We start from the raw sequence: 144,179 nt of genomic DNA, 5'->3' as shown, positions 1-144,179 counted from the left end.
ACGGGAAGTGTTTCAGTTGATACAGTTCTGTCCATGTTTAGTATGGATCATTGTCTGATGTGGTCGGTTCAGAGAAAATTATTATTTCCTATTTCATGTCTGATTAGAATGGAAGTTACGATGGTGTTCATTAGGGAACCCCGTAGCAAAACGTTTTGCATCGGAAAACGAAAAATGTCTTATTGGACAAGTTTAGGTGCTACTGCCCATTTAAACTTTGTTTCTGACTGTTTTCTTCCGTTTCGTGCCTTATAAACGTGACCCGGGTCATGATGTTCCCCCAGACCCCTGTGATAGTCTATATTGAGAAATCTGTTGTTTTACCAAGTTCTTAAAGGCTTTTAAAACTGTAAAACAGGTCAGAGGAAGTGTTTGACAAGGTGCCAAGGCAAGCAGATGTGTATCTGTGATCTATCCATCACCCCTCCCTCTAACTGTATCATCCATCACTCCTCTTTATAACTGTATCATCCATCACCCCTCTCTCTAAATTAATCATCCATCACCCTTCCCTCTAACTGTATCATCCATCACTCCTCTTTATAACTGTATCATCCATCACCCCTCTCTCTAAATTAATCATCCATCACCCCCTCTCTAACTGTATCATCCATCACTCCTCTCTCTAACTGTATCATCCATCACTCCTCTCTATAACTGTATCATCCATCACTCCTCTCTCTAAATTAATCATCCATCACTCCCTCTATAACTGTATCATCCATCACTCCTCTCTCTAACTGTATCATCCATCACCCCTCTCTCTAAATTAATCATCCATCACCCCTCTCTCTAAATGTATCATCCATCACTCCTCTATAACTGTATCATCCATCACTCCTCTCTATAACTGTATCATCCATCACTCCTCTCTGTAACTGTATCATCCATCACTCCTCTCTATAACACTATCATTAACCACAAGACTGTATTTTTAACTCCTCTTCGCTGGCCTCCATTTATCACTATCAACAGGTAGTTGATGGGACTGACTGACCATGTAACTGTTCTCATATTGAGCTGCTCTAGAGACAATGTACATCCATCACTCAGTCCTTTGATTGAATCCATAAAAATAACCATCCATCTATAACTGCCCTGGTTGCCTCTAAAGCTTTATTAATCACCCCTTCTGGTGACCTGCAGAGCCACCCCTCACCTTTCTCTAATCAGCCATCTCCTTGTATGGGTCCTTGTCAACAATAGTGCTCTATAATGGTAATGGGATGCTCATCTAGGTCACAGCCTCATAACTGTATCATACATCTCAACCTATTATCAGCACAGCTGTTCTCTATAGGGTGCTGAGGCCAGAGCCATAACTGAAATGCACCGGTTGCTATTTGTTCTCTTGACTGCCGGGGATGGGGGTCAGATGGTGGTCTGTAGTCAGGATGGTGTTGTCAGTACGCCCTTCCAGTATGGTGTTATCACCCAGTGCTGTGTTGTCTCTGGATGATCCTCCTCATCCCTGGTACTGTGTAAACTCTGCTAATCCAGGCTGCTCCCGGTGTGTGGATTGTGGTCTTGCGCCACTGGTGTGTGTGCGTGCATGTGTTAATATGTCACTGGGTGTTATGTTACCCCACCCTTCTGGTGACCTGAGCAGACTCCTCCTCCTTTATCCATTCAGTCACCATACTGTTGTCAGTGTGGTGTTGTGATCTGTTGTCAGTGGGGTGTTATGGTCTGTTGTCCTATGGTGTTGTCAGTAATGTTGTGATCTGCATAGTGTTGTCAGTATGGTGTTGTGGTCTGTTGTCAGTAGGGTGTTGTGGTCTGTTGTCAGTATGGTGTTGTGATCTGTTGTCAGTATGGTGTTATGGTCTGTTGTCAGTATGGCGTTGTGGTCTGTTGTCAGTATGGTGTCTGTCAGTAGGGTGTTGTGGTCTGTTGTCAGTATGATGTTGTGATCTGTTGTCAGTATGGTGTTGTGGTCTGGATGTCAGTATGATCCTGTGATCTGTTGTCAGTATGGTGTTGTGGTCTGTTGTCAGTATGGTGTTATGGTCTGTTGTCAGTATGGTGTTGTGGTCTGTTGTCAGTATGGTGTTGTGGTCTGTTGTCAGTATGATGTTGTGATCTGTTGTCAGTATGGTGTTATGGTCTGGTTGTCATGGTGTTGTGGTCTGTTGTCAGTATGGTGTTGTGGTCTGTTGTCAGTATGGTGTTGTGGTCTGTTGTCAGTATGATGTTGTGATCTGTTGTCAGTATGGTGTTGTGGTCTGTTGTCAGTATGGTGTTGTGATCTGTTGTCAGTATGGTGTTGTGGTCTGTTGTCAGTAGGGTGTTGTGGTCTGTTGTCAGTATGGTGTTGTGATCTGCATAGTGTTGTCAGTAGGTGTTGTGGTCTGTTGTCAGTATGGTATGATCTGTGTTGTCAGTATGGTGTTGTTGTCTGTTGTCAGTAGGGTGTTGTGATCTGCATAGTGTTGTCAGTATGGTGTTGTGGTCTGTTGTCAGTATGGTGTTGTGGTCTGTTGTCAGTATGATGTTGTGATCTGTTGTCAGTATGGTGTTGTGGTCTGTTGTCAGTATGGTGTTGTGGTCTGTTGTCAGTATGGTGTTGTGATCTGTTGTCAGTATGGTGTTGTGGTCTGTTGTCAGTATGGTGTTGTGGTCTGTTGTCAGTATGGTGTTGTGATCTGTTGTCAGTATGGTGTTGTGGTCTGTTGTCAGTATGATGTTGTGATCTGTTGTCAGTATGGTGTTATGGTCTGTTGTCAGTATGGTGTTGTGATCTGTTGTCAGTATGGTGTTATGGTCTGTTGTCAGTATGGTGTTGTGATCTGTTGTCGGTATGGTGTTATGGTCTGTTGTCAGTAAGGTGTTGTGATCTGTTGTCAGTATGGTGTTATGGTCTGTTGTCAGTATGGTGTTATGGTCTGTTGTCAGTATGGTGTTGTGATCTGTTGTCAGTATGGTGTTATGGTCTGTTGTCAGTATGGTGTTATGGTCTGTCAGTATGGTGTTGTGGTCTGTTGTCAGTATGGTGTTGTGGTCTGTTGTCAGTGTGGTGTTGTGGTCTGTTGTCTGTATGGTGTTGTCAGTAGGGTGTTGTGATCTGTTGTCAGTATGGTGTTGTGATCTGTTGTCAGTATGGTGTTATGGTCTGTTGTCAGTATGGTGTTATGGTCTGTTGTCAGTATGGTGTTGTGATCTGTTGTCAGTATGGTGTTGTGGTCTGTTGTCAGTATGGTGTTATGGTCTGTTGTCAGTATGGTGTTGTGGTCTGTTGTCGGTATGGTGTTATGGTCTGTTGTCAGTATGGTGTTGTGATCTGTTGTCAGTATGGTGTTGTGGTCTGTTGTCAGTATGGTGTTGTGATCTGTTGTCAGTATGGTGTTGTGATCTGTTGTCAGTATGGTGTTGTGATCTGTTGTCAGTATGGTGTTATGGTCTGTTGTCAGTATGGTGTTGTGATCTGTTGTCAGTATGGTGTTATGGTCTGTTGTCAGTATGGTGTTGTGATCTGTTGTCAGTATGGTGTTGTGATCTGTTGTCAGTATGGTGTTGTGATCTGTTGTCAGTATGGTGTTGTGATCTGTTGTCAGTATGGTGTTATGGTCTGTTGTCAGTATGGTGTTATGGTCTGTTGTCAGTATGGTGTTGTGATCTGTTGTCAGTATGGTGTTGTGGTCTGTTGTCAGTATGGTGTTGTGATCTGTTGTCAGTATGGTGTTATGGTCTGTTGTCAGTGTGGTGTTGTGGTCTGTTGTCGGTATGGTGTTGTCAGTAGGGTGTTGTTGTCTGTATGGTGTTGTCAGTAGGGTGTTGTTGTCTGTATGGTGTTGTCAGTAGGGTGTTGTTGTCTGTATGGTGTTGTCAGTAGGGTGTTGTTGTCTGTATGGTGTTGTCAGTAGGGTGTTGTGGTCTGTTGTCAGTAGGGTGTTGTGGTCTGTTGTCAGTAGGGTGTTGTGGTCTGTTGTCAGTAGGGTGTTGTCTGTTGTCCGTGGTGTCTGTAGGGTGTTGTTGTCTGTATGGTGTTGTCAGTAGGGTGTTGTTGTCTGTATGGTGTTGTCAGTAGGGTGTTGTGGTCTGTTGTCAGTAGGTGTTGTTGTCTGTATGGTGTTGTCAGTAGGGTGTTGTGGTCTGTTGTCAGTAGGGTGTTGTTGTCTGTATGGTGTTGTCAGTAGGGTGTTGTGGTCTGTTGTCAGTAGGGTGTTGTTGTTGTCTGTATGGTGTTGTCAGTAGGGTGTTGTGGTCTGTTGTCAGTAGGGTGTTGTTGTCTGTATGGTGTTGTCAGTAGGGTGTTGTTGTCTGTATGGTGTTGTCAGTAGGGTGTTGTGGTCTGTTGTCAGTAGGGTGTTGTGGTCTGTTGTCAGTAGGTGTTGTGATCTGTTGTCAGTAGGGTGTTGTGGTCTGTTGTCAGTAGGGTGTTGTGGTCTGTTGTCAGTATGGTGTTGTGGTCTGTTGTCAGTAGGGTGTTGTGGTCTGTTGTCAGTATGGTGTTGTGGTCTGTTGTCAGTAGGGTGTTATGGTCTGTTGTCTGTATGGTGTTGTCAGTAGGGTGTATGGTCTGTATGGTGTTGTCAGTGGTGTTGTGTTGTTGTCTGTATGGTGTTGTCAGTAGGGTGTTGTGGTCTGTTGTCAGTAGGGTGTTGTGGTCTGTTGTCAGTAGGGTGTTGTGGTCTGTTGTCAGTATGGTGTCTGTTGTCAGTAGGGTGTTGTGGTCTGTATGGTGTTGTCAGTAGGGTGTTGTTGTCTGTATGGTGTTGTCAGTAGGGTGTTGTGGTTTTTATTTTTTACTAACGTCTGTTCTCCTTTTTGTCTTTTGTCTTCTTTTTCATCATCCTCTGTTTCTGCTGCTGTGTCCTTCACCACCACCACTGCTGCACACACAAACTGTTGTCACTCTGGTCACCTTGACACCTTGACTACCTGGATGGACTCCTACCCCCTCCTCTTTCCCCCTCTTTCTGCCATCTCTCTCTGCTTCCCATCTCTCTCTTGTCTTCCCATCTCTCTCTCGCTCCCCATCTCTCTCTCGCTCCCCATCTGTCTCTCGTCCCCATCTCTCTCTCTAGGGTTCCCATCTCTGTCTCGCTTCCCATCTCTCTCTCTGTTCCCCATCTCTCTCTCTGTTTCCCATCTCTCTCTTGCTCCCCATCTCTTCTCTCGCTCCCCATCTCTCTGTCTGGTGTTGTCAGCTCCCCATCTGGTCTCTTCGCTCCCCATCTCTCTCTCTGCTCCCCATCTCTCTCTCTGCTCCCCATCTCTCTTTCGCTCCCCCATCTCTCTCTCTCTCTCCCCATCTCTCTTCTCGCTCCCCATCTCTCTTGTGGTCTGCTCCCCATCTCTCTCTCTCGCTCCCATCTCTCTTGTGGTCTCCCCATCTCTCTCTCTCGCTCCCCATCTCTCTCTCTCGTCCCCATCTCTGTTGTCTCGTCCCCATCTCTCTCTCTCTGGCTCCCCATCTCTCTCTCTTGCTCCCCATCTCTCTCTCTCTCGCTCCCCATCTCTCTCTCTCTCTGTCCCCATCTCTCTCTCTCTGCTCCCCATCTTCTCTCTCTCGCTCCCCCATCTCTCTCTCTCGCTCCCCATCTTCTCTCTCTCGCTCCCCATTTCTCTCTCTCGCTCCCCATTTCTCTCTCTCCCCCCATCTCTGTCTACTTGTCCCCACCCTTCCCCATACCAGCTCCATGCAGAGATCAGAGAGCACCCCACTACATCAGGTAAGCCACTGACCTTTGAAAGGGACAGGAAGGTGTGAGGAGGCGGGAGGCGGGGTGAGGCTGGGGTGAGAGGGCTGTGGGGCAACAGGCTCACGTCCTCCAACTCAACACCTCATCAGGACAGGGATGCATTGGAAGGTTGTGTTACAGTCGCCAGTAGTTTGTGTTTACCTTGTAAGTTATAGGAAAGGATTTCTCTGGGTTGGCCAAAAGTTTGGGTGGGTGAAAGTAGTCTGTAACTATGATATTGTTCATCACATGTATGGCTGAACAGTGCTGATCTAGTTTCACACTAGCTTTATGGTTCTACAGTGCCCTGTTTTGGTGAGACACAATATTTCCAATAGTCACTGACTCACTGAAATGTCACTTGCAGTTGTTGTTCACTATTTAGGCCTCGGCTGGCTGTGTCTCGTATGTCTGAGTTTCTTTGGGGTGGCGTTGACTTTTTGGGATGGCGTTGACTTTCTTAGGGATGGCGTTGGGACTTTTCTTAGGGATGGCGTTGACTTTCTTAGGGATGGCGTTGACTTTCTTAGGGATGGCGTTGACTTTCTTAGGGATGGCGTTGACTTTCTTAGGGATGGCGTTGACTTTCTTAGGGATGGTGTTGACTTTCTTAGGAATGATGGCGTTGACTTTCTTAAGGGTGATGGCGTTGACTTTCTTAGGGATGGCTTTGACTTTCTTAGGGATGGCGTTGACTTTCTCTAGGGATGGCGTTGACTTTCTTAGGGATGGTGGCGTTGACTTTCTTAAGGGTGGCGTTGACTTTCTTAGGGATGGCGTTGACTTTCTTAGGGATGGCGTTGACTTTCTTAGTGATGGCGTTGACTTTCTTAGGGATGGCGTTGACTTTCTTAGGGATCTCGTTGACTTTCTTAGGGATGGCGTTGACTTTCTTAGGGATGGCGTTGACTTTCTTAGGGGATGGCGTTGATTTTCTTAGGGATGGCCATGACTTTCTTAGGGATGGCATCTTTCTCTCGTTGACTTTCTTAGTGATGGCGTTGACTTTCTTCTTTCGCTGGCCATCTTGACTTTCTTAGGGGTCTCGTTGACTTTCTTAGGGATGGCGTTGACCTTCTTAGGGATGGCGTTGACTTTCTTAGGGATGGCCATTGACTTTCTTAGGGGTGGCGTTGACTTTCTTAGGGGTGGCGTTGATTTTCTTAGGGATGCGTTGACTTTCTTAGGGGTGGCCATGACTTTCGCTCCCCATGGCTCTGACTTTCCCTATCTCTGGCGTTGAGTTTCTTAGGGATGGCGTTGACTTTCTCTAGGGATGGCGTTGACTTTCTTAGGGGTGGCGTTGACTTTCTTAGGGATGGCTTGACTTTCTTAGGGATGGCGTCTTTCTTTAGGGATGGCGTTGACTCCTTAGGGATGGCGTTGACTTTCTCTAGGGGTGGCCATTGCTTGGTCTTTGGCTATCTTCTCGTTGCGTTTCCTATGGGATGGCTTGCTTTCTTAGGGATGGCGTTGACTTTCTTAGGGTGGCGTTGACTTTCAGGGATGGCGTTGCAGTTTCTTACAGAGGAATAGAGATGAGGTGATGTGTCCTATAAAGAGCATTTCTTAGGGATGGCAAATCTGATGGCCGAATGGTAAGGAACATCTGAGGAGGGATGCGGGGACTGGTGCACTTTCAGGCAGACTGCTGTACTAAGACTCACTGGGACAACATTGACTGGTGGACTGTAACAGTAGACTGACTTCACTGATAACAGTAGACTGGCTTGTGTTACAGTAGACTGCTTCACTGTAACAGTTTGTGTTTTCACTGTAACAGTTTTTAGACTGCTTTCACTGTAACCTTGGGTAGACTGCTTCAAGACTCTGTAACCTATGACTGGTGGACTGCTTCATGTGGCTGTAACAGTAGACTGCTTCACTGTAACAGTGGACTGCTTCACTGTGCCCTGTTTTGGGTGGCATCAATGTAACAGTAGACTGACTTCACTGAAATGGAACACTGTAACAGACTGTTCACTGTAACAGTGGCACTGCTGGCACTGTAAAGTATGACTGCTTCACTGTAACAGTAGACTGCTTCACTGTAACAGTGGACTGCTTTCTAAGACTCACTGTAACCTTATTGACTGGTGGACTTTCTTAGGGACTGCTTGACTTTCTTAGTCACTGGAACAGTAGGGACTGCGTTGACTGTAACTTAGGGATGGCGTTCACTTTCTTGGACTGCTTCACTTTCAGGGACTGCTGTACTAAGACTTTCTGTAAACCTTATTGACTGGTTCTGTAACAGTAGACTGCTTCACTGTAACAGTAGACTGCTTCACTTTCAGTGGACTGGACTGACTTTCTTAGGGACTGGCTGGTGACTTTCTTAGTGATAGTGTTGACTTTAACAGTGGCTTGCTTCACTGTAACAGTGGACTGCTTCACTGTAACAGTAGACTGCTTCACTGTAACAGCAGACTGCTTTCTAAGACTCACTGACCTTATTGAGTGGTTGACTTTAACAGTGGACTGCTGTACTAAGACTCACTGGAAACCTTAGGGACTAGTGGACTTTCAGCAGACTGCTTCACTGTAACAGTAGACTGCTGTTAAGACTCACTGGGAACCTTATTGACTGGGATGGACTGTCTTAGTAGACTGCTTCACTGCCAACAGTAGACTGCTTCACTGTAACAGTTGACTTTCACTGTAAAGTGGCGTTGACTTTCTTAGGGATAGTTGACTTTCTTAGACTGCTTCACTTTTCAGTGACTGCGTTGACTTTCTTAGGGACTGCTTTCTTAGACTGGCTGTAAACCTTAGTGACTGGTTGACTTTCTTAGGGACTGCGTTGACTTTCAGTAGACTGCTGCACTGTAACAGTAGACTTTCACTGGGACAGTGGACTGACTTTCTGTAACAGTGGACTGACTTCACTGTAACAGTGGACTGCTTTCTTAAGACTCACTGGCAACCGTTACTTTCTTAGGGATGTGGACTTTAACAGTAGACGTGCTTCACTGTTACAGTAGACTGCTTCACTGTAACAGTAGACTGGCTTCACTGTAACAGTAGACTGCTTACTAAGACTCACTGGAAACCTTTCTTGAGGGGTGGACTGTTTCAGTAGACTGCTGTTGATTTTCCTAGGGAGGTGGCTTGCGTTTTCCTAGTGGACTGCGTAACAGTAGACTGCTTCACTGTAACGTAGACTGCTTCACTGGGGTGGCAGACTGCTGTTTCTAAGACTCACTGTAAACCTTATTGACTAGTAGACTGTAACAAGACTGCTTCACTGTAACAATATCACTGTAACAGTAGACTGCTGCACTTTTCCAGTAGACTGCTGCACTGTAACAGTAGCTTGCTTCAAATCTGATGGCACTGGTAAAGAGACTGTAGCAGTTTACAGAGGACTAAGACTGCTGCACTGTAACAGTAGACTGCTGTACAAACTCACTGTGACTAGACTGCTGCACTGTAACAGTAGACTGCTTCACTGTAACAGTAGACTGCTGTCACTAAGACTCACTGTAAAACCTTATTGACTAGTAGACTGTAACAGTAGACTGCTTCACTGTAACAATAGACTGCTGCACTGTAACAGTAGACTGCTTCACTGTAACAGTAGACTGCTGCACTGTAACAGTAGACTGCTTCACTGTAACAGTAGACTGCTTCACTGTAACAGTAGACTGCTTCACTGTAACAGTAGACTGCTGTACTAAGACTCACTGTAAACCTTATTGAGTGGTGGACTGTAACAGTGGACTGCTGTACTAAGACTCACTGGAAACCTTATTGACTAGTGGACTGTAACAGTAGACTGCTTCACTGTAACAGTAGGCTGCTTCACTAACAGACTGCTTCACTGTAACAGTAGACTGCTGCACTAAGACTCACTGGAAACCTTATTGACTGGTGGACTGTAACAGTAGACTGCTTCACTGTAACAGTGGACTGCTTCACTGTAACAGTGGACTGCTTCACTGTAACAGTGGACTGCTGTACTGGAAACCTTATTGACTAAGAGACTGTAAAGTAGACCTTCACTGAACAGTGGACTGTAACAGTGGACTGCTGTACTAAGACTCACTGGAAACCTTATTGACTAGTGGACTGTAACAGTAGACTGCTTCACTGTAACAGTAGACTGCTTCACTGTAACAGCAGACTGCTGTACTAAGACTCACTGTAAACCTTATTGACTAGTGGACTGTAACAGTAGACTGCTTCACTGTAACAGTAGACTGCTTCACTGTAACAGCAGACTGCTGTACTAAGACTCACTGTAAACCTTATTGACTAGTAGACTGTAACAGTAGACTGCTTCACTGTAACAATAGACTGCTGCACTGTAACAGTGGACTGCTGCACTGTAACAGTGGACTGCTTCACTGTAACAGTGGACTGCTGTACTAAGACTCACTGGCAACCTTATTGAGTGGTGGACTGTAACAGTAGACTGCTTCACTGTTACAGTAGACTGTTTCACTGTAACAGTAGACTGCTTCACTGTAACAGTAGACTGCTGTACTAAGACTCACTGGAAACCTTATTGAGTGGTGGACTGTAACAGTGGACTGCTGTACTAAGACTCACTGGAAACCTTATTGACTAGTGGACTGTAACAGTAGACTGCTTCACTGTAACAGTAGACTGCTGTACTAAGACTCACTGTAAACCTTATTGACTAGTAGACTGTAACAGTAGACTGCTTCACTGTAACAGTAGACTGCTTCACTGTAACAGTAGACTGCTTCAGTAGACTGTACTGTACAGCAGACTGCTGTACTAAGACTCACTGTAAACCTTATTGACTAGTAGACTGTAACAGTAGACTGCTGCACTGTAACAGTAGACTGCTGCACTGTAACAGTAGACTGCTGCACTGTAACAGTAGACTGCTTCACTGTAACAGTGGACTGCTTCACTGTAACAGTGGACTGCTGTAACAGTAGACTGCTTCACTGTAACAGTGGACTGCTTCACTGTAACAGTGGCTGGACTGTAACAGTAGACTGCTTCACTGTTACAGTAGACTGCTTCACTGTAACAGTAGACTGCTTCACTGTAACAGTAGACTGCTGTACTAAGACTCACTGTAAACCTTATTGAGTGGTGGACTGTAACAGTGGACTGCTTCACTGTAACAGTAGACTGCTTCACTGTAATAGTAGACTGCTGCACTAAGACTCACTGTAAACCTTATTGACTAGTAGACTGTAACAGTAGACTGCTTCACTGTAACAGTAGGCTGCTTCACTAACAGTAGACTGCTTCACTGTAATAGTAGACTGCTGCACTAAGACTCACTGTAAACCTTATTGACTAGTAGACTGTAACAGTAGACTGCTTCACTGTAACAGTGGACTGCTTCCTGTAACAGTGGACTTCACTGTAACAGTGGACTGCTGCACTAAGACTCACTGTAAACCTTATTGACTAGTAGACTGTAACAGTAGACTGCTTCACTGTAACAGTACACTGCTGCACTAAGACTGCTTCTGTAACAGTGGACTGCTGCACTGACTCACTGAAACCTTATTGAGTGGTGGACTGTAACAGTAGACTGTAACTGTAACAGTAGACTGCTTCACTGTAACAGTAGGCTGCTTCACTGTAACAGTAGACTGCTTCACTGTAATAGTAGACTGCTGCACTAAGACTCACTGTAAACCTTATTGACTAGTAGACTGTAACAGTAGACTGCTTCACTGTAACAGTAGACTGCTGTACTAAGACTCACTGGAAACCTTATTGACTAGTGGACTGTAACAGTTAGACTGCTTCACTGTAACAGTACACTGCTGCACTAAGACTCACTGGAAACCTTATTGACTAGTAGACTGTAACAGTAGACTGCTTCACTGTAACAGTAGACTGCTTCACTGTAACAGTAGACTGCTTCACTGTAACAGTGGACTGCTTCACTGTAACAGTAGACTGCTTCACTGTAACAGTAGACTGCTTCACTGTAACAGTGGACTGCTTCACTGTAACAGTGGACTGCTTCACTGTAACAGTAGACTGCTTCACTGTAACAGTAGACTGCTTCACTGTAACAGTAGACTGCTTCACTGTAACAGTAGACTGCTTCACTGTAACAGTAGACTGCTGCACTAAGACTCACTGTAAACAGTAGACTGTAGACTGTAACAGTAGACTGCTTCACTGTAACAGTAGACTGCTTCTCACTGTAACCTTAGTGACTAGCTTCACTGTAACAGTGGACTGCTTCACTGTAACAGTGGACTGACTTCACTGTAACCTTATTGACTGTTCACTGTAACAGTGGACTGCTTCACTGTAACAGTTGACTGCTTCACTGTAACAGTAGACTGCTTCACTGTAACAGTGGACTGCTTCACTGTAACAGTAGACTGCTTCACTGTAACAGTAGACTGCTTCACTGTAACAGTGGACTGCTTCACTGTAACAGTGGACTGCTTCACTGTAACAGTGGACTGCTGCACTAAGACTCACTGGAAACCTTCGAGTGAATTTCCCTTTAATTAAGAGCAGTACTAGATGGTTTCTCTGTGGATTTTCCATTTCAGAGTGCTACAAGATGGTTTCTCTGTGCATTTTCCCTTTAAGAGTGCTACTAGGCACAATGTGTTTCTCTACCTAGGATGTTATTCATTAAATATGCTGTGTGTGCTTCACATACACTAAACCAAATCTCGTTAACCCTTTGCCATAGAGTTAAGAAGTGTTTGTAATATACTGAGATATTCTCTGCATTAATATGTTATAACGCTGCAGGGTGACGTTTCCACTAGTTACAGATCTAGGATCAGCTTACCCTCCCCCAATCCTAACCTTAACCGTTAGTGGGGAAAATGCAACTCTAGGTGCAATTTCACCCTATTCCTCGTTAGATGGAATCTTTGCAGCCGTGCCACTAGAGGGCACCGTGTCGTCATCATCTGTCATCACCAGTGGAGGAGGAGAACCCCTGCTGCTCAGCCTGTTGGTCAGCAGATACAAATTAATATCTCTCTCTCTCCCTTTTCTCCCCCTCACTCTCTCTCTCTTTCCCTTTTCTCCCTCTCACACTCTCTCCCTTTTCTCCCCCTCTCGCTCTCTTTCCCTTTTCTCCCCCTCTCTCTCTCTTTCCCTTTTCTCCCCCTCTCTTTCCCTTTTCTCCCCCTCTCTTTCTCTCTCTCTTTCCCTTTTCTCCCTCTCTCTCTTTCTCTCTCTCTCGCTTTCGCTCTCCTCCAGCTGCCTTAATTCCCAGTGATGACCCCGTCCTATTGACCCCAGGGAGAATGAGCCAGCGAAGCCAGGGAAGGAGCGAGAGAAGAGGGAGGAGAAGGAGCGAGAGAAGGAACGAGAGAAGAGGGAGGAGGAGAAGGAGCGAGAGGAGGGAGGAGAAGGAGGGAGGAGGGAGGAGCGAGGAAGAGGGAGGGGAAGGAAGGAGGAGAAGGAGAGAAGAGGGAGGAGAAGGAGCGGAAGAGAAGAGGGAGGAGAAGGACAGAGAGGAGAAGAAGGAGAAGGACAGAGAGGAGAAGAAGGAGAAGGATGGGAGCCTCCACACCCCCAGCAGAGATCACCTCGCCAGCCCTCTTCCCTCAGCCCGGGGCTCAGCTACACCCATGGTAAGACCACCTTCTTCTTCCAGGCACACTTTGCCCTCTAAGCACAGTCCCAGGGTCAGGTATCTCTCAATCTCTGTACTAACCTCAATATTCCTGAACCACGGTGTCCTCTGGAGGTTGATGGGCTCTGCTAGGCTCCATGCAACCTTCAGGGTTGAAGCAGATACCAGGGAAGCCAGAGGTTACCAATGCTCTAAGCAAAAGGATCTGATGTTTTTATTTGAGACTTGTATATGTCAAGGCATTGGGAGTGTTTTAAGGTGGTTTTGGAAGGTTTTACCCTCCAAATGTCAAAAATGGTTCATCCTATACACGACAGTACCTTCCTTCTGGAATATTCCATTATCTACCACCAGAGGAGCAGAAGCTAAAAGGAAAAACAAATGTTTTTCTCTCCTCATTCTAGAGCACCTTCAAATCATGTGTCTGCATTCTATCAGAACAAGCAACACTTCTCTCAAAGAGACCTGAGTGGTGCGGTTGGGGGGACTTTACAACTGGGGTAACCAGTCGTTGCACAAAGGAAATAATTCTGGGATAGAACCATACTAATAAAATCCCTGCCTTGAGCATAAGAAGGGCAGATGGTTTGCATTGATATTGATAGTACCTAGGCCTCTATACATCTCTGAGATGTAGGCTGGTAAATGACAGAAATTACTTTATTAGCTAACTCTTAAGCCAATACATCCAGTGTTATTTTCCTAGTGTCAGTTTCTCAGTTGTGGTTATTGCTGGTTTGCTCTTCTGAATATAAGACTGTAGGCCGAGCGCTTCACAAGTAAGCACTTCACAGGTCATGCCGTCCCAAAGGGCAGAGAATCCAATAAGGATGAAAGGCTGGGAGGCAACAATGCCGGTGATCTGTATCCTTCAGTCAGTGTGAACAGGCAGGTGGTGAACACTTGTGACGGCCGTCGTGACATTTACCAGTCTGTTATTGGTCCAACGTCACTACCCTCCATTTATCATGACACCACATTGGATCCATCTCAAATGGCACCTATTTCTTTATTTAGTGCCATAGTAGTGCACTAAATGGGACGCAGGCATTAACTCTCTCATATAGCCTTCTCGGATATTGTTTATTCAGAGGCATCAGTAGAGATAATCATGGTGTTCTTCTTAAGGTCTCACAATTTAGAATATTTCCTGCTGTTCAATGGCCATTCCAACTGTTGATTCTTGAAGAATAGAACTTAGAAATGCCTTTTGACCTTCGTACAGCCGTCTCATCATATCAGAACCCTGCATTAAAGGGACCGTTGCTCCACTGTTTATGTCTTTCATGGTGGGGCTGTCCCTGGTGGGGCTGTCCCTGGTGGGGCTGCCGTCAGGCTGAAACATAAACTTGGGGCTTTAAAGGCCAACAAGTCCCTCCCCTCTTTAGATTCTGCCAAGTGTTCCTACTTACTTGAAAGAGGGGATGTGAATTCCCTATCCTAGTTCCACAACAAACGTTCTCTGGGAGAAGAATATGGTTCAGATAGGTTCAACTCTGAAACCATCGGAACTCTTAAGCCCTGGTCCAGGTTTCCATGGTAACCCCACTGCCTCAAGTAGCTTCTTTATATTGTGAGAGAAATTATGCTGTATTGGTCTCAAACAGTGTTGTATAGTGAGGGAAATGATGCTGTATTGGTCTCAAACAATGTTGTATAGTGAGGAAATGATGCTGTATTGGTCTCAAACAGTGTTGTATAGTGAGGGAAATGATGCTGTATTGGTCTCAAACAGTGTTGTATAGTGAGGGAAATGATGCTGTATTGGTCTCAAACAGTGTTGTATTGTGAGGGAAATGATGCTGTATTGGTCTCAAACAGTGTTGTATTGTGAGGGAAATGATGCTGTATTGGTCTCAAACAGTGTTGTATTGTGAGGGAAATGATGCTGTATTGGTCTCAAACAGTGTTGTATTGTGAGGGAAAATGATGTATTGGTCTCAAACAGTGTTGTATAGTGATTGGAAATGATGCTGTATTGGTCTCAAACAGTGTTGTGTGGATCAATGATGCTGTATTGGTCTCAAACAGCTTCTATTGAGGAAATTATGACTGTCCGGTCTCAAACAGTGTTGTTGTCGGCATGTGTTTGTCTCAAACAGTGACCTCACAAGATTGGAAATAATGCTAAATAACAATGTTATGTGGATCCTACACAAAACTGATATTTATTCTGAATAGTATCAGACCTGGGTAATCAAAGGTCTAAACAATGTTGTGTGGACCAAGATTGGAAATGATGCTGTATTGGTCTCAAACACATGTTGTAGGATATTGTATGAGGCTGATTGGTCTCAAACAATGTTATGTGGACAAGATTGGAAATGCTGATATTGGTCTCAAACAGTCTGCCTCAAGATTGGAAATGATGCTATAGGGGTCTCAAACAATGTTGTGCTGCAGCTAAGACATGATGCTGTACATGGACAGCCTACTAAGATTGGAAATGATGCCTATTCTCTCGAACAATGCCCTGGACTTAGACTGGAAATATGACTATAGACTCAAACATGTTGACTCTCAAGATTGGAAATACAAATCTGGTCTCAAACAGATACCAAGATTAACTGTCTGTATTGGTCTCAAACAATGTTGCCAGATTGTGAGATGGTCTCAAACAGCAGGAAAGGTGGAGGGATGCTGAGGGTCTCAAACAGGTGGGGACAACCCGGATTTATATTGGTCTCAAACAATGTTGTGTGGACCAAGGGATGATGCCCTGGTCACTGTTGGTGGACAAGATTGGATGAGACTGTACTCCAATGCCTGAACCAATCAAATCCCTTTCCTATGTTGTGTACCTGGCCTGTATCCAAACAATGGGAGGACCAAGTCTGGGGAGCTGAGTGGTTTGTTGCGGGGACCAAGATTGAAATGATCAAGAGTCTCAAACAATGTTGTGTGGATCAAGATTGGAAATGATGCTATATTGGTCTCAAACAATGTTGGCCTGGACCAAGATGGATGATGCTGTAGGCTGGGCAAGCACATGTTGTGTGGACCAAGATTGGAAATGATGCTGTATTGGTCTCGAACAATGTAGAGAGGATCAAGGTGGAAATGATGCTATGTGGTCTCAAACAATGTTGTGTGGACAAGATGGTAATGATGCTTTGGTCTCAAACAATGTTGTGTGGACCAAGATTGGTTGGCATTATTATCTCAAACAATGTTTTGGACCAAGATTGGAAGAAGGTCTCAAACAATGTTGTGTGGACCATATTAAGATGGTAGTGTCTCAAACAATGTTGTGTGGATCAAGATTGGAAATGATGCTAGCTTTGACAGTGAAATGATGTAGCATTGGTCTCAAGAATGATGTAGGACCAAGAGCTGGAAAGATGCTGATGTCTCAAACAATGTAGGAGCTAAGAGGAAATGATGCTGTATTAGGTCTAAACAATGAGAGATGCAAGCATTGGAAATGAGCTAACAGAGAGATGCAGCATTGGAGCTAACAGATGAGTATGTAGCAATTTGTGACCAAGATTGAAATGATGCAGCATTGGTCTCAAACAGATGTGTGGACCAAGATTGGGATGCTGTATTGAGACAATGCAGCATTAGAAATGATGCTATATTGGTCTCAAAAATGCAGCATTAGGACCAAGATTGGAAATGATGCTGATTGGTCTCAAACATTTGTGTGGACCAAGAGAAATGCATTGCATTTGTGGACCAAGAGAAATGCAGCTGTATTAGGAGCTAACAGTTGAGATGCAGCATTAGAAATGATGCTAACTCAGACAGATGTAGGAGCTAACAGAGAGATGCAGCATTGGTCTCAAACAATGTTGTGTGGACAAGATTGAAATGCAGCATTAGGTCTCAACAGGAGATTGGATGATGCTGTATTAGGTCTCAACAGTTGATGGACCAAGCATTGGAAATGAGCTATATTGGTCTCAAACATGTTGCATTAGGAGCTAAAGATGCTGATTGGTCTCAAACATTTGTGGAGCTAACAGAGAGATGCAGTATTGGTCTCAAACAATGTTGTGATTCAGCATTAGGAAATGATGCTATATTGAGATCGCAAACAATGTTGGACCTAGATTAGAGATGCTGTATGGTCAGCAATGTTGTGTGGACTAAGATTGGAAATGATGCTGCATTGAGTCTCAAACAATGTTGTGTGGATCAAGATGCATTCCATTTCAGCTTCTCTTGACCGAGAGATGCCGCATTGCAGCAAACAGAGCAGTGTAGCATTATGACCTCACAGTTGGATATAGCATTAATGTTATTTGCCTAACAGAGAGATGTATTCATTAGTACAGACCTGGGTAATCAAAGATGTAGCATTAGAGCTAACAGAAACACATTAGGAGCCAACAGAGGCTAGATGCAGATTAGGGACAGCTAAAGAGAGCTTGTTCATGCAGTCTAGAGTCTCTGACTGGCTATAGAGCTGCCTGCTGTGCTGCAGCTAAGAGAGATGTACATGGACAGTGAGATGCAGCATTTCTCCCTGCCTGGCACTTACACTAAAATAGACCCAGACTCACCATGTTGACTCTCATGGAAATACAAATCTGCTTTTTAGATACTCTCTGTTTTGTTATGCTAGAATCATCTGTCACCCCTGGCCAGGTGGGACAGAAGGAAAGGTGGAGGGAGGGAGAGGGGGAGCAGGTCAAACAACCCGGTTATAAAGCAGCTAATAAGATTCAGCTGTCACTCGGGGTTAACTGGAAGCACCCGCCTAGACAATCGCATCCTTTCCTATTTCCTACCAGCCATCCATCATAGACAACTCTAGGTAGCCTAGTTGTTTTGAGGGGCGAGTTGAGATCATTAACCCGGATGGAAGTTGCTGGAGCCTGGGCTCCCTGGAGCTGTAGGCTGGGCAAGATTTATTTTTAAAATGTCTCTGTGAGCAAGAGGCACTGTTTCCACTGGGCGCCTCCAAGACGTTGGTTGGCATTAAGGCAGCGACGAGGCGGAAGGCTACAGCCGAGGTCTGATTCAGATGGTAGTGTAAATGCTACTAAAGACACATTTGACAGTGAATAGTAGCATTAGGAGCTAACAGAATGATGTAGCATTAGAGGCTAACAGAGAGATGTAGCATTAGGAGCTAACAGAGAGATGTAGCATTAGGAGCTAACAGAGATGTAGCATTAGGAGCTAACAGAGAGATGCAGCAGTAGGAGCTAACAGAGATGCAGCATTAGGAGCTAACAGAGAGATGTAGCATTAGGAGCTAACAGATATGCAGCATTAGGAAGCTCAGAGACAGATGTAGCATTAGGAGCTAACAGAGAAATGCAGCATTAGGAGCTAACAGAGAATGCAGCATTAGAGCTAACAGAGATGCAGCATTAGAAGCTAACAGAGAAATGCAGCATTAGGAGCTAACAGAGAAATGCAGCATTAGAAGCTAACAGAGAAATGCAGCATTAGGAGCTAACAGAGAAATGCAGCATTAGGAGCTAACAGAGAGATGCAGCATTAGGAACGTAACAGAGAGATGTAGCATTATATAACAGAGAGTTAGAAGCTAACAGAGATGCAGCATTAGGAGCTAACAGAGAGATGCAGCATTAGGAGCTAACAGAGATGTGGCATTAGGAGCTAACAGAGATGCAGCATTAGGAGCTAACAGAGATGCAGCATTAGGAGCTAACAGAGAGATGCAGCATTAGAGCTAACAGAGAGATGTAGCATTAGGAGCTAACAGAGAGATGCAGCATTAGGAGCAAACAGAGAGATGTAGCATTAGGAGCTAACAGAGAGATGTAGCATTAGGAGCTAACAGAGAGATGCAGCATTAGGAGCTAACAGAGAGATGTAGCATTAGGAGCTAACAGAGAGATGTAGCATTAGGAGCTAACAGAGAGATGCAGCATTAGGAGCTAACAGAGAGATGCAACTTTGGCAGTGGAGATGCAGCATTAGGATCCTTATTTTGGTCTCTCCCATGCTTCTCCATCTGAAAGATCTGTCCTTCTTTTTAGAATCTCTGTTTTGTTATGCTAGAATACTGTGTGTGTCCGCTGGGGATAGAATGAATGCAAGCAAAGCCAAGTCAAACAAGGACTATAAAGCAGCTAATAAGATTCAGCCATGTGCACTGAAGCATAGCATGGATCTATATTCCCCAGCTCATCATAGACAACTATAGGTAGCCTAGTTGTTAGAGCGTTTGACCATTAACCGAAAGGTTGCTGGATCGAATTCCTGAGCTGACAAGATTTTTTTTTAAATGTCTCTGCCCTGAGCAAGAGGCACTGTTCCCCGGGCGCCCGAAGACGTGGATGTGGATTAAGGCAGCCACCCCTCACCTCTCTGATTCAGAGACTTAAATGCCAAAGACACATTTCAGTTGAATAGTTGGACAACTGACTAGGTAGCCTCTTTCCCTTATATACTGTAAAAGGGAACAGTAAGGTACATAGCACGGATCTATATTCCCCAGCTCAGCATTGACTACTATATACTGTAGAAGGATACAGTAACGTACATCATAGACTACTATATACTGTAGAAGCATACAGTAACGTACATCATAGACTACTATATACTGTAGAAGCACACAGTAACCTACATCATAGACTACTATATACTGTAGAAGGATACAGTAACGTACATCATAGACTACTATATACTGCGGTTGCGGGTGGTACAGTTGCCGTACCAGGCGGTGAAACAGCCCGACAGGATGCTCTCGATGGTGTATCTGTAAAGGTTTATTAGGTCTCTTTCCGTATAAGACGTCTTGATGATGAATACACCAATAATGATTGGCATTGTCTGTCTTTTTGGTACTTCACTGGGTCTGGCTTTCACTGGAGTGACTTTATCTCAGTGTGGCTCTCTGTACAGAGACCCCCAGACCCTCTATGAATAGTAACACCAGTGTTGTGTTACTGGTTATCTCGGATCCCAGGCCCAAATCTTACGTGTTCTAGCCTTCTACTCGATTTGTAGTCTGTCATGAGAGACTATGTTGATACTAGGGCCGGGACGATACCAAAATCGCAATATTTGGCTAAAATAAAGTCAGAAACAGACCTGATGTATCTGAAATATTGTGTACTGTAGTTTGGAAAATAGATAAATGTGATTCTAGATGACAACATGATGATGTTTGTTTCCAACAGTAGGGCTGTTTTCCTAAAGAAGTTAAATCATCTCTGTGTTTTGTTTCCTTGCCACGATACTAAGGAGTAAAGTGATACTGGTATGATCGCGGCCCTGATGCACTCCATGGCTGCGGCCCTAATGGAACCCTATTAGAACCCTACCTATATAGTGTACTACTTTTGACCAGGGCACATGGGGCTCTGGGTCAAACGTAGTGCACTTTTCTAGGGAATGGGGTGCCATTTGGGATTCAGTCTAGATCATGCAGGTATTGGAACAGAGCAAGGCACTTAACCCTAATCGCTCCATGGCCGCCGGCAGTAATGGCTGATCCCTGTCCATGACCGTACTCTCCAAGGATGTCTCAGGGGGGGTGGGATATATACATTTCTATTTCACACTACACAGGTTGCACACTTGTACATGTGTGAAACAGGAAAAATATAAGCACCCTCTATTTGACCTTTGACTTTGCTGCATAGTGACTACATCAAGTGAACTGGGCCGTAGAGGTTGTATTCAGAGAGGCTTGAGGTGACAGGATTCATAGTCTAGAGAGAGACCAGGGTTGTGGGGACGAACGTTGCTTTGAGAGAAAGAGCCATAAGCCCCCTTGTTCAACTTGCCATGGTTCATTCAATAGTCTAGAGAGGGACCAGGGTTGTGGGGACTAACGTTGCTTTGAGAGAAAGAGCCATAAGCCCCCTTGTTCAACTTGCCATGGTTCATTCAATAGTCTAGAGAGAGACCAGGGTTGTGGGGACTAACGTTGCTTTGAGAGAAAGAGCCATAAGCCCCCTTGTTCAACTTGCCATGGTTCATTCAATAGTCTAGAGAGACCAGGGTTGTGGGGACTAACGTTGCTTTGAGAGAAAGAGCCATAAGCCCCTTGTTCAACTTGCCATGGTTCATTCAATAGTCTAGAGAGAGACCAGGGTTGTGGGGACTAACGTTGCTTTGAGAGAAAGAGCCATAAGCCCCCTTGTTCAACTTGCCATGGTTCATTCAATAGTCTAGAGAGGGACCAGGGTTGTGGGGACTAACGTTGCTTTGAGAGAAAGAGCCATAAGCCCCTTGTTCAACTTGCCATGGTTCATTCAATAGTCTAGAGAGAGACCACGGTTGTGGGGACTAACGTTGCTTTGAGAGAAAGAGCCATAACCCCCCTTGTTCAACTTGCCATGGTTCATTCAATAGTCTAGAGAGACCAGGGTTGTGGGGACTAACGTTGCTTTGAGAGAAAGAGCCATAAGCCCCCTTGTTCAACTTGCCATGGTTCATTCAATAGTCTAGAGAGAGACCAGGGTTGTGGGGACTAACGTTGCTTTGAGAGAAAGAGCCATAAGCCCCCTTGTTCAACTTGCCATGGTTCATTCAATAGTCTAGAGAGAGACCAGGGTTGTGGGGACTAACGTTGCTTTGAGAGAAAGAGCCATAAGCCCCCTTGTTCAACTTGCCATGGTTCATTCAATAGTCTAGAGAGAGACCAGGGTTGTGGGGACTAATGTTGCTTTGAGAGAAAGAGCCATAACCCCCTTGTTCAACTTGCCATGGTTCATTCAATAGTCTAGAGAGAGACCAGGGTTGTGGGGACTAACGTTGCTTTGAGAGAAAGAGCCATAAGCCCCCTTGTTCAACTTGCCATGGTTCATTCAATAGTCTAGAGAGAGACCAGGGTTGTGGGGACTAACGTTGCTTTGAGAGAAAGAGCCATAAGCCCCCTTGTTCAACTTGCCATGGTTCATTCAATAGTCTAGAGAGAGACAGGGTTGTGGGGACTAACGTTGCTTTGAGAGAAAGAGCCATAAGCCCCCTTGTTCAACTTGCCATGGTTCATTCAATAGTCTAGAGAGACCAGGGTTGTGGGGACTAACGTTGCTTTGAGAGAAAGAGCCATAAGCCCCCTTGTTCAACTTGCCATGGTTCATTCAATAGTCTAGAGAGAGACCAGGGTTGTGGGGACGAACGTTGCTTTGAGAGAAAGAGCCATAAGCCCCCTTGTTCAACTTGCCATGGTTCATTCAATAGTCTAGAGAGAGACCAGGGTTGTGGGGACTAACGTTGCTTTGAGAGAAAGAGCCATAAGCCCCCTTGTTCAACTTGCCATGGTTCATTCAATAGTCTAGAGAGACCAGGGTTGTGGGGACTAACGTTGCTTTGAGAGAAAGAGCCATACGCCCCCTTGTTCAACTTGCCATGGTTCATTCCAGGAACATATCTGAATAGATTTGACGAAATATCACTTACCAGCAGTTTGGCTTTTAAATGTTCCCATTCAGAAAGGGTAAATGTCACTATTTCTGCTCCGAAATCAGTGGTTATTTAGTCAGAATGTTATGCTGGTGAATCTGAGTGCTACAGATGTAGGATCTTCATTTGATAACTCTTCTGTTGCTGTTAATTTTCCTGCACAGCATGAAATGCAAACTTGTCGTGTATTCAAGGGTTAAAATAGCTTCTAATGCTTCTAAATTCCACTTTAAAATGTCAGACTTGATTTGCGCTAATGAATAACCCCACAAAAAAATTCCATTTAATTATAATCCAGATAATAATTCACATTATTACATTACTGTTGCTGCAGGATTATGTTCTTGCTGTAGCAAACTGGCTCAAATTAAGATCCTACATCTGTAGTTAAAAGCACTGAACTGAAATGGATGTTAATCGATGACAGCACTGTTGACCTATGAGGAGATTAAAAGCCTGTCGTAAAGTACTTGATAGAGGATATTGCGTCTACGCATCTCAAAACTAGTATTAATGAATAGCATATCAATTTATAGTGTGTTACACATTGACCTTTACCATAAATATCTACAGTGTTGATTCTTTCTTCTTCAGTGGTATATCTACCTGCACATTTTGCAGGATGTAGCTAGAGTTCTTTGGCTGTGTACCAGGATTAACTCATCGCTGCCCTTTCTGTTGGCCTGTTGGCCTGTTTGGCAGGGTAGGGGGGGATCATCAAGCACCCAAAGGGCTATGCATGCCTGCTGCTAATATCTTCCTTCTCCGGAAGCTGTGGCAGATGAGCCTGTCCCACTGCCCAGCTTTACTTGATTAAAGGGTTAGGTCACTCAAAACCTGCAAAACGCATCATCACAGTTTCTGCTCTGTACTGAAAGTGCTCTAACTTGACTGCTGACATGAAACATTTCCCGGGATGTATTTCCAGTGGACTAATGAACAAAATACAAACATATACATTTTGAGTGAACTATCCTTTTAAGAAAGAAAAACATACTGTTATTAACCCCTTCCCCATTTCCCCCACCTAAACCTGTACTCTGGATACGTTTTTGGCTAGCCGGCATTACATTACAGTCATTAGCGAACAATACAAATACCAGGCCAAGACTTCCTACAGCATTTGTTGACATTAGACATTAGTTAATGTAGCCTGAATGTAAACATAGCAGAGCACTCTACCCAGGAAATGCCAACCATTGAACCACTATTTACTCAGGATTGCATTGCCCATCCAACGTGACACAGTATTTAGCTATTAGCACTAATATGACCATATTAGATGTTTGGTGTTGAGTTCTTTGAGGTAAGTACCAGAACGTATCCATTGTTGCCACAACATTTCCTATTAAATACCAGGTAAGTACCAGTGGAGACATCAGCTACTGTAAAATAAAGTGCTCCCTGTTGTTGCTCTACTTCCTGATATGCAGATTCCATGTGGTGTACTGTAATGGAGAACCATTGTTTCTTAATCCTGCATGCAGGGGCTAGTGTTACACACAGGGAGATGTGATAGCTAGCCGTCTGTGTAAAAATACAGTGGAGACTGTGGTCCGGTCACAGTGTAGGGTAAAGTTTCTCTAGGTGCTGATCTTGGGTCAGTTTGGCCTTTTTCCCCACTATCTGGCTAAGGTTGGGGGAGGGGGAAGGAAACTTCACTCCAGAGTGACTATTGTGGTCAGTCGCTAAAATGCTAATCTGTTCAAGGCACATTAGCTGACGACTGTCCAGTCACTTAATGCAGATGTTTCTGTATACATGAATAGCCATGCATCATGTATTATGTGTTGTCTTTATCTCCTGATATGTTGACCCAGGCTATTGACCTGGACTGTCTTTATCTCCTGATATGTTGACCCAGGCTATTGGCCTGGACTGTCTTTATCTCCTGATATGTTGACCCAGGCTATTGACCTGGACTGTCTTTATCTCCTGATATGTTGACCCAGGCTATTGACCTGACTGTCTTTATCTCCTGATATGTTGACCCAGGCTATTGGCCTAGACTGTCTTTATCTCCTGATATGTTGACCCAGGCTATTGACCTGGACTGTCTTTATCTCCTGATATGTTGACCCAGGCTATTGACCTGGACTGTCTTTATCTCCTGATATGTTGACCCAAGCTATTGACCTGGACTGTCTTTATCTCCTGATATGTTGACCCAGGCTATTGGCCTGGACTGTCTTTATCTCCTGATATGTTGACCCAGGCTATTGACCTGGACTGTCTTTATCTCCTGATATGTTGACCCAGGCTATTGACCTGGACTGTCTTTATCTCCTGATATGTTGACCCAGGCTATTGGCCTAGACTGTCTTTATCTCCTGATATGTTGACCCAGGCTATTGACCTGGACTGTCTTTATCTCCTGATATGTTGACCCAGGCTATTGACCTGGACTGTCTTTATCTCCTGATATGTTGACCCAAGCTATTGACCTGGACTGTCTTTATCTCCTGATATGTTGACCCAGGCTATTAGCCTGGACTGTCTTTATCTCCTGATATGTTGACCTAGGCTATTGGCCTGGACTGTCTTTATCTCCTGATATGTTGACCCAGGCTATTGGCCTGGACTGTCTTTATCTCCTGATATGTTGACCCAGGCTATTGGCCTGGACTGTCTTTATCTCCTGATATGTTGACCCAGGCTATTGACCTGGGCTATCTTTATCTCCTGATATGTTGACCCAGGCCAGTAGTATGGATATGGTGGACACATGCAGAATGCCTGGGGACTTTGTTTGGCTGGCCCAATATTTGTCTGCAAACACTTACCTAATGTGGGTACTCCCTAAATACCCTCACGCACTATTTCCTGACATGACAGCGACATGCCCGATGCTTCCGGGTCCAGTAGACTACTACTTTTACCCCCATGGAGGTTGGAGACCGAACCTAACCCAGGGGGTTAAGCAAAACACCTCAACTGTTTGTCACATTGTTGGCCCAACACCTTTGTGAAGTTTCTTCGCTCTGTTGTTTGACTTGTTTCTTAAAAATGCCATTTATTAGTTTGGACCAGCTGAACTTTCCTTTGAGGCAGCAGGGTTAATTAGGCCTAAGATTTTGAATTATACATACTCCAGAACGTCTTAATTACCTGTGTTAATTAGCCTGTTTGCTCAGGGATCTGTGTTTGTGTCCCAAATGGCTCCCTATTCCCTGTAAAGTGCACTACTGTTGATCTGGGCCTATAGGGGTCTGGTCAGAAGTAGTGCACTATGTCAGAAATAAGGTAACATTTGGGGACACACTTTTTTCAAGTGTCGCCGAGCAACGCTGTGACATCACCGCTCTCTCACAGAACTCGGGAGCTGTTATCAAAGCTGTTGTTTGCCTCATCTCTAAACAGACAGGGATGGAATGACTCCTTCCATTTGAAAATATAGATAACACTTCTTAATTGGCCAGAGGGCACTGAAGGGCCGCAGCTGTTGACAGAACAAACAAGGTAACATTAGGAGAGAAGGGTCAATTGAATGGGATGGGAGGATGCCAGGAATCTTGTGGATGGAAAACAGCAATGCTCTGGAGATTCTATTTCGACGATAAGGACCAGGTGGGGCCTATTGGTTTTCACAGAGATAACCATTTGTGCTCTTTGAGACTCATTTCTCAATGCACCTACTTCTCTTATACCCTTTTGTTCTGGACCTGCAACAGACCTTTCTTTTGGACAATATGTTCTGACAGCGTTGTCAGGGTGACTGGGGCAGCACAGTCTTCTTAAAACCTGTTAAGGAAGTAGAGAATTCAGGCAGCTTTTCGCAGCTTTTTGTTAAAAATCGCGCAACATTTCAGTGCCCTGCTATTCATGCCAGGAATATAGTATATGCATATGATTAGTATGTGTGGATAGAAAACACTCAGGCGTTTCTAAAACTGTTTAAATCACGGCTGTGGCATTAACAGAACGTGTGTTTCAATGAAAAGTGCAGGAAATCTGTTTAATGAAAATGGAAAAATATATCCTTCCTGACTTCAAGGAATTGTTCAAAGTGAACCGAATTAAATAGGGCCGACTTACACTGCCTACAGCTTCCACACGTGGTCTAGAGTCTTGTCATTTGATTCGCATTGATTCTTGGTCTAACCGGTTCAAGGGAACTCCTTCCCTCCGGTCTCCGACGATGTTTTGATCGAGCTCTCTCCGGACAAGTTTTATACACGGACAGCAAAAGAAATTACATCGCCTCCTGATGAATTTTATCGCTTATTAACGTGTACTAATACCTAACGTTGCATTAGAACAGTATTTCGGGTGTTTTGTGAAAGTTTATCGTCGACTTTTTGAATTTAAAAAAATGGTGTTACGTTATGAAACGCTATTTTTTCTGTTTATCACACAGTATTCTTAGATCGATATCTAGGCTATATATGGACCAATTTAATCGAAAAAAGACCCTAAATTATGTTTATGGGACATCTAGGAGTGCCAAGAAAGAAGCTTGTCAAAGGTAATGAATGTTTTATATTTTATTTCAGCGTTTTGGTTTGCGACGGATAACGCAAAATCTGTCGTGTTAGGTGACGTTGCAGTATTTTGAGGGTGCATGGTATCAGATAATAGCTTCTCATGCTTTCGCATATAAAAGCATTTTACAAATCTGACTTGGTGGATAGATTCACAACGAGTGTAGCTTTAATTCAGTATATTGTATGCCAATTTTAATGAAAGTTTGAGTTTTATCAAAAACTATACGTGGCGCACTTGAAATTTCCACTGATTTCCACTGATTGATGTTCCCACAGCGGGAGCACTTCCCTAATCACAGAGATAACCATTGGTGCTCTTTGAGACTCATTTCTCAATGCACCTACTTCTCTTATACCCTTTTGTTCTGGACCTGCAACAGACCTTTCTTATGGACAATATGTTCTGACAGCGTTGTCAGGGTGACTGGGGCAGCACAGTCTTCTTAACCTGTTCCTGGTGACAGTCTTCTCCTAGCTGAGCGTCTGTACTGTCCCCTTGAGGTTGCAGTCCCAGAGATCAATATCTAGAGACGGGGGAAATATTGATCAACTGTCCCATAGCCATTTCTGTTGTGTGACCTTGTCACAGTATCATTATGAGCATTGGTATTAACAGCATGTTAATTAGTTGACTTTATTACAATTTTACTGTGTGTCCCTGAGGGTATTGTCTTGAGAAGACCCTGTTTCACAGTGTTTGTTATCCATTGGTTCTTTCCAAATGCTACTTATGTCATGCTGGTTGCTAGTAGACTGACAAATAGCAAGCCACAAATGGCAAACTACAGGTCAGAAAATGGCTTTTTGATCATTCAACTCACTGTTTTTGACAGGTAGAATGGGCTGTGGTCCTGAAACATAAACGGCCTTGATTGCAGTGCACTGAGCTACAGATGAGAAAATAGGGAGGTAAATTATAGCCACTTATGGCTCAGGATTTTACAGTAACAGGCTTGGTATTCTACCTGAGGGGCTCAGTAACAGGTTTGGTATTCTACCTGAGGGGCTCAGTAACAGGCTTGATATTCTACCTGAGGGGCTCAGGAACAGGCTTGGTATTCTACCTGAGGGGCTCAGTAACAGGCTTGGTATTCTACCTGAGGGGCTCAGGAACAGGCTTGATATTCTACCTGGGGGCTCAGTAACAGGCTTGGTATTCTACCTGGGGGCTCAGTAACAGGCTTGGTATTCTACCTGAGGGCTCAGTAACAGGCTTGGTATTCTACCTGAGGGCTCAGTAACAGGCTTGGTATTCTACCTGAGGGGCTCAGTAACAGGCTTGGTATTCTACCTGAGGGCTCAGTAACAGGCTTGGTATTCTACCTGAGGGGCTCAGGAACAGGCTTGATATTCTACCTGGGGGCTCAGTAACAGGCTTGGTGTTCTACCTGAGGGGCTCAGTAACAGGCTTGGTGTTCTACCTGAGGGGCTCAGTAACAGGCTTGGTATTCTACCTGAGGGCTCAGTAACAGGCTTGGTATTCTACCTGAGGGGCTCAGTAACCGGCTTGGTATTCTACCTGAGGGGCTCAGTAACAGGCTTGGTATTCTACCTGAGGGCTCAGTAACAGGCTTGGTGTTCTACCTGAGGGCTCAGTAACAGGCTTGGTATTCTACCTGAGGGGCTCAGTAACAGGCTTGGTATTCTACCTGAGGGGCTCAGTAACAGGCTTGGTATTCTACCTGAGGGCTCAGTAACAGGCTTGGTATTCTACCTGAGGGGCTCAGTAACAGGCTTGGTGTTCTACCTGAGGGCTCAGTAACAGGCCTGGTATTCTACCTGAGGGGCTCAGTAACAGGCTTGATATTCTACCTGAGGGGCTCAGTAACAGGCTTGGTATTCTACCTGAGGGGCTCAGGAACAGGCTTGATATTCTACCTGAGGGGCTCAGTAACAGGCTTGGTGTTCTACCTGAGCGGCTCAGTAACAGGTTTGGTGTTCTACCTGAGGGGCTCAGTAACAGGCTTGGTATTCTACCTGAGGGGCTCAGGAACAGGCTTGGTATTCTACCTGAGGGGCTCAGGAACAGGCTTGGTATTCTACCTGAGGGGCTCAGTAACAGGCTTGGTGTTCTACCTGAGGGGCTCAGTAACAGGCCTGGTATTCTACCTGAGGGGCTCAGTAACAGGCTTGGTATTCTACCTGAGGGGCTCAGTAACAGGCTTGATATTCTACCTGAGGGGCTCAGGAACAGGCTTGGTATTCTACCTGAGGGGCTCAGTAACAGGCTTGGTATTCTACCTGAGGGGCTCAGGAACAGGCTTGATATTCTACCTGGGGGGCTCAGTAACAGGCTTGGTATTCTACCTGAGGGGCTCAGTAACAGGCTTGGTATTCTACCTGAGGGGCTCAGTAACAGGCTTGGTATTCTACCTGAGGGGCTCAGTAACAGGCTTGGTATTCTACCTGAGGGGCTCAGTAACAGGCTTGGTATTCTACCTGAGGGGCTCAGGAACAGGCTTGATATTCTACCTGGGGGGCTCAGTAACAGGCTTGGTATTCTACCTGAGGGGCTCAGTAACAGGCTTGGTGTTCTACCTGAGGAGCTCAGTAACAGGCTTGGTATTCTACCTGAGGAGCTCAGTAACAGGCTTGGTATTCTACCTGAGGGGCTCAGTAACAGGCTTGGTATTCTACCTGAGGGGCTCAGTAACAGGCTTGGTATTCTACCTGAGGGGCTCAGTAACAGGCTTGGTGTTCTACCTGAGGGGCTCAGTAACAGGCTTGGTATTCTACCTGAGGGGCTCAGTAACAGGCTTGGTATTCTACCTGAGGGGCTCAGGAACAGGCTTGATATTCTACCTGAGGGGCTCAGTAACAGGCTTGGTGTTCTACCTGAGCGGCTCAGTAACAGGTTTGGTGTTCTACCTGAGGGGCTCAGTAACAGGCTTGGTATTCTACCTGAGGGGCTCAGGAACAGGCTTGGTATTCTACCTGAGGGGCTCAGGAACAGGCTTGGTATTCTACCTGAGGGGCTCAGTAACAGGCTTGGTGTTCTACCTGAGGGGCTCAGTAACAGGCCTGGTATTCTACCTGAGGGGCTCAGTAACAGGCCTGGTATTCTACCTGAGGGGCTCAGTAACAGGCTTGGTATTCTACCTGAGGGCTCAGGAACAGGCTTGATTTTCTACCTGAGGGGCTCAGTAACAGGCTTGGTGTTCTACCTGAGCGGCTCAGTAACAGGTTTGGTGTTCTACCTGAGGGGCTCAGTAACAGGCTTGGTATTCTACCTGAGGGTCTCAGGAACAGGCTTGATATTCTACCTGGGGGGCTCAGGAACAGGCATGGTATTCTACCTGAGGGGCTCAGTAACAGGCTTGATATTCTACCTGAGGGGCTCAGTAACAGGCTTGATATTCTACCTGAGGGGCTCAGTAACAGGCTTGATATTCTACCTGGGGGGCTCAGGAACAGGCTTGGTATTCTACCTGAGGGGCTCAGTAACAGGCTTGGTGTTCTACCTGGGGGGCTCAGTAACAGGCTTGATATTATACCTGAGGGGCTCAGTAACAGGTTTGGTGTTCTACCTGAGGGGCTCAGTAACAGGCCTGGTATTCTACCTGAGGGGCTCAGTAACAGGCTTGGTGTTCTACCTGAGGGGCTCAGGAACAGGCTTGGTATTCTACCTGAGGGGCTCAGGAACAGGCTTGGTATTCTACCTGGGGGGCTCAGTAACAGGCTTGATATTCTACCTGGGGGGGCTCAGGAACAGGCTTGGTATTCTACCTGAGGGGCTCAGTAACAGGCTTGGTGTTCTACCTGAGTGGCTCAGTAACAGGTTTGGTGTTCTGCCTGAGGGCTCAGTAACAGGCTTGGTGTTCTACCTGAGGGGCTCAGTAACAGGCTTGATATTCTACCTGAGGGGCTCAGTAACAGGCTTGATATTCTACCTGAGGGGCTCAGTAACAGGCTTGATATTCTACCTGAGGGGCTCAGTAACAGGCTTGGTATTCTACCTGAGGGGCTCAGTAACAGGCTTGGTATTCTACCTGAGGGGCTCAGTAACAGGCTTGGTGTTCTACCTGAGGGGCTCAGTAACAGGCTTGGTGTTCTACCTGAGGGGCTCAGTAACAGGCTTGGTGTTCTACCTGGGGAGCTCAGTAACAGGCTTGATATTCTACCTGGGGGGCTCAGGAACAGGCTTGGTATTCTACCTGAGGGGCTCAGTAACAGGCTTGGTGTTCTACCTGAGGGGCTCAGTAACAGGCTTGATATTCTACCTGGGGGGCTCAGGAACAGGCTTGGTATTCTACCTGAGGGGCTCAGGAACAGGCTTGGTATTCTACCTGAGGGGCTCAGTAACAGGCTTGGTGTTCTACCTGAGGGGCTCAGTAACAGGCTTGGTATTCTACCTGGGGGGCTCAGTAACAGGCTTGGTGTTCTACCTGAGGGGCTCAGTAACAGGCTTGGTATTCTACCTGAGGGGCTCAGTAACAGGCTTGGTGTTCTACCTGAGGGGCTCAGTAACAGGCTTGGTATTCTACCTGAGGGCTCAGTAACAGGCTTGGTATTCTACCTGAGGGTCTCAGGAACAGGCTTGATATTCTACCTGGGGGCTCAGGAACAGGCATGGTATTCTACCTGAGGGGCTCAGTAACAGGCTTGATATTCTACCTGAGGGGCTCAGTAACAGGCTTGATATTCTACCTGAGGGGCTCAGTAACAGGCTTGATATTCTACCTGGGGGCTCAGGAACAGGCTTGGTATTCTACCTGAGGGGCTCAGTAACAGGCTTGGTGTTCTACCTGGGGGCTCAGTAACAGGCTTGATATTATACCTGAGGGGCTCAGTAACAGGTTTGGTGTTCTACCTGAGGGGCTCAGTAACAGGCCTGGTATTCTACCTGAGGGGCTCAGTAACAGGCTTGGTGTTCTACCTGAGGGGCTCAGGAACAGGCTTGGTATTCTACCTGAGGGGCTCAGGAACAGGCTTGGTATTCTACCTGGGGGGCTCAGTAACAGGCTTGATATTCTACCTGGGGGGCTCAGGAACAGGCTTGGTATTCTACCTGAGGGGCTCAGTAACAGGCTTGGTGTTCTACCTGAGTGGCTCAGTAACAGGTTTGGTGTTCTGCCTGAGGGGCTCAGTAACAGGCTTGGTGTTCTACCTGAGGGGCTCAGTAACAGGCTTGATATTCTACCTGAGGGGCTCAGTAACAGGCTTGATATTCTACCTGAGGGGCTCAGTAACAGGCTTGATATTCTACCTGAGGGGCTCAGTAACAGGCTTGATATTCTACCTGAGGGGCTCAGTAACAGGCTTGATATTCTACCTGAGGGGCTCAGTAACAGGCTTGGTGTTCTACCTGAGGGGCTCAGTAACAGGCTTGGTGTTCTACCTGAGGGGCTCAGTAACAGGCTTGATATTCTACCTGGGGAGCTCAGTAACAGGCTTGATATTCTACCTGGGGGCTCAGGAACAGGCTTGGTATTCTACCTGAGGGGCTCAGTAACAGGCTTGGTGTTCTACCTGAGGGCTCAGTAACAGGCTTGATATTCTACCTGGGGGCTCAGGAACAGGCTTGGTATTCTACCTGAGGGGCTCAGGAACAGGCTTGGTATTCTACCTGAGGGCTCAGTAACAGGCTTGGTGTTCTACCTGAGGGCTCAGTAACAGGCTTGGTATTCTACCTGGGGGCTCAGTAACAGGCTTGATATTCTACCTGAGGGGCTCAGTAACAGGCTTGGTATTCTACCTGAGGGGCTCAGTAACAGGCTTGGTGTTCTACCTGAGGGGCTCAGTAACAGGCTTGGTATTCTACCTGAGGGGCTCAGTAACAGGCTTGGTGTTCTACCTGAGGGGCTCAGTAACAGGCTTGGTATTCTACCTGAGGGGCTCAGTAACAGGCTTGGTATTCTACCTGAGGGGCTCGGTAACAGGCTTGTTATTCTACCTGAGGGGCTCAGTAACAGGCTTGGTGTTCTACCTGAGGGGCTCAGTAACAGGCTTGGTATTCCACCTGAGGGGCTCAGTAACAGGCTTGGTGTTCACCTGAGGGGCTCAAATGAATTGATTGGCCATACAAGCATTGGAGAAGTCAACTGGCCAGTTTGGTCTTTGTGTCTGGGGAATACGATAGGGCATGCAGAGAGTTTGTCCATCCTCACAGGCAGGGTGAATATAGACTGGCTTTATTACATTTCTGTGTGTGTTAGTGTCTCGTGTGTGTGTTTTTTATGTGGTAGCAGGTGTCTGAGTGCTGTAGCTGGAGTCGTCAGTCAGACGTTCAGGACTATGCCACACACTCACACACTGTGAGAAAGAGAGTGAGCAGGAAGAAAGGGGTGATGTTCATCTGAGCTGGGAAAGAGATTTAGGAGAGATACCGTGAGAGGATATACCACGACAGAGCGGCAGGTAGCCTAACCGAAAGGTCGCTGGTTCGAATCCACGAGCCGACCAGGTGAAAAAATGTGACAATGTGCCCTTGAGCAAGGCACTTAGCCTTAATTGCTTCTGTGGAGTTGCTGTGGATAAGAGTGTCTGCTAAATTATTACAATGTAAATGTAAAAATGAGGAGATACCACACAGAGAAATACACGGTGTACAGAGAGGAGAAAATGAAAGAGAAAAAACAAGAGGGAAAGAGAGGACAGGAGGAGGGAGACTGGTTGGCAGTGAGAAAAGTAGAGCTATTCATTGAAAGAAGGAAAGAGAAAGAGGGTAGGAGGCTGTTCCATGGAGTAGGCTAGATAAGATGCAACTCTTCTGTACACTGCTGGTGCATGGAGTAGCAGGGGGGGAGGGACTCTGCTGATTCATCAGCGTAGTACTCAGAGCCTCCTCCCCTTGCACTCACTCTCTCACACAGACAGGAGAGAGAGGGAGCAAGAGAGGGTGGGAACAAGAGAGAGGGAGGGAGAAAGAGAGAGAGGGAACAAGAGAGAGGGGAGGGAGAAAGAGAGAGAGGGAACAAGAGAGGGAGGGAGGGAGAAAGAGAGAGAGGGAACAAGGGAGAGGGAGGGAGAAAGCGATAAATTGTGCTGCACTGCTTTGAGTGCCTTGAGACTGAGTTGCTGTGCTTGCTGTGTCCTGTGTGTGTGTCTGGCTGCGGGCAATCAGATCTGAGCATTTCGCGGTCAGCGGCTTCGCCCTGCTTGGCCCCTGCTGATCCCCAGCAGGCCCTCCTCAGTCCCCCCCGGGTTCTCACCGGCCCCATGATGAAGGAGGAGGGAGCCCTGTGCCGTCGCCGCTTCTCAACGTGCGGCACGACCAGCTCGCCGCGACCCCCACACCCCGACGGACGCAAGCTCATCCGCAACGCTTCTTTCGGGGGCTACAACGAGCTGTCGCCCCTCTCGCTGCCAGGTGGGTGTGGTAGTTGAGGTGGTGTTGGACCCCTCACCCTTCCCCTCCAGTCTGATGAGGAGCCTGCCCTGCCACGGGCTCTTCCACACCCAGCTAGTTGTAGACTAGCTGTTGCTTTGAGTAGTACCCTCTGTACTGTCGCCAAGTGGCCTGTGTGCTTGTTCCCTATAAAGTCGTAACCCTAGATACTGGTTGTAGACGGTGACTGTGCTGTTATTTGAAGGTCTATTGTCTTCTAGATGGACACTGAAGAAATATTGGAACTACAGGTACACTTTTGCTGTAGTGGTGTCCCTGTGGCAGAGTTACCTGTGTGCTTGTTCCCTGTAGAGACAGAGTCGTAACCCCAAGATACTGGTTGTGAACTGTGACTGTTATTTCAGATACTAATGTGCAGGAGGTTATTGTTTTCAGTGTACTGTCACAGTATTGGAGCTATTCTCTTGCTTGTCCTTTTGCGTTGCCTGATGCAGATTCTGATGTTGAACCTGTCATATCTATTTCTTCTTAGAGTTTTGAATTCTTATATTAGACCATACATTTAATACATATTTTCCTTGTATAGAAATGTACTCGGTCATATGCAAACGTATTATATCGTACTCTGTAGCCCGAGTAACTGTGCGCTGCTTTGGAGTGGCCGTCCACCTGAGCGTGAGATCAGCAGAGCTTTCACAGAACGTCAAGTGAAGTGAATTAGACCTAAAGCTTCTGTAGTGAGTGTGATGTTTTTAACCTGTCAGCCTGTCAGCCTCCCAGCCACCGAGCCGACACAGCCTCCATTCATCTCTGTTGAAGACTGTCTAAGAAGCTCTCTCCCTGCCAGGAGAGGCGCAGGCTTTTCACAAAGATTGCCGATTCACCGGAGACAGCTGGTACAGGCTGGTTGCATTCTCTCTTTCTCTTCAGCCAAATGTAATCTCAATAAAAATAGGTACGTGACGCTATTTCCTTATTATCAACCAACATTACATTTAAGCATCAGGTTCATCAGGCTGTATATAGCTTAACCTATCATAAGTATATCTGCCATTTTGGAGACGATCTCCACACAGTTTCATCAGTAATCCAGCTTCTCTGCCAATAGACCCCTCCTCTTTCAGGGTTACCTGGGGCTAGCTTCTCTAGCTTCCACAGGAGGTGCCAGTGAGGGGCCAATGACTCAGCAGATTAACCTGGGTGGCGGCCTATTAATAGACCAATCACGTGCACCAAAAAGACAGACAGAAAATATCAGTGTCCTAATAGCTCCTAGCCCACGACCACTCGTTTGAAATATTATCCTCCCCAAAGATGAAGTGGCTTTGTCTGGCCAGCAACACTGGCAGGGTAGCCGAGGAGGATCCGGTCCATGCCGACTGCCAATGAACACTCCCCTGTTTGTGTTGCTGTTGTTGATAGCCGTTGTTTGCAGGCTGAACATGAATTGGTTTTGGAGGTCATGAATGGGGAAATGGAGAAAGGGTGGAATTGCGGTGCTCTGCTAGCTCTGTTGACAACAGAATGGCAGTACGGATTTATTTTTAATGAACCTTTATTTAAGCAGGGAGTCAGGCTGAGACCACAATCTCTTTCGCAGATGATCCCTGCAGCAGATGAGCCCTGCAGCAGATGATCCCTGTAATTTGGATCACTCCTGGGTCAGAGTAACCATTGCAGCACGTCATTACAGGGGATGTATCCCAAATGGCACCCTATTCCCTATTAATTGGTCAAAAGTAGTGCACTATATGGGAATAGGGTGCCATTTGGGACCATTGCCATTCTCGCCATGTGATGACAGGCTGCATCGCTTGCTTCCTTAAAGGGGTCATCTGCAGTTCAAACAGTAACAAAGAGGGCACCCCAGCACTGTTTTGGTAAGAATGCTGAGGGATGGGGCTGGAGAAATGGAACCACTCTCAAATTCATCGACAGAGCTGTGGATTCAAGGACAGCCCATTCATGAGATCAAAATGATAGTTTTTAACCTTGTCTTCTGTCTATACATCAGAAATTATAGTTTTCACTTCTTAGGGCGGGATCGATATGACAACAGCCAGTTGAGCCAAATTCAAAACAACAGAAATCTCATAATTAATTTTTGTTGTTAATCCCACCACAGTGTCCGATTTCAAATGGGCTTTACAGCGAAAGCACCACAAACGATTATGTTAGGTCAGAGCCAAGCCACAGAAAAACACAGCCACTTTTCCACCCAAAGAAAGGAGTCACAAAAAGCAGAAATAGAGATAAAATTCATCACTAACCTTTGATGATCTTCATCAGATGACACTCATAGGACTTCCTGTTACACAATACATGTATGTTTTGTTTGATAAAGTTCATATTTATATAAAAAAACTCTCAGTATACATTGGTGCATTATGTTCAGTAGTTCCAAAAACATCCGTTGATTTTGCAGAGAGCCACATCAATTTACAGAAATACTCATTATAAATGTTGATGAAAATACAAGTGTTATGCATGGAACCTTAGATACACTTCTCCATAATGCAACCGCTGTGTCAGATTTCAAAAAAGCTTTACGGAAAAAGCAAACCATGCAATAATCTGAGAACGGCACTCAGAGAACAAATATAAATATCCACCATGTTGGAGTCACCAGATGTCAGAAATAACATTATAAATATTCACTTACCTTTTGATGATCTTCATCCCAGTTCCACAATAAATGTTTGATTTGTTCGATAATGTCCATTTATGTCCAAATAGCTACTTTTGTTCGCGCGTTTGGTAAACAAATCAAAACTCACGAAGCGCGTTCACTAGTTGCAGACGAAATTTCAAAAAGTTCCGTTACAGTCCGTAGAAACTTGTCAAACGATGTATGGAATCAATCTTTAGGATGTTTTTAACATAAATCTTCAATAATCTTCCAACCGGAGAATTCCTTTGTCTTCAGAAAAGCAAAGGAACGGGAGATACCTCTCATGTGAAATGCGTGTCACCAGTGCGTGACTGCTGGCAGACCTCTGACTCATTCCCCTCTCATTCAGCCCCCCTTCATTGTAGAAGCATCAAACAAGTTTCTAACGACTGTTGACATCTAGTGGAAGCCGTAGGAAGTGCAAAATGACCAAAATCCCACTGTATGGAGGCTGAGTTGAAAATCGACCAACTTCAGATTTCTCAGGTTTTTGCCTACTATTCTGAGTTCTGTTATACTCACAGACATCATTCAAACAGTATTAGAAACTTCCGAGTGTTTACTATCCAAATATACCAATAATATGCATATATTAGCATCTGGGACTGAGGAGCAGGCAATTTACTCTGTGCACCTTATTCATCCAAGCTACTCAATACTGTCCCCCAGCCATAAGAAGTTTTAACCTTGTCTTCTGGCTATACATCAGAACCCAAAATCTTATATTTGTGGTTCTGATGGGGTAAGACAGTTGAACTATGCTCATGAGGTATTTGTACATTTATATCCTTCAACAATCAATGGACACACATACTCATTCAAGGGTTTTTCTTTACTTTTACATTTTTCTACATTGTATAATAATAGTGAAGACCTCAAAACTATTAAGAAACACATGTAATAACCAAACAAGTGGTAAACAAATCAAAATATACTTTATTTTTGAGATTATTCAAAGTAGCTACCCTTTGCCATGATGACAGCTTTGCACACTCTTGGTGTCTTCACTATTATTCTACAATGTAGAAAATAGTACAAATAAATGAGTAGTTGTGTCCAAACTTTTGACTGGTACTGTATATCATTAATCCAGCAGATTTCCTGTTTATTTTCCATTTAGCAAAGGAAATGTGTATTTTAACCCCTCCCACTGTCCTGTGTATGTGGCACAATGACCTAAAGGGTGCAACAGGTTTTAGGAGCAATACCGGTCGCTTTAAAAACTCCCGAGATTGCTACATGCCTGCCTCCCACTGTAGCACTGCACCATGCTATCCCACTGTAGCACTGCACCATGCTATCCCACTGTAGCACTGCACCACGCTATCCCACTGTAGCACTGCACCACGCTATCCCACTAGCACTGCACCACGCTATCCCACTAGCACTGCACCACGCTATCCCACTGTAGCACTGCACCATGCTATCCCACTGTAGCACTGCACCATACTATCCCACTGTAGCACTGCACCATGCTATCATGCTATCCCACAAAATTAGCACTGAAAAAAATGTCTATCCCACTGATTGAGATTGTCTAATGATATCCCAGATTATAGCCAACTGGTCTCTGCTATCATCCAGGGAAAGATGGCATATTTAGTTTGTTATCTGGTCAGATTACAACCATGATTTATTTTTCTGGTTGCAAATGACCACGCTACCCAAAAACTGCACCATGCTATCATTGTAGCACTGCACCAGCTGCGTTCTGCCCACTGCTTCGCACTGCACCATCCTATCCCATTCTGCTAGCATCCTGCACCACGCTATCCCACTGTAGCACTGCACCATGCTATCCCATCCTGCTCTGTGCTGCTCCATCCTGCTCCACTGCTCCATCCTGCACTGTGCTGCTATCCTGCTCTGTAGCACTCCATCCATGCTCTGTGCTGCCCATCTGCTAGCACTGCACCATCCTGCTCTCCTCCATCCTGCTCTGCACTGCACCATGCTATCCCACTGCTCCAAATTAAGAACTGAAATCCTTCTGTGCTGCTAATCTGGTTTTCTGATCCATCCTGCTCAAATGATCATCCTGCTCCATCCTGATTGTGCTGCCCATCCTGCTCTCTGTTACATCCTGGGAAAGATGGCATATTTAGTTTGTTATCCTGGTCAGATTACAACCAGATAGAGATTTATTTTTCTGGTTGTGCTCCCATCCTGACTGTTTACCAAAAATATGTCTTATTGCATCATTGCATCCACTCTTGCTCCCCGTTCTGCTCCATCCTGCTCCGTTCTGCTCCATCCTGCTCTGTGCTGCTCCATCCTGCTCTGTGCTGCTCCATCCTGCTCCGTTCTGCTCCATCCTGCTCCCGTTCTGCTCCATCCTGCTCTGTGCTGCTCCATCCTGCTCTGTGCTGCTCCATCCTGCTCCGTTCTGCTCCATCCTGCTCTGTGCTGCTCCATCCTGCTCTGTGCTGCTCCATCCTGCTCTGTGCTGCTCCATCCTGCTCCGTTCTGCTCCATCCTGCTCCCGTTCTGCTCCATCCTGCTCCGTTCTGCTCCATCCTGCTCCCGTTCTGCTCCATCCTGCTCCCGTTCTGCTCCATCCTGCTCCGTTCTGCTCCATCCTGCTCTGTGCTGCTCCATCCTGCTCCGTTCTGCTCCATCCTGCTCCCATCCTGCTGCTCCATCCTGCTCTGTGCTGCTCCATCCTGCTCCGTTCTGCTCCATCCTGCTCCGTTCTGCTCCATCCTGCTCTGTGCTGCTCCATCCTGCTCCATCCTGCTCTGTGCTGCTCCATCCTGCTCCGTGCTGCTCTGTGCTGCTCCATCTACCACCAAAATGGTGGTGGTGACCTTGTTGCCATGGCAAATGTAAAGCAAGCAGCATACCTGACTGCACACTGATTTATGCCCCCAAAACTCAAAATTGATGCTTTGTCCTCGTGCGTATAGCAGGTAATGTTTTCACCCTTCCCCAATTGTCGTCAGGCCAGCTGTTGCTAGGGAACCTTTCGGTTCTTCCCGAAAACATGGCGACAGTGTCAGTGTTCATCAAAGCTGTCATGCCGTGTGTGTGTGTGTGTGTGTGTGTGTGTGTGTGTGTGTGTGTGTGTGTGTGTGTGTGTGTGTGTGTGTGTGTGTGTGTGTGTGTGTGTGTGTGTGTGTGTGTGTGTGTGTGTGTGTGTGTGTGTGTGTGTGTGTGCACTCCATCCATAGACATGACAAAAACACACACAATGTACACTTCACTGTCTTATATAATGATCCATCCCTAAAGATCATCATATCTGTTGTTCAGGGTGCAAATACGGTGCCATGCCACCCCCCTCACAGCATCATGGTACGAACCGTCTCACTGGGACTGGATGGAAAAAGGATGTTTGCGGTTGGTTCCACAGAAACATCTTCATAGGGGTGTTTATATTCCCTTTAGTTATGGAGAAGTGGGAACAAAGAACTCTGACTGTTGAAATGTTATTTTGGTTAGCGTTGGTACACCCTCAGTGGGTAGTCAGAAACCACAAGTATCCGTTTTTCAGGGGAAAAGCAGAGAACAGGTGAAGCCTGAACTTTTTGCTTCCGGTTTCAGCTGACAAACGACAAACAAACAAATGTCACTGTTGAAAAGCCATTTTGGTTAGAATTGGTTTGTGTTGGTTAGCATTGGTTTGTGTTGGTTAGCATTGGCTTTCTTGGTTTCTTGTCAGCCTAAGTTCTAGGTTTATGTAGGGAGAATGTTGAGTGTTTCTTTAGAGGAAAAGCAGAGAGAAATGTGAAGCATAAGACCTTGTCCCCCAAAGATATAATGATCCTATTGTGAAATAATTTATTTTAGCATGTCAATCTTGGTGGGGCAAACTGCCAGCAAAGCCTTTACACAGCACAGCACAACAATAAACAATACATTAATTGCACTACAACGGTGACAAACAGTTCCCACAAACTGTTAGGGCCTACATAAAACTATCCCAACAGCAGAGCTTTCTTTTCAGCACCATGGAGTGAATCCTTACCACTGCTACACCTGGCTCTCAGCGGAGCCTTGTCTGGCAGGGAAACAGTTCATTCAGCCTCATTTACTGCCTTTAAAAAAAAACATAGCTGATATGTTGATGTACAAACTATGGAGTAAGGGGACGATGAGCGGATAAAAGGCCATGTGTAATTTCGATTTTAAGACATTCAATAGCGAGCTAGGAAGGACGTAGTCAAAATAACTATTTGTTCAGCACTTCTGAAATCTGTTGCTGTACATTTCAAAACATGGGCTGTTTTACAGTATTCTCCCTGTACACCAAGTCAGAACCATAGGATAAATGAAGGGAGCATATCAGCAGACAATGAAAGGTCGTACAATATTCAATGATTACATATCTCTAAAACAGGCTATAGGCTACATGTCACGGACGTGTGGAGAGACGGACCAAGGCGCAGCGTGATTAAAGTTCCACATCTTTATTTTAGTGAAACTTTTCAAACAAAACCAGAAACAAACAACGACCGTGCAGTACTGAGGTGCAACATGCACTAACTCAAAAACAATATCCCACAAACACAGGTGGAAAAACGGCTACCTAAATATGATCCCCAATTAGAGACAACGATTACCAGCTGCCTCTAATTGGGAACCATACCAAGCACACCAACGTAGAAATATGAAAACTAGAATACCACATAGAAATTATAGACTACAATAACCCCTAGTCACGCCTGACCTACTACACCAGAGAGAAACAAGGGCTCTCTATGGTCAGGGCGTGACACTACATGTGATATCCAAGTCAGAACAGTAGGCTGTTGAGGCACTTGGGCACCTAACAGCTTACTACACAACATTCACTTAGTATTACTTTCTTAGCTACAGTATACATATATCCCTGGCGTGTTACATCATTTATGCAGCAACATACAATACATTTTTGGGCTCCCCTGTTGTGCTGTGCTCACTTGATTAGGAAGGTGGCGCAGCGGTCCTTCGTGGGCAAATTTTGTCATCAAACTTGTAACTCTATGGCAGCACCCAAGGGGCTTGAATTTTCAAGCTCTACCCGTAGATTTTGCAGTGATTTAGTGTCCCCATGAGTGACAGAACACTAAGCCAATCACAGCACAACTAGAGAATGTTGTGTTGTGTCGTGGCTTTGCTGGCATGCATCGGGAAAAATAAAATAGGAGTTTGCCCACCAATAGGGGCCTTGAAGGTTTTACAGCATTTAGCTCTTACCAGAGCGACTTACAAATGGTGCATTTTATGACATCCAGTGGATTTACAATAGTGTCTAAATCTTTTAAGGGGGGTGAGAAGGATTACCCTATGGTGACAGAACACCACCATAGCCAGAGCCAAGGTCACAACTGTACACAACTATGAGAATGTTTGTGTAGGGCCTGATCAGAGCCTTTGCAGTCCGAAAAAAGCACCATGGTCTTGTAGCGGATGCGAGCTTCAACTGGAAGCCAGTGGAGAGAGCAGAGGAGCGGGGTGAGTGAGAGAACTTGGGAAGGTTGAACATGCATCAGGGAATGAAAATTAAAATAGGGTGTTGTAGGCTTTGCCCCACTTAGCAATAGAATATAACGGGCAGTCCCTTCCCCGGTTTTGCCGAAAGGTGGTGATCCGTCATCCACTGATATGAACATAAAGATGCGATTGAAACCTTTGAAGAAGGGGAAAGGAAAGATTAATTGTGTTTTACCATGTGAGGTTATGACATGACTTGGTGTATAGCGAGAATAGGAGAGGACCTAGAACAGAGCCTTGTGAACCAGTAGCCTATGTCTTGCCTACATGTGAGGCCTGTTTCAAATAAACCAACCAAATGTGCAGGCAATTTTTATATAGACTTCCATGTGCCATTGTAACCAGTAGCCTATTTCTCTCATGTTCTATTGTTTTTCAAATAAACTTTCTTTCATTGTGCGGTAGCCAAAGACACAATCCTGTTATATTATCAACCCAGGCTGGTTGCCTTTAGATCTCCCCTCTTTCCACATTTCTAACTGATATTTTCATCTTTGCCTCATGAAACCGCGTGCATGTATGGTGTGCTTTTGACTGTTTTCCGCTAATTGCGTTATGGAGGGAACATTCGCGCAAAGCTTACTGCGTTTATAATGTGAAGTAAAAATATATCCCTAACGATCTGTTGCATGAACATCTTTGCTTTTTAAAGTTTTTTGGGATGTATCCTAGGCCTACTGGTTGTATGAATTTGGGATCTATCGTCCCATAACGGCCCCAGTCTGTTTAGAATAGGCTATTTCTTTCTCACACAGAACGACAAGCTGACCATTATAATAGATCAACTTTTCCACTTTGGGGGATAGTAGACTAACATAGGCAAGTGAATCAAGTGATCCATTGCTGGTCTTGTTTGCTGAGGAAAAGTAGATATCTTCAAAGTGCACATCAGAATTGGGTAAGAAGGAGGCACCCCGTTGCATCCTGGATCATGTTCTCTGAAGATGAATAATCATCAACGAAATGTGATTTCTGTCCTTCTGAACTCCGTGGGTCGACATCCTAATCAGGTTAGCACCGCACCCAATGCATGTCCGGTCATTTAAAATGCTGCCGGTCAAAAACCCTGACACACACACACACGCACGCACACACACACAAAGATGCCTAATCTGAAACTCCTCAGCCAAATAACCAAACATCCCTCCAATGTCAATATCCTTAAAGGGAGGTGATATATTAAATGGATTTAATTTGAATGAATAAACATTGTCTGGTCCTGCTAGACAGTTGACTCAACCTATCCAGACAGACAGTCTTCATTTAACAAGGTAGATGGATGACAGTAAGGTTTACAGAGAGCTTTGTGTCAACCAGTCAGCCATTTCTCTCAGCACATCTCTCCATAGAGCCTTCAGAATGAGAGCTTCCCAAGTGACACCCTATAACCGATGTATTGCACTGCTTTTGACCAGAGCTCTATCAAAAGTAGTGCACTTCAAATAGGGTGTCCTATCTTTTTTCTTCTCCTTCCTTTTGCTCTGTCACTATTTATACCATATTCTCTCTCTCTCGATCCCTTCTCTGTTTCTCTCAGATGTTTGTTGCGGACTGTAGTGCTCGTCAGTCAGGGCTCTGCTTGCATGTGTGACTGGGTGTTTACATCAACTAACTCAACTATCAACACTTGATGACATACTGCTGGGCACATCCAGTCAATACATTCAGGAGGTGGGTTCTAGGCAGATAGTAAACGCATGCATCTTGGTAGCTACAGTTGGACACCCTTAATTCATCACTACTCACACCAAACCAAAACATTGTGTTAATTAGGGCACACCTTAGCAAAACGTTTCAAAACCAAATGCAGCAGAAGTCGAAAATTGCCTCTTTTTTTTTTACGGACATATACTACTAGTTCCTTCCCGTTTTACTCTGTTTTCTTCCATTTGGTGTCTACTGAACAGGACCCAGGGTGCACCTCTAACAAGACACTGTATAGCCTTCTATAATTACTCCTCAGGGATAGAAGATAAACCAATGAGAAACATTTCATTGAATCACAGCCATGACTTTTTCCAACATCAATAACATTTTAATAGGATCATGGCTACCCAAATGGCACTCGTGACTAGGGCCCATAGGGAGGGGTGCCATTTGGGACAAAATCTCTTACTGGTGAGACTGACGTTGAAAATTTGATTTGCAGTTGAGGCACCCTGATAAGCCCTCTGACCTCTAACATCTGACCTTGTTAGAACCAGGAAAAGACCTAGGGGGACCTGGCAAGAGGTCAGCAAAGTAGTCATCGTAAACACATTAAAAACAGTTACAATGATCAATGACATGTTCTGCTATAAGAGCTTTACACTCAGACAGCATACTGCATGTAGCTTACTGACTAGCCTTTTATAGGACTAATATAATGTAGCTTACTGACTAGCCTTTTATAGGACTAATATAATGTAGTTTACTGACTAGCCTTTTATAGGACTAATATAATGTAGCTTGACTAGCCTTTTATAGGACTAATATAATGTAGTTTACTGACTAGCCTTTTATAGGACTAATATAATGTAGCTTACTGACTAGCCTTTTATAGGACTAATATAATGTAGCTTACTGACTAGCCTTTTATAGGACTAATATAATGTAGTTTACTGACTAGCCTTTTATAGGACTAATATAATGGACTAATGACTAGCCTTTTATATAATGTAGCTTACTGACTAGCCTTTTATAGGACTAATATAATGTAGCTTACTGACTAGCCTTTTTATAGGACTAATATAATGTAGCTTACTGGCCTTTTATAGGACTAATATAATGTAGTTTACTGACTAGCCTTTATAGACTAATATAATGTAGCCTGACTTTTTATAGGACTAATATAATGTAGCTTAGGACTAATATAATGACTAATATAATGTAGCTTACTGACTAGCCTTATAGGACTAATATAATGTAGCTTACTGACTAGCCTTTTATAGGACTAATATAATGTAGCTTACTGATAGGACTAATATAATGTAGCTTACTGACTCCAATATAATGTCTGAATAATATAATGTAGCTTATTAATATAATGTAGCTTACTGACTATCCTTTTATAGGACTAATATAATGTAGCTTACTGACTAGCCTTTTATAGGACTAATATAATGTAGCTTACTGACTAGCCTTTTGTAGGACTAATATAATGTAGCTTACTGACTAGCCTTTTATAGGACTAATATAATGTAGCTTACTGACTAGCCTTTTATAGGACTAATATAATGTATTGTAATATAATGTAGCTTACTTTTTATAGGACTAATATAATGTATTAACTAGCCTTTTATAGGACTAATATAATGTAGACTACTGACTAGCCTTTTATAGGACTAATATAATATAGCTTTGACTAGATAGGACTAATATAATGTAGCTTACTGACTAGCCTTTATAGGACTAATATAATGTAGCTTACTGACTAGCCTTTATAGTATAGTAGTTTACTAATATAGGACTAATAAAATGTAGCTTAATGACTGACTACTCCTTTTATAGGACTAATATAATGTAGCTTACTGACTAGCCTTTTATAGGACTAATATAATGTAGCTTACTGACTAGCCTTTTTATAGGACTAATATAATGTAGCTTACTGACAAGCCTTTTAGGACTAATATAATGTAGCTGACTAGCCTTTTATACTAATATAATGGACTAATATAATGTAGCTTACTGACTAGCCTTTTATAGGACTAATATAATGTAGCTTACTGACTAGCCTTTTATAGGACTAATATAGGACTAATATAATGTAGCTTACTGACTAGCCTTTTATAGGACTAATATAATGTAGCTTACTGACTAGCCTTTTATAGGACTAATATAATGTAGCTTACTGACTAGCCTTTTATAGGACTAATATAATGTAGCTTACTGACTAGCCTTTTATAGGACTAATATAATGTAGCTTACTGACTAGCCTTTTATAGGACTAATATAATGTAGCTTACTGACTAGCCTTTTATAGGACTAATATAATGTAGCTTACTGACTAGCCTTTTATAGGACTAATATAATGTAGTTTACTGACTAGCCTTTTATATAGGACTAATATAATGTAGCTTACTGACCTTTTATAGGACTAATATAATGTAGCCTGACTATTTTTATAGGACTAATATAATGTAGCATCTGACTAGCTTTTATAGGACTAATATAATGTACTTACTGACTAGCCTTTTATAGGACTAATAAATATTACTGACTGCCTTTTATAGGACTAATATAATGTAGCTTACTGACTAGCCTTTTATAGGACTAATATAATGTAGCTTACTGACTAGCCTTTTATAGGACTAATATAATGTAGCTTACTGACTAGCCTTTTATAGGACTAATATAATGTAGCTTACTGACTAGCCTTTTATAGGACTAATATAATGTAGACTACTGACTAGCCTTTTATAGGACTAATATAATATAGCTTACTGACTAGCCTTTTATAGGACTAATATAATGTAGCTTACTGACTAGCCTTTTATAGGACTAATATAATGTAGCTTACTGACTAGCCTTGTACTGTACTAATATAATGTAGTTTACTGACTAGCCTCTTATAGGACTAATAAAATGTAGCTTAATGACTAGCCTTTTATAGGACTCATATAATGTAGCTTACTGACTAGCCTTTTATAGTATAATATAATGTAGCTTACTGACTAGCCTTTTATAGGACTAATATAATGTAGCTTAGCTTTTTATAGGACTAATATAATATAGCTTACTGACTAGCCTTTTATAGGACTAATATAATGTAGCTTACTGACTAGCCTTTTATAGGACTAATATAATGTAGTTTACTGACTAGCCTTTTATAGGACTAATATAATGTAGCTTACTGACTAGCCTTTTATAGGATTAATATAATGTAGCTTACTGACTAGCCTTTTATAGGACTAATATAATGTAGCTTACTGACTAGCCTTTTATAGGACTAATATAATGTAGCTTACTGACTAGCTTTTATAGGACTAATATCCAATTTGTAAGTCGCTCTGGATAAAAGCGTCTGCTAAATGACTTAAATGTATGTAAATAATGTAGCTTACTGACAAGCCTTTTATAGGACTAATATAATGTAGTTTACTGACTAGCCTTTTATAGGACTAATATAATGTAGACTACTGATAGGACTAATATAATATAGCTTACTTTTTTTATAGGACTTACTGACTATAATATAATGTAGCTTACTGACTAGCCTTTTATAGGACTAATATAATATAGCTTACTGACTAGCCTTTTATAGGACTAATATAATGTAGCTTACTGACTAGCCTTTTATAGGACTAATATAATGTAGTTTACTGACTAGCCTTTTATAGGACTAATATAATGTAGCTTACTGACTAGCCTTTTATAGGATTAATATAATGTAGCTTACTGGCCTTTACTAATATAATGTAGCTTACTGACTAGCCTTTTATAGGACTAATATAATGTAGCTTACTGACTAGCTTTGAGCCTATAGGACTAATATAATTTGTAGCTTACTGACTAGCCTTTTTATAGGACTAATATAATGTAGCTTACTGACTAGCCTTTTATAGGACTAATATAATGTAGACTACTGACTAGCCTTTTATAATATAATATAGGACTAGCCTTTTATAGGACTAATATAATGTAGACTACTGACTAGCCTTTTGTAGGACTAATATAATATAGACTACTGACTAGCCTTTTATAGGACTAATATAATGTAGACTACTGACTAGCCTTTTATAGGACTAATATAATGTAGCTTACTGACTAGCCTTTTATAGGACTAGCATGTAGACTACTGACTAGCCTTTTATAGGACTAGCATGTAGACTACTGACTAGGCTTTTATTAGCATGTAGACTACTGACTAGCCTTTTATAGGACTAATATAATGTAGCCTACTGACTAGCCTTTTATAGGACTAATATAATGTAGCCTACTGGCTAGCCTTTTATAGGACTAGCATGTAGACTACTGACTAGCCTTTTTAGTGAGGACATTTGGTGATACATGATAAGACATCAATATTACCCAGTCCCTTAGTTTTATTTATTTTTTTTTTTTATTTTTTTTTCACCTTTATTTAACCAGGTAGGCTAGTTGAGAACAAGTTCTCATTTGCAACTGCGACCTGGCCAAGATAAAGCATAGCAGTGTGAACAGACAACACAGAGTTACACATGGAGTAAACAATTAACAAGTCAATAACACAGTAGAAAAAATGGGCAGTCTATATACAATGTGTGCAAAAGGCATGAGGAGGTAGGCGAATAATACAATTTTGCAGATTAACACTGGAGTGATAAATGATCAGATGATCATGTACAGGTAGAGATATTGGTGTGCAAAAGAGCAGAAAAGTAAATAAATAAAAAAACAGTATAAAAACAGTATGGGAATGAGGTAGGTGAAAATGGGTGGGCTATTTACCGATAGACTATGTACAGCTGCAGCGATCGGTTAGCTGCTCTGATAGCTGATTTTTGAAGTTGGTGAGGGAAATAAAAGTCTCCAACTTTAGCGATTTTTGCAATTCGATCCAGTCACAGGCAGCAGAGTACTGGAACGAAAGGCGGCCGAATGAGGTTTTGGCTTTAGGGATGATCAATGAGATACACCTGCTGGAGCGCGTGCTACGGATGGGTGTTGCCATCGTGACCAGTGAGCTGAGATAAGGCGGAGCTTTACCTAGCATGGACTTGTAGATGACCTGGAGCCAGTGGGTCTGGCGACGAATATGTAGTGAGGGCCAGCCGACTAGAGCATACAAGTCGCAGTGGTGGGTGGTATAAGGTGCTTTAGTGACAAAACGGATGGCACTGTGATAGACTGCATCCAGTTTGCTGAGTAGAGTGTTGGAAGCCATTTTGTAGATGACATCGCCGAAGTCGAGGATCGGTAGGATAGTCAGTTTTACTAGGGTAAGCTTGGCAGCGTGAGTGAAGGAGGCTTTGTTGTGGAATAGAAAGCCGACTCTTGATTTGATTTTCGATTGGAGATGTTTGATGTGAGTCTGGAAGGAGAGTTTGCAGTCTAGCCAGACACCTAGGTACTTATAGATGTCCACATATTCAAGGTCGGAACCATCCAGGGTGGTGATGCTAGTCGGGCATGCGGGTGCAGGCAGCGATCGGTTGAAAAGCATGCATTTGGTTTTACTCGCGTTCAAGAGCAGTTGGAGGCCACGGAAGGAGTGCTGTATGGCATTGAAGCTCGTTTGGAGGTTAGATAGCACAGTGTCCAATGACGGGCCGAAAGTATATAGAATGGTGTCGTCTGCGTAGAGGTGGATCAGGGAATCGCCCGCAGCAAGAGCAAAATCATTGATATATACAGAGAAAAGAGTCGGCCCGAGAATTGAACCCTGTGGCACCCCCATAGAGACTGCCGGAGGACCGGACAGCATGCCCTCCGATTTGACACACTGAACTCTGTCTGCAAAGTAATTGGTGAACCAGGCAAGGCAGTCATCCGAAAAACCGAGGCTGTTGAGTCTGCCGATAAGAATATGGTGATTGACAGAGTCGAAAGCCTTGGCGAGGTCGATGAAGATGGCTGCACAGTACTGTCTTTTATTGATGGCGGTTATGATATCGTTTAGTACCTTGAGTGTGGCTGAGGTGCACCCGTGACCGGCTCGGAAACCAGATTGCACAGCGGAGAAGGTACGGTGGGATTCGAGATGGTCAGTGACCTGTTTGTTGACTTGGCTTTCGAAGACCTTAGATAGGTAGGGCAGGATGGATATAGGTCTATAACAGTTTGGGTCCAGGGTGTCTCCTCCTTTGAAGAGGGGGATGACTGCGGCAGCTTTCCAATCCTTGGGGATCTCAGACGATATGAAAGAGAGGTTGAACAGGCTGGTAATAGGGGTTGCGACAATGGCGGCAGATAGTTTCAGAAATAGAGGGTCCAGATTGTCAAGCCCAGCTGATTTGTACGGGTCCAGGTTTTGCAGCTCTTTCAGAACATCTGCTATCTGGATTTGGGTAAAGGAGAACCTGGAGAGGCTTGGGTGAGGAGCTACGGGGCGGAGCTGTTGGCCGAGGTTGGAGTAGCCAGGCGGAAGGCATGGCCAGCCGTTGAGAAGTGCTTATTGAAGTTTTCGATAATCATGGATTTATCGGTGGAGACCGTGTTTCCTAGCCTCAGTGCAGTGGGCAGCTGGGAGGAGGTGCTCTTGTTCTCCATGGACTTCACAGTGTCCCAGAACTTTTTGGAGTTGGAGCTACAGGATGCAAACTTCTGCCTGAAGAAGCTGGCCTTAGCTTTCCTGACTGACTGCGTGTATTGGTTCCTGACTTCCCTGAACAGTTGCATATCACGGGGGCTATTCGATGCTATTGCAGTCCGCCACAGGATGTTTTTGTGCTGGTCGAGGGCAGTCAGGTCTGGAGTGAACCAAGGGCTGTATCTGTTCTTGGTTCTGCATTTTTTGAACGGAGCATGCTTATCTAAAATGGTGAGGAAGTTACTTTTAAAGAATGACCAGGCGTCCTCAACTGACGGGATGAGGTCAATGTCCTTCCAGGATACCCGGGCCAGGTCGATTAGAAAGGCCTGCTCACAGAAGTGTTTTAGGGAGCGTTTGACAGTGATGAGGGGTGGTCGTTTGACTGCGGCTCCGTGGCGGACACAGGCAATGAGGCAGTGATCTCTGAGATCCTGGTTGAAGACAGCGGAGGTATATTTGGAGGGCCAGTTGGTCAGGATGACATCTATGAGGGTGCCCTTGTTTACAGAGTTAGGGTTGTACCTGGTGGGTTCCTTGATGATTTGAGTGAGATTGAGGGCATCTAGCTTAGATTGTAGGACTGCCGGGGTGTTAAGCATATCCCAGTTTAGGTCACCTAACAGAACAAACTCTGAAGCTAGATGGGGGGCGATCAATTCACAAATGGTGTCCAGGGCACAGCTGAGAGCTGAGGGTTGGTCGGTAGCAGGCGGCAACAGTGAGAGACTTGTTTCTGGAGAGAGTAATTTTCAAAATTAGTAGTTCAAACTGTTTGGGTATGGACCTGGAAAGTATGACATTACTTTGCAGGCTATCTCTGCAGAAGACTGCGACTCCGCCCCCTTTGGCAGTTCTATCTTGACGGAAGATGTTATAGTTGGGTATGGAAATCTCTGAATTTTTGGTGGCCTTCCTGAGCCAGGATTCAGACACGGCAAGGACATCAGGGTTAGCAGAGTGTGCTAAAGCAGTGAGTAAAACAAACTTAGGGAGGAGGCTTCTGATGTTGACATGCATAAAACCAAGGCTTTTTCGATCACAGAAGTCAACAAATGAGGGTACCTGGGGACATGCAGGGCCTGGGTTTACCTCCACATCACCCGCGGAACAGAGAAGGAGTAGTATGAGGGTGCGGCTAAAGGCTATCAAAACTGGTCGCCTAGAGCATTGGGGGCAGAGGATAAGAGGAGCAGGTTTCTGGGCATGGTAGAATATATTCAGGGCATAATGCGCAGACAGGGGGTATGGTGGGGTGCGGGTACAGCAGAGGTAAGCCCAGGCACTGGGTGATGATGAGAGAGGTTGTATCTCTGGACATGCTGGTTGTAATGGGTGAGGTCACTGCATGTGTGGGAGGTGGGACAAAGGAGGTAACAGGGGTATGCAGAGTGGATCTAGGGGCTCCATTGTGAACTAAAACAATGATAACTAACCTGAACAACAGTATACAAGGCATATTGACATTTGAGAGAGACATACAGCGAGGCATACAGTAATTACAGGTGTTGAATTGGGAAAGCTAGCTAAAAACAGTAGGCGAGGCTAATCAGCTATCACAACAAACAGCAGGTAAAATGGCGTTGACTAGGCAACTGGGCCGACAGATAAACCAACAAGCAGAATGGAGTACCGTGATTAATGGACAGTCCAGCGTGTCGTCAGCTATGTAGTTCTTGAGTGTGTCATAAAAATAAAATAAAAATTAAAAGTAATAGCGATTCCGTATCACAGTGGGTGAGGCAGGTTTCCGGAAGGTATAAACCAAATAAAAAATCAAAAAGAGATAGAAAGTAAATGGGTTCAGAGTGTTTGGGATGCGGTGATTCAGATGGTTAGCAGGCCTGTGCTAACAAGCTAACAGTTCGTAGGCCCGGGCTAGACAAGCTAGCCGTTAGCAGGCCGAATTAGCAAGCAGGGAGATAGCGAGGGCTAGGGAGTTAACCTTTGGGGGACGTCGCGATGGGGTGAGTCTGTTTATTCCTCTTCATGCGGTGACATCGACAGACCGGTCGTGGGCCCGGGTAATTGTAGACCAGGAGTATGCTACAGGTGCTCTAGTACGCTAGGTGAGCTGGAGACACAGCGATTCAGAAAGCTTGCGGGCCTTGGCCAGCAGATGGATCTTTGGCGATGTCGCAACGAAAAGCCTGTTGAAACCACCTCGGACGATTATGTCGGCGGACCAGTCGTGATGGATCGGCGGGGCTCCGTGTCGGCAGTAAAGGGTCCAGGCCAATTGGCAAAAGAGGTATTGTTGGACCTCTTCGGCTAGTCGGGAGATGGGCTTAGCTCGAGGCTAGCTCAAGGCTAACTGGTGCTTGCTTTGGGACAGAGACGTTAGCCAGGAGTAGCCACTCGGATTGCAGCTAGCTAGTTGCGATGATCCGGTGTAAAGGTTCAGAGCTTGCGGTAGGAATCCGGAGATGTGGTAGAGAAAAAGCAGTCTGATATGCTCTGGGTTGATGTCGCTGGTGTCCTAGTTAGCTTTGAAGACCGCTAGCAGTGGCTAACTGAGTACTAGCTAGTTAGCTGGCTAGCTTCTGATGGGGGTTCGGTTCTAAAGTAAAGTATAGAAAAAGCAGATCCATACCACATTGGGTGATGCGGGTTGCAGGAGAGTATATTCAGCTCTAGTTGGAAAGTGAGATTAAAATATGTACGAAATATATACAGAAAAAAACGAGGAAAACTATATTTACACTATATTTACACCAGACAGGACGGGACAAGACAAAACACACGTCCGACTGCTACGCCATCTTGGAATCTTGGAACCAGTGAGGACATTTGATAATACATGATAAGACATCAATATTACCCAGTCCCTTAGTGAGGACATTTGATAATACATGATAATACATCAATATTACCCAGTCCCTTAGTGAGGACATTTGATAATACATGATAATACATCAATATTACCCAGTCCCTTAGTGAGGACATTTGATAATACATCAATATTACCCAGTCTCTTATTGAGGACATTTGATAATACATCAATATTACCCAGTCTCTTATTGAGGACATGATGGTATGTGTTCAGTAAATTACCCAGCCGAAAATAAGTGATTGTGCTGATCCTACGTGACCTCACTCACTCACTTTAACACACATTTGATAACACACACACACACACACACACACACACACACACACACACACACACACAATACACAATACACACTGGGTCTTTCTCCATCCACACCATCCACACTCATCACAGAAGAAAGCCACTGTGGTCAGCACCTCTGGATTTAATGCTTGCTGCTAAACCACAGCTCACTTTAATCTCAGATCCACGTCACACAGACAGCCCACACACACCACACCACACACAGACTAGCACGGACATCCCAATTCAGCAATTATTTTAGGACAAACTTCTCCAAAAGAGGGCAAGATATAGGCGCAGTCCTAAATCAACTCGATATAGGCCCAGTTCCAAATAAACTCCTAGATATAGGACCAGTCCCAAATCAACTTCTAGACATAGGCCCAGTCTCAAATCAACTTCTAGATATAGGCCCAGTCCCAAATCAACTCGATATAGGCCCAGTTGCAAATCAGCTCCTAGATGTATCACTAGCCACTTTAACTATGCCACTTTGTTTACTTTGTCTACATACTCATCTCATATTATATACTGTACATCGATACCATCTACTGTATGCTGCTCTGTACCATCACTCATTCATATATCCTTATGTACATATTCCTTATCCCCTTACACTGTGTATAAGACAGTAGTTTTGGAATTGTTAGTTAGATTACTTGTTGGTTATCACTGTATTGTCGGAACTAGAAGCACAAGCATTTCCTAGTCCCGATTAACATCTGCTAACCATGTGTATGTGACAAATAAAATTTGATTTGATTTGATATAGGCCCAGTTCCAATTCAGCCATTATTTTAGGACAAGATTCTCCAAAAAGAGGGCAAGATATAGGCCCAGTCCCAAATCAACTCGATATAGTCCAGCTCCTAGATGAGGACAAATCAGCTCTAGATATACATCAATATTACCCAGTCCCAAATTCATATATCTCATATTCCTTATCCCCTTACACTGATAATACATAGGCCCTTAGTGAAGGACAAATTTGAGCTAATAGATGTATCAATAGCCACTTCAACTATGCCACTTTGTTTACTTTGTCTACATATACTCATCTCATATGTATATACTGTACTCGTCAATATACCATCTACTGTATGCTGCTCTGTACCATCACTCATTCATATATCCTTATGTACATATTCTTTATCCCCTTACACTGTGTATAAGACAGTAGTTTTGGAATTGTTAGTTAGATTACTTGTTGGTTATCACTGCATTTGTCGGAACTAGAAGCACAAGCATTTCAGCACACTCGCATTTAATGCATCTGCTAACCATGTGTATGTGACAAATAGAATTTGATTTGATTTGATATAGGCCCAGTTCCAATTCAGACATTATTTTAGGACAAGATTCTCCAAAAGAGGGCAAGATATAGGCCCAGTCCCAAATCAACTCGATATAGTCCTAGATCCAAATCAGCTCCTAGATATAGGCCCAGTCCCAAATCAACTCGATATAGGCCCAGTCCCAAATCAACTCCTAGCTCCCAGCCCATTTCCCTGATAGATCTGAAAAGATCGGATGGGTGTATGCAACAGGGTTAAAGTGATGTAGGGGCTAGGAATTGAATTGGGATTGTGCTTCCGAGTGGCGCAGCGGTCTAAGGCACTGCATCTCAGTGGTTGAGGCGTCACTACAGAATCCAGGCTTTATCACAACCGGCCGTGATTGGGAGTCCCATAGGGTGGCACAGAATTGGCCCAGCTTTGGCTGGTGTAGGCCGTCGTTTTAAATAAGAATGTGTTCTTTAACTAACTTGCCTAGTTAAATAAAGGTTAAATAAAATGTAAATAAAAACAAGTTATTTAAGGGTATTTTAAACAGCATGTCACATTTTTGAATGGTCTCTTTGTCCTGTTGTCTAAAGGAGAACTCACCAGACCCATTGTCAGTTTGCACAGTAAGCAAGCAGCCTTTTCATTTGCCGTTAGTTTGTTTTCTTTGTTTCTCTTTGTGTTGTAGTTACCAGCCGTTGGTGACTGACGGACGTCAGTTTTGCCCGTTTCTAAATGTAGAATCGGTTTGCAAGTTACGACCAGCACTCTGTTCAGAGGTGCTGATTAATCTCGGCCGGTGGATGCTCGACAATCCTAGCGGTCTGTCCGTGCCTTTAGTGTGTGTGTGTGTGTGTGTGTGTGTGTGTGTGTGTGTGTGTGTGTGTGTGTGTGTGTGTGTGTGTGTGTGTGTGTGTGTGTGTGTGTGTGTGTGTGTGTGTGTGTGTGTGTGTGTGTGTGTGTGTGTGTGTGTGTGTGTGTGTGTGAACTGTCTGTCTGCACAATAAGGCAGGCAAGATAGCAGTGAATAGGCTTTGAGTAGCCTGATTACCCAAGAGCCTCTCCTTCAAGCCTAAACTCATATCTCTCCTTTTCTCTCTCTCTCCCCTTTCTATGGGTGTTGGTAATGAGATGGTGTTCTTGCATAACCAATTTCCTTTTTGATGATGGAGGAGACAAACCCTAGAGTCTCACTGAGTGTGCCCGACCCAACCCTAGTGCCCTAGACCATATATTGGAGATAGGAAGGGTCCTTCTAAGTGCACTTGGGGCCACTTATCGACCTTGTCTCCATGGAGATGAGCTTGTTCAGTGGGTTCTGAGGATGTGTGGAGCCTGGAGGAGCCTCTCAAGGGCCCCTCTCCAGTCTGTCGTCTTTTCATCCCACGACATTGTCCTCGGATCTCCACAAAACGAGACATGTTGTTTAAAACGTACATATATATGACATAGCGTTTTGTTTTTTTTTCAAACCCAACAGCAGCTTTTGATTCTGCTTGTGAGGCGATCAGTCTTGTAATAATCATTCTATTTCATAGGCCTAATACATATTGTACTTGTTGACAACCCTCAATAGTAGCTCTTGATTGTGCTGCGTATGTTGAGGTGGTTGTGGTAGGAGATCTCAGGAGACATATCATATGCCCTCATGTCTAATAGAATTGGTAGTCCATGAATCGTCTTCAGTATTTTATATTCATGGTATTGATGGTTATGAGAGCAGTCGTGGCCAAAAGAACACAAATATTAATTGCCAAAAAGTTTGCTGCTTCATTGTCTTTAGATATTTTTGTCAGATGTTACTATGGAATACTGAAGTATAATTACAAGCATTTCATAAGTGTCAAAGGCTTTTATTGATAATTACAAATAGTTGATGCAAAGAGTCAATATTTGCAGTGTTGACCCTTCTTTTTCAAGACCTCTGCAATCTGCCCTGGCATGCTGTCAATTAACTTCTGGGCCACATCCTGACTGATGGCAGCCCATTCTTGCATAATCAATGCTTGGAGTTTGTCAGAATTTGTGGGTTTTTGTTTGTCCACCCGCCTCTTGAGGATTGACCACAAGATCTCAATGGGATTAAGGTCTGGGGAGTTTCCTTGCCATGGACCCAAAATATCGATGGTTTGTTCCCCGAGCCACTTAGTTATCACTTTTGCCTTATGGCAAGGTGCTCCATCATGCTGGAAAAGGCATTGTTCGTCACCAAACTGTTCCTGGATGGTTGGGAGGAGTTGCTCTCAGAGGATGTGTTGGTACCATTATTTATTCATGGCTGTGAGTGAGCCCACTCCCTTGGCTGAGAAGCAACCCCACACATAAATGGTCTCAGGATGCTTTACTGTTGGCATGACACAGGACTGATGTCTTCTCCAGACAAGCTTTTTCCGGATGCCCCAAACAATCGGAAAGGGGATTCATCAGAGAAAATGACTTTACTCCAGTCCTCAGCAGTCCAATCCCTGTACCTTTTGTTTTTCCTGGAGAGAAGTGGCTTCTTTGCTGCCATCCTCCAAAAGTCTTTGCCTCACTGTGCGTGCAGATGCACTCACACCTGCCTGCTGTCATTCCTGAGCAAGCTCTGTACTGGTGGTGCCCCGATCCCACAGCTGAATCAACTTTAGGCGACGCTTCTGGCGCTTGCTTGACTTTCTTGGGCGCCCTGAAGCCTTCTTCACAACAATTGAACTGCTCTTCTTGAAGTTCTTGGATGATCCGAAAAATTGTTGATTTAGGTGCAATCTTACTGGCAGCAATATCCTTGCCTGTGAAGCCCTTTTTGTGCAAAGCAATGATGACGGCACGAGTTTCCTTGCAGGTAACCATGATTGACAGAGGATGAAGATTCTAGGCACCACCCTCCTTTTGAAGCTTCCAGTCTGTTATTCGAACTCAATCAGCATGACAGAGTGATCTCCAGCCTTGTCCTCGCCAGCACTCACACCTGTGTTAACGAGCGAATCACTGACATGATGTCAGCTGGTCCTTTTGTGGCAGGGCTGAAATGCAGTGGAAATGTTTTTTTGGGGATTCAGTTCATTTGCATGGCAAATGCATGTTTATTGTTTACTCCATGTGTAACTCTGTGTTGTTGTCAGTTCACACTGCTATGCTTTATCTAGGCCAGGTCGCAGTTGTAAATTAAAACTTGTTCTCAACTAGCCTACCTGGTAGGTGAAATAAAATAAATAAAATAAAGAGGGACTTTGCAATTAATTGCAATTCATCTGATCACTCTTCATAACATTCTGGAGTACATGCAAATTGCCGTCATACAAACTGAGGCAGCAGACTAATATTTGTGTCGTTCTCAAAACTTTTGGCCACAACTGTAGAATCCATACCAGAGCATTGGCCTCTGATGCTCAACGTGTCCCTTCTCCACTTGTTAATGACGTAAGGTGCGTTTTACAGCGGGCATTAATTTGACACAGGTAAAGACAGGGGCCCTGTCTCTGTTTGTTGTATAGCAGGAGAGCTGCTTCGTGCTGGAGCCCAATGATTTGGAGCTTGTTACCACACTGATTTATCCTTGTAATACAGCAGTGGTGAGATCAGAACGAGCAGTAAAGATCAGAACGAGCAGTAAATCTCTCCTCGTAAATTGTAATATATAGCATTGAGCGGTAGCTGTGATACCCTGCTGCTTTCCAGCCCAGGACTACAGTAGGCTATGAATGATTATCTACACCACTGCAGTCCATCTTTAAAAGCTTTAGAATTTCTCACTAATGGACCTTATCACAGAGTAACGGGTTGACTACTTAATAATCCCCTTAGTTTGAAGTTTGTCAACCGAAAGGCATTTAGCGATAAATCCCTGAAGAGGACCTGTCAAGTTCGACAGAATCTGTTAATGTCAGATCTCAGATCAGATGTTGACGTTGATCTATGCATTGTTTGGATCCAGGCTGGTTGTTTGAGCAGCTTAACCTTGGATATCTCTCATAGTCGTCTCTTAATGGCTGCACTGAGTACAGCAGATTGAGAACGTCCTCTCTCTCCTCGTGTTAGTGTTCTGGCAATCTGCTTTGGCACAGACAAGGTCCTATTTCTCTCTCTGTGTGTGTGTGTGTGTGTGTGTGTGTGTGTGTGTGTGTGTGTGTGTGTGTGTGTGTGTGTGTGTGTGTGTGTGTGTGTGTGTGCGTGTGTGTGTGTGTGTGTGGTTGGCACCATGGGGCTGTGTCAATCACAGCTCATTTTCTATCAGATGTTGTCAATCTCACACCAGTGAATCAGAAACAACACTTTAAGACAGCTGTCATACTGATCAGCTTTTCAGACTGCTGAGATCTAGGATGCATCCCTACTCCCTATATAGTGCACTGCATTTTACCAGAGTCATATGGACCCTAAAGAGAATTTGGGACGCAATCCTAATGAATTATTCACAAGCTCCCTTGCTGTGGAACATGCAGGTGATTGAACTCGCACATGTGGTGAACACAGTTGAACTTCCCCTACTTTCATCTTAGTGGGAGCGTTAGTGGGAACCTGGATTAGAATTAGTGGGCTATAAGGTTCTATTATCAGGGCCAGGTGTTTAGCCCCTGACAGAGAAATCCCATGTCATCTCTGAAAGTGCCGTAACTTTCCAAATGCCAATGTATCTTGTGGACTTGGTGAAGCCTGTCTCCTGTGGGCGTCATGTCGCTGTGTGTACCATCTGCATCCTAAAAATCTGGTACCCTGTATATAGTGTGTAGGGAATAGGGTGTGATTTGGGACTTAGCCTGACTATCTGACTCATAAAACCAAACTAGGGCTGGGAACTGACCTCACGATACAATGTTACCTCTATACCAAATATCTCCTACATCTGCACATTGATCTGGTATCCCTGTGTATAGCTCCAAATATCTCCTGTATATAGCTCCACATTGATCTGGTACTCCCTGTATATAGCTCCACATTGATCCTGGTATGTATATAGCTCCACATTGATCTGGTACTCCCTGTATATAGCTACTCTGGTACCTGTATATAGCTCCACATTGATCTGGTACTCCCTGTATATAGCTCCACATTGATCTGGTACTCCTGTATATAGCTCCACATTGATCTGGTACTCCCTGTATATAGCTCCACATTGATCTGGTACTCCCTGTATATAGCTCCACATTGATCTGGTACTGGTACCCCTGTATATAGCTCCACATTGATCTGGTACTCCCTGTATATAGCTCCACATTGATCTGGTACTCCTGTATATAGCTCCACATTGATCTGGTACTCCTGTATATAGCTCCACATTGATCTGGTACTCCCTGTATATAGCTCCACATTGATCTGGTACTCCCTGTATATAGCTCCACATTGATCTGGTACTCATATAGCTCCATTGATCTGGTACTGGTACTGGTACTCCTGTATATAGCTCCACATTGATCTGGTACTCCTGTATATAGCTCCACATTGTACTCCCTGTATATAGCTCCACATTGATCTGGTACTCCTGTATATAGCTCCACATTGATCTGGTACTCCTGTATATAGCTCCACATTGATCTGGTACTCCCTGTATATAGCTCCACATTGATCTGGTACTCCCTGTATATCTGGTACTCCCTGTATATAGCTCCACATTGATCTGGTACTCCCTGGTACTGGTACTCCTGTATATAGCTCCACATTGATCTGGTACTCCTGTATATAGCTCCACATTGATCTGGTACTCACTGTACTCCCTGTATATAGCTCCACATTGATCTGGTACTCCTGTATATAACTCCACATTGATCTGGTACTATATAGCTCCACTCCCCTGTATATAGCTGATCTGGTACTCCCTGTATATAGTCCACATTGATCTGGTACTCCCTGTATATAGCTCCACATTGATCTGGTACTCCCTGTATATAACTCCACATTGATCTGGTACTGGTACTCCCTGTCTGGTATATAGCTCCACATTGATCTGGTACTCCTGTATATAGCTCCACATTGATCTGGTACTCCCTGTATATAGCTCCACATTGATCTGGTACTCCCTGTATATAGATCCACATTGATCTGGTACTCCCGTATATAGCTCCACATTGATCTGGTACTCCCTGTATATAGCTCCACATTGATCTGGTACTGGTGCTCCTGTATATAGCTCCACACTTGATCTGGTACTGGTACTCCCTGTATATAGCTCCACATTGATCTGGTATATAGCTCCACATTGATCTGGTACTCCCTGTATATAACTCCACATTGATCTGGTACTCCCTGTGTATAGCTCCACATTGATCTGGTACTCCCTGTATATAGCTCCACATTGATCTGGTACTCCTGTATATAACTCCACATTGATCTGGTACTGGTACTCCCTGTATATAGCTCCACATTGATCTGGTACTCCCTGTATATAGCTCCACATTGATCTGGTACTCCCTGTATATAACTCCACATTGATCTGGTACTCCCTGTATATAGCTCCACATTGATCTGGTACTCCTGTATATAGCTCCACATTGATCTGGTACTCCCTGTATATAGCTCCACATTGATCTGGTACTCCCTGTATATAACTCCACATTGATCTGGTACTCCTGTATATAGCTCCACATTGATCTGGTACTCCCTGTATATAGCTCCACATTGATCTGGTACTCCCTGTATATAGCTCCACATAGATCTGGTACTCCCTGTATATAGCTCCACATTGATCTGGTACTCCCTGTATATAGCTCCACATTGATCTGGTACTCCTGTATATAGCTCCATTGATCTGGTACTCCCTGTATATAGCTCCACATTGATCTGGTACTCCCTGTATATAGCTCCACATTGATCTGGTACTCCCTGTATATAGCTCCACATTGATCTGGTACTCCCTGTATATTGCTCCACATTGATCTGGTACTCCCTGTATATAGCTCCATTGATCTGATATATAACTCCACATTGATCTGGTACTGGTACTCCCTGTATATAGCTCCACATTGATCTGGTACTCCCTGTATATAACTCACATTGATCTGGTACTGGTACTCCCTGTATATAGCTCCACATTGATCTGGTACTGGTACTCCCTGTATATAGCTCCACATTGATCTGGTACTGGTACTCCCTGTATATAGCTCCACATTGATCTGGTACTCCCCCGTATATAGCTCCACATTGATCTGGTACTCCCTGTATATAACTCCACATTGATCTGGTACTGGTACTCCCTGTATATAGCTCCACATTGATCTGGTACTGGTACCCTGTATATAGCTCCACATTGATCTGGTACTCCCTGTATATAGCTCCACATTGATCTGGTACTCCCTGTATATAGCTCCACATTGATCTGGTACTCCCTGTATATAGCTCCACATTGATCTGGTACTCCCTGTATAGAGCTCCACATTGATCTGGTACTCCCTGTATATAGCTCCACATTGATCTGGTACTCCCTGTATATAGCTCCACATTGATCTGGTACTGGTACTCCCTGTATATAGCTCCACATTGATCTGGTACTCCCTGTATATAGCTCCACATTGATCTGGTACTCCCTGTATATAGCTCCACATTGATCTGGTACTGGTACTCCCTGTATATAGCTCCACATTGATCTGGTACTCCCTGTATATAGCTCCACATTGATCTGGTACTCCCTGTATATAGCTCCACATTGATCTGGTACTCCCTGTATATAGCTCCACATTGATCTGGTACTCCCTGTATATAGCTCCACATTGATCTGGTACTGGTACTCCCTGTATATAGCTCCACATTGATCTGGTACTCCCTGTATATAGCTCCACATTGATCTGGTACCACATTGATCTGGTACTGGTACTCCCTGTATATAGCTCCACATTGATCTGGTACTCCTGTATATAGCTCCACATTGATCTGGTACTCCCTGTATATAGCTCCACATTGATCTGGTACTCCCTGTATATAGCTCCACATTGATCTGGTACTCCCTGTATATAGCTCCACATTGATCTGGTACTCCCTGTATATAGCTCCACATTGATCTGGTACTCCCTGTATATAACTCCACATTGATCTGGTACTGGTACTCCTGTATATAGCTCCACATTGATCTGGTACTCCCTGTATATAACTCCACATTGATCTGGTACTCCCTGTGTATAGATCCACATTAATATGGTACTCCCTGTATATAGCTCCACATTGATCTGGTACTCCCTGTGTATAGCTCCACATGATCTGGTACTCCCTGTATATAGCTCCACATTGATCTGGTACTGGTACTCCTGTATATAGCTCCACATTGATCTGGTACTCCCTGTATATAACTCCACATTGATCTGGTACTCCCCCCGTATATAGCTCCACATTGATCTGGTACTCCCTGTATATAACTCCACATTGATCTGGTACTCCCTGTATATAGCTCCACATTGATCTGGTACTCCTGTATATAACTCCATTGATCTGGTACTCCCTGTATATAGCTCCACATTGATCTGGTACTCCCTGTATATAGCTCCACATTGATCTGGTACTCCCTGTATATAGCTCCACATTGATCTGGTACTCCCTGTATATAGCTCCACATTGATCTGGTACTCCCTGTATATAACTCCACATTGATCTGGTACTCCCTGTATATAGCTCCACATTGATCTGGTACTCCCGTATATAGCTCCACATTGATCTGGTACTCCCTGTATATAGCTCCACATTGATCTGGTACTCCTGTATATAGCTCCACATTGATCTGGTACTCCTGTATATAGCTCCACATTGATCTGGTACTCCCCGTATATAGCTCCACATTGATCTGGTACTGGTACTCCCTGTATATAGCTCCACATTGATCTGGTACTCTCTGTATATAGCTCCACATTGATCTGGTACTCCCCGTATATAGCTCCACATTGATCTGGTACTGGTACTCCCTGTATATAGCTCCACATTGATCTGGTACTCCCTGTATATAGCTCCACATTGATCTGGTACTCCCTGTATATAGCTCCACATTGATCTGGTACTCCCTGTATATAGCTCCACATTGATCTGGTACTCCCTGTATATAGCTCCACATTGATCTGGTACTCCCCGTATATAGCTCCACATTGATCTGGTACTGGTACTCCCTGTATATAGCTCCACATTGATCTGGTACTCCCTGTATATAGCTCCACATTGATCTGGTACTCCCTGTATATAGCTCCACATTGATCTGGTACTCCCCGTATATAGCTCCACATTGATCTGGTACTCCCCGTATATAGCTCCACATTGATCTGGTACTGGTACTCCCCGTATATAGCTCCACATTGATCTGGTACAGGTACTCCCTGTATATAGCTCCACATTGATCTGGTACTCCTGTATATAGCTCCACATTGATCTGGTACTCCCCGTATATAGCTCCACATTGATCTGGTACTGGTACTCCCTGTATATAGCTCCACATTGATCTGGTACTCCATATAACTCCACATTGATCTGGTACTCCCTGTATATAGCTCCACATTGATCTGGTACTCCTGTATATAGCTCCACATTGATCTGGTACTCCCTGTATATAGCTCCACATTGATCTGGTACTCCTGTATATAGCTCCACATTGATCTGGTACTGGTACTCCCTGTATATAGCTCCACATTGATCTGGTACTCCTGTATATAGCTCCACATTGATCTGGTACTCCTGTATATAGCTCCACATTGATCTGGTACTCCCTGTATATAGCTACATTGATCTGGTACTGGTACTCCTGTATATAGCTCCACATTGATCTGGTACTCCCTGTATATAGCTCCACATTGATCTGGTACTCCTGTATATAGCTCCACATTGATCTGGTACTCCCTGTATATAGCGCCACATTGATCTGGTACTCCTGTGTATAGATCCACATTGATCTGGTACTTCCTGTATATAGCGCCACATTGATCTGGTACTCCCTGTGTATAGATCCACATTGATATGGTACTCCTGTATATAGCGCCACATTGATCTGGTACTCCCTGTGTATAGATCCACATTGATATGGTACTTCCTGTATATAGCTCCACATTGATCTGGTACTGGTACTCCTGTATATAGCTCCACATTGATCTGGTACTCCCCGTATATAGCTCCACATTGATCTGGTACTCCCTGTATATAGCTCCACATTGATCTGGTACTCCTGTATATAGCTCCACATTGATCTGGTACTCCCTGTATATAGCTCCACATTGATCTGGTACTGGTACTCCCTGTATATAGCTCCACATTGATCTGGTACTCCCTGTATATAGCTCCACATTGATCTGGTACTCCCTGTATATAGCTCCACATTGATCTGGTACTCCTGTATATAGCTCCACATTGATCTGGTACTGGTACTCCCTGTATATAGCTCCACATTGATCTGGTACTCCTGTATATAGCTCCACATTGATCTGGTACTCCTGTATATAGCTCCACATTGATCTGGTACTCCTGTATATAGCGCCACATTGATCTGGTACTCCCTGTGTATAGATCCACATTGATCTGGTACTCCCTGTGTATAGATCCACATTGATATGGTACTTCCTGTATATAGCCCCACATTGATCTGGTACTGGTACTCCCTGTATATAGCTCCACATTGATCTGGTACTTCCTGTATATAGCTCCACATTGATCTGGTACTGGTACTCCCTGTATATAGCTCCACATTGATCTGGTACTCCCTGTGTATAGATCCACATTAATATGGTACTCCCTGAATATAGCCCCACATTGATCTGGTACTCCCTGTGTATAGATCCACATTGATATGGTACTTCCTGTATATAGCCCCACATTGATCTGGTACTGGTACTCCCTGTATATAACTCCACATTGATCTGGTACTGGTACTCCCTGTATATAACTCCTCATTGATCTGGTACTGGTACTCCCTGTATATAACTCCACATTGATCTGGTACTGGTACTCCCTGTATATAACTCCTCATTGATCTGGTACTGGTACTACCTGTATATAACTCCACATTGATCTGGTACTGGTACTCCTGTATATAGCTCCACATTGATCTGGTACTGGTACTACCTGTATATAACTCCTCATTGATCTGGTACTCCTGTGTGTAGCTCCATTCTTGTGTATTTCTTTATTATTATAATTTTTAACTCTGCATCTTGGGAAAGGTTCGTAAGCAAGTATTTCACTATAAAGTCTACACCAATTGTATTTGGTGCATTTGATTTGATACTTATGTGCAAATACACTACTGGTCAAAGGTTCGAGAACACCTACTTATTCAAGGGTTTTTCTTTATTTTATTGTTTTCTACATCGTAGAATAATAGTGAAGACATCAAAACGATGAAATAACACATATGGAATCATGTGGTAACCAAAACAGTGGTAAATATAAAATGTATTTTGATTTGTTTGAGATTCTTCAAAGTAGCCACCCTTTGCCTTGATGACAGCTTTGCATACTCTTGGCATTCTCTCAACCAGCTTCATGAGGTAATCTTGGAATGCATTTCAATTAACAGGTATGCCTTTTTAAAATATCATTTGTGTAATGTATTTCCTTTTTAATGCGTTTGAGCCAATCAGTTGTGTTGTGACAAGGTAGGGGGGTATACAGAAGACAGCCCTACTAGGTAAAAGACCAAGTCCATATTATGGCAAGAACACCTCAAATAAGCAAAGAGAAATGACAGTCCAGCATTACTTTAAGATATGAAGGTCAGTTAATACGGGACATTTCAAGAACTTTGTCAGTTTCTTCAAGTGCGGTCTCAAAAACCATCAAGCACTATGATGAAACTGGCTCTCATGAGGACCACCATAGGAATGATCGACACAGAGTTACCTCTGCTGCAGAGGATAAGTTCATTAGAGTTACCAGCCTAAGAAATTGCACCCCAAATAAATGTAACAGACACATCTCAACATCAACTGTTCAGAGGAGACTGTGTGAATCAGGCATTCATGATCGAATTGCTGCAAAGAAACCACTACCTAAAGGACACCAATAATAAGAAGAGACTTGCTTGGGCCAAGAAACATTAGCAATGGACATTAGAACGGTGGAAATTTGTCCTTTGGTCTGATGAGTCCAAATTTGAGATTTTTTGTTCCAACCACTGTGTCTTTGTGAGATTCAGTGTGGATGAATGGATGATCTCTGCATGTGAATTTCCCAACGTAAAGCATTAAGGAGAAGGTGTTATGGTGTGGGGATACGCCATCCCATCTGGTTTGCGCATAGTGGGACTATCATTTGTTTTTCAACAGGACAATGACTCAACACACCTTCAGGCTGGTTAAGGGCAATTTTACCAAGAAGGAGAGTGATGGAGGGCTGTATCAGATGACCTGGCCTCCACAATCCCCCGACCTCAACCAAATTGAGATGGTTTGGGATTAGTCGGATTAGTGCTCAGCATATGTGGGAATTCCTTCAAGACTGTTGGAAAAGTATTCCAGGTGAAGCTAGTTGAGAGAATGCCAAGAGTGTGGCTAGTTGAAGAATCTCAAAAATAAAATATATTTTGATTTGTTTAACCATTTTTTGTTTACTACATGATTCCATATGTGTTATTTCATAGTTTTGATGTCTTTACTATTATTCTACAATGTAGAAAATGGTAAATAAATCAAGAAAAACCCTTGAATGAGTAGGTGTTCTAAAACTTTTGACCGGTAGTGTACATGTATTGTGATTTTATATGTAGTGTGATTCGATACTGATTTTCCATCGATTTGATATTCCAAACATATTTCTCACCTTATGTCTGCTGCAGAAACAAGAGAGAGCATGAGAAAATGAGTTTCGATTGGTCAGGGAACTGAAAGTACTGAAAACATGTTGGCTCACTATTTCAAAAGAAGATGGAGAACAAGCTATAGGATGAAAAAAAACTCTTCCTACAGTAGCACAACTTTGAGTCAAATGTTGATGTATCATCCAAAATAATATTGTGATATGTAACTATACATTTTGTCCCACATCACTAATCCAAATGATATTATCAGTCTATAACTGTGTGCCTCTGTGTCTGTCCTTCCTGACTCTACGCTCATTACAAAATGGGCTGTGAGGATGGAGGCACTGGCCATTAAATATTCAGAGGGCCTGGAGCCTTCTGGTAAAGAGCAGGGCCTGTACACAGGGGACTGCTGCTGTTCTCTCACAACAGACACTTTAAAGGAGGAGCTCAGCTGTGGTTGGCTTGCTGGAAAGTACTCTCCATTTAGTCTGACCTTGCTGACGGAAGGTGGCTCTGGGGTAAAGTTTCGCCAAGGTACATATCTAGGATCAGTTTCCCCTTCACCAATCCGAACCTTAACCATTAGTGGAGAAAATGCAAAACTGACCCAAGATCAGCGTCTAGGGGAAACTTCACCCTACACCATTTCATTGCCTCAGGGACACATGGAGGGCGTTTGGGCTGATTGGTTTCTCTCTTTTCAGGTTTCGATCGGGGGAAAGAAGATTCCCTGCCTCCGAAAGAGGACTCGTCTCACTCCATATCCAAGAGCAAGGTATGGTCCAAAAATACACCCCAGACCTCTCCTCTCACAGCTCTTTCTCCTTTCTCTCTTTACAGGATGTACAAGGACAGAAAACATACCCATCCACTCACTCTGAAGCAGAAACCTTTGAAATCGACTTTATTTCTTTGACCAAAGTCCCCAACCATTAAAGCCTCATGCTTTACCATCAACTCTTTATGAGCAAGTAGTAGAGGAGAGGAGAGGAGAGTAGGAAGGGAGGGTGCTGATGAAACCCATTTCAGTGTGTAAGACATAGTCCTAATGAGACCAGGGAGTAAAGGAGTTACTGTAAAAGAACAAGCCAACAATTTCAACCTCGCCACAGCTGTGAGCTTCATTCATTATTAATCACATGTACATCAAACCATCATCAAAAACAGAAACCCAACCATTCCAGGCCTCTCAACAGAACCCACTGTTCAACTTCCAATGAGAACTAAGGCCAAGGGTTGCAAAATTCTGGTTAATTCCCCAAACATCCAAGGTTTTATAGAAATCCTGGTTGGTGAATTCCATTGAATAGGAGAGAGAAAGAGAGGAGAGTGTGCTGAAATAGCAGTGGGCTGGATTTGAACCCACGCTACAATGGTATATTTGTTCTATAGGCAGCGGCTGTTCTGTTTTTCCAATAATAAAACAGTGACAGCATAAATATATACATAAATACCAGTTCTCTTTACTCCAGTCCTCTCCTCTTTACTCCAGTCCTCTCCTCTTTACTCCAGTCCTCTCCTCTTTACTCCAGTCCTCTGCTCTTTACTCCAGTCCTCTCCTCTTTACTCCAGTCCTCTCCTCTTTACTCCAGTCCTCTCCTCTTTACTCCAGTCCTCTGCTCTTTACTCCAGTCCTCTGCTCTTTACTCCAGTCCTCTCCTCTTTACTCCTGTCCTCTCCTCTTTACTCCAGTCCTCTCCTCTTTACTCCAGTCCTCTGCTCTTTACTCCAGTCCTCTGCTCTTTACTCCAGTCCTCTGCTCTTTACTCCAGTCCTCTCCTCTTTACTCCAGTCCTCTCCTCTTTACTCCAGTCCTCTCCTCTTTACTCCAGTCCTCTGCTCTTTACTCCAGTCCTCTGCTCTTTACTCCAGTCCTCTGCTCTTTACTCCAGTCCTCTGCTCTTTACTCCAGTCCTCTCCTCTTTACTCCAGTCCTCTGCTCTTTACTCCAGTCCTCTCCTCTTTACTCCAGTCCTCTCCTCTTTACTCCAGTCCTCTCCTCTTTACTCCAGTCCTCTACTCTCTCCTTTTACTCCAGTCCTCTCCTCTTTACTCCAGTCCTCTGCTCTTTACTCCAGTCCTCTGCTCTTTACTCCAGTCCTCTCCTCTTTACTCCAGTCCTCTCCTCTTTACTCCAGTCCTCTCCTCTTTACTCCAGTCCTCTCCTCTTTACTCCAGTCCTCTGCTCTTTACTCCAGTCCTCTGCTCTTTACTCCAGTCCTCTGCTCTTTACTCCAGTCCTCTCCTCTTTACTCCAGTCCTCTCCTCTTTACTCCAGTCCTCTCCTCTTTACTCCAGTCCTCTGCTCTTTACTCCAGTCCTCTCCTCTTTACTCCAGTCCTCTGCTCTTTACTCCAGTCCTCTGCTCTTTACTCCAGTCCTCTGCTCTTTACTCCAGTCCTCTCCTCTTTACTCCAGTCCTCTACTCTCTCCTCTTTACTCCAGTCCTCTCCTCTTTACTCCAGTCCTCTGCTCTTTACTCCAGTCCTCTCCTCTTTACTCCAGTCCTCTCCTCTTTACTCCAGTCCTCTGCTCTTTACTCCAGTCCTCTGCTCTTTACTCCAGTCCTCTCCTCTTACTCCAGTCCTCTCCTCTTTACTCCAGTCCTCTCCTCTTTACTCCAGTCCTCTGCTCTTTACTCCAGTCCTCTCCTCTTTACTCCAGTCCTCTGCTCTTTACTCCAGTCCTCTCCTCTTTACTCCAGTCCTCTCCTCTTTACTCCAGTCCTCTCCTCTTTACTCCAGTCCTCTCCTCTTTACTCCAGTCCTCTACTCTCTCCTCTTTACTCCAGTCCTCTCCTCTTTACTCCAGTCCTCTGCTCTTTACTCCAGTCCTCTCCTCTTTACTCCAGTCCTCTGCTCTTTACTCCAGTCCTCTGCTCTTTACTCCAGTCCTCTCCTCTTTACTCCAGTCCTCTCCTCTTTACTCCAGTCCTCTCCTCTTTACTCCAGTCCTCTCCTCTTTACTCCAGTCCTCTGCTCTTTACTCCAGTCCTCTGCTCTTTACTCCAGTCCTCTGCTCTCCAGTCCTATGCTCTGCTCCCCCCTCTCCTCTACCTAGCAGTTTTTTTCTGAGCCGTTAAGTGGCCCTGCCTCATGAAGCTCTCCCCTGCTCTCTCTGTCTACTCTCTGCTAATAGAACTCTATTAGGCCCTGGCTTCAGCTAAGAGTCATGCCTGTGTAGAATCCAGCTCCTTGGTTAGCGTTAGCCAAGCTAGCGCAGGACTAAACAAAGGGCTTGACAGGCTGAGCAGGGCATAAGGTAAGGCCCACAGCGTTGTTCGTGGTAGCCTCAACTGAGACTGCTATTACTATTGCAGGACTTCCATTGGGGGCTGTTATCATGGTGGTATCAGAGGCCTGTTGTTTTCTTCCAGGTGTCAGGATACTCTCTAGGCTCCTTTATTGACATTCACTTCAGAAGCCAAAAACGCCAAGGGTGCCTCCAGACACCAGATGAGTGTGTGTGTACCTGGTAGGATCGGGTAAATCAATCTGACTGGTGCTAAAGTTTGAGTGGGGCCCAGACAACTCTAATACAGCAGTCTATTGGATGGGAATAATGATTTCCCAGGGACTCAAAGTGCTTTACATAGTAAGAGGGGTAACTCACCTCATCCAACCGCCAATGTGTAGCACCCACCCACCTCATTTGGAGCCAGACAGCTCCCCAGTTTGGGCCAGACAGATCCCCAGTTTGGGCCAGACAGATCCCCAGTTTGGGCCAGACAGATCCCCAGTTTGGACCAGACAGCTCCCCAGTTTGGACCAGACAGCTCCCCAGTTTGGGCCAGACAGCTCCCTAGTTTGGGCCAGACAGATTCCCAGTTTGGGCCAGACAGCTCCCCAGTTTGGGCCAGACAGCTCCCTAGTTTGGGCCAGACAGCTCCCCAGTTTGGGCCAGACAGATCCCCAGTTTGGGCCTGACAGCTCCCCAGTTTGGACCAGACAGATTCCCATTTTGGGCCAGACAGCTCCCCACATGCTCATCACATCCAGTAATACAGTAAGACTTCTGTCCTAGTGTCACCAGATGGAAACTGTTTGTCTCAGGTTAGAAGGGTACTAGTGAGCCATTCCCAGCTGACTATACGCTCACTTCCTCCTCCATGTCTCCACAGTCAGAGTCCAAGCTCTACAATGGCTCTGACAAGGATGTCTCGTCGTCCGGTAACAAGCTCACCAAGAAGGAGTCGCTCAAGGTAAGTAGGGAGACTTACAGCAGAGACCAGCCTAAGGATGATCTTATAGTAAGTAGCTTGTCAGAACGGCCCTGTTTCTGTTGCGTGAGGCAGCTTGATGTAGAAGTACAACCCCTGGACAGGACTCTAGACATTAGGGAAACACTGTAGCGTGATGTTTGTGTGTGGCCCCTGCAGGTACAGCTAGGGCAAACACTGTAGCGTGATGTTTGTGTGTGGCCCTGCAGGTACAGCTAGGGCAAACACTGTAGCATGATGTTTGTGTGTGGCCCCTGCAGGTACAGCTAGGGCAAACAGTGTAGCGTGATGTTTGTGTGTGGCCCTGCAGGTACAGCTAGGGCAAACACTGTAGCGTGATGTTTGTGTGTGGCCCCTGCAGGTACAGCTAGGGCAAACACTGTAGCATGATGTTTGTGTGTGGCCCCTGCAGGTACAGCTAGGGCAAACAGTGTAGCGTGATGTTTGTGTGTGGCCCCTGCAGGTACAGCTAGGGCAAACACTGTAGCGTGATGTTTGTGTGTGGCCCCTGCAGGTACAGAAGAAGAACTACCGTGAGGAGAAGAAGAGAGCCACCAAGGAGCTCCTCAGCACCATCACAGACCCTCTGTTATTGTCATGGCTGACTGGCTCAAGGTTCGACTTGCCCTGCTTCTTGTTTCTGGACTGTACACAACGTGGGCAATGTGCTGCAATTACTTGAATATTACTTTACATGCAACAAACTATAAAGCCATAAGAATCTGCTATAATCTATTGAAGTTTCTCCAGAATTTTCACAAGTGCCCTTGTTGATAGAAGTTTCCAACAAAATAAATATATATTTGAACATAGTTTATTAGACATGATGATATTTGGTGTATTTTATGTCTGAGTGTGTGTGTTTGGCCACGTGTCTGCACCTCAGATCCGGGGTACTCTGAAGAGCTGGACCAAGCTGTGGTGTGTGCTGAAGCCGGGGGTTCTTCTCATCTACAAGACCCATAAGAATGGCCAGTGGGTGGGCACGGTGCTGCTCAACGCCTGCGAGCTCATCGAGAGACCCTCAAAGAAGGACGGCTTCTGTTTCAAACTCTTCCACCCTCTGGAGCAGTCCATCTGGGCAGTCAAGGTAATAAAATAGTACATTTATTTTATATAGAGCTTTTCATTAGAACAGCGTCTCAAAGTGTCTTTTAAAAACAACAACAACTAATTCAAGGTGATCTGTTGGGCGATGGCTTCCACAACTTCAGATAATAATGATGATAAGATGGAGAGCGATAGAGTTTCTAGTCAGACCTGCACAATGGCCTTTAGGTAAGGGAGACATCATGTCATTTAATGGAGTGGTATGAGCACATCTGTAAAAGCCCCTTGTCCCAAATGCTGGATCAGACAGGATAATGTAGAACAAAAACATCAATCTGTCTGCACACTGGTATAATACTCTGGTATAATACTGCCTAAGTACATTTTTGTTCAGACATGAACTGACTAACCTGAGTACCGCTCTCTTTAGCTAATCCACTCCCTACGCCATGGCCTTTCTGCCATCTTCACTTGTGAACATTCAATCATTTTCTCTTGATCCTGATTCCATCCCTTTTACAGCTACCCGAGTTTGTATCCTGTTGCCGAGTTTGTATCCTGTTTGTATCATGTTGCTAAGCAACCGTGTTTTGTTTGTCCAAACAAAACCAGTCTTTCAAAAGTTGCTGGCTCACATATAAATTCTCCAACTAAATACAATTCCAACCACAAAACTTCTTAGTACAACAACTTGTCTACCTAACAGCTAAATGTTTGTTTTTGACTTTGTTAAAATTCATATTTTATTTTCGAGGCTCCACATGTTTTCATGGAAAATGTAAATGTTATTTCCAACCACCAATAGAGGGGTTGGCTGTTTAGAAACAAAAGGGTCACCTGCACAACTATGGGGCAAACAGACGGGTTGGATTAGATTGTTGACCCCATGTTAACTATGTTTCAGCTCCAGTGTTTATTGAGAACACAACTATGGGGCAAACAGACGGGTTGGATTAGATTGTTGACCCCATGTTAACTATGTTTCAGCTCCAGTGTTTATTGAGAACACAACTATGGGGCAAACAGACGGGTTGGATTAGATTGTTGACCCCATGTTAACTATGTTTCTGCTCCAGTGTTTATTGAGAACACAACTATGGGGCAAACAGACAGGCTGGATTAGATTGACCCCATGTTAACTATGTTTCAGCTCCAGTGTTTATTGAGAACACAACTATGGGGCAAACAGACAGGCTGGATTAGATTGTTGACCCCATGTTAACTATGTTTCAGCTCCAGTGTTTATTGAGAACACAACTATGGGGCAAACAGACAGGCTGGATTAGATTGTTGACCCCATGTTAACTATGTTTCAGCTCCAGTGTTTATTGAGAACACAACTATGGGGCAAACAGACGGGTTGGATTAGATTGTTGACCCCATGTTAACTATGTTTCAGCTCCAGTGTTTATTGAGAACACAACTATGGGGCAAACAGACAGGCTGGATTAGATTGTTGACCCCATGTTAACTATGTTTCAGCTCCAGTGTTTATTGAGAACACAACTATGGGGCAAACAGACGGGTTGGATTAGATTGTTGACCCCATGTTAACTATGTTTCAGCTCCAGTGTTTATTGAGAACACAACTATGGGGCAAACAGACGAGCTGGATTAGATTGTTGACCCCATGTTAACTATGTTTCAGCTCCAGTGTTTATTGAGAACACAACTATGGGGCAAACAGACGGGTTGGATTAGATTGTTGACCCCATGTTAACTATGTTTCTGCTCCAGTGTTTATTGAGAACACAACTATGGGGCAAACAGACGGGCTGGATTAGATTGTTGACCCCATGTTAACTATGTTTCAGCTCCAGTGTTTATTGAGAACACAACTATGGGGCAAACAGACGGGTTGGATTAGATTGTTGACCCCATGTTAACTATGTTTCAGCTCCAGTGTTTATTGAGAACACAACTATGAGGCAAACAGACGGGCTGGATTAGATTGTTGACCCCATGTTAACTATGTTTCAGCTCCAGTGTTTATTGAGAACACAACTATGGGGCAAACAGACGAGCTGGATTAGATTGTTGACCCCATGTTAACTATGTTTCAGCTCCAGTGTTTATTGAGAACACAACTATGGGGCAAACAGACGGGTTGGATTAGATTGTTGACCCCATGTTAACTATGTTTCTGCTCCAGTGTTTATTGAGAACACAACTATGGGGCAAACAGACGGGTTGGATTAGATTGTTGACCCCATGTTAACTATGTTTCAGCTCCAGTGTTTATTGAGAACACAACTATGGGGCAAACAGACGGGCTGGATTAGATTGACCCCATGTTAACTATGTTTCAGCTCCAGTGTTTATTGAGAACACAACTATGGGGCAAACAGACGGGTTGGATTAGATTGTTGACCCCTTGTTAACTATGTTTCAGCTCCAGTGTTTATTGAGAACACAACTATGGGGCAAACAGACTGGTTGGATTAGATTGTTGACCCCATGTTAACTATGTTTCAGCTCCAGTGTTTATTGAGAACACAACTATGGGGCAAACAGACGGGCTGGATTAGATTGTTGACCCCATGTTAACTATGTTTCAGCTCCAGTGTTTATTGAGAACACAACTATGGGGCAAACAGACGGGCTGGATTAGATTGTTGACCCCATGTTAACTATGTTTCAGCTCCAGTGTTTATTGAGAACACAACTATGGGGCAAACAGACGGGTTGGATTAGATTGTTGACCCCATGTTAACTATGTTTCAGCTCCAGTGTTTATTGAGAACACAACTATGGGGCAAACAGACGGGTTGGATTAGATTGTTGACCCCATGTTAACTATGTTTCAGCTCCAGTGTTTATTGAGAACACAACTATGGGGCAAACAGACGGGTTGGATTAGATTGTTGACCCCATGTTAACTATGTTTCAGCTCCAGTGTTTATTGAGAACACAACTATGGGGCAAACAGACGGGTTGGATTAGATTGTTGACCCCATGTTAACTATGTTTCAGCTCCAGTGTTTATTGAGAACACAACTATGGGGCAAACAGACGGGTTGGATTAGATTGTTGACCCCATGTTAACTATGTTTCAGCTCCAGTGTTTATTGAGAACACAACTATGGGGCAAACAGACGGGCTGGATTAGATTGTTGACCCCATGTTAACTATGTTTCAGCTCCAGTGTTTATTGAGAACACAACTATGGGGCAAACAGACGGGCTGGATTAGATTGTTGACCCCATGTTAACTATGTTTCAGCTCCAGTGTTTATTGAGAACACAACTATGGGGCAAACAGACGGGTTGGATTAGATTGTTGACCCCATGTTAACTATGTTTCAGCTCCAGTGTTTATTGAGAACACAACTATGGGGCAAACAGACGGGTTGGATTAGATTGTTGACCCCATGTTAACTATGTTTCAGCTCCAGTGTTTATTGAGAACACAACTATGGGGCAAACAGACGGGTTGGATTAGATTGTTGACCCCATGTTAACTATGTTTCTGCTCCAGTGTTTATTGAGAACACAACTATGGGGCAAACAGACAGGCTGGATTAGATTGACCCCATGTTAACTATGTTTCAGCTCCAGTGTTTATTGAGAACACAACTATGGGGCAAACAGACAGGCTGGATTAGATTGTTGACCCCATGTTAACTATGTTTCAGCTCCAGTGTTTATTGAGAACACAACTATGGGGCAAACAGACAGGCTGGATTAGATTGTTGACCCCATGTTAACTATGTTTCAGCTCCAGTGTTTATTGAGAACACAACTATGGGGCAAACAGACGGGTTGGATTAGATTGTTGACCCCATGTTAACTATGTTTCAGCTCCAGTGTTTATTGAGAACACAACTATGGGGCAAACAGACAGGCTGGATTAGATTGTTGACCCCATGTTAACTATGTTTCAGCTCCAGTGTTTATTGAGAACACAACTATGGGGCAAACAGACGGGTTGGATTAGATTGTTGACCCCATGTTAACTATGTTTCAGCTCCAGTGTTTATTGAGAACACAACTATGGGGCAAACAGACGAGCTGGATTAGATTGTTGACCCCATGTTAACTATGTTTCAGCTCCAGTGTTTATTGAGAACACAACTATGGGGCAAACAGACGGGTTGGATTAGATTGTTGACCCCATGTTAACTATGTTTCTGCTCCAGTGTTTATTGAGAACACAACTATGGGGCAAACAGACGGGCTGGATTAGATTGTTGACCCCATGTTAACTATGTTTCAGCTCCAGTGTTTATTGAGAACACAACTATGGGGCAAACAGACGGGTTGGATTAGATTGTTGACCCCATGTTAACTATGTTTCAGCTCCAGTGTTTATTGAGAACACAACTATGAGGCAAACAGACGGGCTGGATTAGATTGTTGACCCCATGTTAACTATGTTTCAGCTCCAGTGTTTATTGAGAACACAACTATGGGGCAAACAGACGAGCTGGATTAGATTGTTGACCCCATGTTAACTATGTTTCAGCTCCAGTGTTTATTGAGAACACAACTATGGGGCAAACAGACGGGTTGGATTAGATTGTTGACCCCATGTTAACTATGTTTCTGCTCCAGTGTTTATTGAGAACACAACTATGGGGCAAACAGACGGGTTGGATTAGATTGTTGACCCCATGTTAACTATGTTTCAGCTCCAGTGTTTATTGAGAACACAACTATGGGGCAAACAGACGGGCTGGATTAGATTGACCCCATGTTAACTATGTTTCAGCTCCAGTGTTTATTGAGAACACAACTATGGGGCAAACAGACGGGTTGGATTAGATTGTTGACCCCATGTTAACTATGTTTCAGCTCCAGTGTTTATTGAGAACACAACTATGGGGCAAACAGACTGGTTGGATTAGATTGTTGACCCCATGTTAACTATGTTTCAGCTCCAGTGTTTATTGAGAACACAACTATGGGGCAAACAGACGGGCTGGATTAGATTGTTGACCCCATGTTAACTATGTTTCAGCTCCAGTGTTTATTGAGAACACAACTATGGGGCAAACAGACGGGCTGGATTAGATTGTTGACCCCATGTTAACTATGTTTCAGCTCCAGTGTTTATTGAGAACACAACTATGGGGCAAACAGACGGGTTGGATTAGATTGTTGACCCCATGTTAACTATGTTTCAGCTCCAGTGTTTATTGAGAACACAACTATGGGGCAAACAGACGGGTTGGATTAGATTGTTGACCCCATGTTAACTATGTTTCAGCTCCAGTGTTTATTGAGAACACAACTATGGGGCAAACAGACGGGTTGGATTAGATTGTTGACCCCATGTTAACTATGTTTCAGCTCCAGTGTTTATTGAGAACACAACTATGGGGCAAACAGACGGGTTGGATTAGATTGTTGACCCCATGTTAACTATGTTTCAGCTCCAGTGTTTATTGAGAACACAACTATGGGGCAAACAGACGGGTTGGATTAGATTGTTGACCCCATGTTAACTATGTTTCAGCTCCAGTGTTTATTGAGAACACAACTATGGGGCAAACAGACGGGCTGGATTAGATTGTTGACCCCATGTTAACTATGTTTCAGCTCCAGTGTTTATTGAGAACACAACTATGGGGCAAACAGACGGGCTGGATTAGATTGTTGACCCCATGTTAACTATGTTTCAGCTCCAGTGTTTATTGAGAACACAACTATGGGGCAAACAGACGGGTTGGATTAGATTGTTGACCCCATGTTAACTATGTTTCAGCTCCAGTGTTTATTGAGAACACAACTATGGGGCAAACAGACGGGTTGGATTAGATTGTTGACCCCATGTTAACTATGTTTCAGCTCCAGTGTTTATTGAGAACACAACTATGGGGCAAACAGACGGGTTGGATTAGATTGTTGACCCCATGTTAACTATGTTTCAGCTCCAGTGTTTATTGAGAACACAACTATGGGGCAAACAGACGGGTTGGATTAGATTGTTGACCCCATGTTAACTATGTTTCAGCTCCAGTGTTTATTGAGAACACAACTATGGGGCAAACAGACGGGTTGGATTAGATTGTTGACCCCATGTTAACTATGTTTCAGCTCCAGTGTTTATTGAGAACACAACTATGGGGCAAACAGACGGGTTGGATTAGATTGTTGACCCCATGTTAACTATGTTTCAGCTCCAGTGTTTATTGAGAACACAACTATGGGGCAAACAGACGGGCTGGATTAGATTGTTGACCCCATGTTAACTATGTTTCAGCTCCAGTGTTTATTGAGAACACAACTATGGGGCAAACAGACGGGCTGGATTAGATTGTTGACCCCATGTTAACTATGTTTCAGCTCCAGTGTTTATTGAGAACACAACTATGGGGCAAACAGACGGGTTGGATTAGATTGTTGACCCCATGTTAACTATGTTTCAGCTCCAGTGTTTATTGAGAACACAACTATGGGGCAAACAGACGGGTTGGATTAGATTGTTGACCCCATGTTAACTATGTTTCAGCTCCAGTGTTTATTGAGAACACAACTATGGGGCAAACAGACGGGCTGGATTAGATTGTTGACCCCATGTTAACTATGTTTCAGCTCCAGTGTTTATTGAGAACACAACTATGGGGCAAACAGACGGGCTGGATTAGATTGTTGACCCCATGTTAACTATGTTTCAGCTCCAGTGTTTATTGAGAACACAACTATGGGGCAAACAGACGGGTTGGATTAGATTGTTGACCCCATGTTAACTATGTTTCAGCTCCAGTGTTTATTGAGAACACAACTATGGGGCAAACAGACGGGTTGGATTAGATTGTTGACCCCATGTTAACTATGTTTCAGCTCCAGTGTTTATTGAGAACACAACTATGGGGCAAACAGACGGGTTGGATTAGATTGTTGACCCCATGTTAACTATGTTTCAGCTCCAGTGTTTATTGAGAACACAACTATGGGGCAAACAGACGGGTTGGATTAGATTGTTGACCCCATGTTAACTATGTTTCAGCTCCAGTGTTTATTGAGAACACAACTATGGGGCAAACAGACGGGTTGGATTAGATTGTTGACCCCATGTTAACTATGTTTCAGCTCCAGTGTTTATTGAGAACACAACTATGGGGCAAACAGACGGGTTGGATTAGATTGTTGACCCCATGTTAACTATGTTTCAGCTCCAGTGTTTATTGAGAACACAACTATGGGGCAAACAGACGGGCTGGATTAGATTGTTGACCCCATGTTAACTATGTTTCAGCTCCAGTGTTTATTGAGAACACAACTATGGGGCAAACAGACGGGCTGGATTAGATTGTTGACCCCATGTTAACTATGTTTCAGCTCCAGTGTTTATTGAGAACACAACTATGGGGCAAACAGACGGGTTGGATTAGATTGTTGACCCCATGTTAACTATGTTTCAGCTCCAGTGTTTATTGAGAACACAACTATGGGGCAAACAGACGGGTTGGATTAGATTGTTGACCCCATGTTAACTATGTTTCAGCTCCAGTGTTTATTGAGAACACAACTATGGGGCAAACAGACGGGCTGGATTAGATTGTTGACCCCATGTTAACTATGTTTCAGCTCCAGTGTTAACATTAAGATTTAAGTCATTTAGCAGACGCTCTTATCCAGAGCGACTTACAAATTGGTGCATTCACCTTATGACATCCAGTGGAACAGCCACTTTACAATAGTGCATCTAAATCTTTTAAGGGGGGTGAGAAGGATTACTTTATCCTATCCTAGGTATTCCTTAAAGAGGTGGGGTTTCAGGTGTCTCCGGAAGGTGGTGATTGACTCCGCTGTCCTGGCGTCGTGAGGGAGTGTGTTCCACCATTGGGGAGCCAGAGCAGCGAACAGTTTTGACTGGGCTGAGCGGGAACTGTACTTCCTCAGTGGTAGGGAGGCGAGCAGGCCAGAGGTGGATGAACGCAGTGCCCTTGTTTGGGTGTAGGGCCTGATCAGAGCCTGGAGGTACTGAGGTGCCGTTCCCCTCACAGCTCCGTAGGCAAGCACCATGGTCTTGTAGCGGATGCGAGCTTCAACTGGAAGCCAGTGGAGAGAGCGGAGGAGCGGGGTGACGTGAGAGAACTTGGGAAGGTTGAACACCAGACGGGCTGCGGCGTTCTGGATGAGTTGTAGGGGTTTAATGGCACAGGCAGGGAGCCCAGCCAACAGCGAGTTGCAGTAATCCAGACGGGAGATGACAAGTGCCTGGATTAGGACCTGCGCCGCTTCCTGTGTGAGGCAGGGTCGTACTCTGCGGATGTTGTAGAGCATGAACCTACAGGAACGGGCCACCGCCTTGATGTTAGTTGAGAACGACAGGGTGTTGTCCAGGATCACGCCAAGGTTCTTAGCGCTCTGGGAGGAGGACACAATGGAGTTGTCAACCGTGATGGCGAGATCATGGAACGGGCAGTCCTTCCCCGGGAGGAAGAGCAGCTCCGTCTTGCCGAGGTTCAGCTTGAGGTGGTGATCCGTCATCCACACTGATATGTCTGCCAGACATGCAGAGATGCGATTCGCCACCTGGTCATCAGAAGGGGGAAAGGAGAAGATTAATTGTGTGTCGTCTGCATAGCAATGATAGGAGAGACCATGTGAGGTTATGACAGAGCCAAGTGACTTGGTGTATAGCGAGAATAGGAGAGGGCCTAGAACAGAGCCCTGGGGACACCAGTGGTGAGAGCGCGTGGTGAGGAGACAGATTCTCGCCACGCCACCTGGTAGGAGCGACCTGTCAGGTAGGACGCAATCCAAGCGTGGGCCGCGCCGGAGATGCCCAACTCGGAGAGGGTGGAGAGGAGGATCTGATGGTTCACAGTATCGAAGGCAGCCGATAGGTCTAGAAGGATGAGAGCAGAGGAGAGAGAGTTAGCTTTAGCAGTGCGGACCGCCTCCGTGATACAAAGAAGAGCAGTCTCAGTTGAATGACTAGTCTTGAAACCTGACTGATTTGGATCAAGAAGGTCATTCTGAGAGAGATAGCGGGAGAGCTGGCCAAGGACGGCACGTTCAAGAGTTTTGGAGAGAAAAGAAAGAAGGGATACTGGTCTGTAGTTGTTGACATCGGAGGGATCGAGTGTAGGTTTTTTTTCAGAAGGGGTGCAACTCTCGCTCTCTTGAAGACGGAAGGGACGTAGCCAGCGGTCAGGGATGAGTTGATGAGCGAGGTGAGGTAAGGGAGAAGGTCTCCGGAAATGGTCTGGAGAAGAGAGGAGGGGATAGGGTCGAGCGGGCAGGTTGTTGGGCGGCCGGCCGTCACAAGACGCAAGATTTCATCTGGAGAGAGAGGGGAGAAAGAGGTCAGAGCACAGGGTAGGGCAGTGTGAGCAGAACCAGCGGTGTCGTTTGACTTAGCAACGAGGATCGGATGTCGTCGACCTTCTTTTCAAAATGGTTGACGAAGTCATCTGCAGAGAGGGAGGAGGGGGAGGGGGAGGAGGATTCAGGAGGGAGGAGAAGGTGGCAAAGAGCTTCCTAGGGTTAGAGGCAGATGCTTGGAATTTAGAGTGGTAGAAAGTGGCTTTAGCAGCAGAGACAGAGGAGGAAAATGTAGAGAGGAGGGAGCGAAAGGATGCCAGGTCCGCAGGGAGGCGAGTTTTCCTCCATTTCCGCTCGGCTGCCCGGAGCCCTGTTCTGCGAGCTCGCAATGAGTCGTCGAGCCACGGAACGGTAGGGGAGGACCGAGCCGGCCTGGAAGATAGGGGACATAGAGAGTCAAAGGATGCAGAAAGGGAGGAGAGGAGGGTTGAGGAGGCAGAATCAGGAGATAGGTTGGAGAAGGTTTGAGCAGAGGGAAGAGATGATAGGATGGAAGAGGAGAGAGTAGCGGGGGAGAGAGAGCGAAGGTTGGGACGGCGCGATACCATCCGAGTAGGGGCAGTGTGGGAAGTGTTGGATGAGAGCGAGAGGGAAAATGATACAAGGTAGTGGTCGGAGACTTGGAGGGGAGTTGCAATGAGGTTAGTGGAAGAACAGCATCTAGTAAAGATGAGGTCGAGCATATTGCCTGCCTTGTGTTTATTGAGAACAGAACTATGGGGCAAACAGACGGGCTGGATTAGATTGTTGACCCCATGTTAACTATGTTTCAGCTCCAGTGTTTATTGAGAACACAACTATGGGGCAAACAGACGGGCTGGATTAGATTGTTGACCCCATGTTAACTATGTTTCAGCTCCAGTGTTTATTGAGAACACAACTATGGGGCAAACAGACGGGCTGGATTAGATTGTTGACCCGATGTTAACTATGTTTCAGCTCCAGTGTTTATTGAGAACAAATAAATTTGCATAACGAACGTCTCTCATATATATTGTTAAAGTTGTTGTTTAGCTAGATAGCACATTTGTGCCTTATTAGCATTGCCATGAAATCAGTCGAAACACCTCAAAACAAGATATGGTATCAAGAAATAAGCTGAAACGAGCCAGTTACAATTCCCCACATGGTAGCTTCTTGTCATTGCAGTTCGCTATTTGACCTTTCAGAATCTCAACATCTCACAGACTTCTGCCCCATTGAAGCGTGCACATTGTTTTCGTGACGTTGTCAACTAACCCGTCTATGAGCACCTCTGCTGTAAATCCAGCGCATATTGAACGTTGAGATTGCCGAAAGGCCAATGTCTTTGGCAATGACAAGGAGTGCAAGGTTAGCTAGAGACTGGTGCTCAAGACTATTCAATTACCACAAGATAAAACCTTTTGATTAGCCAGACGCGCTCCATCCTTCACATCCGGGTCAAAGTTCTGCTTCTTTCATTTCAATTAAATACCATTCAACATTGAATTTTTCCCCCTTTTCCTCCCCTGTCAATAAGAATGTTAACATAATGATGCACACAATTAACATTTAAATAGTCTAGCTGAAGGTTCTTCACATTTCAAATCATAATCGCTTAATGTTTTACCTGCTTTATCACATTAGGTTAATCTCTGTGTGAGTGACAGCACTGTTTCATCTACCATGTAAATATGTAGTGAGGGTAGTAGTGACAGTGTAACGATACCCCTCGACCAGGGATCATCCACTAGATTCAGCCCTGGGATATGTATGTAGTGAGGGTAGTAGTGAGAGTGTAACGATACCCCTCGACCAGGGATCATCCACTAGATTCAGCCCTGGGATATGTATGTAGTGAGGGTAGTAGTGACAGTGTAACGATACCCCTCGACCAGGGATCATCCACTAGATTCAGCCCTGGGATGCTTTTATTATTGTTGAGCGACTGGTCGGGGGGTCGGAACATAATTACTAATAATTAGTAGACTGCAAATTGACCGCAAGAAGCCCAAACAGATTAAAACATCATCCTTTCAAACCTTGCTTACATTTGCTTCAGATCACATCTCTATCTTATACTTGAGAACAGATTTTCTAATTAAAAATCAATTGGAGCTGATTTCCATTATTTTATGTCCAACAATATAGAATATCTCTATTTTTTAATTTTTTATTTATGTTTGGGAGGCCAAATAAAACCACCTGCTGGCCCCAGTTGGGGAACCCTGCCCTAAACCTTTTGTCTTTAGTACGCACGACATGTCACACACACCCTTACCACTGTAAAATGGACTATGGGTTTATCCCAAATGGCATCAATGGGCCCTAGTCAAAAGTAATGCACTTAATAGGAATATCAAATCATATTTTATTTGTCACATGCGCCAAATACAACAGGTGTTGACCTTAACGTGAAATGCTTACTTACAGAATATTTACATAATAAGAACCAGACTATGGTGCCATTGGGATGCATGCACGCCATATGAATGACCCTCCAACCAATCAATAAAGGGATTGTTAAACAAAGCACCCTCCCTATTGGACGGCCAAACTGGACATCAGTGTTGTCAAAGGGACTTGCCAACAGGACCCATTCTTTCACCCTAGGGGAATGTGAGGAGTCATGTTCAGCTACACACGCACACACACACACACCTTCCCATGGGCTTTGGCTTGGTGATCGCTGTCAGTTTACCAAACCCTCTCTCTCTCTCACACTCACTCTCTCTCTCTTCCTCTCTCTCTCTCTTCTCTCTCTCTCCCCCCCTTCCTCCTCTCTCTCTCTCTCCCCGCCCCTCCTCCTCTCCCCCCCTCTCTCTCTCTCTCTCTCTCTCCCCCTCCTCCTCTCCCCCCTCTCTCTCTCTCTCTCTCTCTCTCTCTCTCTCTCCCTCCTCTCTCTCCTCCCCCTTCCTCCTCTCTCTCTCTCTCCCTCCCCTCCTCCTCTCCCCCTCCTCCTCTCCTCTCTCCTCTCCTCTCTCTCTCTCTCTCTCCCCCCTCCTCTCTCTCTCCCCCTCCTCTCTCTCTCTCTCTCTCTCTCTCTCTCTCTCTCTCTCTCTCTCTCTCTCTCTCTCCCCCTCCTCTCTCTCTCTCCCCCTTCGTCCTCTCTCTCTCTCTCTCCCCGCCCCTCCTCCTCTCCCCCTCCTCTCTCCCCCCTCCTCTCTCTCTCACCACCTTCCTCCTCTCTCTCTCTCTCTCCCCGCCCCTCCTCCCCCCTCCTCCTCTCTCTCTGTGTGTCAGGGTCCTAAAGGAGAGGCGGTGGGTTCCATCACACAGCCATTACCCGGCAGCCACCTCATCTTCCGCGCCACCTCTGAGTCAGACGGTAAGAGACAGGACGCTGATGTGTTTTCAAATTTGTTCAATATAGTTTTCTCCCACCAATGATTGAATGCTTTAGTGTCTGCAATCTGTGTGTGCGCGTGCGCATGCAAGTGTTTCCTGTTCTTCCATGTGTGTGTGGTTATCTGTATGTGTGTAGGACTCTCAGCCTGTCAACTCCCTGTCTCCTCTCCACCAGGCCGTTGTTGGATGGATGCTCTGGAGCTGGCTCTGAAGTGCTCCGGCCTCCTGAAGCGGACCATGATCCGTGAGGGCAAGGAGGAGCTGGCCAGCACGGCCGGGAGAGCTCCCAAATTAACTTCTACAGCCTGCTGAGAGCCCACAACATGCAGGGTTTCCTGCCAGTCTACCGGTCTCTCTGCTCTAACCCAGCCTCGGTCTCTCTGCTCTAGCCCAGCCTACAGGGTCTCTCTGCTCTAGCCCAGCCTACGGTCTCTCTGCTACTCAGGTCTCTGCTCTAGCCCAGCCTCTCAGCCTACGGTCTCTCTGCTCTAGCTCAGCCTACAGTACGGTCTCTCTGCTCCTAGCTCAGCCTAGCCCAGCCTACGGGTCTCTCTCCGCTCTAGCTCAGCCTACAGTACGGTCTCTCTGCTCTAGCCCAGCCTACAGTACGGTCTCTCTGCTCTACCCAGCCTACAGTACGGTCTCTCTGCTCTAGCCCAGCCTACAGTACGGTCTCTCTGCTCTAGCCAGCCTACAGTACGGTCTCTCTGCTCTAGCCCAGCCTACGGTCTCTCTCTAGCCCAGCCTACAGGTCGCTGATGTGTCTCTCTGCTCTAGCCCAGCCTACAGTACGGTCTCTCTGCTCTCCAATACAGTACGGTCTCTCCGCTCTAGCCCAGCCTACATGGTCTCTCTGCTCTAGTGCCTGCAGTCGGTCTCTCTGCTCTAGCCCAGCCTACAGTACGGTCTCTCTGCTCTTCCCAGCCTATAGTACGGTCTCTCCGCTCTAGCCTGCCTATACGGTCTCTCTGCTCTAGTCCAGCCTACAGTACGGTCTCTCTGCTCTAGTGCCTACAGTACGGTCTCTCTGCTCTAGCTCAGCCTACAGTACTGTCTCTCTGCTCTCCCAGCCTAGGCGGTCTCTCCGCTCTGCCCAGCCTATGGATGGTCTCTGCTCTAGCCCAGCCTACAGTGGTCTCTCTGCTCTAGCCCAGCCTACAGTACGGTCTCTCTCCTCCTAGCCCAGCCTATAGTACGGTCTCTGATCTCTAGCCCAGCCTACAGTACGGTCTCTCTGCTCTAGCCCAGCCTAGGAGGTCTCTCTGCTCTAGCCCAGCCTATAGTAGGTCTCTCTGCTCTAAGCCTACAGTACGGGCTCTCCTCTACCAGCCTGCTGTACGGTCTCTCACAACATGCAGGTCTCTCTGCTCAGCCCAGCCTACTATGGTCTCTGCTCTAGCCAGCCTCTACAGTACGGTCTCTCTGCTCTAGCCCAGCCTACAGTACGGTCTCTCTGCTCTAGCCCAGCCTACAGTACGGTCTCTCTGCTCTAGCCCAGCCTACAGTACGGTCTCTCCGCTCTAGCCCAGCCTACAGTACGGTCTCTCTGCTCTAGCCCAGCCTACAGTACGGTCTCTCTGCCCAGCCTACAGTATGGTCTCTCAGCCTACAGTACGGTCTCTCTGCTCTAGCCCAGCCTACAGTACCTCTCTGCTCTAGTCCAGCCTACAGTACGGTCTCTCCGCTCTAGCCAGCCTACAGTACGGTCTCTCTGCTCTAGCCCAGCCTACAGTACGGTCTCTCTGCTCTAGCCCAGCCTACAGTACGGTCTCTCTGCTCTAGCCCAGCCTACAGTACGGTCTCTCTGCTCTAGCCCAGCCTACAGTACGGTCTCTCTGCTCTAGCCCAGCCTACAGTATGGGCTCTCCGCTCTGCCCAGCCTACAGTACGGTCTCTCTGCTCTAGCCAGCCTACAGTACGGTCTCTCCTGCTCTAGCCCAGCCTACAGTACGGTCTCTCTGCTCTAGCCCAGCCTACAGTACGGTCTCTCTGCTCTAGCCCAGCCTATAGTACGGTCTCTCTGCTCTAGCCCAGCCTACAGTACGGTCTCTCTGCTCTAGCCCAGCCTACAGTATGGTCTCTCCGCTCTAGCCCAGCCTACAGTACGGTCTCTCTGCTCTAGCCCAGCCTACAGTACGGTCTCTCCGCTCTAGCCCAGCCTACAGTACGGTCTCTCTGCTCTAGCCCAGCCTACAGTACGGTCTCTCTGCTCTAGCCCAGCCTACAGTACGGTCTCTCTGCTCTAGCCCAGCCTACAGTATGGTCTCTCTGCTCTAGCCCAGCCTACAGTACGGTCTCTCTGCTCTAGCCCAGCCTACAGTACGGTCTCTCTGCTCTAGCCCAGCCTACAGTACGGTCTCTCTGCTCTAGCCCAGCCTACAGTACGGCTCTCTCTGCTCTAGCCCAGCCTACAGTACGGTCTCTCTGCTCTAGTCCAGCCTACAGTACGGTCTCTCTGCTCTAGCCCAGCCTACGGTCTCGCTGCTCTACCCAGGTCTCTCTCGCTCTAGCCCAGCCTACAGTACGGTCTCTCTCCGCTCTAGCCCAGCCTACAGTACGGTCTCTCCGCTCTAGCCCAGCCTACAGTACGGTCTCTCTGCTCTAGCCCAGCCTACAGTATGGGCTCTCCGCTCTAGCCCAGCCTACAGTACGGTCTCTCTGCTCTAGCCCAGCCTACAGTACGGTCTCTCTGCTCTAGCCCAGCCTACAGTACGGTCTCTCCGCTCTAGCCCAGCCCAGCCTACAGTACGGTCTCTCTGCTCTAGCCCAGCCTACAGTACGGTCTCTCTGCTCTAGCCCAGCCTACAGTACGGTCTCTCTGCTCTAGCCCAGCCTACAGTAGCCTCCACTCTAGTCCAGCCTACAGTACGGTCTCTCCGCTCTAGCCCAGCCTACAGTACAGTCTCTCTGCTCTAGCCCAGCCTACAGTATGGGCTCTCCGCTCTAGCCCAGCCTACAGTACGGTCTCTCTGCTCTAGCCCAGCCTACAGTACGGGCTCTCTGCCGCTCTAGCCCAGCCTACAGTACGGTCTCTGCTCTAGCCCAGCCTATGCTCTACGGTCTCTCTGCTCTAGCCCAGCCTACAGTACGGTCTCTCTGCTCTAGCCCAGCCTACAGTACGGTCTCTCCGCTCTAGCCCAGCCTACAGTACGGTCTCTCTGCTCTAGCCCAGCCTACAGTACGGGCTCTCCGCTCTAGTCCAGCCTACAGTACGGTCTCTCTGCTCTAGTCCAGCCTACAGCCTACAGTACGGTCTCTCCGCTCTAGCCCAGCCTAGCTCTCTGCTCTAGCCCAGCCTATAGTACTCTCTCTCCCAGCTCGGTATGGTCTCCAGCCTACAGTACAGTCTCGCTCTGTATAGTACGGTCTCTCTGCTCTAGCCCAGCCTACAGTATGGGCTCTCCGCTCTAGTCCAGCCTACAGTACGGTCTCTCCGCTCTAGCCCAGCCTACAGTACAGTCTCTCTGCTCTAGCCCAGCCTACAGTATGGGCTCTCCGCTCTAGCCCAGCCTACAGTACGGTCTCTCTGCTCTAGCCCAGCCTACAGTATGGGCTCTCTGCTCTAGCCCAGCCTATAGTACGGTCTCTCTGCTCTAGCCCAGCCTACAGTACGGTCTCTCTGCTCTAGCCCAGCCTACAGTACGGGCTCTCCGCTCTAGCCCAGCCTACAGTACGGTCTCTCTGCTCTAGCCCAGCCTACAGTACGGGCTCTCTGCTCTAGCCCAGCCTCTCAACTCTATTCTGACAACCCTCGTCAAACTGAGCTGGCTCTCTTTTTTATTTTCAAGTTTTCTCTCTGCTTGCCAGCAGCATCTTAATAGGTGTGCAGATCAGATGTTTTAATACCAAACTGTCCTCCTCAGCAGGGTCCAACTATGTTGGATGTGTAACCAGACCAGCGCGGTACAGCTCAGTAGTGTGAAAACTCCTCTGGAGAGCTACTGGGTATGCAAGCTCTGCTTCCAGCCTCTGCAGCAACACCCATGACTCAGTTCAGACTGAAGACCGTGATTAGTTGTCTATTTGAATGTGGAGCTGTTACAAGCCTGGTCTGAACCCATCTCTCTGTGTCTCTACGTGGAGCAGCAAATCTGTATTCTACTCTCGTCTGCAGTCTGTTTGAGCTCTTGTGGTCTATTTCCATGTGCTTTGTGAGGATACATTTCCCCTGAGACGACTGGTTGTCTGACTGGTTGTATCTGTTATCTGTGAATGCATCGGAGTTGATTGTAGTTTATAAAGAATGCATGTGTTCTCCTTTTCGAGAGGAGAGCACTGTCTTCTTGAGGCTTTGAACTTTCAAAGGATCTGTGTTGTACTGGGGGATTTGGCTGCTGTGGAGAATTTCTGTGCTTTTGTCAACTCTGCAGGGATTGCTCAAAAAGAGCTTTATGCAGTAAGGCATGAGGAGCTCTGTATTCATGCACCGTGCTATTGGTAGTGGTAATGGCAAGCTATCTTTCAGTATGTTGTTCATTAGTCCACTGTTAGTACAATAACAATTTGTTTTGCATTTCAGCAGCAGTCAGGTTTTCTAGATGCACTTTCAGTGCAGAGCAAAAACTGTGATGATTGTGTTTAGCAGAAAAAGTGTTGAGTGTGAACTGTCCTTTGAATCCATCCTCCTTGTTATTCCCACTAGGTTCAACGACAGTGACCAGTTCAAGGACCCGGACCTGTACTCAGACAAGTCGGACCGGGAGGGGAGCAGGACCACGAGGAGTCAGACGTGGAGGGTCTGGGGAAGAGCGAGGAGAGTGACAGTGACACGTCGGAACGTCAGGATGACTCCTACATTGACCTTGACCCCAACGAGGCCCTGCAGGAGACTCCGTACCTGGAACAGTCCCAGGAGGAGCTGGGAGAGGTGAGGAATGATGATGAGCGAAGTCAGTACCGCTGGCTCTTATTGGTCAGGGGAACTGAGCCCAGCTTACTCTGTATAAATGCATCTGATTGGACAAGCGATGTGAGAATTTTCTCCCAAGGAAAGTTTGACTCAGTAACATTGGAGAGAATCAGCTTGATTTGATATTTTTTAAGATTTAAGACCTCAGAGAATTTTCTTAAGAGAAAATAAGTGGCATTTCCTTGAACACAGTGCGAACACTTGATAAACCTTTGTTTAAGATGAGGAAGAGTTAGATGATACTGGGAACTGAATGAATTCTGAATCAGAGAGGTGTGGGGGGCTGCCTTTAATCACCATCATCGGCGCCTGGGCAGCAGTTAACTGCCTTGCTCAAGGGCAGAACGGCAGATATTTCCACCTTGCCAGCTCGAGGATTCGAACCAGAGACCTTTCAGTTACTGGCCCAACAGTCTTAACCGCTAGGCTAGCCGCCGCCACACTTTTGAATGAGAAGTGAAAGAAGCAGAGTCGGCGTCCATCAAGAGTGGTGTGTGTCCGTCTGTGTGTGTGTGGGCAGCAGTCTTCAGAGTGAAGCCTCAGACAGCCCTTAAATCAGCCTGTCTGTGATCTCTCTCTAACCCTCTATCTCTGTCTTATGTCCCATTGTCTAACCTCTTTTATTTTTGACACGTTGGAACCTCAATTGCAATAGACAAGTAATCAGGACGTGCATCTCTTCTGCCACAGTTCTGCTGCAGTATGTAGAATGTTATACGTGACAAAACCGCACTCCGTTAGGATTGGACAACAAGTCTTCAGAGGTTTGATGGAGATTCGTAAATCATTTGTTCATGATTCTGACATCTTCAGCACTATTAATATAGCCTCAGCCAAGTGCCACAGGCAGGGCATGAAGAAATTATATTTGAAAGAGGGGGTTGTTTGCGCTTGTATGCCTGCCTACGTGAAATCCCTCCCAGCTGTTCTGTGGTGAATTAGAATTGTCATTTTCGATAGCTGGAATCATACAGCCAGCAGATGCTAAAATGGGAAGAGCAATGGCGTGAATAATGAACTGATTGATAACTGATGAAGTTTTTCAGACAGGAGAGATGTTCAAACTGAATAATGTCACGTTGGAGCAACTCCATAATGTGCTTGTATCATATAGGTATATACTCAACCCTATGTGAATACTGTGACCTTACATAGCCCATCACCTAGCGACCTCATCAACAGGTGTGGATCTCTTGGCGCAACAGCTACGATGTTGGCTTTACAGTTGCTGAAGCGGCTTCAAGACCCGGTCAGGACTAACCCCAGAATTCATTGCAATATGAAAGTGTGTGTGGTGTGTACAGTAAATCACCAAACCTTTATATGTGTGTGTCCCAGGCTGGTGAGGCCTCCCAGACAGAGACGGTGTCGGAGGAGAATAAGTCTCTGATCTGGACGCTGCTGAAGCAGGTCAGGCCTGGGATGGACCTGTCTAAAGTGGTCCTGCCCACCTTCATCCTGGAGCCACGCTCCTTCCTGGACAAGCTGTCCGACTACTACTACCATGCTGACTTCCTCTCTGAGTAAGTACTGCTACCATGGTGACTTCCTCTCTGAGTCAGTACTGCTACCATGCGGACTTCCTCTCTGAGTCAGTACTGCTACCATGCTGACTTCCTCTCTGAGTCAGTACTACTACCATGCTGACTTCCTCTCTGAGTCAGTACTACTACCATGCTGACTTCCTCTCTGAGTCAGTACTACTACCATGCTGACTTCCTCTCTGAGTCAGTACTACTACCATGCTGACTTCCTCTCTGAGTCAGTACTACGGTTGTAATTATGTAATTTTAACTAGTATTGCCTGCTGGGACAGTACTACCAAGCTGACCAATCAAAGGTCTTATATAGTAGGACAGTATAGTCAGACCTGCCAAAGATACAGACAAATATTCAAAGATGTATCTTTAACTTGATTTAGGTCCTCCATCCATTGCGATTTGTTGTTGATCATTTCCAGGGCAGCTGTGGAGGAGAATGCCTACAACAGGATGAAGAAAGTAGTGAAGTGGTATATCTCTGGATTCTACAAAAGCCACAGGTGATTAGAACATTCACTTAAAATCACAGTTTCAGCAGGGTCATGTTCATTAGGAAAACAGTGGAAAACATTTTTCTAAAAAAGAAAAGTAAATGTTTCTTACTGGATAGGACCTGGTCGTCCCTCTATTTCAGTCCATTTCTTCTGTTAGGTGCCTAATGAACACGACTCTGTTCTGGATGTGACAAGATGTCCCTCGTATCTCTACCATTCAGCGGACGTATCTAAAGCTCAGTTTTTCCTCCTTCTGAAAACCAGGGCCTGAAGAAGCCATATAACCCCATCATCGGTGAGACCTACCGCTGCATGTGGCTCCATAGCAAGACCAACAGCAAGACATTCTACATTTCTGAACAGGTAACAGAGCCAGGAGGGGAGACTGCTCCCTAGTATGTGATTGTCTGATTGGGGTTTTTAATCTGACATTTGAGCAATTGATTCACGTTGTAGTTAGTATGTAAATTATGAATGTGTGGGGGAGTGGATAGATGGATCGACGGGTTGGTGGATGGATGGATGGATGGATGGATGGATGGATGGATGGACGGATGGATGGACGGATGGACGGACGGATGGATGGACCGGTTGATGGATGGATGGATAGTGGATGGATGGTTTGATGGGTTGATGGATGGATGGATGGATGGATCGGATGGTTGGATGGATGGATGGATGGATGGATGGATGGATGGATGGATGGATGGATGGATGGATGGATGGATGGATGGGTTGGTGGATGGATGGATGGGTTGGTGGATGGATGGATGGGTTGGTGGATGGATGGATGGGTTGGTGGATGGATGGATGGATGGATGGATGGATGGATGGATGGATGGATGGATGGATGGATGGGTTGGTGGATGGATGGATGGATAGTTTGACAGGTTGATGGATGGATGGTTTGATGGGTTGGTAGATGGATGGATGGATGGACAGGTTGGTGGATGGTTGGACGGGTTGATGGACGGATGGATGGATGGATGGATGGTTGGGTTGGTGGATGGATGGATCGACGGATTGGCGGATGGATGGATGGATGGATGGATGGATGGATGGATGGTTGGGTTGGTGGATGGATGGATGGATGGATGGATGGATGGATGAATGGTTGGGTTGGTGGATGGATGGATGGATGGATGGATCGACGGGTTGGTGGATGGATGGATAGTTTGACGGGTTGGTAGGTGGATGGATGGTTTGATGGTTTTGATGGGTTGATGGATGGATGGATGGATGGATGGATGGATGGATGGATGGATGGATGGATGGATGGATGGATGGGTTGGTGAATCGATTGTTTGGTGGATGGATGGTTGGGTTGGTGGATGAATAGATGGATAGTTTGACAGGTTGGTGGATGGACAGGTTGGATGGTTGGACGGGTTGATGGATGGATGGTTGGACGGGTTGGTTGGGATGGATGGATGGATGGATGGTTGGATGGGTTGGTGGATGGATGGACAGGTTGGTGGATGGATGGTTGGACGGGTTGGTGGATGGATGGTTGGACGGGTTGGTGGATGGATGGTTGGATTGGTGATGGATGGATGGATGGATGGATGGATGGATGGATGGATGGATGGATGGATGGATGGATGGATGGATGGATGGATTTGGACGGGTTGGTGGATGGATGGATGGTTGGACGGGTTGGTGGATGGATGGATGGTTGGACGGGTTGGTGGATGGATGGATGGATGGATGGGTTGGTGAATCGATTGTTTGGTGGATGGATGGTTGGGTTGGTGGATGAATAGATGGATAGTTTGACAGGTTGGTGGATGGATGGATGGTTTGATGGGTTGGTAGATGGATGGACAGGTTGGTGGATGGTTGGACGGGTTGGTGGATGGATGGACAGGTTGGTGGATGGATGGATGGTTGGACGGGTTGGTGGATGGATGGACGGGTTGGTAGATGGATGGACAGGTTGGTGGATGGTTGGATGGTTGGACGGGTTGGTGGATGGATGGTTGGACGGGTTGGTGGATGGATGGGTTGTTGGATGGATGGATGAAAGAAGGAATGTGATAGGTTCTCAGAAGGTCTAGACTCTACAACATGACATCTTCTGGTAGACTGGCTATGATCAGGGCTAGCTTCCCGTACCTGTCCTCCTGACCTTAGACCAATCACCTTCTCTCCCTGTCAGGTGTCCCATCATCCTCCAGTGTCAGCGTTCTACGTCAGTAACAGGAAGGACGGCTTCTGTCTCAGCGGAAGCATCCTGGCCAAGTCCAAGTTCTACGGTACAACACACACTCATGTACACACACACACACACACACACACACACACACACACACACACACACACACACACACACACACACACACACACACACACACCTACCAAACAGCAAATGCATATAGATAGATATGTCGTGGGAAGTGAATATTTGGTAACACATTTCTGCTGAAAACAAAAATAATAATAATTATAAAGGCGCACCCAACAAATGTTTTATCTGTGTTAACACCCTTTCCTGGGTGTTGTCATGACGATGTGTCTCTTTGCAGGAAACTCCTTGTCGGCCATATTGGACGGAGAGGCTCGGCTCACATTTCTCAACAGAGGAGAAGACTACGTCATGAACATGCCCTACGCCCACTGCAAAGGTCTGACCTCTTACTGACCTCAACACACATTGCATTAGGTCGGACCTCTTTTGACTGGAGTCTTACTGTGAAAGCAACACACATTGCATTAAGGTCTGACCTCTTACTGACTGGAGTCTTACTGTGAAAGCAACACACATTGCATTAAGGTCTGACCTCTTTTACTGACTGGAGTCTTACTGTGAAAGCATCACACATTGCATTACTGATCTTTTACTGACTGGAGTCTTGCATTACACATTGCATTAAGGTCTGACCTCTTTTACTGACTGGAGTCTTACTGTGAAAGCATCACACATTGCATTAAGGTCTGACCTCTTTTACTGACTGGAGTCTTACTGTGAAAGCAACACACATTGCATTAAGGTCTGACCTCTTACTGACTGGAGTCTTACTGTGAAAGCAACACACATTGCATTAAGGTCTGACCTCTTTTACTGACTGGAGTCTTACTGTCACATTGCATTAAGGTCTGACCTCTTTTACTGACACACATTGCATTAAGGTCTGACCTCTTACTGACTGGAGTCTTACTGTACTGGTCTGTCTTACTGTGAAAGCAACACATTCCATTAAGCTGACCTCTTACTGACTGGAGTCTTACTGAAAGCAACACACATTGCATTTCTGACATCTTTTTTACTGACTGGAGTCTTACTGTGAAAGCATCACACATTACATTAAGGTCTGACCTCTTTACTGACTGGAGTCTTACTGTGAAAGCAACACACATTGCATTAAGGTCTGACATCTTTTACTGACTGGAGTCTCACTGTGAAAGCAACACACATTGCATTAAGGTCTGACATCTTTTACTGACTGGAGTCTCACTGTGAAAGCAACACACATTACATTAAGGTCTGACCTCTTTTACTGACTGGAGTCTCACTGTGAAAGCAACACACATTGCATTAAGGTCTGACCTCTTTTACTGACTGGAGTCTCACTGTGAAAGCAACACACATTGCATTAAGGTCTGACCTCTTTTACTGACTGGAGTCTTACTGTGAAAGCAACACACATTACATTAAGGTCTGACCTCTTTTACTGACTGGAGTCTCACTGTGAAAGCATCACACATTGCATTAAGGTCTGACATCTTTTACTGACTGGAGTCTTACTGTGAAAGCAACACACATTACATTAAGGTCTGACCTCTTTTACTGACTGGAGTCTCACTGTGAAAGCATCACATTGCAGTAAGGTCTGACCTCTTGCTGACTGAGTCTTACTGTGAAAGCAACACACATTACATTAAGGTCTGACCTCTTTTACTGACTGGAGTCTTACTGTGTAAAGCAACACACATTGCATTAAGGTCTGACCTCTTTTACTGACTGGAGTCTCACTGTAGAAAGCAACACACATTGCATTAAGGTCTGACCTCTTTTACTGACTGGAGTCTCACTGTGAAAGCAACACACATTGCATTAAGGTCTGACATCTTTTACTGACTGGAGTCTTACTGTGAAAGCATCACATTGCATTACATCTTTTACTGACTGTCTTACTGACAACACATTACATTTCTGACCTCTTTTACTGACTGGAGTCTTACTGTGAAAGCAACACACATTGCATTAAGGTCTGACATCTTTTACTGACTGGAGTCTCACTGTGAAAGCAACACACATTACATGAATACCCTTGAATTACTGCCCACCTAAATTGAAGTCAGTCAATTCAGGAAGTAAACTGAAATTACAATTCACATAATTAAAAGGAGTCCATCTATTTTAATGACTTCTTAATAATCTGAAAAGGAGACCTCTTTATGTCTGGAGTCTTACTGTAAAGCAACACACATTGCATTAAGGTCAAATCTCTTTTACTGACTTGAGTCTCACTGTGAAACCCTGAAGCAACACCCTTTCTTCTACATAGGAAGTAGATTCAGCAGGTCTCTAGTCATACAGACTGGAAAGTCTGTACTGGAAAGTCTTCACTAATACTGAAATATACTTTTACTAACTGAATCAGATTCAACTATTGCATTAAGGTCAATACATTTCACATGGAGTCAATATGAAAGGAACCGGGAACATTGGAATCAGAATGTCAGTTTACTTACTGAATGGAATCTCATTTAAATGGAATAAACCCTTACATTGCACCTCTTTTACTGACTGGAGTGTTACTGTGAAAGCAACACACCTCTGTAAGGTCCATCTCTACTGTAGTGTGACTAGTCTCACTCTAAAGTAACCATCTCTACATGAATACCCTGTAGAATGAACTATGCCTCACCTCTGAAGTCAGTCATCTCTACAAGTAAACTGAAATTACAATTCAATAATTAAAAGGCACCATCTCCCATTTTTAATAACTTCTTAATAATCTGAAAAGGGCACCATCTTTATGTCAGTGTATTAAACATTTTGGATTTTAAATAAATCACTTACTGAATTGACTGCCTTGAGCACCATCTCTACTGTAGCAACACGTAACTATCTCTACCCTAGAAGTAGGGCAGCATCTCTACTGTAGTCATATAGAACTAAAGTCTCCCTATGTGGAAATACCATCTCTACTGAATCAGTGTATAGTAACTATCTCCTATGTAGGGCACCATCTCACATCAGTCAATATGTATAGTAACTATCCTCCCTCTGAATGGCACCATACTTCCTGTAGTGTATATTAACTATCCTCCTATGGCACTGCACCATCTCTACAGTAGTGTATACTAACTATCCTCCCTCTGTAGGGCACCATCTCTACTGTAGTGTATAGTAACTATCTCCTATGTAGGGCACCATCTCTACTGTAGTGTATAGTAACTATCCTCTATGTAGGGCACCATCTCTACAGTAGTGTATAGTAACTATCCTCCCTCTGTAGGGCACCATCTCTACTGTAGTGTATAGTAACTATCCTCCCTCTGTAGGGCCCATCTCTACTGTAGTGTATAGTAACTATCCTCCTCTGTAGGGCACCATCTCTACTGTAGTGTATAGTAACTATCCTCCCTATGTAGGGCACCATCTCTACTGTAGTGTATAGTAACTATCCACCCTCTCGCAGGCATCCTGTATGGCACCATGACTCTGGAGCTGGCTGGCCAGATCACCATTGCCTGTGAGAAGACGGGATACAGTGCCCAGCTCGAGTTCAAACTCAAGGTAGGAGGAAATAACTTGTTCTTTAGCCTCAATCATTTGGCTTTAGTCTTTAATGAACAAAAGCTTCAAACTGCATTAAGCGTTTTTTTGTCCTATAAACTCTAATGAAGCTGTAGATGGGAGGAGAGGGACAACCCTCATCTTGGAGAGCTACAGGACCCACCTGCAGGCTTTTGCTCCAGCCCCCAATGGGCACAACTGATTCTGCTAATTAGCTGCTCAACAGGACCTTCATTATCTGAATCAGGTGTTTTAAAGTGGGGTTGGAACAAAAGCCTGCATACAATACCTATCCCAAGAGGAGGGTTGCCTGACCCACCCCTGTGCTGCATCTTGAACTTCAAAATACCAATGTGATGAATCCTCCTTTCTGGAACACTTTATTTTACAGCCTTCTACTTACCAGGTAAAACTTATATAGTACTTGTTGGAGTGGTAGCTTCCTAGAGTAATAGTATAGTTAGATTAGTAGCTATGTACACAGTTGTTTCTTTTAAAGATACAAGCATCAATATGTCCCATTTGGTACCAGGTAGTTACCAAGACTCTGAGGTCATTACCAGAAATGATCCATTGGTGCCATGTAACATGGTAACCATGTCTCACTTTGATGCCATGTAAATGCCAGGTAAGAACCAGGTTAAACAGGGCTGTAACATAAGCGTCACCTCCCCCTCTCTTTTCAGCCGTTCTTGAGTAACAATGACAGTGTAAACCAGGTCTCTGGAAGATCCAAGCTGGGGAAGGAGGTGCTGGCTACGCTGGAGGGACACTGGGTAAAGTTCATTATGTCTCCAACAGAAGGAAAACTGACAAACAGTTTGGGACTAGAAATGCTTATTTTTGTTTCTGTTGCAAACGTTGGTGCCCTAATGAACACGACCTAAACGCTTCTCTTTAATAACCTCCTTTGGGCTAGGTGGGGTGCTAGTGACCCACCTCGACAACATCCGGTGAAATTGCAGAGCGCGAAATTCAAAATACAAAAATCGTAATATTAAACATTCATGAAAATACAAGTATCTCATTGTTTAACATCTTAACTTCTGGTTAATCCAACTGCTTTGTCAGATTTCAAAAAAGGCTTTACGGCAAAAGCATACCATGCGTTATCTGAGGACAGCGCCCTGTATACAAAGCATTTAAAACATTTTCCAAACCAGCAGAGCGTCACAAAGTCAGAAATAGAGATAAAATAAATCACTTGCCTTTGAAGATCTTCCTCTGTTTGCAATCGAAGGGTCCCAATTACACAACAAATGGTGTTTTGTTCGATAAAGTCCTTTAAATCACAAAAAGTCAGTTTAGTTGGCGCGTTTGATTCAGTAATCCACCCGTTCCACTCGTTCAACATGCATACAATGGAAACCCAAAGTTAACAATAAACTTTGTCCAAACAAGTCAAACAACGTTTCAAATCAATCCTCAGGTTCCCTGATATGTAAAAGAAACGATAACATTTAAGGCGCAATGTAATATGTTCAATACCGGAGATAAATAACGGGTGCTCAACCTCATCCGCCCCACAAGACTACAGTCAAATAGAGCCACCTTGAAAAACTTAAATTACTAACTCATTTTTCAGAAAACAAGCCTGAAACCCTTTCTAAAGACTGTTGACATCTAGTGGAAGCCATAGGAACTGCAATCTGGGAGGAATTCCTTTTAATGTCCCATAGACAATCATTTGAATGGGTGGTGACCTAAAAAAGAAATTCAAATGGATTCTCCTCGGATTTTCACCTGCCATATCAGTTCTGTTATATCACAGACATTATTTTAACAGTCTTTGAAACTTTAGAGTTTTTTCTATCAAATGCTACCAGCTATGCATATCCTAGCTTCTGGGCCTGAGTAACAGGCAGTTTACTTTGGGCACGTCTGTCATCCGAACTTCCGAATACTGCCCCCTAGCCACATGCGTTGAATTAGTTTTAAAGCTTTGAAGTATGCCTCCTCTTCAAGGAATACCTAGGATAGGGTAAGTAATCCTTCTCACCCCTAAAGATTTAGATGCACTATTGTAAGTGGCTGTTCCACTGGATGTCATAAGGTGTATGCACCAATTTGTAAGTCGCTCTGGATAAGAGCGTCTGCTAAATGACTTAAATGTAAATGTAAATGAGAGTTATTTTCCACCCCAAAGGTCAAACTGAGACTGTTAGTTTGTCAGGGTGACAGGCTGCGTACACAGTATATCATAATATCTGTTAGTTTGTCATGGTGACAGGCTGCGTACACAGTATATCATAATATCTGTTAGTTTGTCATGGTGACAGGCTGCGTACACAGTATATCATAATATCTGTTCGTTTGTCATGGTGACAGGCTGCATACACAGTATATCATAATATCTGTTAGTTTGTCATGGTGACAGGCTGCGTACACAGTATATCATAATATCTGTCAGTTTGTCATGGTGACAGGCTGCGTACAGTATATCTAATACAGTATATCATAATATCTGTTCGTTTGTCATGGTGACAGGCTGCGTACACAGTATATCATAATATCTGTTAGTTTGTCATGGTGACAGGCTGCGTACACAGTATATCATAATATCTGTTAGTTTGTCATGGTGACAGGCTGCGTACACAGTATATCATAATATCTGTTAGTTTGTCAGGGTGACAGGCTGCGTACACAGTATATCATAATATCTGTTAGTTTTGTCATGGTGACAGGCTGCGTACACAGTATATCATAATATCTGTTAGTTTGTCATGGTGACAGGCTGCGTACACAGTATATCATAATATCTGTTAGTTTGTCAGGGTGACAGGCTGCGTACACAGTATATCATAATATCTGTTAGTTTGTCATGGTGACAGGCTGCGTACACAGTATATCATAATATCTGTTAGTTTGTCATGGTGACAGGCTGCGTACACAGTATATCATAATATCTGTTAGTTTGTCATGGTGACAGGCTGCGTACACAGTATATCATAATATCTGTTCGTTTGTCATGGTGACAGGCTGCGTACACAGTATATCATAATATCTGTTAGTTTGTCAGTTTGTCATGTGACAGGCTGCATACACAGTATATCATAATATCTGTCAGTTTGTCATGGTGACAGGTTGCATACACAGTATATCATAATATCTGTTAGTTTGTCATGGTGACAGGCTGCGTACACAGTATATCATAATATCTGTTAGTTTGTCATGGTGACAGGCTGCGTACACAGTATATCATAATATCTGTTAGTTTGTCATGGTGACAGGCTGCGTACACAGTATATCATAATATCTGTTAGTTTGTCATGGTGACAGGCTGCGTACACAGTATATCATAATATCTGTTAGTTTGTCATGGTGACAGGCTGCATACACAGTATATCATAATATCTGTTAGTTTGTCATGGTGACAGGCTGCGTACCTGATATATCATATCTGTTGGTTGTCATGGTGACAGGCTGCGTACACAGTATATCATAATATCTGTTAGTTTGTCATGGTGACAGGCTGCGTACACAGTATATCATAATATCTGTTAGTTTGTCATGGTGACAGGCTGCGTACACAGTATATCATAATATCTGTTAGTTTGTCATGGTGACAGGCTGCGTACACAGTGTATTATAATATCTGTTAGTTTGTCATGGTGACAGGCTGCGTACACAGTATATTATAATATCTGTTAGTTTGTCATGGTGACAGGCTGCGTACACAGTATATCATAATATCTGTTAGTTTGTCATGGTGACAGGCTGCGTACACAGTATATCATAATATCTGTTAGTTTGTCATGGTGACAGGCTGCGTACACAGTATATCATAATATCTGTTGGTTTGTCATGGTGACAGGCTGCGTACACAGTATATCATAATATCTGTTGGTTTGTCATGGTGACAGGCTGCGTACACAGTATATCATAATATCTGTTGGTTTGTCATGGTGACAGGCTGCGTACACAGTATATCATAATATCTGTTAGTTTGTCATGGTGACAGGCTGCGTACACAGTATATCATAATATCTGTTAGTTTGTCATGGTGACAGGCTGCGTACACAGTATATCATAATATCTGTTAGTTTGTCATGGTGACAGGCTGCGTACACAGTATATCATAATATCTGTTGGTTTGTCATGGTGACAGGCTGCGTACACAGTATATCAAATATCTGTTAGTTTGTCATGGTGACAGGCTGCGTACACAGTATATCATAATATCTGTTGGTTTGTCATGGTGACAGGCTGCGTACACAGTATATCATAATATCTGTTAGTTTGTCATGGTGACAGCTGCGACACAGTATATCTAATCAGTATCTTTTGTTATTTGGGTTTCTGCTGGACCAGCTGGCTTTACTGTGTTCTCAGAGCTGGGCCAGACACAGACAGACAGACAGACCAGACAGACAGACTGACAGACAGACAGACACAAAGCGGACTGACAGACAGGCCAACACAGACTGACAGACAGCCAGGCACAGACGGACTGACAGCCAGACACAAATGGACTGACAGACAGCCAGACGGACTGACTGGCGACAGCCAGACACTGACGGACTGACAGACAGACAGACAAGGGACTGACAGACTGACAGCCAGGCACAAACCTGGACTGACAGCCAGACACTGACTGACAGACAGACAGACACAGACTGACAGACAGCCAGACACAGCGGACTGACAGACAGCCAGACACAGACGGACTGACAGACTGACACTGACTGACTGACAGCCAGACACGGACTGACACTGACAGCCAGCGGACTGACAGACGAACGACAGACAGCCAGAAGCGGACTGACAGACTGACAGCCAAACGGACTGACCAAACAGACAGCCAGACACTGACAAGCGGACTGACAGGCGACAGACAAGCGGACTGACAGACAGACACAAGCGGACTGACAGACAGACCCAGGCACAGACTGACAGGCGACAGACAGCCAGGCGACACAGACTGACAGACAGCCAGACACAGACTGACTGACAGCCAGACACAGACTGACTGACAGCCAGACACTGACTGACTGACAGCCAGACACAGACTGACTGACAGCCAGACACGACTGACTGACAGAGACACAGACTGACTGAGACACAGACTGACTGACAGCCAGACACAACTGACAGACACAGACTGACTGACAGACAGCCAGACACAGACTGACTGACAGACAGCCAGACACAGACTGACTGACAGACAGCCAGACACAGACTGACAGACAGCCAGACACAGACTGACAGACAGCCAGACACAGACTGACAGACAGCCAGACACAGACTGACAGACAGCCAGACACAGACTGACAGACAGCCAGACACAGACTGACAGACAGCCAGACACAGACTGACAGACAGCCAGACACAGACTGACTGACAGCCAGACACAGACTGACTGACAGACACAGACTGACTGACAGACACAGACTGACTGACAGACAGACACAGACTGACAGACACAGACTGACAGACAGCCAGACACAGACTGACAGACAGACAGACAGCCAGACACAGACTGACTGACAGACAGACACAGACTGACTGACAGACAGCCAGACACAGACTGACAGACAGCCAGACACAGACTGACTGACAGACAGCCAGACACAGACTGACAGACAGCCAGACACAGACAGCCAGACAGATAAATGGGTCAATGTTAGAACCAACCACTCCTCTGCATAACTATCACCTCAGTCATTCTATCTCACACCTTCCCCTGGCTTTCTGGGTAATTACCGGCGGTTCTGTGTGTGTGTTCATGCGCGCGTGTGTGTGTGTGTACGTGCATGTGTGTGTGTTAGCCATGTCCTCAGATCGGTCAATGCAGCTCTCTCAGCCTGTTTAGGAGGACTGTCTGAGTTTGCTCAGCAGTCAGATTAGCTGTACCTAAACATCACTACCACTGCCTCCATCCCATAAAGGCACCCTATTCCCCATATAGTTCACTACTTTTAACCAGGGCACATAGTCAGGTTGTTTTGGGAAGTCAGGGTGATGGAGCACTTTGTGTCTAATAAGAAGCAGTGGTTGTTGGCAGATAACAGGATGTCAGACAATTTGGTGAGTGATTGAACGTTTGTCTGCTTGTTGTGTAGATGTTTTGTATTTCTCTGTGTGTGTGTTTCTCATTTAATGTTTTTGTCTGAAGGTGTGTGTGGGGGGGCTAACTGTGTTAACTGGATCTTCCTGTGTGTCTGGCTCCCCAGGACAGTGAAATCTTCATCAACGATAAGAAGACCGGGGGTGGTGGATACGTTTTGGAACCCCACTGCAGAGCTGCGTCAGAGCAGGCTGACACGCTGCACCGTGCCTCCTGAGGACCAGGGAGACTATGAGTCTGAGAGGTATGAAGTGTTGTAACTTTAATGTGTTACACAGTTCATGTTTAAGTTGGCTCATTGAGCTGTATCTGCAGATATTTCTTTGCAGTTGTTTGCATATGTAATTGTATTGGTCTGAATTGAATTCGCTTTTTGACTGCAAGTTCCAGAATGCTTTGCGAGAGAATGAGAGATAACGCACCAATTATGTGCAGGTGCTTAGTGATTGTGGCTGGTCTTCCGACAGAATCTTACCTGCATTGCTCTGTACCCAAACAAAGTTGTTAAATGTAGCTTTACTTTCGTATCCAAGCCTGGCGTCCGAGTCATTACTTTGATTAGACTCTTTTCTTTCACTCCTCTTTATTCCCCCTCTCCCCTCATCATCTCATTCCTTTCCCCTCTTTGGCTCTTTATTCCTCCTCCCTCCCTTATCTCATTCCTTCCCTCGTTGGCTAATTTATTCCTCCTCCCTCCTCTATTCATCATCTCATTCCTTCCCTCGTTGGCTCTTTATTCCTCCTCCCTCCCTCATCATCTCATTCCTTCCCTCGTTGACTCTTCATATATATATATATATCATCCTCCTCCCTCCCTCATCTCATTCCTCCTCTCCTCTATTCACCATCTCATTCCTTCTATGTATATATATATATATATTTATTTCTATATATCTATATCTCTCTCTCTATATATATATATATATCTCTTAATCTCTCTCTAAATAAAAATATCTTCCTCTCTCTCTATATCCCCCTCTCTCCCTCTCCCTCTGTCTCTCCCTCCGTCCTCCCAGGTTATGGCAGCATGTAACGGGCCATCAACAACAAGGACCAGACAGAGGCCACCAATGAGAAGTTTTATCCTGGAGGCTCAGAGGAAGTCAACCCTTGCGCAAAGGCCAAGTGTGAGGACTGGGCGCCCGGGCTCTTTGAACAGGACCCCGTCACCGGAGAGTGGCATTACAGATATGCCGAGTGAGTTTCTTATCTCAATTCACGCACTCTATTTCCCCATAGGGCTCTGGTCTAAAGTAGTGCACTATATAGAATAGGGTGCCATTTGAGTACGTGACCCGTTAGTTGAAGTTGAGTAGAAGTTACAGTTCTAGAATCAGCTTATCTCCTAATATTTGTATGTTAGCCATGAGTGGGTGAAATGTGAGACTGACCTTCGATGCCTGTCTGTGGTCAAATGCATCTTACTCCCGTTGATATATTGAAGGAGAAGGAGCCATCTAGTGGAATGTTATGTAACTAAATTCTCTATTGACAGGCAGAGCCAGGAATAACCTGAGTTATTTTTAACGTTTATAGAGATGTTAGACTGTATTAGTTTATCAATGCTTCTGTTACTATGACGACCAAGAAGTAGCATCAAAACCTTGTATGTGAAGTCTCTGCATCTGAACTGACCCCAGAGCTGATCAACAGGAGGATTGTGACACCCCTAATGGATGGACCTGGTGTTACAACAACATGTTGGTATAACATTACCAACAGACTGTAATATCTGCTTATGTAATGTTCTCTGTCTCTCTCTCTCTCTCTCTCTCTCTCTCTGTGTGTGTGTGTGTGTGTGTGTGTGTGTGTGTGTGTGTGTGTGTGTGTGTGTGTGTGTGTGTGTGTGTGTGTGTGTGTGTGTGTGTGTGTGTGTGTGTGTGTGTCCGCAGCACCCGGCCGTGGGATCCGCTGAATGATATGATTCAGTTTGAGAAAGACGGCTGGATCCAGACTAAAGTGCGGCACCGCACCCCTATAGTCACGTTCTGCCAGTGTAATTAGTCTCAGTAACCAGGGCCCCAGGAGGATGGCAATTGCAAGTGCCAGGTAGGTTGGCCAGCCGAACAGCGCTCCCTGAGTTGTTTTTATACTTCTTGATTTTTTTACTCCACCTCCTCCACTTCAGTTTGTCACCAGCCACCACTGCAGCTTGCTCTAAAAAGTCTTCTCCAGCTCCATTCACAACCATCGCCTGTGGCTGCTTGTGTTCCGTGTGGGCCACGCCGCCCCGCCTGTTGTCTCCTACAGCCATTTTGTTTTGACTGTTTCCCCACCACCTACCGCCATGTTGGATAATTCTGTTTTGGTTTTTTGAAGGCTGGTTGTTGATGTCTCTGAGCGCTTTAAGTGCTTTAATAGGTGCTTGGTTGGTTAGTTCATTTGGTTGGTTAGTTCATTTGGTTGGTTAGTTTAATTTGAGTTGCAACTGACTGTGTTGTTGTTGTTTTGGAGTGTCACTGGATGTGGCCGATTGGCTCGCATGCCTCATTTTGCTGTGCTACTGATTAGCATGTGATGCAAGTGTTATTGTGCGTGTGCGTGTGTGTGTGTGTGTGCGTGTGTGTGTGTGTGTGTGTGTGTGTGTGTGTGTGTGTGTGTGTGTGTGCGTGCGTGTGCGCGTGTGCGTGTGTGTGTTTGCGCGTGTTTGCATGTGCGTGTTTGTGTCTGTGTTATGTTCCTAATTGCAGCTATTTACGTAGTTTCTGTGTGTTTGTTCGTAGGTGTACAAGCGTGTGTGTGCGGTGCGTGAGTGTTTTTGTGTAGGTATCTTTGGTTTGTCGTCTTCTCTGTGGTGTGTGTGTTGATTTGGTGGCTGGTGTGTGTGGCTCTGTGTTGATGTGTGTCCTTGGTGTGTGTAGGTAACAGGGACCAAAAGAAAGCACAAGCACAGTGACAAGCCCAAGAAACCTGAGTGGCTGCTCCTCCCAGAACCTGACCGCCAGGACTCCTCCGGCAGCGAGCGTATGTGTCACACACACACACACACACACACACACACACACACACACACACACACACACACACACACACACCACATGCTGCAACACATACCACTCACATTAATATACATACAATCCACTCATACAATAATCCCAATGCTGCAACACAATGATCCACCCTCCCCCCCACCCACACACATACACCCCCACACACACTCATACACCCCTCACACATACACTCACCACCCCCACGCACATACACTCCCCCCATATACACTCATACACCCGCCCCACATATACACACTCATACACCCCCACATATACACACTCATACATCCCCCCCACACATACACACTCATACACCCCCCACACACATACACACTCATACACCCCCACATATACACACTCATACACCCCCACACACATACACACTCCCCCCCACACATACACCTACCCCCACTCATACACCTCCCCACATATACACACTCATAAACCCCCCACACATACACACTCATACACCCCCCCACACACACACTCACCCCCCACATATACAATCATACACCCCCCACATATACACACTCATACACCCCCCCACACATACACACACTCATACACCCCCCACACACATACACACTCATACACCCCCCACACACATACACACTCATACATCCCCCACATACACACTCATACACCCCCCACACACATACACACTCATACACCCCCCCACACACATACACACTCATACACCCCCCACACACACACCACCCACACACATACACTCATACACCCCCACACACATACACACTCATACACCCCCCCCACACACATACACACTCATACACCCCCCCACACACATACACACTCATACATCCCCCCACATACACACTCATACATCCCCCACATACACACTCATACATCCCCCACATACACACTCATACACCAGTATACCAGTCATAAAAAATAGTCAATAGAGAGAGTAGACCGCTGATTGGCCAGCTCATCCCCCTCAGGAGTATGACATCATACTCTGAGGAAATGGCAAGCAATAGCAAATCTGTTTGAGATGCAAGTTGGAGGTATTCAGTGTTTTTTCCCTCCAATACGACTATAGGACGAGTCAACAACATTATTTGGGTATAAGTTAACATAAAATGTACTTTTAAAGTGACATTTTCACTGGACATTTACTTTAACATTTGTTATTAACTCTTTGTTACAGCTGATTGTTGCTGTTTGTGCATTTCAGGACTCAAAAGCAAGCACAGTAGCCGGTTAAGGAAAAGGGCCCAGACCTTAGTGAACTTCAAAGTGCCATTGATTCTATAAAGAAGACACAGGAGAACATTTACAAGTGAGAGTCGTTAAAACATGAGTGTGTGTGTGTGTGTGTGCGTGTGGTCTTTGAGTGAGTGAGGATTCAATTGTTCCCAACTTATGCATTGTGAGTTTGTGGTTGTGCATATAATTCCTGTGACTGAGCCCTCACTGACTCTGTCTGCGTGTGTGTGTCTCCAGGAGCATCGGTGTGCTGCGCTCCCGAACGACAGCGGGCCAGGCGGCAGCAGAGGGCGGATTCCTGCAGCAGCGCGACTACGCCATCATCATCCTCCTCATCCTCCTTCAGGTCTTCATCAACTTCCTGTTCAAGTAGCAGCTGACAGACTGAGAGAGAGACAGATGGAGTTAGAGAGAGAGAGAGACAGGACTGATGGGGTTTGTCCAGGCTAAGGAAGAGAAACAGTCTGGAAGTGAATGAACTTCAAGAGCACCCAGTAGCTCTGCCTCAACCCTCTCTCTCTCTCTCTCTCTCTACTGAGTTGACCCCCTGCTCCACTGTCCTCAGACGGGCCACCATTGTCACACACACGTCTTCAAAGCAAGCATTCCTGAAAGAGGCTCCTCAAAAAAAAATGAAATAGTTTTTAATTTCTATTTATTTGTACCTGTTTAGAGATCCATGTATTTTTAAAGGGAAGTGGCCCGGCCAGGACTGAAGGGAAGTTGAGGTCAGCGTTCGGCCTTAGCCGGCGTCATGATGTCGTCAACTGGGCCTTGGAAAGACATTGACATCTGGCGGCCATTTTTAATTTAGCTAACGGACACCGCTCCTTGCATTTCACATTGCCCCATTTCACCCGCCTCCCCAACTACAGGGAACATTTTACACTGAGACTTTTGAAGAAAAATTACTTTCATTCAATTTTTTTTTTTTATGTTCATTTGTTTTGTTTGTTTGGTGTGTCCTTTGTGAGTAGAACCTCTAGTTAAAAAAATATACGAGAAGGAGAAGAACAGATTTAAGCGGTCAATATATGTGACGTTCTTTTGAAGCTTTGACAAGGCTCGAGTTTCCCTAGCTTGGCGGTGAATCAGCAAACAAAAGAAAAAGGTCATTGTAATCAATCGATTTGAATCGTTCCACTCAAATTTGTAGACAAGGTCAATTGTATAAACTAGATGCTTGACATGAATTGTTGCTGTGTGGTTAACATGTACGGTAGGATGAATGTTCAGCTGATCACTTGCCCGATAGTGTGTAAACATCACGATGACACCTAGTAGACAGTAGAGTCCCCAGTGTACAGTAGTAACTCAACATTGTCAGCCAGTCAGAAATCAACTAGATGTAGTGAAAATCTGCCAGATGCAGTTTCAGGTGTAGTATAGGCCGTCAGTCCACTTCCTGTGTACATAGCTAACGGACTGACTCACTCATAGCAGTTGTGTTCTTTCCTAAAGAGATGTTCTTTCACACAGACAAGACCCTCTGTGGAACAAGCCAGTCTGGCATTATCAATACCCCATTACCTCGGTGTCTTTGTGGGCTGCCCACTCTGTGTGTGTCTGTGGTCATCGCCTCGTCACTGTCGTTCACTCATCCAGACGTTTAGAATGTGGTCACAAGAAAATAACACCCGTGCCTTCTAGAGTGGGGGTTTGGGGGTGGGGCTAATGGGGGGTAGGGATTGAGAGGGGTGGGGCTGAGAGTTTGGGGGTGGGTGGAAGTTTGAGGCTAATGGGGGGTTAGAGGTGGGACTGGGGTTTTGGGGGCGCTAACGGAGGTTAGGGATGGGGTGAGGATGGGGTTTGGTGGGTGGATGGATGTTTGGGGCTAACGGGGGGGGGGGTAGTGATTGGGAGGGGTGGGGACAGTGAGAGAGTAGGTAGGGGTACAGTAGAAGTGTAAGGGCGAGCAATAGCCAGTGTTTTGGAGTGGTCGTGCCATATCAAGCCTTAGAGAAGAGTCCTGCTTGGCCCCTCCCAGCGTTGCTGTGGTTACGCTGCCGTGGGAATTCTGGAAGCTGATTCCTGCCACTTGGAGAGAGGAGGTTATCTCTCTGAGTCATCTCTCCATATTTCCTCTCTTTCTTTCTTTCTTTCTTTCTTTCTTTCTTTCTTTCTTTCTTTCTTTCTCTCCCCTCTCTCTCTCTTCACAAGGCACCAAAACCAGGGGAACAACATGGCTCCTCTTCCTTGTCATTGTTCATTGTGTTGCATTATAATGAAACTCACTTTCTGTTTTTGTTTTCTATGTGGCACATTTTTTCTTGCTCCATTGTTTTATTTCCCCTCACTTTTCAGTGTTGATTTATACAGACGATACCGCTGATATGATTCTGATCCATGTCGTTTGCGGTCGCCCCTCGATGACTTGAGTTCATTGTCAAATTACCTTTTTTTGCATTCCAAATGGCACCCTATTCCCAAAATAGTGTCCTACTTTGACCAGAGCCCTAAAATACATGTGAGTGTACCATATAGAGAATAGGGTCCTATTTGGGACCTACCCCTGGACTCTCTGTATCCGAACACCCTTGGTCTCTCTGTACCAGGACATCCCTGGTCTCTGTACCAGGACATCCCTGGTCTCTCTGCATCCGGACACCCCTGTTCTCTCTGTACCAAGACACCCCTGTTCTCTCTGTACCAAGACACCCCTGGTCTCTCTGTACCAAGACACCTCTGGTCTCTCTGCATCCGGACACCCTGGTCTCTCTGTACCAGGACACCCCTGGTCTCTCTGTACCAGGACACCCCTGGTCTCTCTGTACCAGGACATCCCTGGTCTCTCTGTACCAGGACACCCCTGGTCTCTCTGTACCAGGACACCCCTGTTCTCTCTGTACCAGGACACCCCTGGTCTCTCTGTACCAGGACACCGCTGGTCTCTCTGTACCAGAACATCCCTGGTCTCTCTGGTATGTATTTGTATGACAATAACACCTTCCTGAAAGTTATGTTGCCACATCCCCAAAATAAAATCAAAATGACGTCTTTATTGTCTTGTCTGTATGGGGCCAATCAACTATATAACCTCTAGTCAGTGAACTATGTTGCCGGTCAGCTATAAAGACACACTTTGGTGAACTCATTTGAGGGATGATATGTTTAAGCAATAAGGCACGGGGTGTGTTGTATATGGCCAAAGTAACACGGCTAGGGCTGTTCTTAAGCACAACGCAACACAGAGTGCCTGGATTCAGCCCTTAGCCCTGGTATGTTAGCCATACCGCAAACCCCCAAAGTACCTTATTGCTATTAAACACTGGTTACCAATGTAATTAGAGCAGTAAATAAATGTTTTTTAATACCCTTGGTATATGGTCTGATATACCACGGCTATCAGCCAATCAGCATTCAGGGCTCGAACCACCCAGTTTATAATCTGTAATAGACCATGTACTGTAGTCTGTGAACCTGTGAACTAGTGTTGTGGTAACATATCCCAACAGGGACAAAACATAATGACCTATTACAACTCTAGGATCGCTGTTGGACAAAGGGTGGGAGGAGGATGACTGAGATAATGATCATTAGAACAGAAGATGTATTTAGGGTTTTTATTACTGTGTTTGTTCTGCTTCTGTTTCCTTGCTGTGTTATTTTCGCCTGGAAGACAAATGGGGTATCCATCCGCCAAATGGGATATCCATCCACCAAATGGGCCAAATATATCCATCCACCAAATGGGATATCCATCCAAAATGGGATATCCATCCGCCAAATGGGTATCCATCCACCAAATGGGATATCCATCCGCCAAATGGGTATCCATCCACCAAATGGGATATCCATCCGCCAAATGGGGTATCCATCCACCAAATGGGATATCCATCCGCCAAATGGGGTATCCATCCGCCAAATGGGATATCCATCCGCCAAATGGGATATCCATCCGCCAAATGGGATATCCATCCGCCAAATGGGGTATCCATCCGCCAAATGGGGTATCCATCCGCCAAATGGGGTATCCATCCACCAATGGGATATCCAAAATGGGATATCCATCCGCCAAATGGGATATCCATCCGCCAAATGGGATATCCATCCGCCAAATGGGGTATCCATCCGCCAAATGGGATATCCATCCGCCAAATGGGATATCCATCCGCCAAATGGGATATCCATCCGCCAAATGGGATATCCATCCGCCAAATGGGGTATCCATCCGCCAGCAAATGGGGCAGGTATCCATCCAGCCAAATGGGGTATCCATCCATCCAGCCAAATGGGATATCCATCCGCCAGCCAAATGGGATATCCATCCAATATCCATCCGCCAAAATGGGGTATCCATCCATACAAATGGGGTATCCATCCGCCAAATGGGATATCCATCCGCCAAATGGATATCCATCCGCCAAATGGGATATCCATCCGACAAATGGTATCTATCCGCTAATGGGTATCCATCTGCCAAATGGGATATCCATCCGCCAAATGGGATATCCATCCGCCAAATGGGATATCCATCCGCCAAATGGGGTATCCATCCGCCAAATGGGATATCCATCCGCCAAATGGGGTATCCATCCGCCAAATGGGGTATCCATCCGCCAAATGGGGTATCCATCCGCCAAATGGGATATCCATCCGCCAAATGGGATATATCCATCCTCTGTAGACAGGAGTTCTGTGGAAACTGCTAGAACACCTTTCTGGATAGCCATGTAACAGATGGCTGTCGTCACTAGAGGGCACAGTTGAAATTGCTCAGACCATTGGCATTGCCTGGCATAACCCACCTCTAGACATGTATTCATCATTGCGTTTGCCTGAGATGATTATAGGTCAGACATAACAACTATTCACTCAGGTCCAAGTGTATTCATGTGTATTTAACCTTCATTTGATCAGAGTCATACTGAGACCATGGTCTCTTTTACAGATAAGACCTGAATTACAGAAAATACACGCATCAATATAAATACAAAGGCAGTTATAAAAACATCATGGTGATAAAAAACAAACCGTTATAAGATCCTTTGAAGTGCGTATCAACACGTGTAGTAGCAGGTACTTCCTTTAACCTGCTTTGGGTGCCAGATGGGAAGGGTTGCACTTTTGTGACTATTCCATTGGTTCTATTGCACCAGACAAGTTCAATGAAGTGCAACACTAAGTATATGAAAGATAAGAAATATATTTTAACTTTGGTCTGTACACACACACAGTCCCCATCTAGCATGAAGTTAAGAGGCCGGTGGCTAGCTCCCATTCCAGCATCTGGCTAGCCAGCTCCCATTCCAGCATCTGGCTAGCCATGTCCCAATAAAATACACTAGCTTCCTGTCTTCATTTTCGTCTTTCCTTCACAAACACTAATGACTTGACCTGTCAGGTGCCAGCACTATGGTGAAACCCTAAAGAGACCCCTCACCTCTCGGCTGTGGTGAAGGCAAGGACACCAGAAAAGGAAGCCACTTCAGGAGTATTAGGACCAGTGGTGACCCGTCATTCAGGGCAGGTGGGGTTTTTGAGCCCCAAAAATTATTATTTTGTTGTGCCTGTTTTGCATGTTATTTTCATATTAATTCATGTCACATATCAGTTTGCAAACAATGTAAAAGAAGAAACTGTAGTACTGAACATGCTCTCTCTTGAGTAAGGCAGCTCCAAAACGCAGGTGTTTCGGCCTAGCACAGTGCTTTCTGTGGTGGAGGGACAGCCAGTGGAATAGGTGTTGGTAATCTTGTCTAGTGGCACCGTGATTGGCTCAGTGTTCTGTCACTCATGGGGACACTACGTCACCGCAGAATCGTTAAAGAGAGAGCCAAGCAGTTCAAGTCCCCTTGGGTGCTGCCATAGATTTACATTAGAAGTGCCCATCCAAGAAGGCTCAAGGTCATTGGCCACAGATAAAATGTCAAATAACGTTATATCTACCCCAGCTTTGATTGGACTGATGTTACTTTCAAAATCTTAGCTAGCAAGCTAGACAAGCAGTCATCATGAATCACGACAATCTACTAGCAAATCATTTTCAATCCTTGTCAGATGAAGAGAAATTATAAATTAAAGATATTCTTGCGCATCGGCCATTGGACATAAACATTACTCAACAAGTCGGAAATTACAAACTCAACAATGGGTGTTTTGGAAGGAAACTCGGTTGCAAAGATTTTGCTTCTGCATTCAGTGGAGAGGTGTGTGGTCAAGCAACCACCTGTCTGTTATTCAGTGGAGAGGGTGTGGTCCAAGTCGGGGTTAAGGATTTGAAACACCTGTCTGCTATTCAGTGGAGAGGGTGTGGTCCAAGTCGGGTTAAATTTGAAACACCTGTCTGTTATTCAGTGGAGGTGTGTGGTCCAAGTCGGGTTATTTGAAACACCTGTCTGTTTCAGTGGAAGGGTGTGTGGTCCAAGTCGGGTTAAGGATTTGAAACACCTGTCTGTTATTCAGTGGAGAGGGTGTGGTCCAAGTCGGGTTATGGATTTGAAACACCTGTCTGTTATTCAGTGGAGAGGGTGGTCCAAGTGGTCACCTGTTCAGTGGAGAGGGTGTTAAGTCAGGGTTATTTGAAACACCTGTCTGTTATTCAGTGGAGAGGGTGTGGTCCAAGTCGGGTTATGGATTTGAAACACCTGTCTGTTCAGTGGAGAGGGTGTGGTCCAAGTCGGGTTAAGGATTTGAAACACCTGTCTGTTATTCAGTGGAGAGGGTGTGTGGTCCAAGTCGGGTTAAGGATTTGAAACACCTGTCTGTTATTCAGTGGAGAGGGTGTGTGTGGTCCAAGTCGGGTTAAGGATTTGAAACACCTGTCTGTTATTCAGTGGAGAGTGGTGTGTGGTTATGGTTGAAACACCTGTCTGCTGTCGGGTTAAGGATTTGAAACACCTGTCTGTTATTCAGTGGAGAGGGTGTGGTCCAAGTCGGGTTATGGTTGAAACACCTGTCTGTTATTCAGTGGAGAGGTGTGTGGTCCAAGTCGGGTTATGGATTTGAAACACCTGTCTGTTATTCAGTGGAGAGGGTGTGGTCCAAGTCGGGGTTAAGGATTTGAAACACCTGTCTGTTATTCAGTGGAGAGGGTGTGTGGTCCAAGTCGGGTTAAGGATTTGAAACACCTGTCTGCTATATTCAGTGGAGAGGGTGTGTGGTCCAAGTCGGGTTAAGGATTTGAAACACCTGTCTGTTATTCAGTGGAGAGGGTGTGTGGTCCAAGTCGGGTTAAGGATTTGAAACACCTGTCTGTTATTCAGTGGAGAGGGTGTGTGGTCCAAGTCGGGTTATGGATTTGAAACACCTGTCTGTTATTCAGTGGAGAGGGTGTGTGGTCCAAGTCGGGTTATGGATTTGAAACACCTGTCTGTTATTCAGTGGAGAGGTGTGTGGTCCAAGTCGGGTTAAGGATTTGAAACACCTGTCTGTTATTCAGTGGAGAGGGTGTGTGGTCCAAGTCGGGTTAAGGATTTGAAACACCTGTCTGCTATTCAGTGGAGAGGGTGTGTGGTCCAAGTCGGGTTAGGATTTGAAACACCTGTCTGCAAGTCGGGTTTGAAACACCTGTCCAGTGGAGAGGGTGTGTGGTCCAAGGATTTGAAACACCTGTCTGTTATTCAGTGGAGAGGGTGTGTGGTCCAAGTCGGGTTATGGATTGAAACACCTGTCTGTTATTCAGTGGAGAGGGTGTGGTCCAAGTCGGGTTATGGATTTGAAACACCTGTCTGTTATTCAGTGGAGAGGGTGTGTGGTCCAATTTAAGGATTTGAAACACCTGTCTGTTATTCAGTGGAGAGGGTGTGTGGTCCAAGTCGGGTTAAGGATTTGAAACACCTGTCTGTGGAGAGGGTGTGTGGTCCAAGTCGGGGTTAAGATTTGAACACCTGTCTGTTGTTCAGTGGAGAGGGTGTGTGGTCCAAGTCGGGGTTAAGGATTTGAAACACCTGTCTGTTATTCAGTGGAGAGGGTGTGTGGTCCAAGTCGGGGTTAAGGATTTGAAACACCTGTCTGTTATTCAGTGGAGAGGGTGTGTGGTCCAAGTCGGGGTTAAGGATTTGAAACACCTGTCTGTTATTCAGTGGAGAGGGTGTGTGGTCCAAGTCGGGGTTAAGGATTTGAAACACCTGTCTGTTATTCAGTGGAGAGGGTGTGTGGTCCAAGTCGGGTTAAGGATTTGAAACACCTGTCTGTTATTCAGTGGAGAGGGTGTGTGGTCCAAGTCGGGGTTAAGGATTTGAAACACCTGTCTGTTATTCAGTGGAGAGGGTGTGTGGTCCAAGTCGGGGTTAAGGATTTGAAACACCTGTCTGTTATTCAGTGGAGAGGGTGTGGTCCAAGTCGGGTTAAGGATTTGAAACACCTGTCTGTTATTCAGTGGAGAGGGTGTGTTGTCCAAGTCGGGGTTAAGGATTTGAAACACCTGTCTGTTATTCAGTGGAGAGGGTGTGTGGTCCAAGTCGGGGTTAAGGATTTGAAACACCTGTCTGTTATTCAGTGGAGAGGGTGTGTGGTCCAAGTCGGGGTTAAGGATTTGAAACACCTGTCTGTTATTCAGTGGAGAGGGTGTGTGGTCCAAGTCGGGGTTAAGGATTTGAAACACCTGTCTGTTTCAGTGGAGAGGGTGTGTGGTCCAGTGGAGAGGCTATTCAAGTTATTCAGTGGAGGGTGTGGGTCCAAGTCGGGTTAAGGATTTGAAACACCTGTCTGTTATTCAGTGGAGAGGGTGTGTGGTCAGTGGAGGGAGGGTGTGGAGAGTGTGGTCCAAGTCGGGGTTAAGGATTTGAAACACCTGTCTGTTATTCAGTGGAGAGGGTGTGTGGTCCAAGTCGGGGTTAAGGATTTGAAACACCTGTCTGTTATTCAGTGGAGAGGGTGTGTGGTCCAAGTCGGGTTAAGGATTTGAAACACCTGTCTGTTATTCAGTGGAGAGGGTGTGGTCCAAGTCGGGGTTAAGGATTTGAAACACCTGTCTGATATTCAGTGGAGAGGGTGTGTGGTCCAAGTCGGGGTTAAGGATTTGAAACACCTGTCTGTTATTCAGTGGAGAGGGTGTGTGGTCCAAGTCGGGTTAAGGATTTGAAACACCTGTCTGTTATTCAGTGGAGAGGGTGTGTGGTCCAAGTCGGGTTAGGATTTGAAACACCTGTCTGTTATTCAGTGGAGAGGGTGTGTGGTCCAAGTCGGGTTAAGGAATTGAAACATCTGTCTGAAATGGTATTTTTTCCATGCTTAAAAGGATAAACAATGTAGAAAATAGTACAAAATAAAGAAAAACCCTTGAATGAGTGGGTGTGTCCTACCTTTTGACCACATCATTCATCATAGTTTGTATTCGGCCATTCTAAGTAGTGTACAATCCCCCCCCGTTGTTTAACCACCATTAACACAAACCCTAAAAAACCTATTCGCTCAAACGTGTCACCTCGAAGCCTCGGCAGGGTGAGTTAAGGCTCCTGTGACAGATTAGGCAGGCTGTGATGATGGGTGAATCCCAAATGGAACACTATGTCCTATACAGTGCACTACTTCGGGAATCGGTTGCCATTTGGGACACAGTGGATGACTCACAAAGGCCCAGCCGATCTGTGGATAAGGCTAATGATGGATGCATGCTGATAGAGCACTGAGTGGCGGTAGGGCTCAGAGCTGTGCCCACTGAATTATGCAGTAATCAAATTCAAACAGGGGTAACTGATGCTGCCGCTGAAGCTTTTAGCTTCCCTTTAGCGTATGCTGGGTCATAGTTCGGGAAGGCTGTCCTTTTCAATCTCAGCTATAATGCCTGTGATATTTTCCAAATGAGGAAATAATAATGGACGGGTGCACCGTGCACGTTTCTACTGTCTCCGTGTACATTTAGGCTTTTATTTGACTGAGGAAAGGCTGCCAGGCTGAAAATGGGCCAGATGTTGGTGTGATCATTTCAGATGGAGGCGGAAGCATAGCATGGCCACACCTGCACTACACAGATTAAGCAGGCTCTCTTCTCACACTTCCACTAAAATGACCACCGGTTCTTTGTGGTGTACCAGGGTTCTGATCCCACAGTGACTCTCTGGGGCGTCGTGGGTTTGAGGAATAGAATTAAGGAGGCGTCATATTGTCTTCCACTGCTGTACTGCCTGTGTCAGTTTCACGCTGATCGCAATTGGTACTAAGAACCTGCCCCTAGATGCTGATCTTGGATCACTTTTGCATTTCCCCACTAATGTTTAATGTTATGATTGGGATAGGGGGAAGCTGATCCCAGGTCAGTACCTAGAGGAACCTTCACCCCGGGAGTGTTGAGAATATATGCAATGCCTGTCAGCACCAGACTACCCTGGAAGTGGACTGAACCCGTCTAACGTGTCTCGAAGATTAGGGCGTGGTGACCAGGGTGTGTTTCCTCAAAACACAATGAAGATTACATGGACAGAGGAGACCTGATCCTAGTTCAGCACTCATACTCTACAACCTCTGATTTGGAAGTGCCAAGCATCCCCTCTATTCATTTTAGAGGTGACCTGATTGGTTATCAGAGTGCCCCAGGAGGCTGTCCATAATTCCAACCTGGATATTATGTGAAAATGTAATATGAACACCTGAGGTAGAGTTGGATGCTGGCTGGATGCAATTTACTGTATGTGGGCTGAGGTCAAAGATAGTTCACTATTGTGAATAGGGTACGGTGTGTCATTCCCTCATTCTGGGTGAGGTGGTGCTGGGCCAGAGCTTGATGCTGCCACGGTGTGTCAGTCTCCCTCATTCTGGGTGAGGTGGTGTTGTTGGGATGCTGCCACGGTGTGTCTCAGTCCCTCAGGCCAGAGCTTGATGCTGCCACGGTGTGTCAGTCAGTCCCTCAGTCTGGGTGAGGTGGTGTTCTGTGCTGAGCTTGATGCTGCCACGGTGTCAGAGTCCCTCAGTCTGGGTGAGGTGGTGTTGTGCTGAGGCCAGGCGGTGTGTGTCAGTCAGTCCCTCAGTCTGGGTGAGGTGGTGTTGTGCTGAGGCCAGAGCTTGATGCTGCCACGGTGTGTCAGTCAGTCCCTCAGTCTGGGTGAGGTGGTGTTGTGCTGAGGCCAGAGCTTGATGCTGCCACGGTGTGTCAGTCAGTCCCTCAGTCTGGGTGAGGTGGTGTTGTGCTGAGGCCAGAGCTTGATGCTGCCACGGTGTGTCAGTCAGTCCCTCAGTCTGGGTGAGGTGGTGTTGTGCTGAGGCCAGAGCTTGATGCTGCCACGGTGTGTCAGTCAGTCCCTCAGTCTGGTTGACATGGTGTTCTGCTGAGGCCAGAGCTTGAACAGCTGGACCTCTATATTATGTCTTAATCCTTCTGTCTGCTGATGCATGCTGGGAGGCCAGCGCCCACGGACCGAGGGCTCAGCACCCTCCTCCCACCTGTCACAAACACACACACAAACACACACACATATCTCCCTTGGTTAAGAGATGAAAGAGACCACCAAGTGAGTGGTTGGAGTGACTCTAATTGGCTATACCTTCGTCCCTGTAGAATGGTTCAGATCTTCCCACCATGTGATTCTGGTGTCTGAGCTTCAACACAAGGTTTGGGTGTGCTTGTCCCCTTCTAACACATTCCCATGATATGTAAGAGTTGGTCATATTTCTGAAGTCTGCTGCTCTTTTGTTTTAGTACAGGAAGTGTTTATTCAACTAGAAGAAGAATCATCATCATAGGGGTGAATTAATTAAGGTTAGAGTTAGATTAGTAACAAAGGTTATGGGTTGAGGTTAGGTATGGTTTCAGTTGGGTTAAACAGGCAATCTGCAGTTGCTACAAAAAATGTATGGTTTGTACCCATTGATAATTGAAGCACATAACTTATAAAGGCCTCATTAGCTTAGTTCAAAATACAGTTGAAGTCGGAAGTTTACATATACTTAGGTTGGAAAACTTGTTTTCAACCACTCCTAAATTTCTGTGTTTTTTGCAAGTTGGTTAGGACATCTACTTTGTGCATGACACAAGTAATTTTTCCAACAATTGTTTACAGACAGATTATTTCACTTATAATTCACTGTATCACAATTCCAGTGGGTCAGAAGTTTACATACACTAAGTTGACTGTGCCTTCAAAGAGCATGGAAAATTCCAGAAAATTATGTCAAGGCTTTTTTAGTATATGCTTTTTAGTATAAGCTGCTGATAGGCTAATTGACCTCATTTGAGTCAATCGGAGTTGTACCTGTGGATGTATTTCAAGGCCTACCTTCAAACTCAGTGCCTCTTTGCTTGACATCATGGGAAAATCAAAAGAAATCAGCCAAGACCTCAGAAAAAACATTGTAGACCTTCACAAGTCTGGTTCATCCTTGGGAGCAATATCCAAATGCCTGAAGGTACCACGTTCCTCTGTACAAACAATAGTACACAACTATAAACATTATGGGACCACACAGCCATCATACTGGTCTGGAAGGAGAAGCGTTCTGTCTCCTAAAGATGAATGTACTTTGGTGCGAAAGTGAAAATCAATCCCAGAACAACAGCAAAAGACCTTGTGAAGATTCTGGAAGAAACAGGTACAAAAGTATCTATATCCACAGTAAAATGAGTCCTATATCAACATAACCTGAAAGGCCACTCAGCAAGGAAGAAGTCACTGCTCCAAAACCGCCATGAAAAAGCCAGACTACGGTTTGCAACTGCACATGGGGACAAAGATAATAATAATGATATATGCCATTTAGCAGACGCTTTTATCCAAAGCGACTTACAGTCATGGGTGCATACATTCTACGTATGGGTGGTCCCGGAATCGAACCCACTACCCTGGCATTACAAGCGCCATGCTCTACCAACTGAGCTACAGAAGGACCAGACTACGGTTTGCAACTGCACATGGGGACAAAGATGGTACTTTTTGAGAAATGTCCTCTGGTCTGATGAAACAAAAATAGAACTGTTTGGCCATAATGATCATTGTTATGTTTGGAGGAAAAGGGGAGGCTTGCAAGCCGAAGAACACCATCTCAACCGTGAAGCACGAGGTTGGCAGTGATTATCATCATCATGTTGTGGGGTGCTTTGCTGCAGGAGGGACTGGTGCACTTCACAAAATAGATGGCATCATGAGGTAAGAAAATGATGTGGATATATTGAAGCAACATCTCAAGGCATCAGTCAGGAAGTTAAAGCTTGGTCGCAAATGGGTCTTCCAAATGGATAATGACCCCAAGCATACTTCCAAAGTTGTGGCAAAAATGCCTTAAATGCCTCTAGTATTACGGGTGATACCCTGTGAAAGTCATTCTACCAGAGTCAATACCCTAATCTTTTGATTAGGCTTGACGATTATATCATACAATTTGTTAAAACGCAGTCATTTAAAGATGCATATAAAATAATATTTGTGTTTGTGGATGAATTTACTTCTACCAGATGGCTTTTATAATGTTTTGTCTCTGAAGACTACTAGGTTACTCCATAGAAAATGACATGTCACTTTCATAGTGTATTATGTGTCTGCATGTCCCTCTGGGTTTTCAACCCAGGTCTCCCTGTGCACCACAAGACTGTTAGACCACTGAGCTAAGGCCTGGTCATTATATTGGGAAGCTAATGCAAGTCTTCAGATCTCAGGCAAGATTACTAATCACATGAGTGCGTGTCACCTCGAACCACATCCAGTACCTATGCATGATACACTGAGCTTGGTCATTGTCTGAATCAGTGCGTAGAGAATAGTTTATTTTGGGCTCTCTTCTTGTCACTTTACCGACCAAATCTCCATATTAGGCATATTTCACACGTCCTGGTGTAGCCTGTGTTACTGTTGCTAAGCTACCCGCCCCTGTCTGCTCCTCAACCGTGCCAGCTCAAGGCTGCAGAGCTCTCTGCTGCTTCTCTCTCTCTCTGTGTGTGTGTGAGTGTGTGTGTGTGTGTGTGTCTGCTTGTCTGCTTGTCTGTGCGAGGGTGGCATCTCATCAAGGCTGCTGCCATCCTAACCACATATGCTGCCTGGCAGGCCAATGACATCCATCCTCAGTACCCGCATTCTCTTGTTTTCCCATTAGGGGTGGAGAGAAATGAGAGAGGGGATGTGGGGTGGAGAGAGGGAGGAGGAGGACGTGGGGTGAAGAGAGAAAGAGAGGGAGGGAGGACGGGGTGGAGAAAGAGAGGGAGGGAGGACGTGGGGTGGAGAAAGAGGAGGAGGGAGGAGAAAGAGGAGTGGGAGTGGAGAAGAGAGAGGGAGGGGGAGGACGTGGGGTGGAGAAAGAGAGGGAGGGAGGACGGGGGTGGAGAAAGAGAGGAGGGAGGACGGGGGTGGAGAAAAAGAGAGGGAGGGAGGACGTGGTGGAGAAAGAGAGGGGGGAGGGGCGTGGGAGGAGGACGGGGTGGAGAAAGAGGGGAGGGAGGACGTGGGGTGGAGAGAAAGAGGGAGGGAGGACGGGGTGGAGAAAGAGAGGGAGGGAGGACGTGGGGTGGAGAAAGAGAGGAGGGAGGACGTGGGGTGGAGAAAGAGAGGGAGGGAGGGACGTGGGGTGGAGAAAGAGAGGGAGGGAGGACGTGGGGTGGAGAAAGAGAGGGAGGGAGGACGTGGGTGGAGAAAGAGAGGGAGGGAGGAGGACGGGGGTGGAGAAAGAGAGGGAGGGGAGGACGGGGGTGGAGAAAGAGAGGGAGGGAGGACGGGGGGGTGGAGAAAGAGAGGGAGGGAGGACGGGGGTGGAGAAAGAGAGGGAGGGAGGGAGGAGAGGGGGGTGAGAAAGAGAGGGAGGGAGGAGGACGTGGGTGGAGAAAGAGAGAGGGAGGGAGGACGTGGGGTGGGAGAAAGAGAGGGAGGGAGGACGTGGGGTGGAGAAAGAGAGGGAGGGAGGACGTGGGGTGGAGAAAGAGGGAGGGAGGACGTGGGGTGGAGAAAGAGAGGGAGGGAGGGGAGGACGTGGGGGTGGAGAAAGGGAGAGGGAGGGGGAGGACGTGGGGTGGAGAAAGGGAGAGGGAGGGAGGACGTGGGGTGGAGAAAGAGAGGAGGGAGGACGTGGGTGAGAAAGAGAGGAGGGAGGGAGGACGGGGGTGGAGAAAGAGGAGAGGGGAGGACGTTGGGTGGAGAAAGAGGGGGAGGGAGGACGTGGGGTGGAGAAAGAGAGGAGGGAGGACGTGGGTGGAGAAAGAGAGGGAGGACATGGCAGGAAAAAGAAAGGAGATGGAGAAGCACCTATATATATATATATATATGCTGAAGATTCTGTAATCCTCTCCTCCTCATCTCTACTTCCTCCCTCCTCTCCTCTTTCATCTACTCCCTCCCTCTCCTCCTCCTTCCCTCCTCCCTCCTCATCTCTACCCCTCTCCCCTCCTTCCTGCTCTCCTCTTCCTGCTCCAAATATCTACTCTCCTCTCCTCATCTCTACTCTCCACTAACATCCTCCTTGCCAGCTAGCATCCTGGCAGTGAACAGGCAGATTTAGAGCTTTCAGAAATGTAATGGTGCATCACAACCGTTCTTACTTTTATTAACACACAACAGGCGACAAGGACACAAGGCTATATAAAGGCTGGGAGAGTACTTTGGGATACAGTACAATACACACATATCTTTATGTATCTGACCCCTGATACCATTGACTCATTCGACAGGGGTGAGCCCTCCCTTCCCTCTCTACCTTCCCCCTCTCCCTCCAAAGGCAGGAATGCCCCTTAACCAACATAAAAGAGAGGGTAATCTGCAGCGTTTGCGTTGGTGTTTGGGGCGGGGAGCTGGCTCAGCAGTGTATTTATCCCCCTGTGGGATCGCCAGCACATAAAAGAATTGCTGCAGCGAGGCTCTCATTCAGAGCAGGATTAGCGAGCATATCCATTTGCTCGCCCTGCCCCGGCCCACCACAGACATGCACAGAGCATTCAATGCAGCGACTGCCGGACAGTTCTATCTAGACCATACAGCTAGATAGTCAGCTCACTCACACTGCACTCCTCCCTCCTTCTCCCTCTTCTCTCCTTCTCTTTCTCCCCCCTCTCTTCTCTCCCTCTCTGTCTGTCTCTGTCTATCTGTCTTTCTGTCTCTCTCTCTCCCCTTCTCTTTCTCCCCCTCTCTTTCTCTCTCTCTCCCTCTCTGTCTGTCTCCCTCTCTGTCTATCTGTCTTTCTCCCTTCTCTCTCTCTCTCTCTCTGCCTGACAGGGGCATCTCTATTCCCTCCCTCTACAGTGAGGTTTGATGCGTGGAATCCTACATTGGATGACCGCATCTTTTGTAAATCTCATTGAGCCGGATGCTATTTTTAGCCAGAGGAACAGCTATGGGGTGGTGTCGTGGTGGTACCCCCTCTGTACAGCTACTGGCACTTACTCACACCACCGCTCACTATGTATGCAATGTGCATCCCAAATGGCACCCTATTCCCTATAGACTGCACGACTTTCAACAGATCCCTATGGGAGAGTGTACCATTTGGGACATAGAATATGTGTTGGATTCAGGTCTATTCTTCTCTGGCAAGCAAACTGATTAGCTAGATATGTTTCAGTCAGTTTCAGCCCTCTGTGGGCACAATGAAGGGCTGCTTCTGAAGCTCAACATTTCTTTCAAAACCTGATGAGCTCATTCTATACCAGTATCGTCTCATTCTATACCAGTATCGTCTCATTCTATACCAGTGTCGTCTCATTCTATACCAGTATCGTCTTATTCTATACCAGTATCGTCTTATTCTATACCGGTGTCGTCTCGTTCTATACCGGTATTGTCCCATTCTATACCGGTATTGTCCCATTCTATACCAGTATTGTCTCATTCTATACCAGTATCGTCTCATTCTATACCAGTATCGTCTCATTCTATACCAGTATCGTCTTATTCTATACCGGTGTCGTCTCATTCTATACCTGTATCGCTCATTCTATACCGGTGTCGGTATCGTCTCATTCGATACCGGTATCGTCTCATTCCATACCGGTATCGTCTCATTCCATACCGGTATCGTCTCATTCCATACCGGTATCGTCTCATTCCATACCGGTATCGTCTCATTCCATACCGTATCGTCTCATTCCATACCGGTATCGTCTCATTCTCATACCGGTATCGTCTCATTCCATACCGGTATCGTCTCATATACCTTTCTGTTATATCAATAAGCTCCAGTCTCCATCTCTTGTTAGCTTTTTATCCACAAACAAAACAAATGATAAGTATTTGGAATACTAGATAACACATTTCTTCCTCAATGGGAAACCTAGGTATTGTTACTTTCTGTTCTAAAAACAAATGTTAGCCATCCTAGGTTACCTGATGTTAATCATCTTAGGTTACCTGATGTTAATCATCTTAGGTTACCTGATGTTATCATCTTAGGTTACCTGATGTTATCATCTTAGGTTACCTGATGTTAATCATCTTAGGTTACCTGATGTTAATCATCTTAGGTTACCTGATGTTATCATCTTAGGTTACCTGATGTTGTCATCTTAGGTTACCTGATGTTGTCATCTTAGGTTACCTGATGTTAATCATCTTAGGTTACCTGATGTTAATCATCTTAGGTTACCTGATGTTATCATCTTAGGTTACCTGATGTTAGCCATCTTAGGTTACCTGATGTTGTCATCTTAGGTTACCTGATGTTAATCATCTCAGGTTACCTGATGTTAATCATCTTAGGTTACCTGATGTTAATCATCTTAGGTTACCTGATGTTAATCATCTCAGGTTACCTGATGTTAATCATCTCAGGTTACCTGATGTTAATCATCTCAGGTTACCTGATGTTAGCCATCTTAGGTTACCTGATGTTAATCATCTCAGGTTACCTGATGTTAATCATCTCAGGTTACCTGATGTTAGCCATCTCAGGTTACCTGATGTTAGCCATCTTAGGTTACCTGATGTTGTCATCTTAGGTTACCTGATGTTGTCATCTTAGGTTACCTGATGTTAGCCATCTTAGGTTACCTGATGTTAATCATCTTAGGTTACCTGATGTTAATCATCTTAGGTTACCTGATGTTGTCATCTTAGGTTACCTGATGTTATCCATCTTAGGTTACCTGATGTTAATCATCTTAGGTTACCTGATGTTGTCATCTTAGGTTACCTGATGTTAACCATCTTAGGTTACCTGATGTTAATCATCTTAGGTTACCTGATGTTAATCATCTCAGGTTACCTGATGTTAATCATCTTAGGTTACCTGATGTTATCATCTTAGGTTACCTGATGTTAGCCATCTTAGGTTACCTGATGTTAATCATCTTAGGTTACCTGATGTTAATCATCTTAGGTTACCTGATGTTAATCATCTTAGGTTACCTGATGTTAATCATCTCAGGTTACCTGATGTTAGCCATCTTAGGTTACCTGATGTTAATCATCTCAGGTTACCTGATGTTAGCCATCTTAGGTTACCTGATGTTGTCATCTTAGGTTACCTGATGTTAGCCATCTTAGGTTACCTGATGTTAATCATCTTAGGTTACCTGATGTTGTCATCTTAGGTTACCTGATGTTAGCCATCTTAGGTTACCTGATGTTAATCATCTTAGGTTACCTGATGTTGTCATCTTAGGTTACCTGATGTTAGCCATCTTAGGTTACCTGATGTTAATCATCTCAGGTTACCTGATGTTAATCATCTCAGGTTACCTGATGTTAATCATCTTAGGTTACCTGATGTTATCATCTTAGGTTACCTGATGTTAGCCATCTTAGGTTACCTGATGTTAATCATCTCAGGTTACCTGATGTTAATCATCTTAGGTTACCTGATGTTAATCATCTTAGGTTACCTGATGTTAATCATCTCAGGTTACCTGATGTTAGCCATCTTAGGTTACCTGATGTTAATCATCTCAGGTTACCTGATGTTAGCCATCTTAGGTTACCTGATGTTAATCATCTCAGGTTACCTGATGTTAATCATCTTAGGTTACCTGATGTTGTCATCTTAGGTTACCTGATGTTATCATCTTAGGTTACCTGATGTTATCATCTCAGGTTACCTGATGTTAATCATCTTAGGTTACCTGATGTTAATCATCTTAGGTTACCTGATGTTAATCATCTTAGGTTACCTGATGTTAATCATCTCAGGTTACCTGATGTTAATCATCTTAGGTTACCTGATGTTAATCATCTCAGGTTACCTGATGTTAATCATCTTAGGTTACCTGATGTTAATCATCTTAGGTTACCTGATGTTAATCATCTTAGGTTACCTGATGTTATCATCTTAGGTTACCTGATGTTAATCATCTTAGGTTACCTGATGTTAATCATCTTAGGTTACCTGATGTTAATCATCTTAGGTTACCTGATGTTAATCATCTTAGGTTACCTGATGTTAATCATCTTAGGTTACCTGATGTTAATCATCTTAGGTTACCTGATGTTAATCATCTTAGGTTACCTGATGTTATCATCTTAGGTTACCTGATGTTAGCCATCTTAGGTTACCTGATGTTAATCATCTTAGGTTACCTGATGTTAATCATCTTAGGTTACCTGACACCCCAGTGATGCCTTGCCTAAGATCTGAAGACTAATGCCCAAGCTAATGCTTAGGTTTTTCTCAGTCTTGTGGCATGCAGGAGACCCTAACTTCAACCCAGTTACACCAGTGTCTTTTAGTTACATTACATTTAGTTGATTTATTTTACCCCATTAGGGGTTTGGGCATTTTGAAAATGCTTTGTCTTTGACTACTTTGTGTCACGCTGGTATAAAGGATTTTGGAGACAGACGGAGGAATACACAATAGGGGTTTTTAATACACCCAAAACAAACACATATACAAAAACACTGGGCTGTACCCAACCAAAAGAGCGAGGGTAAACCTTGCTGAACGGCACGGGGCGATACCCGTAATACACAAAATATAAAGCATGCAGCATAACAACTGCACCAATGCATAGGTACTCACACCATCAGCAGACATGGGAACAATAATGGACAGCCCAATGGAAACCAAAGAGCACACTTATACAAGTACTAATCAGTGGGAATAGGGGACAGGTGTGTGTAATGAAAGTTCTAGAGGGATCTGTGACACTTTAACCAGTGACATTTACTAATAATTACTGTTGATTGTTGAACTGTGCACAATGAAATGGTTGTCACTGATTTAAACATGCTTTCTACCATTGTAGAAACTGAGAAACCAATTGCTGAGATTGAGGCATAGCTTTGTGTTGCTGTAATTGGGGGAAGTGAATCGATACGTTCTAAAAACTCACCATATTGCAGTCCGTCTTGGAATGGAAGGAACATCCACTCCACGCACTCACACGCACACCAACCATACACACACACTGGTTAGTGTACTAACACTATCCATACACACACACTGGGTAGTGTACTAACACTATCCATACACACACACTGGGTAGTACTAACACTATCCATACACACACACTGGGTAGTGTACTAACACTATCCATACACACACACACTGGGTAGTGTACTAACACTATCCATACACACACACTGTGTAGTGTACTAACACTGTGCACACACATAATGAAGACTGTTACAGCTTCCTTACTGGTCTGCTCTGGACATGGAGGAGGATGGTTGCAACTCATCCACCCCTGTCTGTGTACAGTAGGGTTTGGTTCCCTGGTCCAGCCCTGCAGTAACACACCTGATTCAAGAGGATGAGTCAACCATAGAAATATAACTCCCCTTGGGTGGGCAATGGGTGAACTGTGGTCTGGGGTTTATGTCCCTTCTAGGAATTGACAGGAGTAAAATGTTCCAATGCTATATACAGTGAGGTAAAAAGTATTTGATCCCCCCTGCTGATTTTGTACGTTTGCCCACTGACAAAGAAATGATCAGTCTGTAATTTTAATGGTAGGTTTATTTGAACAGTGAGAGACAGAATAACAACAAAAAAATGTTATAAAATTGATTTGCATTTTAATGAGGGAAATAAGTATTTGACCCCCTCTCAATCAGAAAGATTCCTGGTTTTCAGATGTCTTTTATACAGGTAACGAAGCTGAGATTAGAGCACACTGTTAAAGGAGTGCCCTAACCTCAGCTTGTTACCTATATAAAAGCACACCTGTCCACAGAAGCAATCAATCAATCAGATTCCAAACTCTCCACCATGGCCAAGACCAAAGAGCTCTAAGGATGTCAGGGACAAGATTGTAGACCTACACAAGGCTGGAATGGGCTACAAGACCATCGCCAAGCAGCTTATGAGAAGGTGACAGCAGTTTGTGCGATTATTCACAAAATGAAAGGAACACAAAATAACTGTCAATCTCCTCGGCCTGGGGCTCCATGCAAGATCTCACCATGGGAGTTGCAATGATCATGAGAACGGTGAGGAATCAGCCCAGAACTACATGGGAGGATCTTGTCAATGATCTCAAGGCAGCTGGGACCATAGTCACCAAGAAAACAATTGGTAACACATCACGCCGTGAAGGACTGAAATCCTGCAGCTCCGCAAGGTCCCCCTGCTCAAGAAAGCACATATACATGCCCATCTGAAGTTTGCCAATGAACATCTGAATGATTCAGAGGACAGCTGGGTGAAAGTGTTGTGGTCAGAGGAGACCAAACAGAGCTCTTTGTCATCAACTCAACTCGCCGTGTTTGGAGGAGGAGGAATGCTTCCTATGACCCCAAGAACACCATCCCCACCACAAACATGGAGGTGGAAACATTATGCTTTGGGGGTGTTTTTCTGCTAAGGGGACAGGACAACTTCACCGCATCAAAGGGACGATGGACGGGGCCATGTACCGTCAAATCTTGGGTGAGAACCTTCTTCCTCAGCCAGGGCATTGAAAATGGGTCATGGATGTGTATTCCAGCATGACAATGACCTAAAACACACGGCCAAGGCAACAAAGAAGTGGCTCAAGAAGAAGCACATTAAGGTCCTGGAAAATAGAAAATATGTGGAGGGGAGCTGAAGGTTTGAGTTGTCAAACGTCAGCCTCGAAAAACTGAATGACTTTGAGAAGATCTGCAAAGAGGAGTGGGACAAAATCCCCATTTCTCATTAAAATGCAAATCAATTTATAACATTTTTCACATGCGTTGTGATTTTTTGTTATTCTGTCTCTCGCTGTTCAAATAAACCTGCCATTTCAATTATAGACTGATAATTTCTTTGTCGGTGGGAAAACGACAAAATCAGGGGATCAAAATACTTTTTTCCCTAAATGTGTGTGTGTATTGGCAGGTATATTGGGAGGCATGGCCCTGTTTCCCAACAGTTATCCATCATGCAGTTAGCCTTGTTGCCAGATCTGTTTGTGCTTTAGCCAACCACCCTTGCGTGTTGCTGTGACAAACAGAGGAGTTGGCTAAAGCAGATCTGGCCACCAGGATACAAAGACTGGGTAGTAGGGTTCATGACATTGTCCAACCATTGATCCACGTAGCTTTTTCACGCTGACAACCAACCAACAGCCTGACTGCTCCCTTCCTCCCTCATCATTTGACTCTGTCCTGGGTCCCCAAAGGTGGAAACATGCAGGAGGAGGCCAATTCCATTTCCTGTAGTGATGCAGTGATAACCCCCAGCTCAACCCTGCAGTGATGTAGATAACCCCCAGTGCTACCCTAATGCAGTGATAACTTCCAGTTCTACCCTGTAGTGATGCAGTGATAACCCCTGTAATGATAAACCCCCAGCTCAACCCTGTAGTGATGTAATGATAACCCCAGTTCTACCCTGTAGTGATGCAGTGATAACCTCAGCTCTGTCCTGTAGTGATGCAGTGATAACCCACAGCTCTACCCTGTAGTGATGCAGTGAAAGTCCCCAGCTTGCTCCTGTAGTGATGCAGTGATAACCCCAGCTCTACTCCTGCAGTGATGCAGTGAAAACCCCAGTTATACCCTCCCCAGTGATGTAATGATAACCCCAGTTCAGTTATACCCTGTAGTGATGCAGTGATAACTCCCAGTTCTACCCTGTAGTGATGCAGTAATAACCCCTAGATCTACCCTGTAGTGATGCAGTGATAACTCCCAGCTCTACCCTGCAGTGATGCAGTGGTAACCCCCAGTTATACCCTGTAGTGATGCAGTGATAACTCCCAGTTCTACCCCTGTAGTGATGCAGTAATAACCCCAGCTATACCCTGTAGTGATGTAATGATAACCCTCAGGTCTACCCTGTAGTGATGCAGTGATAACTCCCCAGTTCTACCCTGTAGTGATGCAGTAATAACCCCCAGCTATACCCTGTAGTGATGTAATGATAACCCCCAGGTCTACCCTGTAGTGATGCAGTGATAACCCCCAGTTGTACCCTGTAGTGATGCAGTGATAACTCCCAGTTCTACCCTGTAGTGATGCAGTGAAAGCCCCCAACTCTGCTCTTTATGAATTTCCACTTCCTGTATCTCGTCTCTTCTTTCAGCGGGAGAACTCATCACTAGCTGTGGGTTCTCTCTCCTCCTCTCATCACTAGCTGTGGGTTCTCCTCATCCTCTCATCACTAGCTGTGGGTTCTCCTCTCCTCCTCTCATCACTAGCTGTGGGTTCTCCTCTCCTCCTCTCATCACTAGCTGTGGGTTCTCCTCTCTCCTCTCATCACTAGCTGTGGGTTCTCCTCCTCCTCATCACTAGCTGTGGGTTCTCCTCTCCCTCCTCTCATCACTAGCTGTGGGTTCTCCTTTCCTCCTCTCATCACTAGCTGTGGGTTCTCCTCTCCTCCTCTCATCACTAGCTGTGGGTTCTCCTCTCCTCCTCTCATCACTAGCTGTGGGTTCTCCTCTCCTCCTCTCCTCCTCTCATCACTAGCTGTGGGTTCTCCTCTCCTCCTCTCATCACTAGCTGTGGGTTCTCCTCTCCTCCTCTCATCACTAGCTGTGGGTTCTCCTCTCCTCTCTCATCACTAGCTGTGGGTTCTCCTCTCCTCCTCTCATCACTAGCTGTGGGTTCTCCTCTCTCCTCCTCTCATCACTAGCTGTGGGTTCTCCTCTCCTCCTCTCATCACTAGCTGTGGGTTCTCCTCTCCTCCTCTCATCACTAGCTGTGGGTTCTCCTCTCTCCTCTCATCACTAGCTGTGGGTTCTCCTCCTCCTCTCATCACTAGCTGTGGGTTCTCCTCTCCTCCTCTCAAATGATATCAAATCAAACTTTATTTGTCACATGTGCGGAATACAACGAGTGTAGACTTTACCGTGAAATGCTTACTGACAAGCCCTTAACCAACAGTGCAGTTCAAGAAGAGTTAAGAAAATATTGACTGAGTAGACTAAAATAAAAAGTAAAATAAAAAGTAACACAATATGAATAATGAGCTATATACAGGGGGCACCGTACCGAGTCAGTGTAGGGGGCACAGGTTAGTTGAGGTAATTTGTATATGTAGGTGGGGGGTGAAGTGACTATGCATAGATAATAAACAGCGAGAAGCAGCAGTGTACGAAAAGGGAAGGGGGGCCAATGTAAATTTAATTTGATTAATTGTTCAGCAGTTTTATGGTTTGGGGGTAGAAGCTTTTGAGGGGTCTTTTGGTCCTCGTCACGAGCTGTGGGTTCTCCTCTCATCTTTACTTTCTCCCCATCGTTTCCTCTCATGGACTCCTTTGACGTCCCACAGTCTGCAGACAATCATCTACCCATTGTGTCTGGAGAGGAGCAGCCGCCCCTTGGCTGCAGACTGCTTTGAACAGATCCCTTTGCATTTGCTGTGGATGGGAGGATGTTACCTTGCAGGGGTAACGGTAACGTGTGTTCTGATGTTTATTCAGACCCAGAACATGATGGTGCTGCTGTTGTTGTTGTTGTCTAGTCAGACAGAGCCTCTAATCTCCCAAAAATATGATGTTATTTTCAGTTGTCAATTTTTGTTTTAAGAGACACCTGTGGTGCAGCCTGGTGCAGGCCTGAGATGTATTTTTCAGACCCCTTTCAGAGGGAACATTTCTCTAGACTGGCACCCGAGCTACCTGTGGTGCATCCTTACTGGCTAAAACAAATTGGGGGAAAAATGTGTTCCCCAATCCCCACAACACACAGAGCCGGAGTTAGGTAAATCATATTCTCTCTGCATGACCTCCTGCTCACAAACATAATCACTAAATCACAATGATGTCATCATCCGTCCACATCTTTCCAGTAATTCATGTCTGGGTAGAACAAGATGTCTCTGCATTGTGAATAAGCTGGACGCCCACATCGACAGCCCTCATCGGATAGAGGAGGCCATATTGTTTCTGACAGAGTTGAGGAAGTACAAGGAGATTAATGTGGGAGAGTGAGTCAACGGAACGATGAGAGAGGAGAGTCTAGGCTGTGTGGGAAGCAGTGTTTGTTATCAGTGCACTGGAATGGGAGAGCTCTCCACTCCCCTAGCTTTGGAGGTCTCTCCATGCCTGCCTCAATCCCTCTGCCTAATAGTGCCTCTTGATGGTACAGCCAGGAGTTGAGTTAGCCTTGAGAAGGTGAACTAGCACCTGATGCTCAGTTTTATTCCCAGAGTAAAACACACATGTTTCACACCTATTCCTCAGGTTGGCAGGTTGCCGCCAGGTTGGGCCTTGTAATTCTAACTTGGCACAAGCAGACTTTATAAGTTGAGACGCACTGGTCTCCATGGTCTCCAGAACAGTTGAGCCAGTCACGTGTTTGTTTATAACATGGAGAACGCTGGAGCAGGTGAGTCCAGCTGTGTATTGACAGGGGTTGTGTTTTATTTTGAAAGTCAACTGTGTTTTTTTGCTTCAACAGAGTGATCAGGTACGTGCAACTATAGTTTTCCTTCACAGAAAATACATTAGTGCAACACATTCGGCAGAAAATGTTTCATTGTCATCAGATGACAACAGAAATGCAACACTATTTGGCTGGCAGCCACACAAGTAAATTAGCTTACAATGAAAAAGCAAGGTCTTTTGAATGTTTATCATAGAAAGAATGTAACCAGATTAGCATTTCTTCATGTTTTTCTTAAAGTTAATCTTGGATTTAAAGAAAAGTAAGCTGGCTATTTTTACCACTGGATTAAAGACTAGCATCAGTCAGAGTGCTGTCTGCTGATAGAATGATGGAGAAAGATTAGCATCAGTCAGAGTGCTGTCTGCTAGAATGAGGATTAGCTAAAATCAGTCAGAGTGCTGTCTCTTTTCTTTTTCACCCCTGGATTAAAGAGCTACACATCAGTCTGTTTTCTGCTGATAGAATGATGGATTAAAGACTAGCATGTCAGTCAGAGTGTTGTCTGTTTACCCCAGGATTAAAGATTAGCATGTCTGTCTCTTTTCTTTTACCCCTGGATTAAAGACTATCATGTCTGTCTTTTATTTTTACCCCTGGGATTAAAGACTAGCATGTCTGTCATCCTTTCTAGTTGTATGGTTTGTTTACCCCTGGATTAAAGATTAGCATGTCTGTCTCTTTTCTTTTTACCCCTGGATTAAAGACTATCATGTCTGTCTTTTCTTTTACCCCAGGATTAAAGACTAGCATGTCTGTCTTTATTTTTACCCCAGGATTAAAGATTAGCATGTCTGTCTCTTTCTTTTACCCCAGGATTAAAGACTATCATGTCTGTCTCTTTTCTTTTACCCTGGATTAAAGACTAGCATGTCTGTCTTTTCTTTTTACCCCTGGATTAAAGACTAGCATGTCTGTCTCTTTTCTTTTTACCCCAGGATTAAAGACTATCATGTCTGTCTCTTTTCTTTTTACCCCAGGATTAAAGACTAGCATGTCTGTCTTTTCTTTTTACCCCTGGATTAAAGACTAGCATGTCTGTCTCTTTTCTTTTTACCCCTGGATTAAAGACTAGCATGTCTGTCTCTTTTCTTTTTACCCCTGGATTAAAGACTAGCATGTCTGTCTCTCTTCTTTTTACCCCTGGATTAAAGACCAGCATGTCTGTCTCTTTTTACCCCTGGATTAAAGACTAACATGTCTCTCTTCTTTTTACCCCTGGATTAAAGACTAGCATGTCTGTCTCTTCTTTTTACCCCAGGATTAAAGACTAGCATGTCTGTCTCTTTTCTTTTTACCCCTGGATTAAAGACTAACATGTCTGTCTATTTTTTTACCCCAGGATTAAAGACTAGCATGTCTGTCTCTTTTCTTTTACCCCTGGATTAAAGACTAACATGTCTGTCTCTTTACCCCAGGATTAAAGACTAGCATGTCTGTCTCTTTTTTTACCCCAGGATTAAAGACTAGCATGTCTGTCTCTTTTCTTTTACCCCTGGATTAAAGACTAGCATGTCTGTCTCTTTTCTTTTTACCCCAGGATTAAAGACTAGCATGTCTGTCTCTTTTCTTTTTACCCCAGGATTAAAGACTAGCATGTCTGTCTCTTTTCTTTTTACCCCTGGATTAAAGACTAGCATGTCTGTCTAGCTTTTCTTTTTCCCCAGGATTAAAGACTAGCATGTCTGTCTCTTTTCTTTTACCTCTGGATTAAAGACTAGCATTTCTGTCTCTTTTCTTTTTACCCTGGATTAAAGACTAGCATGTCTGTCTCTTTTTTACTTTTACCTCAGGATTAAAGACTAGCATGTCTGTCTCCCTTCTTTTTACCTCAGGATTGGTCAAACGTAATGCACTATGTAGGGAATAGGGTGCCATTTCAAATCAAACTTTATTTGTCACATGCGACGAATACAACAACCTTACCGTGAAATGCTTACTTACAAGCCCACAGCCAACAGTGCAGTTCAAGAAGAGTTAAGAAAATATTTACAAAAAAACTACAGTAAAAAATTATAAAAAGTAACACAATAACAAAATAACGAGGCTATATACAGGGGGTACTAGTACCGAGTTAGTGTGGAGGCTATATACAGGGGGTACTAGTACCGAGTTAGTGTGGAGGCTATATACAGGGGGTACTAGTACCGAGTTAGTGTGGACCCCTGGCTATATACAGGGGGTACTAGTACCTGGGTTAGTGTGGAGGCTATATACAGGGGGTACTAGTACCGAGTTAGTGTGGAGGCTATATACAGGGGGTACTAGTACCGAGTTAGTGTGGAGGCTATATACAGGGGGTACTAGTACCGAGTTAGTGTGGAGGCTATATACAGGGGGTACTAGTACCGAGTTAGTGTGGAGGCTATATACAGGGGGTACTAGTACCGAGTTAGTGTGGAGGCTATATACAGGGGGTACTAGTACCGAGTTAGTGTGGAGGCTATATACAGGGGGTACTAGTACCGAGTTAGTGTGGAGGCTATATACAGGGGGTACTAGTACCGAGTTAGTGTGGAGGCTATATACAGGGGGTACTAGTACCGAGTTAGTGTGGAGGCTATATACAGGGGGTACTAGTACCGAGTCAGTGTGGAGGCTATATACAGGGGGTACTAGTACCGAGTCAGTGTGGAGGCTATATACAGGGGGTACTAGTACCGAGTTAGTGTGCAGGGGTACAGGCTAGTTGAGGTCATTTGTACATGTAGGTAGGGGTGAAGTGACTATGCATAGATGATAAACAGCGAGTAGCAGCAGTGTTCAAATCAAAATGGAGGGGGGGGGGGGTCAATGTAATAGTCCGGTGGCCATTTGATTAGTTGTTCAGCAGTCTTATGGCTTGGAGAGCCTTTTGGTCCAAAGCTTGGTGCTCCGGTACCGCTTTGTCGTGGTAGCAGAGAAAACAGTCTATGACACTGCCTAGTATATAGGTCCTGGATTGCAGGAAGCTTGGCCCCAGTGATGTACTGGTCTGTACGCACTACCCTCTGTAGTGCCTTACGGTCAGATGCCGAGCAGTTGCCATACCTCATCTCCTTACCTTCATTACCACTGATCTGTAAGAAGCATTTGGAACGCAAATACAGAGAAAACAAATCCCATGCGATTTGAAGCGGGCCATGCTGAAACCTTGAAACATACATCTAGGGAGCTGCTATTTCCTTTATGTTCTGCCTCCACCAATCAGCTACTGCCAATTGAAAGCAATGATATTTTAGTTTTTTGTCTTGTTAAGCTTTCCAAAAATGTGATTAAGGGAAGTCGAACCACATAACGTTCAGTATCACAACAGTGAGTCTGGAGGACTTCAAAATGAGCGATAGACTAGAATGAAGATAAAATTGGATGATTGCCTATTGGGGGTCATATTCATTTTTGTATGACGGTTGGCGAAATATGAGCCAGAGGGAGTAGGTAGCCTGCATGGCCCAGGGCCAGCCAAGGGTCACAGTGGCCCCACAGATTCTATCTACACAGATGTAGGATCTTAATTTGATAACTCTTTTGTTGCTGACCATTTTCATGCACAGCACAAAATGCAAACTTGTGCTGTTTTTGAGTTTTAAAAAGGCTTCTAAAATTCAATTTAGCAATGCCAGACTCAATTTGCCCCAATGAAAAACCTATCATCCCCTACACAAATCTATTAAAATTCACATATGTAATCACATTTCCTGTTGCTGCCCTACATCTGTACCTGATGTGGAGACCAGTGACTTTTGAGGACACAGAGTACTGGACAGATCTCACTGTACCTCTCTCATCTGGCTGCATTAAATCTTCCACCCCATGTATTGTTGTTGTGAAATGGAAGTGTAGTTTAGATCGTTGGTATACAATTCAGTCCATGACTGGGAGCTAACAATACATACTACTACTGCTGTACTGTGAGAGAGGAGAGTGGTGGAAATGCAGAGGTAGAGTGACAATGTCAATGACTGCCACAAAATGACAATGAGTTTATTTTAGGGAGATTGAAAGTTGAGTTTACTTGTCATCTCTGATACTTTAACAATCACTTATAACCTCACTGGGATATCGGTGGATGAGTTGGATAGGTAGTTACTCCCTTCACAAGAAAGCTCCATTTGCTTCCTCTCCTCATCTCCTTCCCTTCATTACTACTGATCTATAAGAACCAGGTGAAAGCCAAAGGGTGGGAGTCTATCCATTGCTTTCATCTGATTCAGTGATCATTAAGGGCAGGCGAGAAGAGGAAACCATGACAGAGTAATGATATACAGCCTTTGTCTCCTGCATTTGGATGGAATTAGATAGAGGTGTTGAAGGGAGGCGGTGAACACACACATGAATAAGTCATCAAACAGGGAGGTCGGGGTCAGGAGGACTGCATCCCAGCAGGTAAAACTAGTTGCAGTGACATCTTTTATGATGTCATGGTCAGGTTGTGTACTGGTTGTATTTCTTCTGTATTGTAAGAAAGGTTTTGTTACATTTTGAAAATATACAAATATAAATATATTTCGGGAGAGCTTGTATTTCATGGTCTAATTGAATTGACTTTCTGCTGAACGTGGCTGATCGGTTAGGGGCCAGCGATGGACATACTTGGCTGCACAACACTTTAATGAAAACCTGTCTCTGTGAGAAGGATTACAGAAGTGTTTGGTGAGAGGGAAGCAGAGAGGAGGAAGAAGAATAGTGGGGCAGGCAAACACGGGCAGGCAAAGGTTCGTGATCAGAGTCAGGCAGGTACAGGACAGGTACAGGACAGGCAGAAAGGTCAGAGAGGCAGGTACAGGACGGCAGGCAGAAAGGTCAGAGTCAGGCAGGTACAGGACGGCAGGCAGAATCAGGGTCAGAGTCAGGCAGGTCAGGCAGGACGGCAGGCAGAATGGTCAGAACCGGGAAAAACTAGGAAACAGAACAAAAGAAACAGGAAGGCGGGAATGAACGCTGGTAAGACCTGACAAGACAAGATAAACTGGCAACAGAGAACACAGGTATAAATACACAGGGGATAATAGGAAGATGGGCGACACCTGGAGGGGGGTGGAGACAAGCACAAAGACAGTGAAACAGATCAGGGTGTGACAGGCACATCTATCTTTAAGGGCTGTCAAGACAGAGGTGGAAGAGTTTTGGCCTGTTCTCACTGTGATCAGGCTGTTAGGGAGGACTGTCTCTCTGTCTCTGTCTCTCTGTCTCTCTGTCTCCGTCTCCGTCTCTCTGTCTCTGTCGCTCTGTCTCTGTCTCTGTCTCTCTGTCTCTGTCTCTCTGTCGGCCTTTCTCTGTCTGTCTTTCTGTGTGTGTCTATGTGTGTCTGTCTCTCTCTATCTCAAAACCCAGATGAGTTCCTATGAGAATCTCACTGCTCCAGCTCTCCAGATGTTACTTGATTATTTGGGAGGAGGGAATGAGAGGGGTCCATGTTTAGGCTTAAATCTTCTCTGTAACAGGGACATGGTTTGTCCCCTCTCTGACCCATCTAGATTTGCATGTCACTGTTCTGCCTCCCAAAAACATGTTCACTGGGCATTATGTAATGAGGGTTTACATCATGTGCTATAGCCTAGTTAAGAATCTATCAAGTCTCTTGTGTAAGCTGGGAAGGCCAGGCAGACAGGCTCTCTGATGCCAGCTTCCTCTGCTCCCTCTCTCTCTTCTCTCTCACACTCCTCTCCTCTTTCAAACATCCCTCTATTCTTCCTCTCCTTTAGAGCGTGTGTGTGCATACACAGGATACTCCAAGGTCACGACCCATTATGCCAGCACAGCATTCTCTCCCTAGGCAGCCAGCCACCATGTTGCCCCTGAGTATCTGTGTTGAGGATTGTGTGTGTGGGTGTTGAGGAGTGTGTGCATCAGCTCTCAGATGTGATGATTCCAGACCAGTAGTGTTCTGTCCTGTCCTGATACAGCGTCATTACTTGGTCCTCTGTCCTGAAGATGTGTGGTTCAGCTGGTAGAGAATGGCACTAGCAATGCCAGCATATTTGGTTTCATACCCATACAAAAAGGCCCTCACTGTTGTAAGTTGCTTTGGATAAAAGCAACCGCTAAATGGTATATGTTACTAAAGGGACACTTCAGGATTTTGGCAATGAAGCCCTTTATCTACTTCCCCAGAGTCAAATGAACTCGTGGATACCATTTGTTATGTCTCTGTGTGCAGTTTGAAGGAAGTTTCTCACTAAAGTTAGCATTCTAGCAGATACCATAGACTTCCAGTCATTGAGCTAACACTAGTTGGCATTGGCTGATGAAACTACCTCCGACTTCTTTCACACTGGATGCAGAGACATAAAAATAGTTTCCATGAGTTCATTTGACTCTGGGGAAGCAGATAAAGGGCTTCATTGCCAAAATCCCCAAGTATCCCTTTAAGATGTTATTTCATTTCTATATTGATTTCATATAAAAATAATTACTCAAATATTATAGTATTTATTATTTGGAAGGGACATAGAAAACAACAGAACAAGTCATTCAACTCATACTGTGTGCATGGTTTCACTAGTGTGTCTGCCTGACACAGTGCCCTTCTGACAGCAAGATGAGTCTCCAATTCACAGATGTCTTTGTACTGCTGTGATAGACAACAGAGCATGCCCTAAATCCTCTGTGTCGGGAGACAAGTGGATTAAGTTCATCACTGACTGTCAGCAAAGCCATTCGGAGGAGGCAAATTAGCATTGGAAAGTCGACGCTTGCCGCACTTAACATTGGCGTGTTGCTACGTGCGACATAGGGCCCACAGGTCCAAAGTAGTGCACTATATAGGGAATAAGGGGACATTTGGAACACATCCTTTAGCTTGTTAAAGATGGTATTGTTCAATGTAACAGTGGTTTGTGGTGTTGGTGTTTCCCCAGATATGACTCCATTTCCTTACAGAGTGGCTTTGGTGCATCGGAAGAAGTCCAAGGCATCTGCGTTAAGAAACAAAGGGTCTGGAATAAGTTGCGTATTAACTTTTCGTGAGCCCTTTATATAATAATCTGAAAGGGGAGGGAAATGGAGAGGAAGGGCCTTTGTGTGATCCTGTGCCAAGTGATAATAAAAATACATCACACTAATATCAAGCCAATTGTCTCTCTTCTTCACTGCTCAAAAGAAGTCGGCCTGCTGTAGCATTCCCACAGATACACAGTATGCACACAGCAGTGGTGGCTGGTGGGAGGAGCTATAGGAGGATAGGCTCATTATAGTGCCTGGAATTAATACATGTAACAGTCAATCATGTTAGTTTCCATATGTTTGATGTGTTTGATACCGTTCCATTATTCCATTCCAGCCAATACAATGAGCCCGTCTTCCTATAGCTCCTCCCACCAGCCTCCTCTGGCATACAGCCATTCCCGAACTATCTCTCCTTTAGTGTCTCTCAGACTGTAGAGCTGGTGCTATCACCCTCGAGCTAATAATGACAGTGGTGATTAAACAAACTCGGATGCCTATTCGCCCTCCTTCCTGGGCCCCTTGCTGTACCCGCTCGTCCAGCAAAGGGACGTGTCATCATCCCCCTGGTCATGGGCCACAGGTTGGGCGAGAGCAGCAGAAAGAGAAGTGTGGGAGCTCCCACAAAGTGTTAAACAGAGACAGCGACTGGCATGAGTCATGACAATTACATCTTCTGGCTGCGATCTTAATTTGATCACTCTGTTGCAAGATAGATTTCCTGCAATGCAAGACATTTTTAACTTGTAGTGTATTTGAAGTTTAAAAAGGCTTTTGAAGTTTGATTTCCCTTATGAAAAATGAATCAACCCCTACAAAAATGTCCATTAATTTACTTCTACATAATTCACATTTCCAGTTGCTGCAGGATTATTTTCCTGCTGTAACAAACTGGTTCAAATTAAGACCCTGCATCAGTATATGTTATCTCCTCTAACAGCAGAGAGAGGAAGCATTCTAGTCAGGGTTTTGAAGTCTATGTGATAGGCTAGATTATAGCCTGGTTGTCTGTAGTGTGGAGGCTTAAGTAAGGATTCTCTCTCCTTTAGTGTTACAAAAAATAGCCTGTCAACCAAAAATAAAATATTAATTCAAGTGCTCTGGTGTGGCCCCTTGCCAGCCCTCAATGAGATGATGTGCTCTGGTGTGGCCCCTTGCCAGCCCTCAATGAGATGATGTGCTCTGGTGTGGCCCCTTGCCAGCCCTCAATGAGATGATGTGCTCTGGTGTGGCCCCTTGCCAGCCAATGAGATGATGTGCTCTGGTGTGGCCTTGCCAGCATTCAATGAGATGATGTGCTCTGGTGTGGCCCCTTGCCAGCCCTCAATGAGATGATGTGCTTTGCCAGCCCAATCTGGTGTGGCCCTCAATGGTGTGGCCCCTTGCCAGCCCTCAATGAGATGATGTGCTCTGGTGTGGCCCCTTGCCAGCCCTCAATGAGATGATGTGCTCTGGTGTGGCCCCTTGCCAGCCCTCAATGAGATGATGTGCTCTGGTGTGGCCCCTTGCCAGCCCTCAATGAGATGATGTGCTCTGCCCCTCCAGCCCTCACCAGATGATGTGCTCTGGTGTGGCCCCTTGCCAGCCCTCAATGAGATGAAGTGCTCTGGTGTGGCCCCTTGCCAGCCCTCAATGAGATGATGTGCTCTGGTGTGGCCCCTTGCCAGCCCTCAATGAGATGATGTGCTCTAAAGTCACAGTCATGTTCCCTCACCAATGACAATAGCTACATTGTCTTTCTATTAGAGTTGTTATTGGGTAAATATTGATTATGCCAACTCTGCAGTCTGGACCAGTGTTCCTAGGGTTCAAGTGGTTCTCTCTCTCTCTCTCGCTCTCTCTTTCTCCGTTGTATAATAAAGCAAGGTGATGAAGGTCTTTATCTGTTCGATATTGTCTTAAACAGCTGGCTCCCAAACAGTGAATGAGGCATTTTTCTCAATCATGCCAGCTAACAGACCATATCTGTCCCAATGCACTCTCCCGCATCCCAAGAAAGTGAATGTTTACAGTTTTCAGGGATACAGTATTTTCAACTTAACTTTCTTTTCCCTGAAAAAATGGACTCAGGGGTCTTTTTACGCCTGCTACGTTAGGTTATTAACCTCGGTTGTTATTAAAGACAGGCGTAAAAAGACATCTGAGCGGAGTTCCCACATCCGGCTTTCAGTGGGAAAGGAAGCTTGGTTGAATTAGCTGTTTCCCTGAAAACCGGATGCATCCGGTTGTTTCCAACTCCGCTAAGGGTGGTCCTGATGCTGGAAGAGGTATTTTGCCATTGGCTGCTTTCTGTCGAGACATTCTTTTAAATTTACACCTTGTTGCCAGGAAGTCGGCATCGGTCTGAACTGTTAATGCAGGTCATTAAACTTTAGAAACAACTTTTGGCCATGACTCTGATCAGAAGTAGTGCACTATGTAGGGTAAATACTGCCATTTAGGACACAGCCTGTGACTGAGTCAGATGCCTTCAATTGGTCTGAAACACCACAGTCCCATTTGTATATGGTTGTGTGGTTAAATAATCAATTGACGGTGCGGTGGTGTGGTGTGAGAGGTAGAGCCTGGGTATTGACGGTGCGGTGGTGACTGGGTATTGACGGTGCGGTGCGGTGGTGTGAGAGAGGTAGAGCCTGGGTATTGACTGTGTGAGAGGTAGAGCCTGGGTATTGACTGTGTGAGAGGTAGAGCCTGGGTATTGGGTACTGTGTGAGAGGTAGAGCCCGGGTATAGCAATTTGCCATCTGATGAGCACTCATGAGCCTGGGTATTCTTATGCCTCTCTGCCCGACTGGCCCTGGTTCTCCAGTCAGAAGGCATTTCTCCTAATGGTGCTTCAACATGCTCCTCATAATGGTTCATTAGTTGTGAGTCACAATCACTGCAGCTCCCAATTTATCTGCTCCTTTATCCCTCCTGATCAGGAGAAAGAGGAAGCCAATGGGAGGAGAGAAAAGTTGGAGAACAGCTTTATAGTTGATGAGATGGATGGGTAGGTTTTTGCATCTGTTCTTTAAAATATAAAATGTAACCTAGTTTATTTTGTGGCTGTGCAGACAGTTCATGTGAAATAGT

The 144,179-nt window shown here is 45.2% G+C and overlaps 2 long non-coding RNA genes and 1 pseudogene across 2 annotated transcripts; 1 reads left to right on the top strand and 2 right to left on the bottom strand.

Moving 5' to 3' along the window:
- Positions 1-30,234: 30,234 nt before the first annotated feature.
- Positions 30,235-32,014, bottom strand: LOC127918421 (uncharacterized). Its single transcript, XR_008099935.1, has 3 exons — positions 31,975-32,014; positions 31,220-31,549; positions 30,235-30,857 (listed from the first exon to the last, which is right to left on the bottom strand). It is a non-coding gene; the product is annotated as an uncharacterized LOC127918421 (long non-coding RNA).
- A 2,020-nt stretch (positions 32,015-34,034) lies between these two features.
- Positions 34,035-109,298, top strand: LOC118381717 (oxysterol-binding protein-related protein 8-like; annotated as a pseudogene).
- A 7,157-nt stretch (positions 109,299-116,455) lies between these two features.
- On the bottom strand, positions 116,456-117,675 carry LOC127918420 (uncharacterized). The gene is made up of 5 exons (XR_008099934.1): positions 117,581-117,675; positions 117,344-117,462; positions 116,975-117,154; positions 116,738-116,857; positions 116,456-116,678 (listed from the first exon to the last, which is right to left on the bottom strand). It is a non-coding gene; the product is annotated as an uncharacterized LOC127918420 (long non-coding RNA).
- Positions 117,676-144,179: the final 26,504 nt, after the last annotated feature.

Source organism: Oncorhynchus keta, unplaced genomic scaffold (genome assembly GCF_023373465.1).
Source record: "Oncorhynchus keta strain PuntledgeMale-10-30-2019 unplaced genomic scaffold, Oket_V2 Un_contig_1414_pilon_pilon, whole genome shotgun sequence".
NCBI lineage: Eukaryota > Metazoa > Chordata > Actinopteri > Salmoniformes > Salmonidae > Oncorhynchus > Oncorhynchus keta.
Note: the sequence above shows the minus strand (reverse complement) of the source record. Positions and strands in the feature narration are given on the sequence as shown.